Source organism: Rana temporaria, chromosome 2 (genome assembly GCF_905171775.1).
Source record: "Rana temporaria chromosome 2, aRanTem1.1, whole genome shotgun sequence".
Lineage (NCBI taxonomy): Eukaryota > Metazoa > Chordata > Amphibia > Anura > Ranidae > Rana > Rana temporaria.
In genome coordinates, this window is record NC_053490.1 from 68,503,279 (window position 1) to 68,647,457 (window position 144,179).

At 44.4% G+C, this 144,179-nt stretch overlaps 1 protein-coding gene and 1 long non-coding RNA gene across 3 annotated transcripts; both read left to right on the forward strand.

The window, feature by feature from the left end:
• Positions 1 to 4,288: 4,288 nt before the first annotated feature.
• FAM124A (family with sequence similarity 124 member A) lies at positions 4,289 to 118,596 on the forward strand. Of its 2 annotated transcripts, none has more exons than XM_040340326.1 (4): positions 4,289 to 4,448; positions 59,776 to 59,807; positions 99,356 to 100,092; positions 117,773 to 118,596. In XM_040340326.1, the coding sequence occupies exons 1-4, from the start codon at positions 4,393 to 4,395 to the stop codon at positions 118,526 to 118,528; spliced, it is 1,581 nt and encodes a 526-aa protein (XP_040196260.1). In that variant the 5' UTR covers positions 4,289 to 4,392; the 3' UTR covers positions 118,529 to 118,596. The 2 variants fall into 2 exon arrangements, with proteins under 2 accessions (XP_040196260.1, XP_040196259.1); XM_040340325.1 differs by having other exon boundaries at positions 4,290 to 4,448; positions 117,770 to 118,596.
• Positions 118,597 to 120,182: 1,586 nt separating this feature from the next.
• LOC120928530 lies at positions 120,183 to 122,402 on the forward strand. Its single transcript, XR_005747205.1, has 2 exons — positions 120,183 to 121,510; positions 122,149 to 122,402. It is a non-coding gene; the product is annotated as an uncharacterized LOC120928530 (long non-coding RNA).
• The last annotated feature ends 21,777 nt before the right edge of the window (positions 122,403 to 144,179 follow it).

Genomic DNA, 144,179 nt, shown 5'->3' on the forward strand with positions numbered 1-144,179 from the left:
GGGTGCTTGTGTACTGTAAGTGATGTAGGAGGGTGATCTTGTACTGTATGTGAAGTAGGAGGGTGCTCTTGTACTGTAAGTGATGGAGGAGGGTGCTCGTGTACTGTAAGTGATGGAGGAGGGTGATCTTGTACTGTAAGTGATGTAGGAGGGTGATCTTGTACTATAAGTGATGGAGGAGGGTGCTCTTGTACTGTAAGTGATGGAGGAGGGTGCTCTTGTACTGTAAGTGATGTAGGAGGGTGATCTTGTACTGTAAGTGATGGAGGAGGGTGATCTTGTACTGTAAGTGATGGAGGAGGGTGATCTTGTACTGTAAGTGATGGAGGAGGGTGTTCTTGTACTGTAAGTGATGGAGGAGGGTGATCTTGTACTGTAAGTGATGGAGGAGGGTGATCTTGTACTGTAAGTGATGGAAGAGGGTGATCTTGTACTGTAAGTGATGGAGGAGGGTGATCTTGTACTGTAAGTGATGGAGGAGGGTGATCTTGTACTGTAAGTGATGGAGGAGGGTGATCTTGTACTGTAAGTGATGGAGGAGGGTGATCTTATACTGTAAGTGATGGAGGAGGGTGCTCTTGTACTGTAAGTGATGGAGGAGGGTGATCTTGTACTGTAAGTGATGGAGGAGGGTGATCTTGTACTGTAAGTGATGGAAGAGGGTGATCTTGTACTGTAAGTGATGGAGGAGGGTGATATTGTACTGTAAGTGATGGAGTAGGGTGCTCTTGTACTGTAAGTGATGGAGGAGGGTGCTCGTGTACTGATGGAGGAGGGTGATCTTGTACTGTAAGTGATGTAGGAGGGTGATCTTGTACTGTAAGTGATGGAAGAGGGTGATCTTGTACTGTAAGTGATGGAGGAGGGTGATCTTGTACTGTAAGTGATGGAGGAGGGTGATCTTGTACTGTAAGTGATGGAAGAGGGTGATCTTGTACTGTAAGTGATGGAGGAGGGTGATCTTGTACTGTAAGTGATGGAGGAGGATGATCTTGTACTGTAAGTGATGGAGGAGGGTGATCTTGTACTGTAAGTGATGGAAGAGGGTGATCTTGTACTGTAAGTGATGGAGGAGGGTGATCTTGTACTGTAAGTGATGGAGGAGGGTGCTCTTGTACTGTAAGTGATGGAGGAGGGTGATCTTGTACTGTAAGTGATGGAGGAGGGTGATCTTGTACTGTAAGTGATGGAGGAGGGTGATAGTGTACTGTAAGTGATGGAGGAGGGTGATCTTGTACTGTAAGTGATGTAGGAGGGTGATCTTGTACTGTATGTGATGTAGGAGGGTGATCTTGTACTGTAAGTGATGTAGGAGGGTGATCTTGTACTATAAGTGATGGAGGAGGGTGCTCTTGTACTGTAAGTGATGGAGGAGGGTGATCTTGTACTGTAAGTGATGGAGGAGGGTGATCTTGTACTGTAAGTGATGGAAGAGGGTGTTCTTGTACTGTAAGTGATGGAGGAGGGTGATCTTGTACTGTAAGTGATGGAGGAGGGTGCTCTTGTACTGTAAGTGATGGAGGAGGGTGATCTTGTACTGTAAGTGATGGAGGAGGGTGATCTTGTACTGTAAGTGATGGAGGAGGGTGATCTTGTACTGTAAGTGATGGAGGGTGTTCTTGTACTGTAAGTGATGGAGGAGGGTGATCTTGTACTGTAAGTGATGGAGGAGGGTGCTCTTGTACTGTAAGTGATGGAGGAGGGTGATCTTGTACTGTAAGTGATGGAGGAGGGTGATCTTGTACTGTAAGTGATGGAGGAGGGTGCTCTTGTACTGTAAGTGATGGAGGAGGGTGATCTTGTACTGTAAGTGATGGAAGAGGGTGATCTTGTACTGTAAGTGATGGAGGAGGGTGATCTTGTACTGTAAGTGATGGAGGAGGGTGATCTTGTACTGTAAGTGATGGAGGAGGGTGATCTTGTACTGTAAGTGATGGAGGAGGGTGCTCTTGTACTGTAAGTGATGGAGGAGGGTGATCTTGTACTGTAAGTGATGGAGGAGGGTGATCTTGTACTGTAAGTGATGTAGGATGGTGATCTTGTACTGTAAGTGATGGAGGAGGGTGATCTTGTACTGTAAGTGATGGAGGAGGGTGATCTTGTACTGTAAGTGATGGAGGAGGGTGATCTTGTACTGTAAGTGATGGAGGAGGGTGATCTTGTACTGTAAGTGATGGAGGAGGGTGATCTTGTACTGTAAGTGATGGAGGAGGGTGATCTTGTACTGTAAGTGATGGAGGAGGGTGATCTTGTACTGTAAGTGATGGAGGAGGGTGATCTTGTACTGTAAGTGATGGAGGAGGGTGATCTTGTACTGTAAGTGATGGAGGAGGGTGATCTTGTACTGTAAGTGATGGAGGAGGGTGATCTTGTACTGTAAGTGATGGAAGAGGGTGATCTTGTACTGTAAGTGATGGAGGAGGGTGATCTTGTACTGTAAGTGATGGAGGAGGGTGATCTTGTACTGTAAGTGATGGAGGAGGGTGATCTTGTACTGTAAGTGATGGAGGAGGGTGATCTTGTACTGTAAGTGATGGAGGAGGGTGCTCTTGTACTGTAAGTGATGGAGGAGGGTGATCTTGTACTGTAAGTGATGGAGGAGGGTGATCTTGTACTGTAAGTGATGTAGGATGGTGATCTTGTACTGTAAGTGATGGAGGAGGGTGATCTTGTACTGTAAGTGATGGAGGAGGGTGATCTTGTACTGTAAGTGATGGAGGAGGGTGATCTTGTACTGTAAGTGATGGAGGAGGGTGATCTTGTACTGTAAGTGATGGAGGAGGGTGATCTTGTACTGTAAGTGATGGAGGAGGGTGATCTTGTACTGTAAGTGATGGAGGAGGGTGATCTTGTACTGTAAGTGATGGAGGAGGGTGATCTTGTACTGTAAGTGATGGAGGAGGGTGATCTTGTACTGTAAGTGATGGAGGAGGGTGATCTTGTACTGTAAGTGATGGAGGAGGGTGATCTTGTACTGTAAGTGATGGAAGAGGGTGATCTTGTACTGTAAGTGATGGAGGAGGGTGATCTTGTACTGTAAGTGATGGAGGAGGGTGATCTTGTACTGTAAGTGATGGAGGAGGGTGATCTTGTACTGTAAGTGATGGAGGAGGGTGATCTTGTACTGTAAGTGATGGAGGAGGGTGCTCTTGTACTGTAAGTGATGGAGGAGGGTGATCTTGTACTGTAAGTGATGGAGGAGGGTGATCTTGTACTGTAAGTGATGTAGGATGGTGATCTTGTACTGTAAGTGATGGAGGAGGGTGATCTTGTACTGTAAGTGATGGAGGAGGGTGATCTTGTACTGTAAGTGATGGAGGAGGGTGATCTTGTACTGTAAGTGATGGAGGAGGGTGATCTTGTACTGTAAGTGATGGAGGAGGGTGATCTTGTACTGTAAGTGATGGAGGAGGGTGATCTTGTACTGTAAGTGATGGAGGAGGGTGATCTTGTACTGTAAGTGATGGAGGAGGGTGATCTTGTACTGTAAGTGATGGAAGAGGGTGATCTTGTACTGTAAGTGATGGAAGAGGGTGATCTTGTACTGTAAGTGATGTAGGATGGTGATCGTGTACTGTAAGTGATGGAGGAGGGTGATCTTGTACTGTAAGTGATGGAGGTGGGTTATCTTGTACTGTAAGTGATGGAAGAGGGTGATCTTGTACTGTAAGTGATGGAGGAGGGTGCTCTTGTACTGTAAGTGATGGAGGAGGGTGATCTTGTACTGTAAGTGATGTAGGATGGTGATCGTGTACTGTAAGTGATGGAGGAGGGTGATCTTGTACTGTAAGTGATGGAGGTGGGTTATCTTGTACTGTAAGTGATGGAAGAGGGTGATCTTGTACTGTAAGTGATGGAGGAGGGTGCTCTTGTACTGTAAGTGATGGAGGAGGGTGATCTTGTACTGTAAGTGATGGAGGAGGGTGATCTTGTACTGTAAGTGATGGAAGAGGGTGATCTTGTACTGTAAGTGATGGAGGAGGGTGATCTTGTACTGTAAGTGATGGAGGAGGGTGATCTTGTACTGTAAGTGATGGAGGAGGGTGATCTTGTACTGTAAGTGAAGTAGGAGGGTGATCTCATGCTGTCAGAGGTAAGTGATGTAGGAGGGTGATCTCATGCTGTCAGAGGTAAGTGAAGTAGGAGGGTGCTCTGTAGGTAGGTGGTTCGGGTCCCCTGGCTCTCATAGAAGGAGAAGTCTGCGATCCTCCAGCAGGGGGGGGGGGGTAGGTGTCCTCATTCTCCGGCCATACAAAGGATCGGGGGCGGGCCGCTCGTGCAGGGGGCGTGTCACATCCAGGAGAAGGTCAGAAGGCGGAGAGAGTCGGGACAGCCCGGCCACATCTACAGCACAGCCGGCCGGCCATGGGGGCTCCGTGATCCCGGGCGGCCATGGAGAAGAAGAGTGCGGACGATGACTGCGAGGACTCGGGAGCGGAGACCGGGGGGTGAGTGTTCTCTCCATCCCCCATCTCCTCTGTACAGACAGACAGACAGGTCCTCTTATCGCCCACTACATGGACTGTATCCCTCATTTCCAGGGACACACCTCTCCTCACACAGCATGTCCCTGCAATTGTCCTCAGCTGAAATCCACATTTTATTTCATTTAGATTTCTTTATTTACAATATGCTGCAGGTTATAGTTCAGTGATTACAAAAAGGATGAAATAATAATAAACGAGTAGTGTGAGGTGCAACTTTTTTATTTGTATTTTTCTTCAATTTCTTATTATAAATTTTATTTTTTATCTTTATTATTATTTTTCTTTATTTTTCTTTATTCCATTTATAGTTATGTTTTTACAATATGCTGGATGTTATAGCCCAGTGATTACAAAGATGATGTAGTAATAATAATAATAATAATAATAATAATAATAATAATAATAATAAATGTAATAATCATTTGTGACTTCAGCATGATGAAAACATAGAGGAATGACAGCAGAAAATGCACAATGCTTCATTCCCTTTGCACCTCCTTTTTTTTTTCTTTTATTATTATTTTCTTTTTATTCATGTATTTATTATTATTTCTTTATTTATTTTATTTTTCTTTATTTATCATTTATTTATTCTTTATTACTTTTATTATTTCTAGTTATTTATTTACAATATGCTGGATAATATAGTCTGGTGATTACAAAGAGAATGTAATAATAATAATAATAATAATAATAATAATAATAAAATAGAAGAGTGTCAGAAAAAGACCAGGGCTCCATCCTCTCTGCACTTTTCTCCTTTAAAAATAAATAAATACATGTGGTCTAAGTATAGATCCGTGATTGTCCTATGTTTGAATTTGCAGTTTACACCCGAGCGTCAGCTTCTTCTTCTTTTTCTGCAGCTGTTTTTTTTTGTGTGCGTTTTTCACAGGTTTTCAGGCATAAGCTTTTTTTTTTTTTTTTTTTGGCCAATGGAAAGCAGGTTACTAGGAGGGGGATACTTATTGTTGGTCTTGAAAAACACACAATACCTGTATATTTCAGGTACCCCTATTGGAGTCTATAGGGCCAAAAACATGTGATCTTGCCCTAAAGAAGCACCTGTACATTTTTGGTACAACAAATGGCAGCACATGGCCCAGGGAATGGGCCCTATAGAATATCATAGACATTTTGGGCCAGATCCATGAAAGAATTACGCCAGCGTATCTCTTGATACGCCGCGTAATTTCAAATTTTGCACCTCGTATCTTTGTTTTGTATCTACAAAACAAGATACGACTGCATCTCGGATCGATCCGACAGGAGTACGTCTTAGTACGCCGTCGGATCTTGGGTGCAATTTTTTGGCGGCCGCTAGGTGGCGTTTCCGTCGAATTCCGCGTCGAGTATGCAAATTAGCTTGTTACGGCGATCCACGGACGTACGTCCGGCCGGCGCATTTTTTTACGTCGTTTGCGTTCGGCTTTTTCCAGCGTATAGTTATCCTTGCTATTATGAGGCGTACTCAATGTTGAGTATGGCCATCGTTCCCGCCTCGCATTTTGAATTTTTTACGTCGTTTGCGTAAGTCGTTTGCGAATAGGGATTTGCGTAGAATGATGTCACCGTCTTAAACATTGGCTTGTTCCAGTTTCATTTCGAGCATGCACACTGGGATACCCCCACGGACGGCGCATGCGCCGTTCAAAAAAAACGTTGTTTAAGTCGGGTCACAACGTATTTACATAAAACACGCCCCCATTACAGCCATTTGAATTCCGCGCCCTTACACCGCCAAAGATACACTACTAATTCTTTGAGGATTCGAAAAAAAAAAAGAAGTTACGGCGGCGTAGTGTATCTTAAATACGCTGTGCCCGGCGGAAAGATGCGCCAAGGTACGTGGATCTGCCCCTTTATTGTTAAGCATTGTTGTGCTTCTGGAGACACATAACAAATCATTCAGGAGTGATCGGGAGCCTACTGTTGACCAACTCATCACCTCCCCTTGAAAAAGGCATCTAACACTGACCATGTACCTACCGTAGTAACTACATTGTACTGTATGAGCCAGACAATCAACCCCTCATGACATCTCGATTGAAACATTGTAACTAATATGAATAGGTCTGCTACTGTCAATCCTTTGGCTAGTATAAGATGCTACTATTGTCACAAAACACGCTAAACTATTAGGTAAAAAAACGCACCAAAGCTCTATGCCTAAAAAAGATGCAGAAGCTTCATTGTTGCGGGTGGTACAGTCTATTCTAATGAATGGGTTGCCCTACGCGTGTCTCCCAAAAAAAGAAAAGTGCGCCTGGCAAACACTAGATATGATTGCGGCTTAATACAGTGTTTTTCAGTTGTTTAGGCTAGGTTCACATCTAACCACTGGTGTACAGTGCGTTAAAGCACACACTTTTTTTTCACACATTAACATGTGCTGTCAAAATGAATCGGCTGGCATTAACCTCGGTAGCCCAGAAATCGGACTTGAACTTTTTAAAGCGGGAGTTCACCCATTTGTAAAAAAAAAAATCTTCTCCCCTTAGCTTCCTGCTCGTTTTTACTAGGGGAATCAGCTATTTATTTTAAAATATGATCCGTACTTACCCGTTTTCGAGCTGCATCTTCTTCCGTCGCTTCCGGGTATGGGTCTTCGGGAGCGGGCGTTCCTTCTTGAGTGACAGCCTTCCGAGAGGCTTCCGACGGTCGCATCCATCGCATCAATCGTAGCCGAAAGAAGCCGAACGTCGGTGCGGCTCTATACTGCGCCTGCGCACCGACGTTCGGCTTCTTTCGGAAAATCGTGACGCGATGGATGCGACCGTCGGAAGCCTCTCGGAAGCCTGTCAATCAAGAAGGAACGCCCATTCCCGAAGCCCATACCCGGAAGCGACGGAGAGGATGCATCTCGTAAACGGGTAAGTACTGCACATATTTAAAAATAAATAGCCGATTCCCCTAGTAAAAACGAGCAGGAATCTAAGGGGGAAAAGTGCCCTCTAAGGGTGAACCTCCGCTTTAAGCTACACATTGCCCTGCTTCGTGGCACACCTTCTCCCGCAACGACGTTCCCGCAACGACGTGTGCAATTCAGTAACGTTAGCGGGATAATTAGTAAGTTACATAAAGGTTTTTAAACAAAAAAAGTAAAGTGCCATAAGTAGCGTATTTGACACCCCGGGGCTTATCATTTTTTTTAACGTCCTCTTGTTTTATACATCAAAATTATTTTCTGTCATAATTCTAAAGTGAAATGAATGATATGAAATTAAATGAAGGATAATAACAGAAATAAATCGCAGACAGTAAAAATTGCATCTAATTAGATAAGTCGTCCGTGTAGAAATGCCCCGTTACATTGGTAGTCAGTGTATAAGTGCCCCCTTACATCACTAATCAATGAAGAAGTGCCCTCCCTATAATGGTGGTCAGTGCAAAAGTGCCCCATTACATTGGTGGTCAGTGTGAAAATGACCCCTTACATTGATGGTCAGAGTAGAAGTGCCCCCTTATATTGGTGATCAGTGTAGCAGTGCCCCCTTACATTAGTTGTCATATTAGAAGTGCCCACTTACATTGATGGTCAGAGTAGAAGTGCCCCCTTATATTGGTGGTCAGTGTAGACGTGCCCCTTATATTGGTGGCCAGTGTAGAAGTGCCCCCTCTATATTGGTGGCCAGTTTGTCCCCCCACTGTGATTTCTGTGCTTGTGAGTGCTGTGTTTCTTGGAATTTACTGCAATAAAGGTGGTCTTATTACTGGAGTGCAGCCATCCGCATCTTCCCTTCTCTGTTTACAAGCCGCTCTGGGAGCTGGGCTGGCACCTGAATTGAAGGAGAGTGTGGGAGGCTGAGCAGCAGTGGAGCAACCTGGAGCAACATCGCTCTGCCTATGTATGCCTCCTCACATTGGTGGTCAGTATGGAAATGTCCCCTTACATTGATGGTCAGTGTAGTTGTGCTCCCTTATATTTGTGGTTAGTGTAGAAGTGTCTGCTTACATTGATGGTCAGTATAGAAATGCCCCATTATATTTGTGGTCAGTGACTGTAGAAGTACTCACTTACATTGACTGTCAGTGTAGATCTGCTCCCCTACATTGGTGGTCAGTCAGTTTAGAAGTGTTCCCCTACATGGTGATAGATGTCATTGGGTGGTAGGTGTAGAAGTGTCCCGTTACATTGGTGGTCATTTTAGAAGTGCCACCTTACATTAGTGGTCAGTGTAGACTTGATCCCCTACATTGGTGGTCAGTGTAGAAGTGCCCCCATAGACCTATTTCACAGTAGCGTGATTTCAGATTATACTTGACTGTGTTGACAGGTCTATTGAGCTGTGGATGAAGGAAAGAAAATTGCATGGTGTATGGCTTGCTTAAGGCTAGGTTCACACTGCTGCGATATAATTTGAATCTGACTTTCAGTGCAACTTTGATGGAGCTTTAATAAGGCTTGTATATTCTATGTTGCCTAAATCCTGCTAGAATCGCACCAAAGTAGTACAGGAACCTTTTTGAAACTGCTCTGTGCTGGGTCATATTGATGTGAACAGATTCTCAGTATTGATCGGGAATACCTCCCGCTGCACTATTCAATTTTAATAGCGGGAGGTTTCCCCACCGTCAGAATGCAATGATCATTGTGCTGGCAGTTATAGTTACCGGCACTGATCTTATGTTATAAACCTGGCAGACTGGTTGTACTGAAGTCGGTCGATAGAGTATAACCAGCCTGCCCATAGATGGATCGAAATTTGTCTGGTTCCTGCCGATCAGTCTATGGTTTAGGCTTACATTGGTGGTTAAAGCAGGTGGTAAACCCATTCCACCTTTCTTAGGCTAAGTTCTCACTGCTGCGAATTCAAAATCGCGATTTCGCGGCTGCATTTTTGCTGCGATTCGCGGCCGCGATTTCAGGGAATGCCAGGCTTTTCGCATCGCACACGGTGCAAACTTGGACAGGACCCTTTTTTCCCGCAGCTTATATTCGCAACGCATTAATGTGAACGGCACTAATGGAAAACAATGTTATTTTAATGACTTGCGAATTTGAGCAATCGCAACGGCTCAAATTCGCAAAAGAATTCGCAGCAGTGTGAACCGGGCCTTATTGCTCAAGGAACCACCAACAACCTCAGGGGGAACCCTAGTTGAAAAAAACTTGTGCTAATAGGTGTTTATATTATATTGGTATTAGTATGACAGACATTAGTATGTTATGCTCCAAATGGATTCCTTGTATAAAATCATTTGGATTTTTTTTGAAAGATGTGCATAGCCCATTGCAAAAAGATGTCTGTCGGACATCTAATGACGCGGAGACACGACCGAGAAAAATGCAATTTTTTAAATTGGTCGTTAAAAACTATCGTGTGTAGGCTCCAGAGCATTTTTCTTGACGAGAAAAATGGCCATTAAAAATTTAGAACCTGCTCTACTTTTTCTTGTCCTTTTTCACGTCGTCGTTTTTCTCGTCGTGAAAAACGGGTCATGTAGGCTTTAACAACGGGGAAGAAAACGCACATGCTCAGAAGTAAGTTATGAGAAGGTAAATTTGCGTAATCAGCCCCAAAGTGTGGCGCCATTCGAATGGAACTTCCCCTTTATAGTGCCTTTGTATGTGTTGTACATCACCGCGCTTTTCTAGAGCATTTTTTTTTCCACGATCGTGTGTAGGCAAGGCCGTTTTAATGATCGGGTTAAAAAATCATCAATCATTTTTTCTAGACTCTTAAAAACTTCATTTTTTACAACCCGAAAAACGGTTGTGTGTACAGAGTACCCCAAAAGAACGTGGAGGCTTTCCCTGTTCCCTTGAAAGGGAACATATATACAGTATATATATATATATATATATATATATATATATATATATATATATATATATATATATATATGCATTTATACATTACCCGTACATTACAAAAACTGCAAAAACGATTGTTTATCATCATCGTCATGCTACTGTGACTTTACATGGTGATTATCGCTTTCGGTTGTATTATGATTGTGGCTTGGAATATAAAGCAGACAGTATACTGAAAGCTAGGCAGCTCAGGGAATTGTTAAAGTTGGTGTAAGCTGAGCTCCAGTCTTTCCGAAAAAAATGAAGTCAGCAGCTACAAATACTGTAGCTGCTGACTTATAATATAAGGACACTTATCTGTCCAGGGATCCAGTGCTGTCCTCACCCGAGCTGATTCTACAATAGGCTTCGGGTGCAAGCACAAGCATCTTGACTAAAGCCTCGTACACATGATCGGATTTCCATCGGACAAAGCGTAAGACTTTTGTCCGAAGGGGGTTGGCCATGAACTTGTCTTGCATACAAACGGCAAAGAATTGTCAGCCATCAAACATGAAACTACGTGGTTTTTCAGCTCTCTAGCGCCACCCTTTAGGCAACTTATGCTAATGTTGTGTTATTGTTAGCACTGCTTCTGAGCATGCGTGTTTGTACTTTGGATTTTTTTATGATGGACTTCTGTACACACAATCAGATAATCCAACAAAACACATTTGTTGTCGGCAAAATTTTAAAGCATGCTATCCCACATTTGTTGGCGGAAATTTCGACAACAATTGTCTGATGGAGCATACAAAAGGCCGGATTTTCCTAAAACAGCCTGTCATCACACTGCCATCACATGATCGTTTGTACGGGCCTTTAGGAAAACAGCCAGTAAAGCCTTGCAGCTTCAGCCTAGGTTCAGACCGAGTGCTGAACTCGCACGCTTTCATTCCCGCATGTCAGTCCCAATTTCGTTGTCAATTTTCAGAGACATCTGTGCAGGTTTCTCGGAAACCGCACCCCTGAATTGCCAAAAGTAGTACAGAAACGACTTTTGGAAATGGGTGCACCAATTAGGACGGTGCCATTGCCGGCAACAGCAACATGTCAAATCGCACCAATGTGAACCATGTCACCAGGAGGCCAGCTGCAGGAACCTGGAAGAGACCATGGACTTTTCATGACATAACCAAGGCAGATGGTGGCATGGGACCCGGCATGCAGTGCATTACAGCAGGACAACCCTTGATTGGCTGGACGTGTGAGTATGTGTTTGAGGGTAACCCAGGAAACAAGGCAGGAGGGGATTAAAAAAATAACACAGGAGGGTGAAGTTCCTCTTTAAGTATAATTCTGTAGAATTAGCACCTCTGTGTAAATAATCAGAAACACTTGGAGAAGGTGCTTGTTAGATGTTGAAATCTCTACTGTTTGTCTTTACTTGGCCCATTGTCTATTCTCTACGTATGTTCTTTTAGCCCAGTTGGAATACTTGACACAATGGCTCCTGTGCAATGTCATATACGTGTGAGATTGGTCACAGGTATAGAAGAAAATGTGTTCTTAAAGAGGAGTTCCGGCCACAATTTCACTTTTTAAATATAAATACCCCTGTAATACACAAGCTTAATGTATTCTAGTAAAGTTAGTCTGTAAACTAAGGTCCGTTTTGTTAGGTTGTTACAGCATTTAGACACTTTATAAAATAGAAATTGACTGGGGCCATCTTAAGTGTGGGCATCATGAAGCCAGACTGTATGACTTCCTGGATTTCAGCCTTGCAGATCTCGCACATGCTCAGTGCTGCACAAGCAGTGTAATCGGTTTCAGATCAGGTTTCAGCACCTGTACTGTCCAAGTCACATGATTCTTCGAGACTGGGGAGTGCACAGACTCCTGGAAAGTTACACCCACTACATTCCCAGGAGTCTGTGCGGTGTAGGTTAGGAAGCTTAAGCACCTAGGTGCAGGAAGTGGGTAGATTAACTATTCTGCCTAGCAACAACACTTTGAAGGCATCTAAAAAAAAAAATGTTTTCTTAAAGGACTAATGACATTTTTTTAAAACTACTGATGTAATGTTATATTTATGGGTGGAACTCCACTTTAATTATGATGCAAGCTTCTTCAATGGGCAACCGAGAATACCTGTTAAAATACAACAGTGATTTTGATGGCTAACTCACTAGCTAGTAGGGAGGTGTAAAAAGCTGAAGGGGATGGGCAAGATGACCATGTGAGTATCACTGGTTGAGTAACAGACGTAGGTTTTGGGGTTACCTAGGGGTTCTACAGGGAAGCAAAGCTGTTGCGCAGGTGAGTGCCAGTTTAGATTTTGGGGGCAAACAAGAGTTTTACTTTAACCACTTCAGCCCCGGAAGAATTTCCCCCCTTCCTAATCAGAGCACTTTTTGCGATTCGGCACTGCGTCGTTTTAACTGACAATTGCACGGTCGTGCGACGTTGCACCCAAACAAAATTTACATCCTTTTTTCCCCCCCACAAATAGAGCTTTCTTTTGGTGGTATTTGATCAGCTCTGCGGTTTTTATTTTTTGCGCTATAAACAAAAAAAAAAGCGACCATTTTGAAAAAAAAAGCAATATCTTTTACTTTTTGCTATAATAAATATCCCCCAAAAATATATAAAAAAACTAATTTCTTTCTCAGTTTAGGCCGATATGTATTCTTCTACAAATTTTTGGTTAAAAAAATCGCAATAAGCATATTTTGATTGGTTTGCGCAAAAGTTATAGCGTCTATAAAATAGGGGATAGTTTTATGGCATTTTTATTAATATATATATTTTTTTTAATAATGCCGGCGATCTGCGATTTTTATCGTGACTGCGACATTATGGCAGACACATCGGACACTTTTGATGCTACTTTGGGATCATTGTCATTTATACAGCGATCAGTGCTATAAAAATGCACTGATTACTGTGTAAATGACACTGGCAGGGAAGGGGTTAACCACTAGGGGGGCGAGGAAGGGGTTAAGTGTGTCCTAGGGAGTGATTTTAACTGTAAGGGGGCTGGGCTACAAGTGACACAACACTGATCACTGCTCCCGATGACAGGGAGCAGTAGATCACTGTCATGTCTCAAGGGAGAACAGGGAAATGCCTTGTTTACACAGGCATCTCTCCCCATTCTGCAGCTCTGTGACATGATCACGGGACACCGGCGGACATCGAGTCCGCAGGTCCCGCGGGCACAGTCAAAGAGCTACGTTGCTATGCCCACAGGGGCCATTCTGTGCCGTATCTGTGCGTGAAGCGGTTGGCAAGTTAACTGTCTTTTACCTGTTTAGTAACTTCATATTGTAGGAAATGTGAGAAAATTAGAGCTGCCATTTTTTCTTCTTGTTTTCAGTACCCATTATATCCCCTTATATATGCTTTTATAGCGCATAATCGGAAATATTCTGACTCAAACCTCCTCTTCTAGAGTCCTCCGCTGGTGATCTTGGCTCCTCCTCCTCTTCTGTGTCTTCCCCCATGGCTTGCTATGGAGGCAGATGTGCAGGCTTGGTCTTGAGCCAGGCTGTGCACGCCTATTGACACACACAGCCCAGCTCAGCCCCTGGTCTCAGGTGACAGGATTTGACTGACACTGGCTCCTGCTGCTCTCAGCCAAATTTTGTGAGAGTGGGGAGAGAGGAGAGAAGATCTGTAGATGGGTACAGCGCTCGACCGATACAGAACTCGGGTAAGTATTTGAGGTGTGAAGGGCACAGCAAATGGAAAAACATTTTTCTTTTCCAATATTTTTTCTTGAAAATTTACATATTAAATTCCAAGACAAAAATTGTTTACATAGTATAGGTATTTCGGTATACCAAAGGATACATCAAGATACTAGAAGTATGGACATATTGATACATTCCAACAAATATACTTGTTATATAGGCTTACCTGTAGGTAAAAATAACAAAGTGGGGTTCACAAACGCTTTAAACCAGACACTGATAGGAGTCACAAGACTGCTCTAACTGCTGATAGTTACATAGTTACATAGTTACATAGTTAGTCAGGTTGAAAAAAGACACAAGTCCATCCAGTTCAACCACAAAAAAATAAACAAACAAAATAAAAAACACAATACAATCCCATACACCCAACTCCATACCCACAGTTGATCCAGAGGAAGGCAAAAAACCCCAGCAGAGCATGATCCAATTTGCTACAGCAGGGGAAAAAATTCCTTCCTGATCCCCCGAGAGGCAATCGGATTTACCCTGGATCAACTTTACCTACAAATCTTAGTACTCAGTTATTTTATGTAAAGAAATGAGAAAAGATATTTAGCAGTTTATATTTACTAAAATAATTGCATTTCCATGTTCTGTGTACTGTGGGAGACCAGATATAGTGAATGCAGGCTCTGGTTTTTGTAATACTTTAAAGGGGTTGTAAAAAAAGAAAAAAAAAAGAAGATGGGGTATTGTATCACCTTAAAGTGTTACTAAACCCAGGACCCTTCATTCACTATATGTGGTCCCCCACAGTACACAGAACATAGAAATGCAATCTTTTTATTTAATATAAACTGCTAAATACCTTTTCTCATCAGCAGTATATAGCAGTCTTGTGACTTCTATCGGTGTCCGCAGGAGCACTAGTTAAAGCTTGTAGGAGAAGTTTTTATTCTACTCTGACTGTCCTTTGATGCTGCAGGGCCCCTGACCCTCTGTCTGGACAGTGCTGATTGGCCCTGTGCTGATCACATGCACCCTCCCAAGAGGAAAAAAAAACTCTCTAGCAATACATATCAAACTGAGCATGTGCAGAGTGACTACAAAGGCTCTGTCTTATAAGGAGATAGATTGGGGACAGTGGAAGAAGGCAAGGATCAGAGATAACGGGATCAAACCGGCACATGAAACCGGCGCAGAAGGTGCAGATAGACCTGTTTCAGGACTGTCCGCTCCACCTGTGTCAGTTTCTATTTCAGTTTTTTATTTTCAATTTTCATTTTCTATTTTCACTTAGTTAATGTGATGCACGCCACTTCTGACAGTATCCTGAGCGCCTTTATAACAGCGCATAGAATTTAGTCAATTCCCTGGATTGTGTTTAATGAATTTATATTGTTTAAGTACTTACCTCAAAAGTTAGTCCTGTGTCTAATGTAGCATTGCTTTTTCAGAACATTGCACATTCACACGATCCGAATATAGTACGAGTCCAAGGAAGAATCGTATAATAATCGGATCGTTGGTACAGAGCTTTCGAGAGCCGATCACGACAATCCATCCAATATTATTCGATTGGACATGCACGAAAATGTTCCTCGTACAATACCAGATCATACGATTTTCGTTTAGTCAGTACAGTCGTCCGATTTTCGGATCGTGTGTACAGGCCATAAGTCATTGAATTCCTTCCTTCCAGATACAGTGAATTCTTGATTATGTAGTATCTGTGTTTTTTTTTTTTGTGAGTTTTTTTATTATATTGCTTGCTCTGAGTGATGTACGTTTGCTTTTTTTTTACTGTTAGGGCAAGTCGGGTATTGTTAATCTCTTGCCAACTGTCAGTTGTCACATTGCTGTGGAAACCGTGAACCGTGAGGCTTTCCTAATCTTTCCAGAGCTTTGAATTCCCTGCGGTAAAACTCCTTATGTGACTGAAAGCATGAATGTAAAGATTCTACAAAGAAATAAGACACAGTTAAAGTGGAACTATGGCCAAATTAAAAAGAAAGACATATATAATGTGGCCCCTGACTACCAATCCATGGATGTGCCCAGTAACTGTAGCTTTTAATAATACCAAATGATTATGCTATGAAGGGTCTTGTTCATTAGTTTTCTCTAATAGGCTGATCACACTATTCCGGTCTCCCACTTGTGTGGCTCTGTTGTCACCATGTCACATGAGTGGGCTACTGATGGAGATTACAAGTGGCTATTTCACTACATATTATGTAGGCATTCTGCAGTCGCCCAAAACCAACCTGAGAAAAGCCAAAAAGCCATCACTGGAGCAAATACATATAAGAAAGAAGTGGCTTCATAAAGGATGCAGGAGATCAGCAAGGATGAAAAAAACATTGAAAAACAAGTATTTTATTAAAAGACCAAACCAAAAGGCCACCTTTTAGTTTCATAATACCCATAACATTAGCCCTTCTTTGTGTAAGCTTAACCTTGTGTATGCATACTCACCTTTCCTGTGATGGGATTCACCAAGCTGAAGACTGACCTTTCCTGCACCAAATGATCTCAGTCTCTGAAAATCTCCTGCAGCATGTCTGCAATCTCTGAAAATCTCCTGCAGCATGTCTGCAATCTCTGACCATCTTCTGCAGCATGTCTGCAATCTCTGACCATCTTCTGCAGCATGTCTGCAGTCCTTCACTATCTCTTGTGGCAAGCCTATAGTGGCTGACCTTCTCCTGCAGCATGTCTGCAGTCTCCATCCATCTCCTGTAGAATGTCTGCAGTAGGGCTATCTCTTGTAGCAAGCCCATGTGATTGACCATCTCCTGTTGCCTGTCCACAGTCTCTGACTATTCTTGTAGCAAGCCCATAGTCATTGACCATCTCTTGCAGCATGTCTGCAGTCTCTGACTATCTATCTGAAGTGCTTGACCATCTCCGGCAGCATGTCTGTAGTCTCTATCTCTTATGGCAAGCCTGTGGTAATTGACCAGCATGTCTACAGTCCCTGAGAATCTCTTGTAGAAATCCCATAGTCATTAACAATCTCCTGCAGCGTGTCTGCAATCTCTGACTATCTCTTGTAGAAAGCCCGTAGTAGTTGGCCATCTCCTGCAGCATGTCTATAGTTCCTGAATATCTCTTGTTGCAAGCCCATAGTCATTAACTATCTTTTTTAGCATGTCTGCAGTCTCTGACCATCTCATTTAGCATGTCTGCGGTCTCTGACTATCTCATGTGGCAAGCCCAAATTCAGTGGCCATCTCCTGCAGCACGTCTACAGTCTCTGACTAGCTCCTGTGGCAACCCCAAAGTGATTGACCATCTCTGGCAGCATGTGTGCAGTTTTTTGACTATCTCTTATGGCAAGCCTGTAGTCATTGACTAGCATGTCTGCAGTCTCCAACTCCAACTGCATTCACTGAATATTATGTGCGGTCCTTTGGTGATTTCAGGGGCCACACTTAAGGCCCAGTATATCAAAAAAGTGGACTGCCACTGGCCTACAGCAAACAGCCAATAAGATTCCAGCTGTGGTTTTCTAATAATAAGATGTGAAACAGACAAACTTCCTGTAGTAGAATATACAAAACCTGCATTGCTCCTGTATCAGCTTAACTGAACTAAAATGAATGTTGAGATTTGGAGTAATGTATCCCGGATTTAGGGGAACCCTTGCTGCTGTTTTCCTCTGCTGGTTAGAAAATGACATCTGGGTAAAATGACCCAAGTTCCTAATTTTTTCCTAATTTTATATGGCATTTGTCAGTGTGGCTCGTCCCATCTGTGCACTCTCTCATTAAAGTGAGTGTGTGGAGTAAAAGGACTCTAAAAATTAGCAATAGGAAACTGACAGCATAGGTCAGGGGTCTCAAACTGGCAGCCCTCTAGCTGTTGCGAAACTACAAGTCCCATCATGCCTCTGCCCGGGGGAGTCATGCTTGTAACTGTCAGCCTTGCAATGCCTCATGGGACTTGTAGTTTCGCAACAGCCGGAGGGCCACCAGTTTTTAGACCCCTGGCATAGGTTTTCATCATATACTTCTCACATCAGAATAACTCACTCCAACATTAATTGAAACCCTGAAGCCGGCTCAAACTCTTTATATAAACATAGATACCTTCTAACTCCTATGTGGAGCCATGTATTACTGTAGGTTGCTCGGGCACTGGGCTTCATAGTACGGCATGACGTGGGTGACAATCTTAGACTCCATTGTTAGGAAATAGTCATACTTGATGTAAGCCTAGGAGGCACTGGAGTGAGACATTCTGGAATGTGATATGTTTGCCAGCACACCTTCCTCTTTGAAAGGATTGTTTATTGTACCATGGAGAAATCACAAACACCGCAGTATGACGCTTGGGACCTAAGCGGGGCTCCTTGACCAAGTCATATGTGACTTTTGCCTTGATAAAGAAATCCTTGCACTACACAGTTTTATTTTCAAGTAGGACTGTAGCTTCCCAACTAAATATATGTGCTGCCGAGATTAATTATTATTAGCAAAAATATATGTCTGGGCCGCCTAGGCTACTCCTCCTCTCCCCCTAGCTGGCCCCTCTCTCCCTGCAATCTTCTGGGACACGTCACAGGTCCCAAAAAATTGCATGGCCATTCACGACGCGCAGAGCGACTAAGGCCCCTTTCAGACTGGGGCGGGAGCTGCGGTGACGGTCTAGCACCGCTATACCGTCGGATTTGCCGCGGGATTCGGCCACTAGCGCGGCGGTATTAACCCCCACTAGCGGCCGATAAAGGGTTAATACCGCCCGCAATGCGCCTCTGCAGAGGCGCATTGCGGGCGGTATTGCCGCGGTTTACATTGTTTTCAATGGGAAGGAGCGGTGAAGGAGTGGTATACATGCCGCTCCTCTCACCGCTCCAAAGATGCTGCTGACAGGAGATTTTTTGGTCTCCCGCCAGCGCATCGCCTCAGTGTGAAAGCCCTCGGGCTTTCACATTGAGTATGCAGTGCAGGAGTTTTTCAGGCGGTATAGCAGCGCTATTTTTAGCGCTGTACCGCCTGAAAAACTCCTCAGTGTGAGGTCCCGTACACACGACAGAGTTTCTCGGCAGAATTCACCGAGAAACTCGGTCAAAACCTGGATTCTGCCGAGAAACTCTGTCGTCTGTACAGTTTTGGCCCGATGGAGCCGCCGAGGAGCTCGACGAGAAAATAGAGAACATGTTCTCTATTTTCTCGTTGTTCTATGGGAGAAGGCGGCCCGCCGAGCTCCTCGGCGGCTTCATCCCAAAACTCAACGAGGAACTCGACGTGCCAAGCACGTCGAGTTCCTCTGTCGTGTGTACGGGGCCTCAAAGGGGTCTTATGCAGTACGAAGCCGCAAGCTGTCACAGTAGTAATGCCAGCGCCGCAGGTAGGTGGGGAAGAGAAGCGAGGCTTTGGGCGGCCATATCGCTGGACTGTGGGACAGGAGAGTGTGTGTTTACACTTTTTGTAGCTACTGACTTTTAATAAACACAGAACCCGGTGGAACTCCGCTTTAAGTCTAGGGTCTTCGGGGAGAGGAAGGAGAGCACCAGAGCCAGCCGGAGAAGGGGGGTAAGGTAAGTTATACATCAGCTGTCTCCCTCCTCCCTGGGCAGATTGATAACAGTGGGAGCCATTGGCTCCCACCACTGTCAATCAATTGATGGGCTGAGCGATAGGGGAGCGGGGCCGAGCTGCCCACCCTGTGAGTGGTTCGGGAGTGAGCAAGCACAAAGAGGAGGAGCCAGGAGCACCAGCGGGGGGACCCCAGAAGAGGATCGGGGCTGCTCTGTGCAAAAACCATTGCACATAGCAAGTAAGTATACCATGTTTTTTTTTTTTTTATAATAAAAAAATTAAACATTCATTTTACTTTAACAAACATTTAACCAGTGACGGCCAGCTGTAATTTTTTTTGGGGGGGGGGGGGGGCGGCAGTCCCCCCGGCGGTCGGTCGGTGGGTCTGATGCAGCTTACACCATCTATGCAGCACTTCACCGGCGGCTTCCCTTGCTCGGTGGTGCAGGCGACAGCTTTCCCTTCCTCAACTCTCCACGGGCATCGGTGGCTTCCGTTTCCTCCCTCCTCCTCGGGCGGCAAATCGGGAGCCTTCTCTTTTCGGCCAATCGGAAAATGGGTCTCAGACCTGCTTCTGATTGGCCAGATTGAGGATCTGTGTTACAACAGCGAATATTCATTTGCCGTTGTAACACCTGGGTGGGTTTAGGGTGCAATGTTCTGCATTCAGAGCCCATCCAGCCTCTGGCTCTAATGAGGTGGTTAAAAAAAAAAACCCTGCCGCTGTGATTCAGGCGCCCGGGGTCCTGAAAGGGGCCGGACGCATTAATAGGGGGTGGCGATGGCTATGGATAGATTCTTGCTGTGCATTATCCATTACAAGGGGGTGGTGTGGATAGGGGGGGGGTGGCACCCGGGCACCCCTAATGGACAGGCTGCCACTGCAATTAACCATTGCAGTGATGGGGGTCACCAGAAGGATAAAATTGGCTCATTCCCAGGGACCAGCTTTAAAGACATTGGGCTAGATTCAAGTAGCCCGCCGTAAGTTTGTGCGGGCGTAGCGTATGTTATTTATGCTACGCCGCCGCAACTTAGACGGGCAAGTGCAGTATTCACAAAGCACTTGCTCCGTAAGTTGCGGCGGCGTAGCGTAAATCAGCTGGCGTAAGCACGCCAAATTTAAATTTGCAAGAGGTGGGCGTGTTTTATGTAAATAAAACATGACCCCACGTAAATGACGTCTTTAACGAACGTCGCATGCGCTGTTTGTGACAGAATCCTGGTGCGCATGCTCCAAATTCCGCCACAAATCGTCATTGCTTTCGACGTGAACGTAAATTACGTCCAGCCCTATTCGCGAACGACTTACGCAAACGACGTAAAAAAATCAAAATTCGACGCAGGAACGACGTCCATACTTAACATTGCGTACGCCTCATAGAAGCAGGAGCAACGTTACGCCGGAAAAGCCTTACGCAAACGACGTAAAAAATTCCGCCGGGCGCACGTACGTTTGTGAATCGGCGTATCTAGGTAATTTGCATATTCTACGCCAAAAACGACGGAAGCGCCACCTAGCGGCCAGCGTAAATATGCACCCTAAGATACGATGGCGTAAGAGACTTACGCCAGTCGGATCTTAGCCTAATTTCGGCGTATCTTGCTTTCTGAATACAGAAAGAAGATGCGCCGGCGCAGCTTTGAATTTACGCGACGTATCTATAGATACGCCGGCGTAAATCATTGCTGAATCTAGCCCATTATTTTCTGAAACGTTGAGGCTGGTAGTGTTTATCTCCTTCTGGAAATCCTAGTTGCCTGGCTATTATGCCAAACTTTTAGCTTCAATACTTTCTGAGTTACACACCTGGAACAAGTATGTAGATTAGGAAAATCAGAGAAAAAAGTCCGAAGTTTGTATCTGAATACTTGTTCTGGATTATCGATTATTGGGCCAGATTCAGATAGATCAGCGGATCTTTAGATCCGCGTAATCTATCTGTTTTAAGATCCGCCGCCGCAAGTTTTAGAGGCAAGTGGGTAATTCACAAAACACTTACCTCCAAACTTGCGGCGGCGGATCGTAATTCCTCCAGCGGAATTCAAATTCCGCGGCTAGGGGGAGTGTGCTATTCAAATCAGGCGCGTCCCCGCGCCGATCGAATAGCGCATGCGCCGTCCGGAAATTTTCCCAGCGTGCATTGCTCCAAATGATGTCGCAACAACATCATTGGTTTCGACGCTTACGTAAATGACGTCCATCCGTATTCGCGAACGACTTACGCAAACGACGTAAAAAATAAAAATTTCGTTGCGGGAACGACAGCCATACTTAACATTGGCTGCGCCTCATAGAAGCAGGGGTAACTATGCACCGGGAAAACCCTTACGTAAACGTCGTAAAAACATTGCGTCGGGCCCGCGTACGTTTGTGAATTGGCGTATCTCGCTGATTTACATATTCTTGGCGTAAATCAGCGAGAACGCCCCCAGCGGCCATTTTTAAATTGCAGTTGAGATCCGACGGTGTAACACAGTTACACCTGTCGGATCTTAGGCATATCTATGTGTAACTGATTCTATGAATCAGGCGCATAGATACGACCGGCCTAACTCAGAGATACGACGGCGTATCAGGAGATACACCGTCGTATCTCTTTAAGAATCTGGCCCATTGTGTTTTTCTAAGAAGAGGTTTCCTTTAAGAATGTCATGTTGTCTATCATAGTGGTTTGGCAAGTGACATTTGGTCCACCATACCATAACCTGACTGGTAATACGTCTCTCTACCTTTTATTATAAATAAGTAAAACGCTCACGCCCTTCCTAAATTCTAGCTGAAATGAGTCCTAGAGGCAAAACAGTTCGAATAAAGAATAAAGGGCAGGATATAAATATTTGATTGTGTTTCTCTACAGCTAGGAGGTATGCGGGTTGTTTTATTGTCCAGATGTTACAATAACATTCCTCACTGTTATCAGGCTGTGAACAAGTTGAGCGGTCCATAAACACTACTTAGTGAGTCATTTGTTTATTTACTGAAGGGATATCTTCTGCAGTTGCTTGTAACTACTCACTAATGATTGGAAAGGGGCATCGGTGCACCAATGATTGATGGACTGCTGATCCCACATCCAATAGGAGAGCAGCGCTTGAAATAAAACACCTGCGTCCAGCGGTACCCAGACAGTGGTAAGAATAAACACCGCTAGATTCTTTTTATCACAGTCATTAGCGTGCTCTGTAACATGGACAGAGGACCACCATGGTTGCTGATGACATTGTTTGGGGATTCCCATGATGGGAAGAGCATACTGCTATATCATATTATCCAGGAGAACAGATGCTGAATGAGTTTTGCAACAGGCAGGAAAAAATAAGACTGCTCATAAACTAATTTATTTGTCCTTGGGAGACAAAATAGAACAGGCAGTGTACATCTTATGCTGCATAAACACGATCGGAAATTCAGACAAGAAGACCGCGTATTTTTTTCCGATGGAATGTTGGCTCAAAATTTCCGACCGCCAAGAACGCGGTGACGTACAACACTACAACGAGCCGAGGAAAATTAAGTTCAATGATTCTGAGCATGCGTCGAATTGATTACGAGCATGCATGTTTTTTTTGCGTGTTGGAATTGCATACAGACGATCGGAATTTGCGACAAGAACTTTTCTTGTCGGAAAAATAGAGAACCAGTTTACTGTTGGAAATTCCGACAGAAAAAATCCGATGGGCTTACACACGGTCGGAATATCCATCCAAAAGCTCACATTGAACTTTTCTTGTCGGAAATTCCGATCGTGTGTACGCGGCATTAGACAATGGGCCAAAAATGATATGCAAGGGTCGGCTTTTTAATTAGATGATCTATTAAATTCAGCGTTTTTGCTGATGATCACAATGCCGTTTTAATCTTATGCTCAAGAGGTGGCCCATATACTGAAGATCTGGGTATCAATAATGTAGAATATACTGAACGATTTTATTATATTAGTTATGGATAAGCCAAGAAATGTTTATTTATATTTACATAGAATAGCATATTGTTATATTCGTTTTGTCTCTTTCATTTATTCTCTCTCCCCTTTTCATTTTCTTACCTGTCCAATCTCTTTCTCTTGTTACCTTTCACCTTCAACTGCAGTATATTGGTCCAGTATGTTTTGTAATACTGTATAGGATTGGTCACAGGGCACCTACAACAGGTTTTCTCAACCAACTTTTACCCAGGAGGAATCCCTACAATGGCATGAACGCCGTGACGTCATCGCCTATGACGAGCACGCGCTCGTCACATTCGATGCCGTTGCTGCCATCTTGCTACACCCTTGGAAGCTACCGCGCATGCGTCAAATTCATTTTGAGCATGTGCAGGTTTCCATGGCGACAGGTAAGTATACAGACGCTCAGGTTTCTTGGCAGGAAAACACTGCCAAGAACCACAACAAGAAAATAGAGAGCAGGTTCTCTATTTCTCTTGTCGAGATTCTGGGCAGTTTTCTTGACGAGAAACCGCAAAGCCTCGTACATACGCACAGTTTACTCGAAAAACATGCATGTGTATGAGGGTTACTAGTTTTTTTTTAAATGAAAAAACAGCTTGGGCGGAGCCTCTGTACTAACTATGCAATTCTAGTACAGCGATCTCTACAGCTATTGTGAAGAGCCCCCCACCAGAATGCACCGGTCAGCTCTGGATCCCGATCGGCAGACTGTCTTCGGTCATGCCCGTTTTGTCGGACCGGCTGCCGTACACACAGGCCAAATGTTGGCCAGTTTCTATTGAACCGGGCCGATTCCTCCCGACATTCGGCCCGTGTGTACTAGGCATAAGGGTTAAGACTAAAGCTGCCCTTACACGTGTAGGATTTTCGCTCAAAAGATGTCCCTTTTCCAACGTTCATTTGATCAGCTAAGAGTTAAAGTGTTACTAAACCCACAGCAGTAAAATCAGTCTCTATATGCAGTAAAGCATGCTTGTTATACTCACTGTGGAACCTAAGGGGTTTATCCTGAGCATTCTCTGACCCTCCCCTTCTTCCACAGTCCCCAATCCATCTAATAGTACATGGTCTTGGGGGCACTCTGCACATGCTCAGTTTGGTGTGTATTGCTAGAGAGGTTTTTTTTTGGGGGAGGTGCATGTGATCAGCACAGGGCCAATCAATGCTATCCAGACTGAGGGTCAGGAGTCATGCAGCCTCATAGAACAGTAAGAGGAGAATGAAAACTCCTACAAGCTTAAACCAGTGCACAGCCAGACACTGATAGAAGTCCCAAGACTGCTATATAATGCTGATGAGAAAAGGTATTTAGGCGTTTATATTTACTAAAATAATTGCATTTTCATGTTTTGTGTACTGGGTTTAGTCAGGGGCGGACTGACAACTCATGGGGCCCCCGGGCAATAGAAGATTATGGGGCCCCTGGGCTTACAGATGGCCACCATGCCAGGAGGCAGTGCAGAGGCGGGGCAGCTAAAATCTTGTGATTTTCACATTAAAAGCATGTCGGTTTCGGACATTTCAGGGACAGATGTAAAAAAACACAGATTTTTACACACTGTCCCTGGTTTTACTGAGCCTGGCAACCCTGATGGGGCCCCCTAGTGGCATGGGGCCCTCGGGCAGTGCCCGAGTGCCTCAATGGTCAGTCCGCCCCTGAGTTTAGTAACACTTTAAAGCGGATGTGCCACGGGAAAATAATATTAAAAGCCAGCAGCTACAAATACTGCAGCTGCTGACTTTTAATATTAGGACACTTACCTGTCCTGGAGTCCAGCGCCGTTCGCAGCAGAGGACGAGCGATCGCTCGTCTCTCTGCTGCTCCCCCCGCCATCCACGCTGAGGGAACCAGGAAGTGAAGCGCTGCGGCTTCACTGCCCGGTTCCCTACGGCGCATGCGCGAGTCGCGCCCGCCGATTGGCTCCCGCTGTGTGCTGGGAGCCGAGTGTTCCCAGCACACAATGGGGGGGCGACAGGATGTGACGGAATGCCCGTCTTTTGCCCGTGAATGCCGGGCCGGAAGTGGGTGCAAATACCTGTCTTTAGACAGGTATCTGCACCCCCCTCCCCCCTGAAAGGTGTTAAATGTGACACCGGAGGGGGGGAGGGTTCCGATCAGCGGGACTCCACTTTAGGGTGGAGAACCGCTTTAAGTTTCAACCAGTGTGAGTAAAAAAAAAAAATCGAACAAGGATGGAAAATTTTTGTTGAATCTAATAGGAATGAACAGATTTCTAATCGCTAAATTCACTAAGAAAATCGTAACAAGTCTTATGTGTATGCACTTGAGGAAGTTAACCCGGAAGTAGACTGTTGGTTCTACAAAAATTGAGACATAGATATGAAATTAGTTGAGTCCATGAAGGCACCATAGAACGGTCAGTCAAGCAATTTTTATACTTTCATGTCTGAACAATTGAACAAATTTGTACAGGTGTAAGACCACTTTAAGCATACCTCCCAACTTTCTGAGATGGGAATGAGGGACACCTATCAGCAAAAGTATGCAGGCATAGGACACACCCCTTGCCACGCCCCGTAAAGGAGAATTGTACAAAAAAATAAGATTGGTTAAACCCACAAGTGCTTTTTTTTCCCACTACTATTTCTTTATATTGGCTTTTGGTATTTACAAATGCAGCAATTTAGAAATCAGATGAAAGGTTTAGCACTGGGAAACACTTTTTGATAGATAAAAAGTGCATTTTATATACATCTATATAGATCAGACCAAAATGAGGGACAAATGAGGAGAATGAGGGACAGAGGGACATTGCTCCAAATCAGGGACAGTCCCTCGAAATCAGGGACAGTTGGGAGGTATGCTTTAAGCTCCAGCAGAGGGACAAAACGTGAGAGGGGAGGAGCGGAATGGAGTATCTCTGCCACATTTCTGTGAGATTGAAGAAGGTGAGATCTGAGATCATTCATTGTATTGACTGTCATTGGGAGGTGATGTGGTCCCAAGCAGGATCGGGGCTGTGAGAGAATAGGAAATCTGAAGATTTTGGAGCACTCATAAGGGACCACTTCTAAATATGATTATAAATACTTGTAAGCAGGTTGCCTACAGGTTTATTAGAAAGTTAGTGGCTGGCCCAAGCTGGGGGGGGAGTTAAACATGTGTGCTTTAGTTCCTGTTTTTTTTGGATCCAGGCTAATCACCAGTGATATAAATATGGGAGAAGGCCAGGTTCAGATGGGCCACATCGGAAGGGACATGCAGTAAGGAGTGCTACGCCTTTACAGTCTGTAGGAGGCACCGGGTTTCCGTAGAACAACCAAGACTTGGAGCATGCCTTGGTTTTCTAAGGTACATCTGGGCAGCCAGTTAGAGGTAGTTAAGGACACTATGGTATTACTGTTCATGTTGGACTGTACTATGAAGATCTTCTGTAAAGTTGGTGTTCTGAGCCTGATCTGAAGAGATTTAGAGGTGTGCATGTTGTTTCTGGAATATCAAAAGAATCAGGGTCTGTAAGGCACATGTGGGGTATGAAATTCAGCTGTTACAGAAGGTCTACTCTGCAAGTCATGCAAGAGAAACAGTGTAGTTGCTATTAGTATCCAAGCACCAGGTCAAGGCACAAAGCAATTAGTCATTAGGCGTGGTACCTAGTAAAGGTGACAGATCCTCTGATAGCGAGTGGGGGTCGATAATCTGGCTTCCTTCCTAGTGGTTGTTTCCAGTAAGAACTGGAACTAAACCCACGTTATAGCCAGGGCTTCGGAGTCGAGGGAAATTTTGGGTACCTGGAGTCGGCAAACAATGCACCGACTCCGACTCCTATACTAAATTTAGATTGGAATTTAAAAAAAAAAGCAAGTTTAAATGTCCCAATTCACAAAAAGTTATAATTAATGACTCCTCTACTGTAAGAATAAAGACCAATGCATGCAGTGCCTCACGTAACCGCAAAACGTATACGTTAAGTGACCGTGAAGAAGCGCGCTTTTCATGTGCTTCACTATATGGCACGCAACGCACAATTAGGAGCTGCAATACTTATACTTTCCATAGTGTTGTGTTCTGCTTTTACAGGGAACGCAGCGTCCATGTGTAACCTAGCCTCTCACTGATAAGGGATTAAATAAATATGTTTTTTGCAGGACTAGAGAGTGAGACACTTGTATAAGTGAAGGGAATGGAGGGTCAATAGTTCAAGACTGAAGCTGTAAACCATTGGAAAAACTGCTGTCATTTAGCTAAGGCTATAAAAACTTGTAAACTCCGATTGTTAGCTTAAACTTCAAACATGACTATGGGATTCTCCTAGGAAAATCATGTTTTAGAATAAATGCCCCTTCCTTTGTCTTTGTCTTTTGCTTAAACTGTGCAATACAGTACAGGCATACCCCGCTTTAAGTACACTCACTTTACATACACTCGCGAGTAAGGACATACCCGTAAGTGCCTTACAAGTACTGTACATACATTTTGCAGCCGCGGTAGAAGGAACTGAAGCTCAGAGAGCATAGCCCACCCTGTTCCAGTGTGCCCCTGACACCCCCACTACAGCCCCTGAGACCTCAACTACAGCTCCTGACACCCCCACTACAGCCCCTGACCCCCCACTACACCCTAGAAGTGAAAAAAGGTGTTGTTTCACTTTAAGTACATTTTCGTTTTACATACATGCTCTGGTCCCATTGTGTACTTAAAAGTGGGGTATGCCTGTAGACTGTTGGCTTCCCAGCCAGTAGTCCTGTGGTAGGTTGTGTTTCTTTCCCTCAAGGAATGTATAAAATACATTTGCATATTAATACAGAGGAGTCGGAGTCGAGGAGTCGGAAGTACATAAAACTGAGGAGTCGGGGTCGGAGTCGGAACATTTATCTACCGACTCCACAGCCCTGGTTATAGCAACCCATGACCTGGTCACATGGGTACGAGAGTGAAGGAATTAGCAAATGCACACATGAGGTCTACACTAGTTGCATTCTGTTATTGGGAGTAAAGTAATGCTGGACTGGTGGAGTGGGCACAGACTTAGCAACGTGCCTCCTAAGCCAACATACATTAGATTACTGCAGAGCCCTCTGATGTGGCCCGCGACCTTCTGCTCTAGGATGCAATAGAATAGAATACTGTTAAGCAGCCTTGGGCCCCTTTCACATAGTCAGTCCGACCAATTGGACCCTCCAATCCGATCCGCTAAAAAAAAAGAATAGTGGGCTGTACATTCCATCCACCTGCTTCGCTCATTGTGGCCCGCGACTGGTTACCAAGTCGCTTAAGTGGCCCTCACTCTTCAAAAGATTGGGCACCCCTGGGTTACTGTGTGTGGTGACATGGGACAACACTTTTAAGGGAAGTCTGTATTTTAATACTGTACACAGTGTTATGGCTCATCACTAAGTCAGGGAAATGCCTTAATGTTAGATTTTCACATGATTGTGGTTTCTGCCAAGTCCCAGGCATTGGTGAATATGTTCATGGCAAAAGGTTAGCCCCTTAGCCGTACGCAGGGCTAAGGGGCCCCGCCCACATACAGCTCACAGTACTTCACCAAGATCAAAACGTTATTAAATATTAAGTAAAATAAAGTTTTAAAGAAGAATTCCAGGTATGGCATTTTTTGAAGCTTAGGACCTATGTAACTATGTATATACCATACCTGTGGGACTATACCTGTTATATCTGTTTAATAAGTGTAAGAAAACACCTCTTGGTTCTCACAGAAATCCAGTTAGCTTGTAAGTTCCTGTGCCTTCTACCACTGCTCCTCCTGTATTATAGAAATGAGGGTAGGATGTGTTTTGTAGTCAGAGCAGAGCAGCCTAGGGTGATAATGCTTTTTTCTTCATAGTTACAGTATAGCAAGTGAGCATGGTCATAAAAGCAAAAAAAGGCTACCACCAGTGTTGCCAACCTATCAGATTGAAATTTACTGACACAACACCCAACATTTACTGGCACAGCCAAGTTTTTACTGGCATCTCCAAAAGTTACAAAATTACAGTTTTAAGTGCAAATTAGAGTATTTAGACTACAAATACATTATGCAATTAGCAATATTATATAAGGTAGATAATAAAGCAAAAAACATAGGGCCAGATTCACAGAAGAAGTACGCCGGAGTATCTACTGATACTCCGGCGTACTTTCAAATTTGCTGCGTCGTATCTTTAGTTTGAATCCTCAAACCAAGATACGACGGCTTTTGGCTTCGATCTGACAGGCGTACGGCTTCGTACGCCTTCGGATCGTAGGTGTAATACTTCGGCGCCCGCTGGGTGGAGTTTGCGTCGTTTTCCGCGTTTGGTATGCTAATTAGCTTTTTCCGGCGATTCACGAAGGTACGCACGGCCGTCGCATTCTCTTACGTCGTCGCCAGTCGGCTTTTCCCGGCGTATAGTTAAAGCTGATGTTTGGTGGTGTATAGATAGACTTGCCATGTTAAAGTATGGCCGTCGTTCCTGTGTCAAATTTTGAATTGTTTTTTTGCGTAAGTCGTCCGTGAATAGGAAAGGACGTAACTCACGTCGACGTTCAAAAAATTACTTCGGTGCAACGTCATTTCGCGCAAAGCACGGCGGGAAATTTCAAAACGGAGCATGCGCAGTACGTTCGGCGTGGGAATGCGCCTAATTTAAATGATCCACGCCCCTACCCGGATCATTTGAATTAGGCGGGCCTGCGCCGGAGGGATTTACGCTACGCCGCCGCAACTTTACAGGCAAGTGCTTTGTGAATCAAGCACTTGCCCGTAAAACTTGCGGTGGTGTAACATAAATGCGATACGTTACGCCGCCGTAAATGTACCAGAATCTGGCCCATATTTCTTATTTTATTTTTGATATTGTAAGTAAGTAGCTCAGGGACCAGCCTCAGGAGGGCAAGAAATTAGAATCGGCGGCACACACACATAAAATTGACTCTCACAGTGACACAGACAGCAGTGTGGGTTAATCTAAAATCAGTTATTTGATTATTAGTTGCTATGTGTTATTGCACTTTAAACATTTATATTATTTCTTTGCACTGCCTCATTGAGTAAGCCATTACATATATACTGAATCATGTTAGTTTACTGCTAGCTGACATGTACAAACGGTTTTCCATATTTTTACCTCTAATGCCGCGTACACACGATCGGAAATACCGGCAAGAAAAGTCAGATGTGAGCTTTTGGTCGGAAATTCCGACCGTGTGTAGGCTCCATCGGACTTTTGCTGTCGGAATTTCCGCCAACCAAAGATTGAGAGCTGATTCTCATTTTTTCTGATGGAAAAAATTCCTATCGGAAATTCCGATCGCCTGTAGCAATTCCGACGTGCAAAATTCCGATGCATGCTCGGAAACAATTTCGGAGCATGCTCGGAAGCATTGAACTTCATTTCTTTATCGTACATCACGGGACACAGAGCGGCATTCATTACTATATGGGTTATATGGAGTACCTTCAGGTGTAGACACTGGCAATCTCAAACAGGAAATGCCCCTCCCTATATAACCCCCTCCCATAGGAGGAGTACCTCAGTTTTTACGCCAGTGTCTTAGGTGTTAGTCATGGTTTAGCTTGCCTCCGCATCCTTGGGATTAGGTGAGCTACCGGTTCTGTCCAAAAAAGCCTCAGCGCTAAAGTGGTCAGTAACCGGACCCCAAACCCTTGGGGTATAGCCCATAATGCTTTTCTTTTTAGAGAGCTGGACCCTGGGCCCAGAACTTAGAAACCTTTGGGTACCTAAAGTTTTCTGTTGCCAGGGTGCTATATGGGCCCAGGACAGTGGATCCTTCATAGGAACCCAGGGCCTGAAGGTCTAGACATCCCCACGGAGATGGGGGAAGATTGGGCCTCTTGCTTGGCAAAGTCCTGCGGCATGGAGCAGGTAAGTGAGGGGAAAACTTGCGGAACTTGGTTCTTAGCAGGTTTTTTTCTGGGGGGTCACAGGGGACATGCCTAAAGTTATGCACTGCATCTGGCAAACTAGTCACATATCATAAAGATAGGATGGCTCTCTATGTATTATTCCCCATAAGATGTGACCTCCCTTGTAGTGTTGGAAAAGCATTGAGTGGGGCCTGTGTTATATAAAAATATATGTGTGTGTCAGAGAGCTTTGCTTACCTGCAGGCCTCCAGGCGATGCTCCATTCAGTCTTCCTCCTCAGAGCCTGCAAGCAGGCAAAACGCTGACCTCCTCATGGTTCCAGGCTGCAGGCTGCAGTTTGCTGGAACAGAGAGGTCCCTTCCTCCCAAAATCCCCCCCCCCCTCCCCCTGTCGGGAGGGGCATTTCCTGTTTGAGGTTGCTGGGGGGGAAGGGCGGGTCAGTGGCTTAAAGGAAGGGGCGGCCCTTCCTTGTTTGTTCCATCAATACTTTGGAACTGAGGAGAAAGACCAGAGCGGCAGCACGGGGCGCCGAGGACACACAGTGGCCAGAAAGGATATTGCAGTCTTCAGAGGACTGTTTTGTCAAGCCTAGAAATAGGCTGTTTCTTTTCCATCTCATAGTTTTTCTTTGCAATACTACTCAGGGGGGACAGAATGTTTTTTCTTTCCTGGATTTGAAACAAAAACGAAAAAAAAAAAAAAAAAAAAAAAAAAGTCATCTAGGGGAGAGGAAGCATTTTTTTATCCCCCAAACAGGTGTTTGGACAATTAACTTTTATAGTTCCAAATACCAATAGGTAGCAGGTGTACCTCGGTATTGTACCATGGTATGCCGCTGTTTTCCCTACAGGGAGCCTTGGGGCCATCGGGATCTGGGGCTGGAGCTGACGCGGGTCAGTCCAACCCTAAGATGGTCACGGAGGAGGTATTACTCACCTCTTTAAAAGAGATGCAGAAAAGCATGGGAAAAATGATATCCGCAGCTATGCGGGGCAGTAAGCGGAATAGATCTCCGTCGCCCGAGCGCGGACCCTCAGAAGAGGAGGTCCTTTCCTCAGGGGAATTGGACGACCTCTTGGACACGGACCAAGTAGGTTCAGGGATCGAAGACCCGGATACAGAGGAGTCTGGGGCAGTCTCCCTGAGGGAGAGCTGGTGGATTCAAGGATTGTCGGACTTGGTCCATAGGACATTCAACTTGCCAGTACCAGATCTCCAGGTATCGACGGTTTCAGCTTTGGGCTCACTGAGGGCGCCTCAAAGCAATGCTGTGTTTCCGATCCATCCTCTATTAGAGGGAATTTTGTTCCAAGATTGGAACAAGCCAGATAAGATCTTCTTACCACCTAAAAGGTTCTCTGTCCTATATCCTATGGAAGAAAATTTTTCCAAAAGATGGGCTACTCCTGCAGTGGACGCAGCCATCTCATGTGTTAACAGATCGTTAACATGCCCTGTAGAAAACATACAGGTGTTCAAGGATCCAGTTGATAAGCGCTTGGAAGCACTACTTAAGAACTCCTTCACTACTGCAGGGGCAGTAGTACAGCCAGCTGTGGCTGCGATTGGGGTCGCTCAAGCATTATCGGATCAATTTAAGCAGATGCTTAAACTTATTCTGGCCCAGCAGGCAGAAATTTTTTTCGGATGTCCCTAAGGCCATATGTTTTACGGTAGACGCAATCAAGGATTCTATCCAGCAAGCGTCACGTTTATCGTTATCCCTTATCCATATGAGAAGACTCTTATGGTTAAAAAGCTGGGAGGCTGAGCCCCCATGCAAGAAGCTCCTGGTAGGGTTCCCCTTCCATGGAGGACGACTCTTCGGAGAAGACCTAGATAAATACATTCAGACCATTTCAAACGGCAAGAGTACTCTCTTGCCAACTAAGAAGAAGGTTCAGGGACCTGCGTTTAAACGACAGTATTCCCCTGGGCAGGGGCCCTCTAATGCCAAGCAGTATCGACGGCCTCCTGCAAAAGCAAACTTCGGCTTCAACAGCAGATCACAAGGACAGGCTGTTAGAGGCAAAAGGCAGTGGTTTCGCAAACCAGCAAAACCAGCCCCCAAGCCAACCTTATGAAGGGGCGCCCCCACCCACGAAGGTGGGGGGAAGGCTGCGACTCTTTTCAGAGATTTGGGAAGCCAGCATTCCCGACGAGTGGGTACGGTCTTCCGTGGCCACAGGCTACAAATTAGATTTCCTAAGGTTTCCTCCTCCTCATTTCCAGAAGTCGAGGATTCCAAACGATCCGGAAAAGGGAGCCGCATTAAGATCGGCATTAGATCATCTACTTTCCCAGGAAGTAATAGTAGAGGTACCAGTCCTGGAACAGGGGCTGGGTTTCTACTCCAACCTATTCATCATCCCAAAATCCAATGGAGATGTCAGGCCAATTTTGGACCTAAAGATGGTAAATGCATATCTAAAGATCCGCTCATTTCGGATGGAATCCGTGCGGTCAGCAGCTGCCACACTCCAGAAGGACGACTTCATGGCGTCCATAGACATAAAGGATGCCTACCTTCATGTTCCAATTTATCAGCCACATCAAAGATATCTACGCTTCATGGTGGCTTCGCGTCACTTCCAATTCGTGGCGCTTCCCTTCGGGTTGGCTACGGCCCCCCGGGTGTTCACGAAGGATCCAAGGGGTCACGATCCTAGCATACCTGGACGACCTCCTAGTCATAGATCACTCGTCTCCCGGCTTGGAGCGAGCAGTGGCCCTCACGGTCCAATACCTCGAGAGGTTTGGCTGGGTCCTAAATCGAGAAAAGTCAGCTTTCCAGCCCACAATGCAGTTGGAATATCTCGGCATGAGATTAGACACAGAACAACAAGGAGTGTTCCTACCTCTGAGGAAGGTAAAAGCCATCAAGGAATTAATCCTACTGGTTCTAAGCAAGAAAGAACCGACTATTCGCCTATGTATGAGGTTACTAGGCAAGATGGTGGCCACATTCGAGGCGGTACCATACGCCCAGAGCCACACTCGCATCCTACAGGCAGCCATCCTGTCAGCATGGAGCAGAAGGCCACAGGCCTTGGATATCCCGTTGCCGCTCTCATCAAGAGTCCGACAAAGTCTGTGTTGGTGGTTAGACCCTCAGAATCTACTGAAGGGGGAGGTCTTTCAGCCCAGTGGCTTGGAAGATAGTGACCACAGACGCCAGCCTGACGGGCTGGGGAGCAATTTTGGATGGTTGCACTCGCCAAGGTACTTGGGCAAAGCCAGAGAAGCAGTTGCCCATCAACATCTTGGAGCTCAGAGCTGCTCGACTAGCCCTCAGGGCTTGGACGTCAAAATTGCAGGGGTTCCCGGTGAGAATTCAATCAGACAATGCCACGGCCGTGGCACACATAAATCACCAAGGGGGAACCAGGAGTCAAGCCGCTCAGAGAGAGGTGAGCTTGATTCTTCTATGGGCAGAGGCTCATGTGCCCTGCATATCGGCAATATTCATTCCAGGAGTGGACAACTTTCAGGCGGACTTCTTAAGCCGCCAGACTCTATGGCCGGGGGAATGGTCTCTGCATCCACTAGTCTTTCAAGCACTCTGCCAAAGATGGGGAGTGCCGGACGTGGATATCATGGCATCGAGACTCAACAAGAAACTAGACAGGTTCATGTCCCGCTCAAGGGATCCGATGGCCTGCGGAACCGATGCGTTGGTTTGCCCTTGGCATCAGTTCAAACTTCTTTATGCGTTTCCCCCGCTCCAGTTACTACCCCGCCTGCTGCGCAGGATCCGGGTGGAGCACATACCAGTCATCCTGGTAGCTCCAGCATGGCCCAGAAGGGCATGGTACTCACTAATCTTAAGGATGGTAGTGGGAGACCCTTGGACTCTTCCTCTACGGCCAGACCTGCTATCGCAAGGTCCGATCCTCCACCCTGCCTTACGGCATCTAAATTTGACGGCCTGGAAGCTGAATCCCTGATTCTCAGGGGTAGAGGTCTGTCTCAGAAAGTAATCTCTACCCTAATCAGAGCCAGGAAACCGGTCTCTAGGGTGATTTATTACAGGGTCTGGAAGGCCTATGTAGGCTGGTGTGAGTCCAAGCGATGGCTTTCTCGCAAATTTACCATCGATAGAGTATTAAGTTTTCTCCAGCTAGGAGTGGATAAAGGATTGGCATTAAGCATAATCAAAGGACAGATTTCTGCTCTGTCAGTGTGGTTTCAGCGGCCGCTGGCCACCCACTCGCTGGTTAAGACCTTCCTTCAAGGGGTCTTACGTATTAGACCTCCAGTTAAATCCCCGCTTTGTCCGTGGGATTTAAATCTTGTTCTGTCAAGTTTACAGAAACAACCGTTTGAGCCGTTGGCTGATATTCCTTTGGTTCTACTGACAAGGAAGTTAGTATTTTTGGTTGCCATAGTTTCCGCAAGAAGAGTTTCGGAGCTGGCAGCCTTATCCTGTAAGGAACCATATCTTGTTTTTCATAAGGACAGGGTCGTTCTCCGCCCTCATCCTTCCTTCCTACCGAAGGTTGTATCCAGTTTTCATTTGAACCAGGATTTGGTATTACCATCCTTCTTCCCTAAACCTACTTCCAGAAAGGAAGGGTTGCTGCATACCTTGGATATTGTCAGGGCCATGAAGGCCTATCTTAAAGCTACAAAGAAGATCCGGAAGACAGATGTGCTGTTCATTCTACCGGATGGGCCCAAGAAGGGGCAGGCAGCTGCAAAGTCCACCATTTCTAGGTGGATTAAGCAATTAATCACTCAGGCCTACGGCTTGAAAGGGTTGCCTCCTCCAGTATCATTAAAGGCTCATTCTACTAGAGCCATGGGCGCCTCCTGGGCAGCACACCACCAGATCTCTATGGCTCAAGTTTGCAAGGCGGCAACCTGGTCTTCTGTCCACACGTTTACAAAATTCTACAAGTTGGACGTAAGAAGGAATACTGATACTGCCTTCGGGCAGGCAGTGCTGCAGGCTGCAGTTTGAGACCCTCGGATTCCGGGGGCTCCTCTTGTTCGAGTTAAATTTAAAAATTTTATTTTTCTCAACTAAGTTGGATTTATTATGATTTGAGTATATCTCTAAATTAAATCCTTTTGTCTTGGAGATGTTCTCCCTCCCCTCATTGTAAGCATTGCTTTGGGACATCCCATATAGTAATGAATGCCGCTCTGTGTCCCGTGATGTACGATAAAGAAAAAGAGATTTTTGATACAGCTTACCTGTAAAATCTTTTTCTTGGAGTACATCACGGGACACAGAGCTCCCACCCCTCTTTTTTGAGGACCATTTTGGGAGGCATACTGCTTGCTACAAAACTGAGGTACTCCTCCTATGGGAGGGGGTTATATAGGGAGGGGCATTTCCTGTTTGAGATTGCCAGTGTCTACACCTGAAGGTACTCCATATAACCCATATAGTAATGAATGCCGCTCTGTGTCCCGTGATGTACTTCAAGAAAAAGATTTTACAGGTAAGCTGTATCAAAAATCTCTTTTTTCTCGACTCGTCGTACTGTTGTACGTCACCGCGTTCTTGACGGTCGAAAGTTCCGAGAACTTTTGTGTGGCCGTGTGTATGCAAGTCAAGCTTGAGTGGAATTCCGTCGTAAAAACCATCCAAGGTTTTTCTGACGGAAAATCCGATCGTGTGTAACAGTATAACATAACAGTAGTGTCCTATTCTACATATATTCTACATATAAAGTATGTCTTTCCACTTTCACATCTCTAACTAAAACTAAAGTATTTACAACTCATGATACAGTAGTGTGATGGTCAGTGGGAAGAATTTCTCCATACACTTGTGGTCATTGGGAAGAATTGCCCCCTTACAGATAGCTAAAAAGATCAATGGTGTCTGTGGGAACTTATCTGAAAGGCAGGAATTGGAAATTTCTCAAGGAACCCCTGGCAGGAGGAACCTTAGTGTTCTACAGAATTCTGGTTGAGAAATAGTTTATTACAGTATGGATAGAGACAGACAACCCTGGTCTGGTAGATTTCCAGTGACATAAAAGCAGGGCTTTTTTTCTCAGAGAATAGGTGCAGGAACTCCGACCTTCAACCTTTACTTCCGCTCCCTACCCACACCTGAGGACTGTTCCTTGGTTTCACCTCCTACTGACCTCCCAGTGCTGCCCATTTTAGAGAATACAGAATAAAGTATAATTTTTTTCTACTAAGTCATTTGCACAGAATTTTGGGCCAGATTCAGGTACAATTGCGGCGGCGCAATGTAACCTGTTTACGTTACACCGCCTTAAGTTTTCAGTGTAAGTGCCTGATCCACAAAGCTCTTACCTGTAAACTTGCGGCGGTGTATCGTAAACACGTCCGGCGCAAGCTCGCCCAATTCAAATGGGGAGTGTACCATTTAAATTAGGCGCGCTCCCGCGCCGGACGTACTGCGCATGCTCAGTTTTGAAATTCCCGCCGTGCTTTGCGCGATGTGACGTCATTTTTTTGAACGGCGACGTGCGTAGCGTACGTTCATATTCCCGGACGTCTTACGCAACCAAAAAAAATTATTTGAAATTCGACCCGGGAAAGACGGCCATACTTTAACATGGCTCGACTAAAGTTAAGCCATGTTAAAGCAGCCGTAACTTTGCGACGGGAAAAAATTACTAGCGACGACGTAACGAACGCGAAAACCGTCGTGGATCGCCGTAACTAGTCATTTGCATATTCTACGCCGACCGCAATGGCCTCGCCACCTAGCAGTCGGCCTAGAATTGCATCCTTAAGATGCGACAGTGTAATTCAATTACACCTGTCGGATCTTCTGCCTATCTATGCGTAACTGATTCTATGAATCAGTCGCATAGATACGACAAGAGATACGACGGTGTATCAGGAGATACGCCGTCGTATCTCTTCTGGGAATCTGGCCCCTAATAACAAAGAAAGACAGTAAAATAGATCCCTTACAGTGAGCAACAATCGACCCTACCCCAGCAACAGTAGACCCTCACCCCAGCAAAAATAGAGCTCCCAAACAACAATAGAAGACAACTGCAACAAAATACCACCCCAGTAACAAAAGACCCCCGGCAGCAACAACAGATGTCCCAGCAGAGTGCATCAATAGACCCTCCAGGAGACAGCAACAATAGACCTCTCCCTCAGCAGTAGACCCCCCTATAAACAAAAGAACCCCCACTAGCAACAATAGATCTACCCAGCAACAATAGACCTCCACGCAAAAAATATATCCCCACCAGTGACAATAGATCCCTCAGCAGCAAGCATCAATATACCCTCCAGCACACCCTAGCACTCCATGCCATTACATACATTCATTGCTGGAGGTGCCGGAACTGCGTTCCCCCGCGTTCCTGCTGAAAAAAAGCCCTGCATTAAAGGATCAGCAAAATACAATTGTGCAGAATTACAAATTAGGAAGCAGAGCCTGAATGAGCAAATATGGCTGCCCCTGTCTGAGCGAGACGAGACTTTTCATATATGGGAGCAGAGACTTTGCCCCCATTTGAGTGAGCAGAGACTTTTCTTTGTTCCAAACCTATGTTATTTTAAAGTATTGTTGGAGCATTGACCTTCCAACCATCTGCTACTAATTAAAGATAAAATGGGCAAAATAACACACTGTCACTTATAAGACCTTATAGATGGTCTGTGACATTTGGCTACTGCAATATATTAGAACCAGCTAAACACCGGGGATCAAACATTAACGCGCATAAATGAATTTCAGCTGGTTTCACGTTCTTGGATAAGACCTTTATTATTGTAATGGTCAATGTAACTGTAAAATTCATTAAAATAGGAAAATAAAATAAGCAAAATAAGAAAAGTATTATTTAAAAATATAAAAGCAGGATCATATGCTAAAAAAGTGTAACTAGTTTGATTCAGTGAATGTATGTTGCTGTTTCCATTTCAGCGGACACTACATCATTCATCTCTCTCGAGCAGGGATTTTAAACTCGCCATTATTTGGTGACAATGATTCATTTAAATGCACAGCCTCTTACTCCGCATTCATTATAACATACTCTCAAGCTGCCACATGCCCTCGGCTGGTGAAACCCACGGGCAGATTACTAGACCAAAATAGTGCCCGAATAATGAGCGGAGGCTCAAATGCTGGCGACAAAGAAGTACAAATAAGCCAATTAGTTTACATCGTACAGCTTTGCACGTACAGCTTCTAGGAAAACACATGGTACATTTATTGGCACTTAAATTTGTACAGAAATAGAGAGCTACTTATTGGCTTATACCTTAATTTTTTAACCTTGTCAGAAAGATAAACACGTGTGTGTGTTTTTGTGTTGTGTGTTGTGTGTGTGTGTATATATATATATATATATATATATATATATATATATATATATATGTGTGTGTGTATGTATGTATATATATATGTGTGTGTGTGTGTGTGTGTGTGTGTATATATATGTATATATGTGTATATATGTGTATATATATATATATGTATATATATATATATATATATATATATATATATATATATATATATATATATATACATACATATACATATACACACACACACACACACACACACACACACACACACACACACACACACAGCGGGTAAAATAAGTATTGAACACGTCACCATTTTTCTAGGTACATATATTTCTGTCTTCTTTTTTTTTCCCCAATTCTTTATTTATTTTTTTACAATTTTTATTAGGTACATAAAAGTGGTACAAACAAGATATTACATATTAAGAAAAATGCAATACATAAGCTTGCATAGTAAGTACAATTACAACTATGTATACCAAAAAAGATAGAGGTACGCTGCAATCATTGACTAATATACAATTCATGGTGACCTTGAAATAGATAAACAACTCTTGTACATTAACGAAAGTGTTTGGAATGTGCAAACCAGGGGTCCCATTTCTTATCATACAAATTATTTGTATTGTGTAAAGTATGAATTATTTTTTCCATGAGGTTAATATTAATTATTCTTACTTTTAATTGGGCTAGTGGAACTGATAGAGATTTCCAATGGAAGGCGATTAACCACTTCCAGACCTTAGGTGTTTTTCAGATTTGGTGTTTGCAAGACTAAAACAGTTTTTTTCTGCTAGAAAATTACTTAAAACCCCCAAACATTATATTTTTTTTTTCTAACACCCTAGAGAATAAAATAGTGGTCATTGCAATACTTTTTGTCACACCGTATTTGCGCAGCGGTCTTACAAGCGCACTTTTTTTGGAAAAAAATCACTTTTTTGAATTAAAAAATAAGACAACAATAAATTTGGCCCAATTTTTTATATATTGTGAAAGATAATGTTACGCCGAGTAAAATGATACCCAACATGTCACGCTTAAAAATTGCGCCCGCTCGTGGTATGGCGTCAAACTTTTACCCTTAAAAATCTCGATAGGCGACGTTTAAAAAATTCTATAGGTTGCATTTTGTGAGCTACAGAGGAGGTCTAGGGCTAGAATTATTTCTCTCGCTCTAACGATCGCGGCGATACCTCACTTGTGTGATTTGAACACCGTTTTCATATGCAGGCGCTACTCGCATATGCGTTCGCTTCTGCGCGCGAGCTCGTCGGGACGGGGCGCTTTAAAACATTTTTTTTTTTTCTTATTTCTTTTTATTTATTTTATTACTTTTTACACTGAAAAAAAGAAAAAAAAATTTGATCACTTTTATTCCTATTATAAGGAATGTAAACATCCCTTGTAATAGAAAAAAGCATGACAGGTCCTCTTAAATATGAGATCTGGGTCAAAAAGACCTCACATCTCATATTTAGACTAAAATGCAAGAAAAAAAAAAAAAAAAATGAAACTCATTTTTTCAAATGCAAGAAAAAAAAAAATATTTTAAGAGGCTGGGCGGGACTGACGTTTTGACGTCACTTCCGCCCAGCAGAGCTATGGGGACGGGTGAAGGAGATTTTTCCTTCAGTCGCATCCCCAGTCAGCAGCCGAGCGCACCCGATCTCCTCCGCCGCTACCGACGGCTCCGGTAAGCGGTGGAGGGCGCGGGAGAGCGGCGGGAGGGGGGCCCTCTCCCGCCACCGATAACGGCGATCTCGCTGCGAATCCGCCGCGAAGACCGCCGTTATCGTGTACAGGACCGCTCACACTAAAGATGGATACCTCGGTTGTGGCAGCAGCTGCTGCCGTTACCGAGATATCCATCTTTAAAAAGAGGACGTATATCGTCGTGCGCAGGTCTGGAAGTGGTTAACCAGTGTATGGCAACACATATTGGGCCAGATCCACGTAGATAGGCGTAAAATTAAGCGGGTGTAGCGTATCGTAGTTGCGCTACGCCGCCGTAACTTTGAGAGGCAAGTGCTGTATTCACAAAGCACTTGCGTCTAAAGTTACGGCGGCGTAGTGTAAATGTGCCGGCGTAAGCGTGCCTAAATCAAATGAGGACCAGGGGGGCGTGTTTTATGTAAACTAAGCATGACCCCACGTAAATTATGCTTTTTTTTGAACGGCGCATGCGCGCGCATGCTCAGTATCACGTCGAATTTTCAAATTAAATTACGCCCGCTCAATGCCTAGACGACGTGAACGTAATTTACGCAAAGCCCTATTCGCGAACGTTTTACGTAAACAACGGAAAATTCGACGCTGGCCCGACGTCCATACTTAACATTGCGTACGCCTCATAGAGCAGGGGTAACTATACGCCGGAAAAAACCTTACGCAAACGACATAAAAAAATGCGCCGGGTGGACGTACGTTCTGAGAATCTGCGTATCTACCTAATTTGCATACTCTACGCGGAAATCAACGGAAGCGCCACCTAGCGGTCAGCGTAAATATGCACCTATGATCCGACGGCGTACTAAGACGTACGTCAGTCGGATCTAGCCCACATTCAGGCGTATCTTGTTTTGTAAATACAAAACAAAGATACGCCGGCGCATCGTAGAACTTACGCGGTGTATCAATAGATACGCCGCCGTAAGTTATTCGTGGATCTGGGCCACTGTGTGTATCAGTCTCATGTGGTGGATGGACAATCCTATAATAGGGGAGAATAACAGACAATTGGGGAGAGTGAGTCTTATAATATTGTCTGATATTTTGGAAGCGAAAATTTTCCAATTGTTCCCATATTTGGAATATTTTCTCACATTTATTACTAAAGGTGCATTTGACATGAAATGTTCACCACATGTCGGTAACAACCTATGAAATCCATACATTCAAAGAAACCAAAACAAATAAGTTCAGAAATGAAGTTATGTGTAATAAAAGAAAAAAAAAAAAAAAAGTATTGAACACACTTACTAAAATTTATTTAACCAGATGCCGACCACCCCCACCCTTACTGCAGCAGGATGGCCGCTCTGGGCAGAATCACGTACCTGTGCGTGATTCTGCAGATTCCCAAGTCTGGGGCACACACTCGCTGATCGTTCAGGAGACAGGCAGAACGGCGATCTGCCTATGTAAACAAGGCACATCGCCATTCTGTGACAAGGGAAGGCTGTGATCCTGTGTTCCTGCTAAGCAGGAACACGGATCTCAGCCTTCTCACAGTACAAGCACCTCCCTCACAGTTAGCAAGCACTTCCTAGGAACACATTTAATCCTTTGATCGCACCTGATACTAAAGGGGTTGTAAAGTTAAATTTTTAATTTTTTTTAAAAATAACAAACATGTTTATACTTACCTCCACTGTGCAGCTCGTTTTGCACAGAGTGTCCCCTAACCAGGTCTTCTGGGGTCCCTCGGCGGCTGTCTTGGCTCCTCTCAGCAAGAACTCAACACCTTCATGCGAGCGAGCATGGTGTTGAGTTCTTGTGGGCGCGCTCCTGTGATACAGCCGGCGGCTATTGAAGCTCACTGTATCACTCGGCCCCGCCCCCGGCGCGCAGCGTCATTGGATGTTTTTGACAGCAGCGCGAGCATGAAATGTCTGTGCTGCTTTCAATCCATCCAGTGTAGCTAATCAACGGCCAGGCTCAGAAACGAGGAGGATGATGGGAGCGAGCGCAGGACTTTCGAGGGCTCAGGTAAGTAAAACGGGGGTTTGAGGGGGCGGTATAGTCGGATGTTTTTTTCACCTTAATGCGTAGGATGCATTAAGGTGAAAAAACATTTTCCTTTACAACCCCTTTAACCCCTTTCCTGCCAGTGTCATTAGAACAGTGACAGTGCATATTTCTTAGCGTCACTGGTTCCCAAAAAGTGTCAGGAAGGTGTCTGATTTGTCCACCACAATATCGCAGTCCCACTATAAGTCACTGATCGCTGCCATTACTAGTAAATAAATAAAAACTCCAAAAATATATCCCATAGTTTGTAAACACTATAATTTTTGTGCAAAACAATCAATATATGCTTATTGGGATTTTTTTGATAAAAATGTGTAGCAGAATACATATTGGTCTAAATTGATGAAGAAAGTAGATTTTTCTATTTTTTTTATTGGGTATGTTTTATAGCAGATAGTAAAAAAATATAGGGCCAGATTCACTTAGAATTGCGGCCGTGTAACGTAACCCGTTTACGTTACACCGCCGCAAGTTTTCAGTGTTAGTGCCCGATCCACAAAGCACTTACCTGTAAACTTGCGGCAGTGTAACGTAAACACGTCCGGTGCAAGCCCGCCCACTTCAAATGGGGCGGGTACCATTTGAATTAGGCGCGCTTCCGCGCCGGACGTACTGCGCATGCTCCGTTCGCAATTTTCCCGACGTGCTTTGCGCGAAATTACGGCGGCGACGTGTTTGTGAATCGCGACGTGCGTAACGTACTTACGCCGGGAAATTTTTTTTTTTCAAAAGCGACGCGGGAACGACGGGCATACTTTAACATGGTGGAGTAATTTTACACCATGTTAAAGTACCCCTAATTTTGCGACGGGAAACTAAGACTTGCGCCGACGTAATGACGGGAAAAACCTTTGTGGATCGCCGTAACTGCTAATTTGCATACCCGACGCTGGAATACGACGCAAACTCCACCCAGCGGCGGACGAGGTACTGCATCCTAAGATCCGACGGTGTAAGTCAATTACACCTGTCGGATCTTAGGGCTATCTATGCGGAACTGATTCTATGAATCAGCCGCATAGATAGAACATCAGATACGACGGTGTATCAGGAGATACGCCGTCGTATCTGTTCTGTGAATCTGGCCCATAGTTTTTTTCTTTTTTTGTTTATAGCGGAAAAAACCCCCAAAAGAAACGCACAGGTGATCAAATACTACAAAAAGAAAGCTCTATTTGTGGGGAAAAAAGGACATACCGGTACATTTATTTTGGGTACAGCGTCACATGACCTGGTCATGAAAGGGGGTAAACCTTCTGGAGCTGAAGTGGTTAATACTTCATACAAAATCCTTTGTTGGTAATGAAAGCTTCAAGACTCCTCCTGTATGGAGAAACTAGTCGCATGCATTGCTCAGGTATGATTTTGGCCCATTCTTCCACATAAACAATCTTCAGATCTTGAAGGTTCTGTGGGCCTCTTCTATGAATTCTGATCTTTAGTTCTTTCCATAGATTTTCTATTCAATTCAAGTCAGATTATTGGCTGGTCCATTCTAGCAGCTCTATTTTCTTTCTTTGAAACCAAATGAGTTTCCTTAGCTTTGTGTTTGGGATCATTTGTCTTGCTTAAAGCGGTAGTTCACCCCCCCCCCCCGACACATTTTACCATCGAGACAGGCATTGTAGCGCGAGCTACAGTATGCCTGTCCCGATTTTTTTAACCCCGTACTCACCTTGTAGTCGTCCATCGTAGATTCCGGCTCCCGCGGGGAATGGGCGTGCCTATGGAGAGGGAGGATGATTGACGGCCGGCCCTGGCACGTCACTCTCCCCGAAGACAGCCGGAGTAGGTCTCGGCTCTTCACGGCGCCTGCGCACAGGCTATGCGCACGCGTCGTGAAGACCGAGCCTATTTCGGCTATTTCCGGAGAAGCGTGACGCGCCAGAGCCGGCCGTCAATCATCCTCCGTCTCCATAGGCACGCCCATTCCCCGGAATCTTCGATGGACGACTACAAGGTGAGTACGGCGGTAAAAAATTCGTGACAGGCATACTGTAGCTCGCGCTACAATGCCTGATTTTAAGGTAAAATAAAAAAAAAAAATTTTTCCCGTCGATAGGGTGAACCCCCGCTTTAAATATCCACTCTTGTTTTATCTTCATCCTGGTAGATGGCAGCAGATTTTTATCAAGAATGCCTTGATACATTTTTCCATCCATCCTTTCTTCAATGACATGAAGTTTTCGAGTACCAGATGCTGAAAAACAGCCCCACATCATTATGTTCCCACCGTCATACTTCACAGTTGGTATGGGGGTGTTTTTGGGGTGATGTGCCATTTAACATGAAGTGTATTATGGCATCCAAAGAGTTCAATTTTGGTCTCATCTGACCAGACTATATTTTCCCAGTATTTTACAGGCGTGCCTAAATGTTGTGCAGCAAACTTTAACCGAGCTTCAACATGATTTTTCTTCAGCAATGGAGTCTTGTGTGATGAGCATGCATACAGGCCATGGCGGTTGAGTTTTCTTTGAAACAATTGTACCTGCTAACTCCAGGTCTTTCTGAAGCTCTCTACAAGTGGTCCTTGGCTTTTAGATAACTCTTCTGATAATTCTTTGAAAAACAACCCCCTAGCATTTCTGGCTGTGGCCATCTTGAGTAAGGGAAAATGATAATTGGAGCATTAACTTCCTGGATCCATCTGCCCTTAGCTCAAGCGTGCATGCAGGAGAGAGTGCTTAGCTGAGAAAGCCCCTCCTCCTGTAGACTCCTGGGATGTATGCAGTGGTGTATTAATGTTTTGTGCTGCCCTAGGCCTGAATAAACTCGTGCACCCCCTAATTTAAATATAACCCACGCCTTCCTGTCAAGACCACACCCCTTACTGTTTAAGACCCGCTCTGAAATTTTCTAGTGGGGACATAGATTTTCTCTCACTTCCTGTTTGGCTATGGGGCAGGAAGTGAAAGAAAATCTCTGCAGTGGGACAGGGATGGTAAAAAATAAACTGACAGGGGCTATAACACTCCCTTACTCTATCCAAAATGAAATGTTGCCTATAGTTCTACTTTAAACACAAATTTCTGATAATTTTATGGAGAGGACTAAGAAGATATAACCATGCCAATGGTGCAGCAGAAAACATAGCACAGTGGGGAAGGTTTGTGGTCCAGGATGATAGGACAGTCAAAATTAGAAGCGGCGCCCCCAACAGTTGCAGAACGCTGGCAGCCTGCATACGGGAAGCAGTGCGGCCGCTTTATGGGAGCGCTAGACTAATTTGCCTCTCAGCCCAGTCTGCCCTATAAGACTGGCGCTACCACTTATGCCCCGTACACACGATCGGTTCGTCTGATGAAAACGGTCCGATGGACCGTTTTCATCGGACGAACCGATCGTGTGTGGGCCCCATCATTTTTTTTCCCATCGCTGAAAAAAAATAGAACCTGTTTTAAAATTTGTGGGGAAATCCATCGGTCAAAAATCCACGCATGCTCAGAATCAAGTCGACGCATGCTCAGAAGCATTGGACTTCATTCTTCTCTGCACGTCGTTGTGTTTTACGTCACCGCGTTGGACACGATCGGAGTTTTAACTGATGGTGTGTAGGCAAGACTGATGAAAGTCAGCTTCATTGGATATCTGATGAAAAAATCCATCGGTCCGTTTTCATCGGATGAACCGATCGTGTGTATGTGGCATGACAGTGTAGCGCAAGCTGGCGGGGACTCTTTCCATGCTGCCCCCCTGCAAAGTCCTGCCCTAGGCCTGGGCCTTATTGGCCTAGGCCAAGATACAGCATTGTATGTATGACATAATTTGCCTAGGCAAGAAACCAGGAAGTAACTGAAGAAATGTAAGACGAAAAGATTAAAGCAAGTAAATGTGATACAGGGGCGGACTGACAACTCATGGGGCCCCCGGGCAATAGAAGATTATGGGGCCCCTCTGGCTTACAGATGGCCACCACGCCAGGAGGCAGTGCAGAGGCAGGGCAGCTAAAATCTTGGGATATTCACATTAAAAGCATGTCAGTTTCGGACATATCAGGAACAGATCTAAAAAAAACACAGATTTTTACATACTGTCCCTGGTTTTACTGAGCCTGGCAACCCTGATGGGGCCCCCTAGTGGCATGGGGCCCTCGGGCAGTGCCCGAGTGACTCAATGGTCAGTCCGCCCCTGATGTGATATACTTTCCTATCTATTTATTAGTGCTGGTAGCATGAGGATTATACATAATCAATGTTGTAGTTCTACTTTAAAGTGATACTAAAGTCTAATTTTTTCTTTGTTAAAAATAACAAACATGTTATACTTACCTCCTCTGTGAAAAATGGTTTTGCACAGAGCAGCCCAGATCCTCCTCTTCTCGGGTCCCTCTTCGGCGCTCCTGGCCCCTCCCTCCTGTTGAGTACCCCCACAGCAAGCAGCTTGCTATGGGGGGCATCCAAACCGAACCAAAGGTCCCAGTGTCAGCCTGGCCACGCCCGCTCTCTTTTCTCATTGCTCATAGACTTTGATTGACAGCAGCAGGAGCCAATGGTGCTTCGCTGCTGTCTCAGCCAATGAGGAGAGAGAGTCCCTGACAGCTGAGTCTCCTGTGCAACATCGCTGGATCGAGATGGGCTCAGGTAAGTATTAAGGGGGCTGCTGTACACAGAAGGCTTTTTATCTTAAAGCGGAGCTCGAGCACTCCCTCCAAATACTGGCTGCTGAGTTTTAATATTAGTACAGGGATGACACGATGTCGGCACCCCAGCCAATATTCCAATTGGCACTTGGGTGCTGCCGGCGCCATACGTGGTAAGGGAAACTGGCAGTGAAGCCTTTCGTCTTCACAGCTGGTTTCGTACTGAGCACTCACAAAGCCCATGTGCTTTCTAACTGGCCCGGCGGTGGAGAAAGGAGGAGGGGGGCCTCCAGGGGGACCTTACCGCAGCCAGGTCTCCCGGAAATGGGGTCGGGTACCTGTCAAAAACGGGTACCCCCCCGAAAGGTGCCAAATGTGGCACCGGAGGGGGGGGGGGATACAAACAAGCGGAACTTCCACTTTTGAGTGGAACTCTGCTTTAATGCATAGAATACATTAAGATTAAAAAAAACTTCTGTCTTTAACCCCTTCCTTACTGGGCCAAAATTAAATGACGCCGGCAGGAACCCTCCCTTTTCTTCCCAGCAATCTAGGGCGCGCGTGGCCCGGTGCGCGTGCCCGGCGTCCGCGATGTCCGCCGGGCACCCGCGATTGCCGTCGATCACGGCAGGAGTGTGGATCTGTGTGTGTTCCCTGTACAGAGGAACACATCGGTCTCCTCCCCTTGTGAGTCCACCTACAGTAAGAATCACTCCCAGGGAACACATTAACCCCTTTCTCGCCCCCTAGTGTTAACCCCTTCCCTGCCAGTCACATTTACACAGTAATCAGTGCAGTTTTATAGCACTAATCGCTGTATAAATGTGAATGGTCCCAAAAACATGTCAAAAGTGGCCGATATGTCCGCCGCAATGTCACGGTCACTATAAAAATAGCAGGTCGCCGCTATTACTAGTAAAAAAAAATAATAAATAAAAATGGCATAAATCAATATACGCTTATTTATTTTTTTACCAAAAATATGTAGAAGAATACGTATCGGTCTAAACTGAGGAAAAGAATAGTTTTTTTTTTTTTTTAAATTGTGATATTTATTAAATCAAAAAGTAAAAAAACGCGTTTTTTTTAAATTGTCGCTATTTTTTGTTTATAGCGCAAAAAAATAATAACCGCAGAGGTGAGCAAATACCACCAAACGAAAGCTCTATTTGTGGGGGGGGGGGGACATAAAGATTTAATTTAGGTACGGTGTTGCATGACCACGCAATTGTCATTCAAAGTGCAACAGCGCTGAAAACTAAAAATTGCCCTGTATAGAAGTGGTTAAAGCCAATTTTAGGTCGTTCCTGTCTTGCTTGCTGCTCCCTAGGTCTTTACTCAAATCTCCCCAATTGCTGGGGCTTGGGACTGCATGCAGAATGTGATAACACATGTGCATAACCTATCTCTACACAAAAACTAGGGCCAATTAGGACAACATGTTAGCATGTTAGCAATTAACCTACCAGCATGTCTTGAGTGTGGGAGTAAAACAGGGAGCCTGGAGGAAACCTATATGTACACAGGAAGAACATGCAAACTCCATGCAGTACCTAACCATATTCCATTACTTATGACATTGTTCTTTGGGCACCTTTCTAGATGTGAATTAAGGTGAGAAGATATTTGTTGAAACTAACTTTGAAGCTTTTTGTCTTTGAATTTAGAACAAAAGCCTTATATATTTCCATGGTGTGAAAATCCTCAATAGAAAGGTTAAATCAGGTGAAACGAGCAGGTATAGCTTTTTAATCTAGAATTTTTGCAAACAGCCTTGATAATAAAAAAAATATCATAATGCCCTTTGTGCAGATATTCTAAACTATTGAGGGATAGCGTTATTTTACTGTTTTGACTTTGATCATAGTGGGGATCCTTGATCTCTACAGCAGAATTCACTAAGCTCTTTGCGGAGTTCCACCGATGAAGGTTATAGCGCAATGTTCAAATAATATTAAAGCGCTTAAGCAAAAGATTGAAATGATGAGATTGTGAGAATATGTGTAACTTTCTATTGTTCAGTGAAATTCCGGCTTTCCGAAATGAGAACATGACATAGAGAGCATAATAAAGCCAAGCGATCGAGGCTTTGAAATGTCTTTTCGGTCAAGCCATTGTTTAGAGTGAAACTCTAAAACTGATGTGCCAACAGACATCTATTCAAAGTGAAATACATTCACAGAAGTTACATTCCTCTGAGGTGAAGTACAGTGACTAGCGAGCAATACAAAACCAGGATTACTGCTCTCTCTGTCGGCTTTCAATGCATTTAAGCTTAATGATACCATCAGAATGGGGAACTGAAGAGCATGTATTAAACAAAGAAAACATGCATGTATTTTAAAACAGCACTTTCCTTCTTACAGCTGAATGTATTCAAATGCTTTTAAACAAACTTCGATAATTGAAATTTTGCGCTGTGCAGAGGCTACCATTTTGTGAAAGCCTAAGCCACATATGAAAACAATCCGTCAATCCAGGAATATATAGGCAGCTGAATTTATATGCTAATCTTGACCATTACTGTAGAATCTGGGCCCCAAATCTTTCTGTTGGTCAGTTGCTGGCTATGGCATGAAAGGACCAATAGGAGGCATTGGAGGTGTTGGGTCACAGAAAAAGTTAAGATTTGCATATAAATTCAGCTGCCCATATCTTTTGGAATCTACCAACCATGCTGTTCTTGTAGAAGGAAAATGCTACATAAAGTCTTATGACGCATACACACGATCGGACATTCCGACAACAAAACCGTGGATTTTTTTTCCGACGGAATGTTGGCTTAAACTTGTGTTGCATACACACGGTCACACAAATGTTGTCGGAAACTCTGACAGCAAATGTCCGATGGAGCCTACACACGGTTGGAATATCCGACCAAAAGCTCACATCGAACATTTGTTGTCGGAAATTATGACCGTGTGTACGTGGCATTAGTTCATTTTTTGACCCATAATTTTTTTACTCAGATACTCTTTAGTAAAGGAATTTTATACATACAACTTTTCTTATTTGTGGCCTAGCACTTCTTGGCCACAGTACAAAAAGACCCAAAAAGAAAAACTGAAGAAAAGGAATAATAAACCATACAGCTCAAAAAGCATCAACTAAAAATGTCTCCAGGCAATGTACCCATGTAGCAATTAAATAATTGTGTATAGATATCCAGATATCCACTTGGGTGTTTCCGTCAGTATGCAGCTTCCTCCAGTCTGGAACTAGGTATTATAGCGGACTATTGCACCAAAGATCTAGACGACACTAGCTTAGGTGCAAACTGGAACTGACTTTATTGTAATCAACCACTAGTGACTTAAACAAGCCTAGGTGCCCAGACTGTTTGGCACCATCCTGCATAGCTTGGTGTCATCTGAACAGACTGAAATGGTACTTTTAATCATAGACCCTATATCATTTATTAAAAATGAAGGGTCCCAACACTGAACTTTGGGGTACACCACTGATAATCCTAGACCAGTTAATGCGAACCTTGGCACCCCAGATGTTTTGGAACTACATTTCCCATAATGCTCTCGCACTCGGCAGTGTAGTTGAGCATCATGGGAAATGTAGTTCCAAAACATCTGGGGTGCCAAGGTTCGCCATCACTATCCTAGACCATTCAGAGTAAGAATCATTAACCACTACTCTATGAATTCTGTCTTTTAGCCAGTTTTCTATACATTTACAAACTGATTTTTCCAAGCCTGTAGACTTTACCTTACACATTAGCCATGTATAGGGAACTGTGTCAAATGCTTTTGCAAAATCCAAGTATATCACGTCCACAGCCACTCCTCTGTCCAGGGTTTTACTTACCTTTTTTATAAAAAGAAATCAGATTTGTCTGACAGCTTCTATCTTTTAAGAATCCATGCTGTTTGTTGCATTAAATATTAAAATCATCCACTAGTCACTTAAACAAGCCTAGGTGCCCAGACCGTTTGGCACCAGTTCCCTAGTAAGACCCAGTAAGTAAGACCTAGGGTTGTCCAAATCTCTAAAATGTATAGCAGACAGACAGAAAGAATATGTGACTTAATTAACACCTAGGAGGCACACAATGGGGCGAAGACACTTTAGTAAATAAATTATATCAGGAGACCCCAGCATCAAGTTGTTTTGAGCTGATTATATTAACATCTGCTCTGAGTCTTACAGTCTAGTTGGGGGTTAAGCAGTCATTACTGATTTGGGTACAAAGGCTCCAAATCTGTATCCAGGTCCTAGGTTCTCGGAGTCTGTGTGTTTCGGGGGGAGACATGGACCTGAATTGGAAGCAATACCACTCCAATGGTCCTCCAGGCACACTCCAAGAATAGAGCTCCCTCAAAAGTCAGGGCCCATAGTCAGTAGGCAAGAGGCTACCTTGCAGTCCCCTCCAAAAGCCCCTGACCCGGTTGGGTCTGTCACAATCTGTAACATATATAAAATTGTAGCCCTCATCCCAAAGAAAGGGAAGTCAGAAAGGTCTTAATACCAGGGTACGTAGGAAGGTGTAGCACTAGATTATAAGGTAGAGTAAAGAGGTATGGACCCCGATTGCAAGATACAGAAACTGCATATGTAGTGTACACTTTCTGTGATGTCTTCTGATTTTAGTATCCTTCACTTACCCCTTTCCGAATCCTTTTCTTATCCTCTTTTATTTTCAAATAAAGTGCTTTGAGGGGAGCTGCGGTGGCTCAACGCGATTGGCACTGTGCTGACAAGCCATTCACCTCTGCAGCTAGGGGTTCGGATGCTGGTTTCGGCTACATGTGAATTGAGTTTGGTGGTCTCAGCCCGACTCCCGGTGGGTGTGCTATGCGAGGTAAGCCTGCGCTTAGTACGCCCACCCCCCTCCCACAAAAACCACCACACTTACACGCACTCGAAATTGGGTTAACATGCACGCACTTTGACCACGCGGTCTCTAAAAAGAGAGGCAAAGGACTAACGGGGCTGGTTGAGTGGGCTAGATCCTCTCACTCCCTTATAGGGAGTCCCTCTGCCCCGTTGGGCTTCAAAGCGGAGCAGGTAGGGCGTGCTGTGTGGGAGGACCCCCTCACACACCCACCATTGCCACCCGGGGCATGGAAAAAGGTGGCAGATTGCCTCTGGGGGAGGCCTGCCTACTCCCAACTCCTGCAGTCCGGCTCCTCTCTCGCGTACACGCACAAAATACACTTTAAAAAAAAAATAAAAAAATAAAGTGCTTTGATCATGACCTTCCTGCATTCCATGATTCTGATGTGGGCGACAGTTGTGGGCCGGAGTGGAGGATGGCAGCAGTGGGCAAACCTGCGACTTACATCAGAGAGGACCAGAGGCAGAGGTTTTTCAGACTTAGCCAACTTTCAATACATGCATTGACCACATACCCATGGATATTTTAAATGCATGGCAAATGAGAGATAGGATGGGCCTGGTCCTGCACTGGATCATTTTACTGGTATATAGCTAAGCTTGACATTAGACCATTAGGTTCACAAATATTTGACAGATGACAGTAGTAGTATTCAATACTTTTGTAATTGCTTTGAAGCGTGTTACTGTAAATGACAACATTCTTATCACCTTTCAGTTTATACACACCTTTGCCATTCTTCCCTGCTACTCCATCACACTTTCAGAGTCCTTAAAAAAAACAGTACTTCTGGGTATAGGGGGCGTTTGTCACCTTCTCCTGCCCATGACGTACTAGTCAGACACAAGCAGTCAATCACCATCCCTAAACACTGTCATGTGGAAAAGAGGAGAAGACCATCAAAGCTGAACTCCTAGGCCTAACCTATTGTTTCTGTCTGTCTGCTAACACTTTTAGAGGTTTGGGCAGCCCTAGGTCTTACTTACTGAGTCTTACTTGGAAACTGTTGCCAAACAGTCTCGGCACTTGTTTAAGTGACTAGTGGTTGATTAGCATACTGTTTATGTTTATGTTAATGTGATCAAGCTCATACCTGATCTTGCATGGTATATATTCTGTGTGAATTTACAATAAAGTCAGTTCCAGTTTGCACCTAAGCTAGTGTTGTCTAGATCTTGAGTGCAATAAAACGCTATAATACCTAGTTCCAGACTGGAGGAAGCTATATACAGACGGAAGCACCCAAGGGGAGTACCAAGCGGTCCGTCACAAAGATTTTGCTGTGTGTTTCTCCATGCTCTTAATGCCTAATTTTTTGGACATCTGCAAAAATGTATTATCTGTAATGATAGTTGTCCTGTATGTGGATGGTGCTGCCTTAGTTAAAACTATTTTCATTCAACCTGTGCACTACATAAAGCACCAAATTTCGGCTACAACGAGCCTGCCCATCATAGCCGTGCGCAAGGGGGTTGCCAGGTGTGCCTGTGCACACCCTAATCTTGGGGTTGGCAACCTGTCAATGGTGGGGAGGTGACAGGTAAACCGCAATCCTTCCTTGCCGGTCCTCAGAACCTGGATAGGAGAGGCGGCGGGGTGGAATTTAGTGGGATCGATCTGTATTTTCCTCCTGCAGCAGCTGAACGTAGGCTGCTCCTCCTCCTCTCCCTTTTGTCAACATTCAGCTGGCACAGGAGAAAAATATAGGGGATCGGTACTAGGTAATATAGGGGATGCCATCCCCTCCGTTCCCTGTTCCTCTTCCTTCTGTTGCCCGGATCCCTGTGTGCTTCCTTGCTCCCCCCTTTCTCCCATTGTTTCAGGATGGAGAGCGGGCATATGTGTTGGAGCTTTGGGGTGCACACCCTAATGCAATAGGCTGCGCACACCTATGCTGCCCATACAGTCAGTCTCTACTGAACCGACCAAATTTGATCCACACATGGCTGCTCTAAATGTCTTTCAATTAGAGTTGACACCTACTTTAATAATTCTGTGAATAAGCCAAGTGGAGTCACTAATAAGACAGCTCTATATACCTTTATATGTTGTCCAGATATGTTTGTTAAGCAGTACAATACAGTGTGTAGTGTCCATTGCTCCTTTATATCTTAATAAAATGTATTGCAATAGAAGAAATTTAATTAGTTGGTTTACTCTTTCTATTTTACCCAAAATTATAGTTAACTAAATAGGAGGGTTGCTAATTACAACATTGGTTTAGTACTTTTTATATTCATGACTATATTTATGGAAAATAAGCCCAGAGTGGAAAATATTTGGTAGGGGGCCCAGTGGCCTTTTTTTGTCATTATAGAATATTAAAGCTTTTTTTCTTTACAATGTAAATGAACACAGGGAGAGATGAGCATGTAATCAAATTCAGAATATATTTCCTTTATACAAAGTAAATGAAATTGTGCAACCACAAATATCCAAAGTGACAGGTAGAAGCACACAATCCTACTTAATGCCTGCATCCATTTACACACAAATTGTGATTCATACTGTACATGAAAATGTCTGAAAGAAGTACTAACTTACCCATAGCAGCCAGAATCTCCATTTTTTTTTTTACTTTCTTTTAAAGCTAAGTTCACCTTTTCCAGGAAATAGCCTTTGCAGTCAGCGAGCCCTAGTATTAAAATGCTGAGCAGCTTTGTGAACTATTCAATAAATACCTGTAGGCCAATGGGACCCTTCCAAAAACTCCCAGTTAACTCCCAGCTAAAACCGGCTCCTACCTTTTCCAAATGGACAGAGTCAGTGATCACTGACTGTCCATTCACATAACTGAGCATCGTAACCTGTGTTTACAATGCTTTAGTTTATGAATGGAGAGGGGCTTCTCTCCATTCATTTCAGCTGAGGCTGCAGAGAAAGGGACTGGGGAATCTGTGTCCTTAGTCCCTTTCTCTGTCTTAAAGGGTCGATGTCAGAGGTCTGTTAAGACCCCTGATATCTCACCAAAGCCCCCCAACATGGCTGATTTAAAAAAAAAATTGCAATAAATAATTTAAAAAATAAAATGTAAATAATAATAATAAAAAAAACACACTGACAATCCACTAACCCTAGTTTTCACATCTTAGCAATTAACTGGGAGTTTTTCAGCCAGACTTCTAGAGGCAAATGGCCTACATATATGATGGAATTACCCCTTCTTAGCCAGCCTATTGTAAAAACGCAGCTGGGCAGGAGCCCTGTTTTGACTGGACGTCATATGACATCCTCCTAGGATTGCGCCTCACGTGCTGTGCTCCAATGCGATCTGTCACTGGATCGCATATGACGGATCACTGTAATCAGCCCGCTTCCAGTACCATGTGATCACATAAAGTTGTACACAATGATAGCCTTTGATTCATGCCTTTCTTTGTGTACTATTGTGATGAGCTCTGTGATTGGTCACGGTGATCACATTGTACAGACAGGGCCAATCAGAGTCCATCTGTACCATGTGATTAGCTGGGGCCAATTACAACTAATCACAATAGTAAACACTGAATGGAGAGTTTTCATTTAGAAAAAAAAAATGGTTGCTTATAACTGTAAAATTCACAATAATAAGCAATTATAGTGTGTAAAAAAAATTATATATATCCTGATCACCTTCCCAGAGAAGTACAGTGTTACTATGTATATAAAGAAGAAACAAATCTAAATTAAAAAAAAATCATAAAATGTAAAAAAAAAAAAAAATTAAAACAATTATTATTTAATTGTTTTACATCAGGCATGTCCAAAGTCCGGCCCGCTGGCCAATTGCGGCCCTCGTTGCAGTTTAATCCGGCCCCACTGGTAATTTGAATATATATATCTTTTGTGGCCCCAATGAATCCCTGAGCGCCACTGGGATTTGTTGGGGGGGCCACAAAAGCTATATACCGTATTTATCGTTCTGGCAGCCTCGGAGGGCACAGGGAGGGGGCCGGACGAGTCCTGTCAAGATTACATTAATTTTAATGGTTCAAAGAATGTCAGGCAAAATAGTCGGCCCTCACGTATGTTCACTACATCAAATCTGGCCCTCTTTGAAAAAAGTTTGGACACCCCTGTAATTTACATACTGTCACCAGTCAGTGTCCCTGATCATTGTCACACCAGTTATATGACAATGCTCTACGACACTGGTGACAGTATGTACAAAATTTTAAAAAAAAGTTGAGAAAACAAACATTTTATTTTTAATTTCTTAATTTTCCAAAAACTTGTGAAAAAAAAACATGCCTCTTACTAAATACCTTGGATTTTCTAAGTAATTTGGGGAATAGGTTATCAGTAGGGTTGTCCCGATACCACTTTTTTAAGACCGAGTACAAGTACCGATGCTTTTTTTCAAGTACTCGCCAATACCGATTACCGATACTTTTTTTAATGTCATGTGACAGCTTCTGGACTAAACTGTTGATTGTTTAAAAAGTTAATAGCTTCCATGGCAGCACACTGGATGGAATATAATCAATGCTTAAAAAAATCAAACAAAAGGACTGAAACAATCACCTGTTCTATTGTACTAAAAAAATGAAAAAAAAAATTTGGGTCTAATACATGAATACCTAATAGCTGCTGCTTGTAAATAAAACAATAATATAAAAACCACCCAAAAAAAACAAGTGAATGAACAGCATTGCCCGATCCGATACCTGGGAGAGAGAGGCAGCGTGTAATACCTGGGAGAGAGAGAGAGAGAGGCAGCGTGTAATGCCTGTGTTCGTGTATAATGCTCAGACGGCAGCCATCCAGTGTTCAAAAGCCGCGCCTCCTCCTCCTCCTCCTCCTCGTCCGTGATGGGGGAACTCCGTTTCCCAGCAGTGAATAAGGCCTTGTACACACGGTCGGTCAAAACCGCTGAAAACAGACGGAAGGTCCGTTTCATCGGTCCAACCCCATCGTGTGTGGGCCCCATCGGTCAGTTATCCTTTGGTCAAAAATGTTAGAACTTGCTTTAAAATTTAACCGATGGACGCCTAACCGATAGGTCAAAACCGATGGTTAGTATGCAAAAGCATCCGTTAAAAACCCTTGCATGCTCAGAATCAAGTCGACGTATGCTTGGAAGCATTAAACTTAATTTTTCTCTGCACGTCGTCGTGTTTTATGTCACTGCGTTGGACTCGATCGTTTTTTTAACTGATGGTGTGTAGGCACATCAGACCATTAGTCTGCTTCATCGGTTAACCAATGACAACGGTCCTTTGGACCGTTCTCATCAGATGGACCGACCGTGTGTACGCGGCCTTAGTGTTCGGCCTATCACGGACATCCTCTCGTCCATGGGTTGAGGATGAGAGGGTGTCCGTGATAGGCAGAACACTGACTCACTTGCTGGGAGTGTTCCCCTATCACAGGCTTTATTTAGCAAAAAATAAAAAACCCAGTGGTTATTAAATACCACCGAAAGAAAGCTCTACAAACAATGGTAAAAATGTCATATGGGTACAGTGTTGCATGACCGCGCAGTTGTCATTCAAAGCGTGACAGCAGTGAAAGCTGAAAATTGGCCTGGGTAGGAACGAGGTAAAAGTGTGCGGTATTGAAGTGGTTAATGACCATTTTACATAGCTACACAGTTTTTTTTTAATATCTGCTTGACTGCATATGATATATTCTAGAAAAGGCAAGCTTAGCCTTTAACTCAACTGAACTCAAAACCAGGTACCTGCTCCCTCCCCCCATAAGGTGCCAAATTTGGGTGAAGCTCCTCTTTAACCACTTGAGACCCGCGCTATTGACAAAAGACGTCAACAGCGCGGCTCTCGGGTGCCAACTGGACGTCTTTGGACGTCATTTAAAGTGCATTACCCGCGCGCGCCTCTGGGGGGCGGGCAGCGGGTAAACACTGTCCCGGCGCATCGCTGGGAAGCCGATGCGTGTACCTGCGATGTCCGCCGGGTTCACGTGATCGTCGGTAACACAGCAGGGACGTGGAGCTCTGTGTGTAAACACAGAGCTCCACGTGCTGTCAGAGGAGAGGAGACCGATGCTGTGTCCCTTGTACATAGGGACACAGCATCGGTCACCTCCCCCAGTCACCCCCCTCCCCCCACACAGTTAGAACACACCTAGGATACACATTTAACCCCTTCCTCACCCCCTAGTGTTAACCCCTTCACTGCCAGTCACATTTATATAGTAATTGGTGCATTTTTATAGCACTGATCGCTGTATAAATGTGAATGGTCCCAAATTTGTGTCAAAAGTGTCCGATACGTCCGTCGCAATATCGCAGTCCCAATAAAAATCGCAGATCGCCGCCATTACTAGTAAAAAAAAAAATAATAAAAAAAATCATTCTGTCACCTATTTTGTAGGCGCTATAACTTTTGCGCAAACCAGTCGCTTATTGCGTTTTTTTTTTTTTTTTACAAAAACACGTCGAAAAATACGTATCGGCCTTAACTGAGAAAAAAATAGTTTTTAAAAAAAAAAAAAAATTGGGATATTTATTATAGCAACAAGTAAAAAAAATATATATATTTTTTTAAATTGTCGCTCTTTTTTTGTTTATAGCGCAAAAAATAAAAACCACAGAGGTGATCAAATACCACCAAAATAAAGCTCTATTTGTGGGGGAAAAAAGGACGTCAATTTTGTTTGGGAGCCACGTCGCACGACCGCGCAATTGTCAGTTAAAGCGACCTAGTGCCCAGTAAGCAAGTGGTTAAAGCAGCTGTGGATGCTGAGTCTGCCTCAATACAATAGGGAAGATTCCTCTATCCATGTTGTTTAGTGTGGATGTGAAAATTTATACATTTCTCTCGGGGAAAGATGAACAAAAATAAAAATTTTACAGTGTAATTTACATTGAGTATCTAATATGCCTAATAATAAAGAATCAACAGACTACTGTTTTTTGTTAATATTAGATAAGAGCTCAGAATGATTGCACCTGACGCCTGTATTTTCATTGTGTGCATACAACTTTTTAACACACAAGATGAATATTTTAACACTGGAAGAAAAATATCATTTCAAAGTGTGAGTGTGATTTTAGAAAGTCTGAATAATTCAGTGCAAGACATCCATTCTGATAGATTTCATTGCTTGCCTTGCAGGTCAGACTACAGCCGCATGTCATCTACAAGCAGTGAGTATATTGTGTGTGAATATGGATAAAATAGAAGCAATCATAAACACTTTTTATTACATTTATTTTATACATCATTTGTTCTATTATTTTTTTATCCACGTGCATTAAAGTGGAGTTTGCATCAAAAACATTTTTTGCTGTTAATATGCATATAATACTTAAAAAATAAAAAATCCAAATGTTGTTTTTTAATTTTTACTCACCTTGAAATAGATGTTGCTATGTGGTCCCACAAAATCTGCCTTCCTTATCACCTCGGTTTCTGTCGTCATTTCCGTCGGCGCCTCCGCTCGCTACTGCTCCTGGGAAATGTGTGTCATCATTTCCCAGGAGTCAGTGCACTTCCCCCGAGGGCTAGAATCGCGGGACTTCCAAACCGGAAGTGACGCGATACAAAGAGGAATTCGGCGCCAACCCGAGAGGTTGACAGCGGTGCGGTTACAATGCGCATGCGTCGACAATGGGGCGGGATTGGCGGTGCATGATGGTCGCAGATCGTCATCAGTATCCAGGAAGTAAGTGCTTGTGGGCTTCACATGCCCACAAGTAAAATGAGAACGTCGGAGAACGATTTTTAAAAGTGGCTTTCTACAAAAACTCGGGAGATCGTGGCGGATTTTTAACCACTTAAGACCCGGAACATTATGCAGGTTAAGGACATTACCCCTTTTTGTGATTCGGCGCTGCGTCGCTTTAACTGACAATTGCGCAGTCATGCGACGTGGCTCCCAAACAAAATTGGCGTCCTTCTTTTCCCACAAATAGAGCTTTCTTTTGGTGGCATTTGATCACCTCTGCGGTTTTTATTTTTTGCGCTATAAACAAAAATAGAACGACAATTTTGAAAAAAAAAATGTTTACTTTTTGCTATAATAAATATCCCCAAAAAAGATATAAAAAAAAAAATTTTGTTCCTCAGTTTAGGCCGATACGTATTCTTTTACCTATTTTTGATAAAAAACATCACAATTAGCGTTTATCGATTGGTTTGCGCAAAATTCATAGCGTTTACAAAATAGGGGATAGTTTTATGGCATTTTTAATAATATTTTGTTTTTACTACTAATGGAGGCGATCAGCGATTTTTTTCATGACTGCGACATTATGGCGGACACATCGGACAATTTTGACACATTTTTGGGACCATTTTCACAGCGAAAAGTGCTATAAAAATGCACTGATTACTGTGAAAATGACAATGCAGTGAAGGAGTTAACCACTAGGATGCGCTGTAGGGGTTAAGTGTGACCTCATGTGTGCTTCTAACTGTAGGGGGGCGGGGCTGGACGTGTGATGTCAGTGATCATTGTTCCCTATATCAGGGAACAGGCGATCACTGACATTGCCACAGAGAAGAACGGGGAAGGTGTGTCTACACACACCTCTCCCCGTTCTTCAGCTCCTGTGACCGATCACGATCAGGTTCCGCGGGCGCGGAGCTTCGGACCGGGTCGCGTATGGCACGCACGACCCATGGCTGGGCTCTGAAAGGGGATGTATATATAAGTCCCTGTGCCCAGCCGTGCCATTCTGCCGACGTATATCGTCGTGGGACGGTCCTTAAGTGGTTAAACAGTGAACATAGATATACAGTATGAATGCCTCATGAAAGATATTACTTTTAAAAATTGATTATTGTAGTTGGAACTCCGCTTTAAACATTTCGGGGCAGATCCACAGAGATCTGCACCCGGGCAGCGTATCAGAGATGCGCTACGCCGCCGTACCTTACCTGGCTTTAGTTTGAATCCTTAAAGACTTCGCGCCGTAAGTTACGGCGGCGTAGTCTATCTCTGGTGGCGGAATTCAAATCGGCGATTAGGGGGCGTGTTTCATTTAAATGAAGAGCGTCCCTGCGCCGAATGAACTGCGCATGCGCCGTCCCGAAATTTCCCGCCGTAAGTCGGACGACTTGCGCAAAAAAAAAAAAAACTACTTAACATGGCAAGTCTAACTATACGCCGCAAAACACCAGCTTTAACTATACGCCGGAAAAAGTCGACTAGAGATGACGTAAAAGAATGCGACGGCCGCGCGTACGTTCGTGGATCGTCGGAAATAGCTAATTTGCATACCCGACAGGGAAAACGACGCAAACTCCACCCAGTGGACGCCGAAGTATTGCATCTAAGATCCGAAGGCGTACGAACCTGTACGCCTGTCGGATCTAACCCAGATGCCGTCATATCTTGGTTTGAGGATTAAAACTAAAGATACAACGCGGGAAATTTGAAGGTACGCCGGCGTATCAGTAGATACGCCGGCGTATCAGTAGATACGCCGGCGTACTCGCTCTGTGGATCTGCCCCTTCCTGACTAAAAAAACTCAGTAAAGTAGATACATGAGAACATCTGAAACCAAAACGTTTTTATTTAGATGTTTATTCTTTTTTATAATCCAGATTTTTTGAGGGGGTTAGAAGCTCTGTTAGGTTTTTATTGTTGTCTGTATCCCCATTAGGTAAATATATGTTCGCTATAGAAAATCGGCCTAGAGAATATAATGGACACCAGTAAAATGATGCAAATAATATCAACATTAATAAATAAAACCACCAATATAGTGGGAAAATAACACAATGTTCAGTATAAATCAGGCAAACAATTATGTTTTTGAAATCAAAGTCTACTCCCAAAAAGGAATATTCAGGGCTCCATTAGGGGGCCATTATTAACGATTTTGTGTGAAACTTAAAGTCTACTCCCAAAAGAATGTTTCAGGGCTCCAATAGGGGGCTGACCTTGTGTGAAAATTAAATGCCACCATTTCACGTGTTTTAGTTCCAAACCACCTCAGACATAGATACACTAAATTGTCAAAAGTATTGGGACACCTACCTTTTTACACGCACATAGGGGTAGATCCACGTACAACGGCGCATTATTGCGCCGGGCGTAGCGTATCTAAGATACACTACGCCGCCGTATCTTACCTTTTTTTTTTTCGAATCCTCAACTAATTTGCGCCGTAAGTTACGGCGGCGTAGTGTATCTTTGGCGGCGTAATGGCACGGCATTCAAATCTCTGTGATGTGGGCGTGTTTTATGTTAATACGTCATGACCCGACGTAAACAACGTTTTTTTTTAACTGCGCAGGCGCCGTCCGTGGGGGTATCCCAGTGCGCATACGCTCGAAATTAACCCGGAACAAGCCAATGCTTCCGACGGTGACGTCATTCTACGCAAATCCCTATTCGCAAACGACTTACGCAAACAATGTAAAAATTTCAAATTTTTAATTAACATACTCAACGCGGAATTCGACGGAAACGCCACCTAGCGGCCTCCGAAAAATTGCTTCTTAGATCCGACGGCGTACTAAGGCGTATGCCTGTCGGATCGACCCGAAATGCCGTTGTATCTTGTTTTGTGGATACAAAACAAAGATACGACGCGGGAAATTTAAAATTACGCCTGGCGTATCAATAGACTGTCTACAAGTTTTAGTGTCTATGGGAATATTGACCATTCTTCCAGAAGCGCATTTGTGGGGTCAGACATTGATGTTGGACAAGAAGACCTGGCTCGCAGTCTCCACTCTTAATTCATCCCAAAGGTGTTCTATTGGGTTGAGGTAAGACCAGACAAGTTCCTCCACCCCAAACTCGCTCATCTATTTCTTTATGGACCTTGCTTTGTGAACTGGTCCAAATCATTTGGTGGGGGGGGGGGTGATGGTGTGGGGGTTGTTTTTCAGGGGTTGGGCTTGACCCCTTACTTCCAGTGAAGGGAGTCCTTAAGGCATCAGCGTAACAAGACTTTTTGGACAATTTTTGGATGGCCCCTTCCTGTTCCAACATGACGGGGCATCAGTGCACAAAGCAAGGTCCAGAAAAACATGAATGAGCAAGCTTGGGGTGAAGGAACTTTTCTGGTCAGCACAGAGTCCTGACCTCAACCTGATAGAACATCTTTGAGATTAATTAGAGCGGAGACTGCGAGCCAGGTCTTCTCAGTTTCTGACCTCACAAATGCACTTCTGAAAGATACACTCCTAAACCTTGTGGACAGCCTTCCTAGAAGAGTTGAAACTGTTATGCCTCATACACACCATCAATTTATGTGATGAAAAAAACGACACTTTCTGTGAAGTAAAAAATTACGTTTTTGAAACTTCAATTTTCAAAGACGAAGTTGCCTACACACCATCGTTTTCTCACAATGATCTTGCAAAGCGAGGTTACGTTCCACCACGTTTTACCATTGAAGCTTGCTTCATAAGTAGCTTCTGGGCATGCGTGGATGAAAAAACGTCTTAGAAAACGACGTTTTTTGCTACACACGGTCAATTTCTGTGAAGTAAAAAGTGCACTTTTGAAAAACGACACATAAAATTGAAGCATGCTTCAATTTTTTTTGGGCGTTTTTTTACAAGACATAAAACGACGTTTTCCCCCACACACAGTCAATTAAAGTGACGTTTTTAAAAACGTCATTTTTTTTCATCACATAAAGTGATGGTGTGTATGCGGCATTATAGCTGCAAAGAGTGGACCAACTCAATATTGAACCCTACGGACTAAGACTGGGATGCCAATAAAGTTCATGTGTTGTGTGTAAAGGCAGGTGTCCCAATACTTTTTGATAATATAGTGTATATGAATTCTCTTACCGGATAACCAGGATCTCCAGATTATACGAGATCACTAGCGCAGGATACACTAAACACGAATCACACCAGAGTGTGGTAACAACCTTCACACCCACCAAGTCCTCCGCTGACTGTCCAGAAAGCACAATTCTCTGCAGTTAGATTCAGAGGAAAATACTAAGGACCATAGTGTAATATTGCTAAAAACACCAATTTATTTTATGCAAATATACTCCACAATCATCTCAGGGTTACGAAAGCTCGAAAACACCACATTGCGGTACACCAGCAGGTGTGATGATCTCATACGCCACTGTGAGATGTCCCTTCATTATTTTCAATGCAAGGAACAAAACCACAGGGGACATAAAGACATGGTGGTTTTAATTATCGATTTTGATATTATTTGCATTACTTTACTGTATGTTTTCGTTGGTTCCAGTGAAGGGAACTCTTAAGGCGTCAGCATACGACGACTTTCTGGACAATTTCATGCTCCCAACTTTGTACTAAGAGGTTTTGCAACCTATTTTTGTTTATTATTTTAGTTTTTTCCTGTATCTGGAACATGGGGGCAGATTCACGTAGATGGGCGTAAATTTGGGCGGGCGTAACGTATCTGATTTACGTTACGCCGCCGCAAGTTTTTCAGGCAAGTGCTTTATTCACAAAGCACTTGCGTGTAAAGTTGCGGCGGCATAACATAAATCACCCTGCGGAAATTCGGCGGGTAGGGGGCGTGTATCATTTAAATGAAGCGCGTCCCCGCGCCGAACGAACTGCACATGCGCCGTCCCTAAAATATCCCAGCGTGCATTGCTCTAAATGACGTCACAAGGACGTCATTGGTTTTGACGTGGACGTAAATTACGTCCAGCACCATTCACGGACGACTTACGCAAACAACGTAATTTTTAAAATTTTTGACGCGGGAACGGCGGCCATACTTAACATTGACTGCGCCTCATAGACCCAGGGGCAACTTTACATCGGGGAAAGCCTAACGTAAACGTCGTAACTTTACTGCGTCGGCCGCGCCTACGTTCGGGAATTCGCGTATCTAGCTAATTTGCATACTCGACGGGGAAATCGACGGAAGCGCCACCTAGCTGGCAAAAAAAAAAAATTAAGATCAGTTAAGACCTGACGGCGTAAGAGACTTACGCCTGTCGAATATAAGGGATATCTATGCGTAACTGATTCTAAGAATGTCGCATAGATACGACGGCGCTAGGCAGAGATATGACGGCGTATCTGGAGATGCGCCGTCGTATCTCTTTTGAGAATCTGGGCCATAGTGTGCATCATTACCCTCTAGAACTGGCACATAATTATTTGGAGGCCTAGAGAATATGCCTAGGCCTTTGTCTTAGTGACCACTGTCACCAACACTAAATCTGGAGAAAATCCAAAGTTTTGAGTAGCCACCAGAACAGGAATAGAGGCAAATCTTCCAATGGGCACATTTTATTTCTAGTGACAACTGTCTAATGCTGCGTACACACGGTCGGAACTTCCGACAGCAAATGTTCGATGTGAGCTTGTTGACGGAAAATCCGACCGTGTGTAGGCTCCATCGGACATTTGCTGTCGGAGAGCTGGTTCTCAAATTTTCCGACAACAAAAGTTCTTGTCGAAAAATCCGACCTGTGTACACAATTCAACGCACAAAAATTCTACGCATGCTCGGAATCGTTGAACTTCATTTTTCTCGGCTCGTCGTACGTCACCGCATTCTTGACGTTCAGGATTTCCGACAACATTTGTGTGACCTTGTGTATGCAAGCCAAGTTTGAGCCAACATCCGTCAAAAAAAAAATCCACAGTTTTGTTGTCGGAATGTCCGAACGTGTGTACGCGGCATAAGAGGATTGTTTCCTCATCTTTAGAGGGATTTCCTAATGGCGCAAAAAATAAAAACAGAGGGCCAGATTCTTGTACAGCCGCGTAAAATTGTGCGGGCGTAACGTATCTGATTTACGTTACGCCTCCGCAACTTACACGGGAAAGTGCTGTATTCTCAAAGCACTTGCTCCGTAAGTTGCGGCGGCGTAGCGTAAATCGGCCGGCGTAAGCCTGCCTAATTCAAATGTGGAAGGGGGGCGTGTTTTATGTTAAACTACTGTGACCCGATGTGATTGACGTTTTTGCGGAACGGCGCATGCGCCGTCCGTGGAATTTCCCAGTGTGCCATACTTAACATTGATACGCCGCACTTATGCCTCATATAGCAGGAGCAACTATACACCGGGAAATGCCTAACGTAAACGTCGTAACCTTACTGCGTCGGCCGCGGGTACGTTCGGGAATTTGCGTATCTAGCTAATTTGCATACTCGACGCGGAATTCGACGGAAGCGCCACCTGGTGGTCAGAAAAAATATGCAGTTACGATCCGACGGTGTAAGAGACTTACGCCTGTCGGATCTAATGGATATCTATGCGTAACTGATTCTATGAATCAGGCGCATAGATACGACGGGTCGGATTAGGACTTACGACGGCGTACATGGAGCTGCGCCGTCGTAAGTCCTTTCTGAATCTGGGCCAAAGCTTTTAACTATCACCCACTCTATTCAGAATGGAAAAAGTTTGGTATGCTTTATGGTCTGGTGAACACATGACATTGACCATCCTTGATCACCCTTGTATACAGACCCTGATGCTATCCATCGTTTGGGATTTAGCTGTTCTCATACAAACAATAAGAAGCTTGTTTGTGTTTTTTCTTTCGCCAAGCATACGTTTAGGCCCAGTGATCTGTGAATGGTGTCAATGGCTAACTCTCCACCCATAGAAAAAGAGAGTGGTCTTTCCCAATACATGAATGTCTATCATATCTTCTCATTAGGTGGACCTCTGTTTTAGATCAAAAGGTTAAAATCATGGCTTATTTTTTAACACGATAGCCAGTAAGCAGATGGCTCTTTTGACCTAGCACATGCAATTACCCAGAATTCCCTATGGCAGATGAACCATTATAATCCCTGTTTTGTATAAGTAGTAAAGCAGCCCTTGTGTTTTCACTTGCTAATTCCTATTATGGTCTGTGAGTTAATGAGGGAAGATGGACAAATCTGCTTATAGAGAAATTGTAATTTAAAAAATAAATGCCACTTAAATAGAGTCTGACTTGTATATCCGGTCGGGAAACCTGACGTATGGCTTAGTACTTTAAGCAGCGAGCCACATGTGTGATCTCAGACGGATGGGCAGTAGCAGTGGTGGAAGGGATAGACTGTCACGTGTATGAACCGTGCATACGCTTGTGATGTGGCTATTGCTGATTCCAGAAGTAATGTTTTTCTCATTTATGTCCTACAACACTGTTAAAACAGTAAATGATTGAATGTGTTCAGATTTGGCGTAGCTAATAAAGCTGAACTGCAGGGAAAAAGCTAAATTCTCTTTGAAAATACATATACACGAACCGTTTTACCTGCCAAATGATTTGTAACTATGTGTTCAGCTAGTTGAGTCATTCAGGTACTTCTGCCAGGCAGCTACTGTAGGATGTGACCTCAGTTTTCTCTGCAGCAGTTAAAGCAGGAGTTCACCCGAAAACATTTTTTTAACCTAAGGCCTCGTACACACGACCGGATCTGTCCGATGAAAACGGTCCGCGGACCATTTTCATCGGACATTTCCGCTCGGAGATTTTGGTCTGATGTTTGTACACACCATCAAACCAAAATCCGTGCGGACAGAATATGCGGTGACGTTAAGACGACGTGAAGGCGACGTGACGGCGATGATGACGCAGCGACGTGCGCGAACCCGGAAGTTAAATGCTTCCGCGCATGCGTCGAATCACTTCGACGTCATGCGCGGGTTCTCGGGCCAGCGGACATGTCTGATCGGTCATACTGATCATCGGACATGTCCGGCGGACAAGTTTGTTAGCATGCTAAGAAATTTTTGTCCGCCGGAAAACGGTCGGCTGGACAAATGTCCGCTGGAAAACGGTCCGGTTGGCCGTACAGACGACCGAACATGTCCGTGGAAACTGGTCCGCGGACCAGTTTCAGCGGACATGTTCGGTCGTGTGTACGAGTCCTTAGATTGATGCTCATTTTGTCAAGGGGAATCGGGTAGTTTTTTTTAAAATCAAAGCAGTACTTACCGTTTTAGAGAGCGATCTTCTCCACGGCTTCCGGGTATGGTCTTCGGGACTGGGAGTTCCTATTTGATTGACAGGCTTCCGACGGTTGCATACATCGCGTCACGAGTAGCCGAAAGAAGCCGAACGTCGGTGTGGCTCTATACGGCGCCTGCGCACCGACGTTCGGCTATTTTCGGAAAATCGTGACGCGATAGATGCGACTGTCGGAAGCCTGTCGGTAGCCTGTCAATCAAATAGGAATGCCCAGTCCCGCAGCCCATACTCGGAAGCGGCGGAGAAGATCTATCTCTAAAACGGTAAGTACTGCTTCGATTTAAAAAAAACTACCCGATTCCCCTTGACAAAATGAGCATCAATCTAATGTTAAAAATTAACTTTTCGGGTGAACCTCCACTTTAAGAAATACACCCAGACCAACCTGTCTGTGATTGGACAATGTGTTTGTGTTTCTTGGCTGAAAATTCTTTGCCGTTTGTATGCAATACAAGTTCCTAGCCAACGCGCTTCGGACAAAAGTTTTACGCCATGTCCAATGAAAATCCAATCGTGTGTATGAGGCTTCAGACTAACAACACTGTGCAGAACAATAGAGTTTTGCCCGGAGTCAGGGTATAACCACTTGCCGACCACACTATAGCCGAATGATGGCTACAGCACGGTTGTCCAGTTCTGGGAGGGTATGAATAGATGTCCTCCCAGAACCCTGCCCCCTGCTCGCCTCCTGTGGCGCACATCGGGCATGCTCTGTGATCGCTATGTCCTTCGGACAGCTTATCCCAAATAGGGGAAAAGGGCCAATCACAGCAGGCCTTTACCATGTGATCAGCTGTATCCAATCACAGCTGATCACATGCAAACAAACTTGCCGGTTATCGGCAGTCCTTTCCTCCCACGCTGTGTCTGTGGGAGGAAATGAGAGCTGTTAACTGGCAAGCCTGTCAGCACATCATTTACACTGATAATCAGGGCACTCGTCATCAGTGCCCTGATTATCGGTGCAGCCTCATCAGTGCCCATCAGTGCCGCCAATCAGTTTATCCTAAAAAATATGGGAAATTTAGGTGTCCGATTTGTCCGCTGCAATGTTGCAGTCCCGCTAAAAATCGCTGTTTGCCTCCATTACTAGTAAAATAATAGATAAATAAAAATGGCATAAAAATATCCCATAGTTTGTAGACACGATAACTTTTGCGCAAACCAATCAACATACGCTTATTGGGATTTTTTTTACCAAAAATATCTAGCAGAATACACATTGGCCTAAATTAATGAAGAAATTCTATTTTTTTAACTTTTTTATTACCGTAGGTATGTTTTATAGCAGAAATTAAAACATTTTGTTTTTCAAAATGTTCGCTCTTTTTTGTTTATAGCGCAAAAAATAAAAACCGCAGAGGTGATTAATTACCATAAATTTGATTTTGGTACAGCGTTCAACGACCGCACAATTGTCAGTTAAATAACGCACTGCCGTATCGCAAAAAACAGCCTGGTCATTAAGGGGGTAAAACCTTCCGGGGCTGAAGTGGTTAAAGAAAAACTATTTGTAATGCAAAGTCATGTAAATTTGCAAGGTAAAAATAGTGTCTTGTGGCCTATTCTAGAAGGTTCCCAGCTGTTGACAAAATCCCCCAGCTTGCTTCCTAGCCCCATCAATACTCTTTCACAAGGACGTTCCATATGTCCATTTTTCATCCATCCATTTTCGGATCCCTATGGGATAACGGATGTCGGCTATGTTGACGGATGTCATCCGATGACATCCGTCTCTGCTATGCTCCGTTTATTTTTTCTTCCGTATAGAAAACGGAACGGACGTAAAACGGATGATCTGATTACATCCGATGCGCTGCCATCCGTTTTTTACCCAAATATACTGCAAAGCAGAATGGAAAACACAATGCATGCTGGGGAAGAGCAAAGTCTCATGGGAGATTGGATTAAAAAAAAAAGGATGAAAAATGCATGAGAAGCTAAAAAGCAATAGAAAAAGATGAAAAATGTACGTCCGTAAAAAAAAAAAGAAGATATCTGCTGATGGAAAAACAGACGTTCGCGGATGTAAAACGGACGTTCGCGGACGTGAAAACGGATGTCAAAATTTACATTTGCATCCGTTTTTCACAAAAAAAAAAAGGAATTGAACTGAACGGAAAGAAAAAAAAGAAACGTCTGTGTGAAAGAGATGTAACGCCCACCCCTACAGGTCTTAAAGGGTCACTAAAGGAATTTTTTTTTTTAGCTAAATAGCTTCCTTTACCTTACTGCAGTACTGGTTTCATGTCCTCATTGCTCGTTTTTGCTTTGAAGTAGCTGTAATTCTGCTGTGATCTCCACACTTCCTGGTTGCCTTTTTCCTTATAACCACAGTGCTGGGAGCTTTCTCACGGTGGTCTAAGCTGTCATTACTGTGTGTCTAAAACTCCTCAGAACCAATCAGATTAATTTTAAAAACAAAACACTGTGTTTGTTTTTGTTCTGTGAGTCTTCCCATCTCACCCGGAACTTCATGTATGTACCTTAAAGGATCACTAAAGGAAAACATTTTTTTTGATGAAATGACTGTTTAATGGGTATAGAGACATAAAAGTTAACTGATTCCTTTTAAAAATTAATAAAAATAGATTAAATTCAATCATAAAATGTGCCTCTAGTTTCACTTTTGTTTTTAAGGTACATACATGAAGTTCCGGGTGAGAGGTGAGTCGGGAAGACTCACAGAACAAAAACAAACAAATCCAGGGCAGTGTTTTGTTTTTAAAATGAATCTGGTTGGTTCTGAGGAGTTTTAGACACACAGTAATGACAGCTTAGACCACCGTGAAAATCTCCCAGTACCATGGTTATAAGGAAACAGGCAACCAGGAAGTGTGGAGATCACAGCAGAATTTCAGCTACTTCAAAGCAAAAACGAACAATGAGGACATGAAACCAGTACTGCAGTAAGGTAAAGGAAGCTATTTAGCTAAAAAAAATAATTCCTTTAGTGACCCTTTAAAACCGAAAGTGAAACTAGAGGCACATTATATGATTGAATTTTATCTATTTTTAATCATTTTTAAAAGGAATCAGTTAACTTTTATGTCTCTATACCCTGTAAACAGTCATTTCAGCAAAACATTTTTTTTCCTTTAGTGACCCTTTAATTTACTTCCTTTGACAGCTATGGAATCCCATGCGGTCTGCAGCCCGGAACAGTAAAAATCGATTGCCGAGCTGCCTGTACATGTGCGCTAAAGTTCCATAAACTTGGGGTGGGTGACAAAGCTTACTGTATTGAGGAAATTCGTGGCATTGGGGACGTTGTCATATAAGGATACCAGGTTTATAGAGCTTATTCAGCCATGGTTGTCTAGCGTGATTTGTTATAGCTTCTCTGAAGATGTATGAGCAATTACCTAGGGTGCCTTCAGCTGACAGGGAAAAAGTGGAACAATGAGCCCATGGAGTCTGCCCGGACTTGTAGACCCATTCTGATCAGCTACGTAGTGGGCATCCTGGTGAGTTCTCCTTTGGAAATTGTTATCCCATTGGACAGAAAGTCACTGCATCTTTTCAAGTGTTTATATTAATTGTTTATGTAATGGTCAACCTCAACACCTCAACTGGCACCTCAGGCAACACATTGTAGCACTACCCCGGGAGGAGCTGCTGAGTAATTTTGGGTGGCACATTACCTCTTATCTTCTTGCTGTCCAGGGTGAAAAGAGAGTCCAAAAAATGTCAATGTCCACGCAATGCACTTCTTTTTTCTGGGGTTTATTTGCAGAACTTTAGTTGAAAAGAAGTAAAGGGGTGGGAGGGTAGGTAGGTTCAGGTGCAAAATCACAAATAGGAAATACTCCTGCTTCCAGCATACAGTTCTCGTCGCCACTCTAACCAGAGTGGGTATTGCTCACCCGGATAGGTCCCTCTTACCGGCCCAGCAGCCGGGATGGCGCTCAAAGTAAAGTACAGTCTCTGCCACAGACCTTCCTTTACGAGGAGACACTTTTGGTCAAGAATCCCCTGCCACAGGATTCAGCACCCGGATCTCTCCAGCTTAACTTTGGTAGAACTTTACTCCTGACAGGTGACACCATCAAGCCTCTCAGTGTATGGTGCATCCTTCGATGAAGTCTGTAGGCCTACTCCCAAGGTACCAGCCTCTTGCATGGCCCTCTCTAGGTCCACCCTGGTATCCTTCATCAAGTGGTTTCCTCCCGCAGGATGGACAGCACATGATCACCTCTTCAAAAAGCAGGCCCCAGTCTGACTACTGGGCCTACCAAGAAAAGCAGTGACCGCAGACCAACGTGGTCCCGGAGTACGGATTCAGGACACGCACCTCAGGCCAGGTGGGCCATGAGGCGCGAACGACGGACCCCACACCAACGCCGTCTGTCCCTTAAGTACCCCTCCCCAGCATGCACAGCGGGGTGACCACTCCCACTGATTCGCCGCTGAGGGGAACACCCAATACACCCTGACCTTGCTGCTACCACCCTTGGCCCGGAGTGGTAATGACACCCCCAGGCAATCAACGGTGGAACTCTCGGCACAGCCACGGCTGGAACAGAGGTTAAATTTGCCATTAATCATACTGGTCTGAGCCAAACAGCTCAGACCCCCACCAAATTGAAAGCAGCGCCTGTTCAACAGGAGCAGGGTGCTACAACATGTTAAATTAACTTCTCATAAAATATAGATAAACCGGGTTTTGAATGGTTTATCCCTGTTCCTGGAGGTGAATGAAATAGGTAAAATATGGAACATGTGGTTCTCTGCCTGTTCCCTCATCCATTTATTTAATTGAAGTACTATCAGGTTCTGTTTTTCATTGTGCTTTTTGCCTGTGGGAAATATGTGTTCTTTCCACCATCAGTGCAGTTGTAATGAATTACATATTTAATGACAGGGAGCATACGGGGACTGAAGTAACGTCATGATAGGTACAGAGAAGCAGAAAAGTGTTGTCAATACCAATTTTTATATGGCACCAAGTACAACAACTTTGTGATCTCTGAGTTGGAATCATGCCCTGCCACAATTAGTCATATCCAAAAAGATGCATCAACACTTTGTCAGGACACTTTTTCTGGGGACTTTAACAGAGTCCAACTTCCTCTGATTCTATGGGTGAGCTTAAGTGATTGAACCTCAGTCAAGAGATTTTCTAAATCATTTTGGCCTATTAACTACTTCTCAATCCTATATGCAGTTTTATCGCTTAACAGCCTATTAATTTTCACCCCTAATGCCGCGTACACACGATCATTTTTCGGCATGAAAAAAACGACGTTTTAAAAAAATGTAATTTAAAATGATTGTGTGTGGGCTTCACATCATTTTTCGGGTTCTGAAAAACGAAAAAAAAAAAACATGCTGCATTTTTTAACGATGTTTTAAACAATGTCGTTTTTCCGGTTGTAAGAAATTATCGTGTGTGGGCTAAAACAACGTTAAAAACCCACGCATGCTCAGAAGCAAGTTATGAGACGGGAGCGCTCGTTCTGGTAAAACTAGCGTTCATAATGGAGTAAGCACATTCATCACAATGTAACAGACAGAAATGCCAGAATCGTCTTTTACTAACACAAAATCAGCTAAAGCAGCCCCAAGGGTGGCGTCATCCGCATGGAACTTCCCCTTTATAGTGCCGTTGTACGTGTTGTACATCACCGTGCTTTGCTAGAGCATTTTTTAAAAACGATTGTGTGTGGGCAACCTCGTTTTAATGATGAAGTTGCCGAAAAACTTCGTTTTTTTTTCATGCCGAAAAATTATCGTGTGTACGCGGCATAAGATTAATTACTCTCAATATTATTTTTTGATATGGCTGTTATGTGTCTTAACTGCACTCAAATTCTAGTCCCTACTTTGACTGTTGTCCAAGTAGACTGTTGTCTTTCCCTTGCTAGGGGAGCCTGTTTGTTACTTGAAAACTTTAATAAAAAGATTGAAATATAAATAATTTTGGCCTTCTGGAGCTTGGAGCTGTGCTTTATCAGCCTGCCCCTGATAAAAGGCTTATGGGCAACCCAAATGTCAATGGATGTCTGTCATAACCAACGGGTATTAAAGAAGGCTCTTATTGAGACACTTAGGTCGCGTACACACGGTCGTTCCAAACCGATGAGAATGGTCCGACGGGCCATTTCCATCGGTTCACCGCTGAAGTGGCCTGATGGTCTGATATGCGTACACACCATCATTCCAAAAACTGATCGGGTCAGAACGTGGTGACGTCAAACACACCACGTGCTGGATAAAATGAAGTTCAATGCTTCCAAGCAGGCATCGACTTGATTCTGAGCATGCGTGGGTTTTGAACCGATGCTTTCTGTATTAACCATCGGTTTGGACCGATCGGGCAGCGGGCCATCGGTTCGATTTTAAAGCATGTTTTAAAATTTTGGACCAAAGGACAACAGACCGATGGGCTATACACACGGTCGGTTTGGACCGATGAAACTGAACCTCGGTCCATTCTCATCGGTTTTGTCCGACCGTGTGTACGGGGCCTAATGCTTCTAGATTTAGTGTGCTAAGGGGAGCAGGAATTCAAGAGATACTGGGGCATGGTCAGGGATTGTGATGTTGTCAATAGATATTGTAGCAAAGACAGGTAAGACTGGCCATACACTGATTCAAATTCATTGGTTTCAGCAGAAACCAGCTAAATTTCGATCAGTTTGTGGCCGTCCCTGCTCAACGGAAATCGATGGTAAACATTGGTCGATCAGCAGCTGGAGTCGCTGATCAGTGTATTCTGAGAGCAGTAGGAGCTGCAATGTCTCGGGATTCCGCCATCTACCATTCGAGCTGTCCCCCTCAGGTGTACACCCAGAACTGAGCCATCAAAAAACACTGATCGCTCAGTTCTTGGGTCTGCACTGTCAGAGTGGTGACTGTCAACGACTTTGTGCTCTGCCCTTCCAGAGCTTACTGGAGTGCCAAGCTAATAAGGGGGCGGGAGCGACTGGCTCAGGCTCTCAGCGGTGCCAGTCAGGCATCTGGGTTGATCTCAACATTAATGTCGGGATCCCTGTAGAGCCTGGACTGACTCTGCGACGTCAACTGACAGGGCATAGGAGTGCTTTGGCCATACTTATCCTTTACATTTGTGCTACTTAGCACGATTGGTAGCTGCTGCTTCTGTTAGAGCATAGTAAATGCCCCTCCTTATATTTAGTTTTTATGCACCTCATTGTACTATAATGATAGGGTATTAAAGCGGTGTTCTGCCCAAAAAACAAATATTAAAAACCAGCAGATACACATACTGCAGCTGCTAGCCTTTAATAAATAGACACTTACCTGTCCTGGAGTCCAGCAATGTCGGCACCCGCAGCTGATGTTTTCATCAGCTGTCGGGTGCTGCCGCCGCCATTACAGGTAAGGGTACCCGGCAGTGTAGCCTTTTGGCTTCACGCCGGGATCCCTACTGTGCATGTGCGAGGCCCACCCCGGGGAAGGGAGGAGGAGGAGGGAGCCCCACGGCCCGGACTCCCGGAAGTGGGAAAGGATACCTGTCAAAGACAGGTATCCTGTCCTCCCTCCCCCCGAAAGCTGCCAATTGTGGGGGGAGCAATCCAATGAGCGGAAGTTTCTACTTTTGGGTGGAACTCCGCTTTAACATAGAAAACATGTACAGCCACATTTATTTTACCTGAATATACAGTATATGACCAGGAAAAAGAAAATACTAGAGAAATTAAGATAAAACTAAAGGGGTTTTGCTTTTGTTTTTTTTAACCAAGGTTGGCCAATGATAATCAATACTAGCTGAAGGCTTTTGCCAGGTTTTAGTTCTTCCTTTTAAATTGGAAAAATAATACACTAAATTTGGTGGATATCAGGGCCGCTGATAGGCCAGTACAACTGGCCCTGAACAGAGAACTAATTAACCACTTAATGTTAAAAAAAAAAAACTCCTCCAGCCACTTTAACCAAACATTGTCTGTCCGAGACGAGTACACCAAACCAACTGCACGCAACCCCCGTTCTTTTTACGTTTTTTTTTTAATTATGCTCAATAGGCGGGAGGCACTATTTTTCCTTTTTCAGGCGCGGAAGAATGTCTCCTCCGCGCCCGCTACTCATGCTGGCTCAAGTCCCAGCCAGCACGTCTTCTATAGTGTCTTCCCTGGCGCAGAGTGATTCCTCCCACTCTGCTCTGTTCTCACTCGGCCTGAGTGAAGAAACAGCGAGGCGAGCGGCATCGGCAGAAGATAAAAAAGAGCTGGAGCTGGCATCCGACTGGCACGACTGACTGACATGCACACTCCAGTCCAGGCGGCAGCAGGATCAGGGAGGAAGTGACTCCTGGGGCCCGGCTTACACAGAACACAGGTGTGTGATTGTTTGGGGGGGGGGGGGGGGGGGGGTTTAAGATCCACTACTGCAGCAGCATCTTTACATTATGGCATTGGCGGCATGGGTGACACTGTCTGCAGGTAGCACATGCGTTAAAGGCCGTAACGCATGTGCTGCCTGCAGAGACAGTGCCACCCATGCCGCCAATGCCATATTGTGCTGTAGACAGTGCCACCCATGCCGCAAAGGCCATCATGTGCTGCAGACAGTGCCACCCATGACGCTAATGCCATAACGCATATGCTGCCTGCAGAGACAGTGCCACCCATGCCGCCAATGGCATTATGCCATGGGTGGCACTGTCTACAGGACAATATGGCATTGGTGGCATGGGTGGCACTGTCAGCAGGCAGCACATGCATTATGGCATTAGTGTCATGGTGTCTGCAACACATTATGGAATTGGCAGCATGGGTGGGACTGTCTGCGGGTAGCACATGTGTTATGGCCCATAATGCATGTAGTGCTTGCAGAGACAGTGCCACCTATGCTGCCAATGCCATTATGTGCTGCAGACAGTGCCACCCATGCTGCCAATGCCATAATGCGCTGCAAACATCGCCACCCATGCACTATGCCATTGGCGGCATGGGTGGCACTGTCTTCAGCACAATATGGCACCAGGGGTGGAGCCAGGTGTGAAGCTGAAGGAGGAACCAGGGGAGGAGCTGAAGGGGGCCCCGTCAGGTAGGCTGTATGGGGCCCCATGATTTCTATCAGCGGCCCTGGTGGATATAGTCACCCAGATAGCTCCAGTTTTCATGAATGAACGCTGCGTGCAACAGTTTAGTGGATGGTAGAAATCACTGTGGTGCTCTTCCTATGTTCAGGGAATGCCTTTTATTACAATGGATTCTTCCTATTGTGTGGCCTGTAGCTATGTAAGAGTTACTGACCAGTGTAGTAATGTTCTGTCTCTCTGTGGTTTAGGTCTGGCCTGACATGAATGGGGATGGTTGAGACACATGTAGTTTGAAGTTGGCAGGCCGCGTTCAGTGATGCTACTACTGTGCTGACTGCTGTTTTTTTAACAGTAGGAATTATCTTAGTTCTTCCTCATCAAATCGTTTGTCAGGATTAAAGAGTGTTGCAGTTTTTTACAAAAGCCAGGCTGGCAAAGACAAAAGAATTAAATTCCGGGAAGCTGCAAGCTGATCTTTGTAAGTGTATTCTGCTCACTGACCAGTGGCGGCTGGTGCTCCATTTTTTTGGGGGGGCGCAAACAAAACCCCAACCAACCCCCCCCCCCCCCCCCCCAATGTCACTCACAGACAATGTGACCTGCATTTAGACAGAGGGATAGATTGGATAGGATAGATAGATAGATAGATAGATAGATAGATAGATAGATAGATAGATAGATAGATAGATAGATAGATAGATAGATAGATAGATAATCAGACATATAGATAGATAGATAGATAGATAGATAGATAGATAGATAGATAGATAGATAATCAGATAGAGATAGATAGATAGATAGATAGATAGATAGATAATCAGACAGATAATTAGATATAGATAGATAGATATATAATCAGACAGATAATTAGATAGAGATAGATAGATAGATAGAGAGATAGAGAGATAGATAATTAGATAGAGAGATAATCAGACAGATAATCAGATAGATAGATAGATAGATTGATAGATAGATAATCAGACAGATAATTAGACAGATAGATAGATAATCAGACAGATAGATAGATAGATAGATAGATAGATAGATAGATAGATAATCAGACAGATAATTAGATAGATAGATATATAGATAGATAATTAGACAGATAGATAGATAGATAGATAGATAGATAGATAGATAATCAGACAGATAATTAGATAGATAGATATATAGATAGATAATCAGACAGATAATTAGACAGATAGATAGATAATCAGATAGATAGATAGATAATTAGATAGATAGATAGATAGATAGTCAGACAGATAATTAGATAGATAGATAGATAGTCAGACAGATAATTAGATAGATAGATAATTAGATAGATAGATAGATAGACAGACAGACAGACAGATAGATAATCAGACAGATAATTAGATAGAGATAGATAGATAGATAGATAGATAATCAGACAGATAATTAGATAGAGAGATAATCAGACAGATAATTAGATAGATAGATAGATAGATAGATATATAGATAGATAGATAATCAATCTATCTATCTATCTAATTATCTGTCTGATTATCTCTCTATCTGTCTAATTATCTGTCTGATTATCTATCTATCTATATATCTGACAGATAATTAGACAGATAGATAGATAATCAGACAGATAATTAGATAGATAGATAGATAGATAGATAGATAGATAGATGGATAGATAGATAATCAGACAGATAATTAGATAGATAGATAATCAGACAGATAATTAGATAGATAGATAGATAATCAGACAGATAATTAGATAGATAGATAGATAGATAGATAATCAGACAGATAATTAGATAGATAGATAATCAGACAGATAATTAGATAGATAGATAGATATATAGATAGATAATCAGACAGATAATTAGACAGATAGATAGATAATCAGACAGATAATTAGATAGATAGATAGATAGATAGATAGATAGATAATCAGACAGATAATTAGATAGATAGATAATCAGACAGATAATTAGATAGAGATAGATAGATAGATAATCAGACAGATAATTAGATAGATAGATAATCAGACAGATAATTAGATAGATAGATAGATAGATATATAGATAGATAATCAGACAGATAATTAGACAGATAGATAGATAATCAGACAGATAATTAGATAGATAGATAGATAGATAGATAGATAGATAATCAGACAGATAATTAGATAGATAGATAATCAGACAGATAATTAGATAGATAGATATATAGATAGATAATCAGACAGATAATTAGACAGATAGATAGATAATCAGACAGATAATTAGATAGATAGATAGATAGATAGATAGATAGATAATCAGATAGATAGATAGATAGATAATTAGATAGATAGACAGATAATTAGATAGATAGATAATTAGACAGATAGATAGATAATTAGATAGATAGATAATTAGATAGATAATTAGACAGATAGATAGATAGATAATTAGATAGATAGATAATTAGATAGAGAGAGAGAGAGACAGAGGGACAGAGAGAGACAGATATAAGAGATATATAAGATAGAGATATAAGAGACAGATATAAGAGAGATATAAGAGACAGATATAAGAGACTTGTAAAGCATGGCTGTAGGTCGCAGAGCAGGGAGCCCTCCCTCACACACAGGAGATGTGTGTAATGAAGGCTCCAGCAGCACAGATCGGGTGAAGCATGGCCCCCCCTCCACTCTCCATCACAAGCTGACAATACATCCAGCAAGGAAGTGTGGAAGGAGTGGACACTGGACAGACACTGGGTTAAAAGAATAAATAAAGGGTTTTAATAAGAATATTTTACTTACCTCCATGTCCTGGAGCCAGAGAACTGAAACTGAAAGTGACACAGCCGCCCGCCCGGGAAAAGCACTGCTCATTTCCTAGCAGTGCAGAAGGAACCAATGTGAGGGGCTGGAGAGACACAGGACCGATGTGATTGGCTGGAGTGGCGTCCTGCACATAGCCACAGAGCTTAAAAAAAAAACTTGCAAATGAAACGTCTTGCTGCAGCATTGGCAGGACGTTTCAATGATGCCTATGCCTTAATATCCCACTGTTCCCGGCGCCCAGAGCCCGCCCCGAACACTTTAAAGGACCTTTTTTTTCTTAAAGGGCCAAAAAAAAAAATTTTGTTCATTTTTTTTTTTAATTTTCTTTTGTTAATGGCTTTGGGGTGGGGGTGGGGGGGCGGCGCCCAGGCGCCCCCTATGGACGGGCCGCCACTGTCACTGACTGAAGCTAAATACACTGAAAGAATGAAAATGCCTCTCATACGGAGGTAATACAGGCTTAAGCTGCCAAGAGACATAAGATACACAGGCACGATCCAACCACAGAGGGCCAGATCCACAAAGAACTTACGCCGGCGTATCTATTGATACGCCGCGTAAGTTCTACGATGCCCTGTCGTATCTTTGTTTTGTATCCAAAAGGGCAGCACAGTGGTGCAGTGAGTAGCACTTTCGCCTAGCAGCAAAAGGGTCGCTGGTTCGAATCCCGACCACGACACCATCTGCCTGGAGTTTGCATGTTCTCCCTGTGCCTGCGTGGGTTTCCTCTGGTTACTCCGGTTTCCTCCCACACTGCAAAGACATGCTGGTAGGTAAATTGGATCCTGTCCAAATCGGCCCAGTATATATATGTATATCTGTGTGTATGACTGCGTGTCCCAAGCGTGTCACGATCCTACGGGGTAAAATGACCGCACCAGCCAAGCAGACACTGGCTGGAAAAAGCGCCCAGAGGCGATTTAGTTCGCATGAGTAGCGCTATACAAGTCATTCATTCATTCATTTGTTCATTCAAGATACGATTGAATGTGGGCTCGATCCGACTGACGTACATCTTAGTACTCCGTCGGATCTTAGGTGCATATTTACGCTGGCCACTAGGTGGCGCTTCCGTTGATTTCCGCGTAGAGTATGCAAATTAGCTAGATACGCCGATCCTCAAACGTACGTCCGCATTTTTTTACGTCGTTTACGTAAGGCTTTTTCCGGTGTAACGTTACCCCTGGGTCTATGAGGCGTACGCAATGTTAAGTATGGACGTCGGGACAGCGTCTAATTTTCCGTCAAACGTTCGCGAATAGGGCTTCGCGTAAATTACGTTCACGTCGAAAGCATTGACTATTTGCGACGTGATTTTGAGCATGCACACTGGGATACCCCCACGGACGGCGCATGCGCCTTTAAAAAAAACTTCATTTACGTGGGGTCAAGATGAATTAACATAAAACACGCCCACATCTTAGTCATTTGAATTGCGCGCCCTTACGCCGACACATTTACACTACGCCGCCGTAACTTACGGCGCAAATTCTTTCTGGATACGGAAACTACGCTCTAATACAGGGCTCAAAATTTCAAGTCCTGAGCTACTAGCCAGGCCTCAAGAGTTACTCGCCACCAGTTACCCCACCTAATTCATACACTGCCCTGCGCCTAATTGCACCCGTAAACATGCCCTCGTAGATTATCATGTCATGGAATGACAATGTTTTATGCAGAATCAAGTTACAAAATTAAATATTACCAACAACAACTTTAACAAAATGGGATAGGGCACTGGGGGCAGACCAGAGGGACAGGGCACTGGGGGCAGACCAGAGGGACAGGGCACTGGGGGCAGACCAGAGGGACAGGGCACTGGGGGCAGACCAGAGGGACAGGGCACTGGGGGCAGACCAGAGGGACAGGGCACTGGGGGCAGACCAGAGGGACAGGGCACTAGAACTGGGTCTCTTCCCCATTCTCTTGCTGTCTCCTCTGCAACTCCCATCCATCCTCTCTCTCTCTCCCATTCATCTCATCATCAGGAGCCTGTGTGTGCGGCTCCACGTTTGCATGTCCCCACTTCCCCCTTTTATTCAGGCTGGCGGAGAGGAGCTGCAGCACCGCGGGAGGGAGTACAATCCAGCGCCGAGATCCACACAACTGCACAGCCATTGACACCATAGCACAGCGCACACTGACAGCGCACAGCACACATTGAGACCAGTTTGCTCACAGTGCTCAGGCTGAACTGTTGGACACTTACATAGAGCACAAGGAGAAGAAAACTGCACAAACTAGAAGGCTGCCGCTCTCATGTCAGGGCAACTTTCAGTAAGCGCTGCACCGGAGTGGTAATTTTCGCAATCCTCCACCTCACTCATTACTTTCTGCTCTCCAGCTACATTGGTCGGGGCCCGGGGGAGGGGGGCAGGCTCAGAGAGGTCATACTGTTGGGTCCCATGGCTTAATGAGAATTGTAAGGAGAGCACCTGTGTACTGCTCTGCCTGTGCGCGGCTCACCAGACTACTTTTCCTGAGCATGCACCTTTCCTCTTCGGCCGACAATCTCATCAGGACTCTAAGTGTAGGCACAGATTGGAGGGAGATTGGTCATGCAGCCCTGTCATCACTCGCTCCCAGCTTAAATCCACTCGCCAAATGCTAGTAGGCGAGTGGAAATTTTGAGGGCTGCTCTAATAGATAGATTTACAAAGAGTTAGACCGGCTTATAATAGAATCTACGCTGCCGCCGCCGTATGTTTTAAGCGTATGCTCAAACAGAGATACGCTTAAACAAAGCTAAGATAGGACGGCTTGCACCGTTCTATCTTAGCTTGCAATTTTTCGGATGGCCGCTAGGTGGCGCTTCCATTGCGGCCGGCGTAGATTATGTAAATGAGCTTGTACGCCAATTCCCGAACGTACGCCAGCCCGCCGCAGTCGAATTACGTTGTTTCCGTAAGGCCTTAGGCGGCCTATGAGGTGGAATAACAATGTTAAAGTATGGCCGCCGTTCCCGCCGCGAGGTTCGAATTTTTTACGTTGTTTGCGTAAGTCGTCCGCGAATCGGGAGTTGCATCGTTTACGTCCACGTCGAAATCAATAGGCCCATACGGCGTACTTAGCCGCAATGCGCACTGGGAAATGTAGGCGCCCGGCGCATGCCCTGCAATTCCCGACGTGCTTTGCACGCCGTGACGTAATTTTTTCGAACAGCGAGGCGCGTAGCGTACTTCCGTATTAGACAGCAATACGATTGCTGACTAAAGTTAGGGCAGGTCAAATAACAACTAAAATTGCGACGGGAAACTTGACTACGGACGACGTAGCGAACGCGAAAATCCGTCGGGGATCCGCCGTAACTGCTAATTTGCATACCCGACGCTGGTTTACGACGCAAACTCCCCCCAGCGGCGGCCGCGGTACTGCATCCTAAGATCCGACAGTGTAAAACAATTACACCTGTCGGATCTTATGGATATCTATGCGTAACTGATTCTATGAATCAGTCGCATAGATAGAAACGGAGAACCGGCTCAGCACAACAACCAATGACATTATCCTTTTTAATTGATCGTAACAATGCAGTTTGACATCTGCTTTGTATCAGATACTAAGGGCCAGATTCACCAAAGAGATACGATGGCGTTTCTCCTGATACGCCGTCGTATCTCTTTGGTGAATCTGGCCCTTAGTATCTGATACAAAGCAGATGTCAAACTGCATTGTTACGATCAATTAAAAAGGATAATGTCATTGGTTGTTGTGCTGAGCCGGTTCACACTGGGGCGACTCGTCAGGTGACTCAGCCGCCTGACAAGTTGCGTCCCATTCTTTTCAATAGAACCGTTCTAATAGGAGCGACGCAAGTCGCTCTGACTTAGAAAAAGGTTCTTGTACGACTTCGTGGGCGACTCGGGGCGACTTGCATTGACTTCTTTACAGAAGTCATTTTGCAAGTCGCCTCCGAAGTCGTCTTCAGGACGCCTTGACGAGTCGCCCCCGAAGTCGTGCCGCCCCAGTGTGCATCCTTGCTCTTTGCACTGATTCAATACATAGGCATGCATGAACACTGTAGATGTAACCAATTTATCTATAGGAAAAATGCCACAGCCATTAATCAGGAGAAAAAAGCCTTCCTAAATGCCTGGTAGAAAATCGCTACGGGTGCTTTTAGGAAGTGTTGGAAGGCCTTGTGAGGATTCTGCCAAATAGATACACAGTGCCCATTGAGCTAACTGTGCAAATAAAATTAATTAGCCATTGTGGTGTGTGTGGGGGGGGGGGGGGGGTCACATGTTAAGTTAAATTAAGATATTGTGGACTTCTCAGTAGTTAATATATCTTCTTGAGTTCTGACACTCAAAAGAGAAACTCTGAAGGGACTGATTGTTTCAGTTAGCTTAAATGGTAGTTTTACCGTGGCATGCTGTTTGTTTGCTTAATGGGCACATTCCCTTGGCCAGCGGGTATAGCATGGCATTAATCATGTGTTTGTCTGTTATACTGTTGTACCATGCATGGATAACAGACACTTTTCCATAGCCTACGGAAATTAGTCACTTTCCCACACAGCACAGATAGCTCAAGTTTTCCACTTGCAGAGCTTCGGTCATTTGAAAGCATGTTTCTTAGTGATAAGTTTAGTTCCATATACTTGGCATTATCTTACAAACATTAGATAGAAAAGTGTTTCTAGACTATAAAATCTAATTGTTTGACCTAGTTTAAGCATATTCAGCCAGATCTTAGATACTGGGAGCCTTAGATCTGGCTGAGAACCTATTATAGAAAATCATAAGTACAAGGGCAGTGGTCCTGGGGGCCTTGCTAGCCAAATATCCTCTAACAGAGCCAGGGATCTTGCAGTGTTCACCCTAAGGTAACTGACACTGTTTGCCTGGACCACTGTCTCTTGTCCCCACTAAGACTCCTCCTCCTTAAAACCATCAGGGGTAACTAATCCTGTTGTGGACTCCAGCCATTTCCTGTCCCAACACTACTGTGACTGTCCCTGTGGATCACATCCCAGTCTAAAGACAAAAGGCTGTGTGCCCTTTCCAAGGGCTTATTCCCCCTTGCATGCCCTGCCCTGCAACCTGCCGTTGCTGCTCATCTTCCAAACCTTGGGTGTCTGCTCCAAGGACATATCTTGAGATCCATTGGCTACAGTCTGGAATTTTGGTCTCTGCCTCCACCCTGCTTAACATTGTCCAGCTTGCCAGTGTCCCCACATAGCTTGGCGGGCCTCCTTGCTGCTTTGGCGAGTCACCTCTCTCAAGAGTTTATAGCCATTGTGCCAGAAAGGCAAAGGCTCCAGGGGTTTTATTTAATCCACTTTCATGTTCCCAAAGCCAAATGGGACATCCATCACATACTTTGGATATAAAAAGTTTGCATGGAATCTGCCAGGTTAGACATTGCTTCTCTCCATCCAAAATACCTCTGGCCTCCGTAGATATTAGGGACGCCTACTTGTGTGTCACAATTTTCCTGGCTCATCAACACTATTGCAGTGGGCACACAACATTACTCGTTTGTTGTCCTTACCTTTGATCTGTCCACTACATCTACCAAGGTGCTAGTCCCTGTTGTGGCTCTGCTTCACTCTCAGGACATCCCTATAGTACAATGTCTAGACAAGTGAGCACAGGCTCTATCAGCCAATATGCTTCAGACTGTCCAGAACCTATAGAGGTTCGTGTTGATCCTACATCTCCAGAAATCAGTGCTGGAACCAACTCATTGCTTGGAGTGTTTAAGTCTGGTCCTGGACTTAGCCCTGTCCAAGGTTTTCCTTCCACAGGACAAAGTTCAGACTCTCCACTCTTACTTGTGGGATTCTTGCAAGTGTTTTCATGGATCTAGAAGTGTATTAGATATTTACCAGTTGTTTTTAAGGTATCGTTACATAAAGACTAGGGCTGTTGCTTTAAAGTGTTACTAAACCCAGGACCCTACATTCACTATATCTGGTCTTTCACAGTACATAGAACATGAAATGCAATAATTTCAGTAAATATAAACTGCTAAATACCTTTTCTCATCAGCAGTATTATATCAGTCTTGTGACCTTATATCAGTGTCCAGCCAAGCACAGGTTAAAGCTTGTAGGAGGAGTTTTCATTCTCCTTTGATTGTCCTATTAGACTGCATTAACCGTGACCCTCTGTCTGGACAGTGCTGAATGATTAAACTCTCAAACAATACACACCAAACTGAGCATGTGCAGAGTGCCTCCAAGGCTCTGTTCTATCAAGAGACGGATTGGGGACAGTTGAAGAAGGGGAGGATCAGAGAAGACAGCATCAAGCAGCCTTTTTATACAGTGCCAAATATTAACCCCTTAGGTTCCACAGTGAGTATAACAAGCAAGTATTAATGCATATACAGACTAATTTTACTGTTATGGGATTAGTAACTTTAAGTGATTGGTTACCAATGAACGTCTGATATAGTAGAAAAAGCCTCCCCCTTATATCCTGAGGAAGTTCTGATGTAGGAGGAACAAAACGTGTTGATGTCAAAGGGCACACCCCTTCAAGCCCTCTTCACCTCCCACATCAAGCTGGAGTGCGTGGCAACCCACACTAGCCACTATACAACTGCTACATAGCCGACACAGCAGACTGAGTCCTGTATGAGAACAAGGCTGGATCTAGACTATGGACACATGAAGTTTAGTGGGTGAAATCCTAGCATTATGAACCAAGTATTTTGTTACACAAGGCACACACTGGATTCACAAGTTAACCATCAATGTATTGCTTTTGCTTTTGCAGCATTATAGGACATAGGTTAGACCTTTAATTACTTTACCTGCTGTACAGTGCCAGTATTCAATCCCTGGATGATCAGGGTTCTCAGCTAGACACACAAGGCACTTTCCTATTTTTCTTGCCCAAGTCATCTTAAACTGATAATAATTATTTATGTTTTTTAAACAGGCTGAAGAACATTTTAAACATTGCAGCCCAACATTCTGGCAGCTTGGGACAGGCAGGCTCATTCTCTGGACTGCCACATTCACCTGACCCACAATACCAGGCTTGCCCTGGCCTGGTGGATCACAATCCAGCACTGGAGTGAGGGAAATCTTTCTTCCTAGTAAACTTTAAGAGTCTCATGACAGATCCCAGCCAAGGAGTCCTCAATGCTTTTTTGGTGCAAGGACTTGGTTGCCGGAGGAAGCTCATCTCCTGTTCTATATTCTGGAGCTCAGATCGATGTGGGTTATCCCTTCAATGCTGGACCCCCAATTGCAAGGTCATTTGACCACGATTCAGACAGACAATGCTACAACAGCAGCTCAAAGAGAAGCAGATCTGATTCTTGCTTGGGCAGAACTTTATGTTCAGCCCTGTCCACTGCAGAAATCCCAGGCATGAAAATTTGACAGACTTCCTTAGTCATTAGGGTCTGGACTCCTGACAGTAGTCTCTTTACCTCTTCGTACTTCAAGACATCTATTGAGCTAGATGATACCAGACATGGACCTTCTGTCATCTAGGTTCAACAACAAACTGAACAGGTTTTCTTCCAGATCCGAGATCCTGATATATGCCTTTCTTCCTCCAAAACTCCTTCCTCGCCTGTTCTGCAGGATTCCTGTGATTCTCGACACACCAAACCCAGATGAATGTGGTGCTCGAACCTTGTCAGACTCCTGAACACTCTTCCAGTTCATCCAGATCTTATGTCCCAGGGACTGGTTTACCACCCTGCTTCTCGGTTGCTGGCCCTAATGTCCTGGCTGTTGAAGCCCAGTTCCTAAGGGAGAAGGGCCTGTCTGAATAGGTTATCCATATACTCTTAAAAGATAGGTAGTTGACTTCTCGCAAGGTCTACCATTGCACCTGAAAACAAATTACTTGTAGTGCAAGGCAAATAAATTAATTACCAGAAAGTACTGTGGAAATAATTCATATTTTTTTCTAAAGTCAAGTCTGGATCAACATTTGGCCTTGAGTATCATAAAGGTTTGAATCTCAAAGCATTTCAAGGACTGCTTGTTTCTCACTCTTTAGTAAAGGCCTTCGTACAGGGTGTTGCGCACATTAGTCTCCATGTACATTCTCCAGTAACAACGTAGGACCTCAACCTTTTTCTGTCAGCTTTTTATGTACCGCCATTTGAGCCTATCAGGTATATTTAGCTGTATACTCTTACTCACAAGGTTGACTTCCTTGTTGCCACCACCTCAGAGGGGTGAGTTGGCAGCCTTTACCTGCAAGGAACCATTTATTGTCCTACACAGAGAAGGTTGTCTTGTATCATGTTACACATATATTGTTTGCCTTTTAAATAATGTTGTCCCTTCCTCAATCTGTAGCTAGGACATTATTATTATTATACAGGATTTATATAGCGCCAACAGTTTGCACAGCGCTTTACTATGTAGAGGGGGGCGGGGGACAGCACAGTTACAATACAGTTCAATAACAAAGGGATAGGAGGGCCCTGCTCGTGGAGCTTACATAGGGAGGTGGTACAAAAGGCAATAGATGTGGGGGATGGTCTGATGAGGGTGGCTCGGTACAGTTCTTAGGTGGGTGTGAGATAGTCTTCCCTAAATAAATGAGTTTTCAGGAATCACCTAAAATGGACAGGGTGGGGGCTGTCAGACATACCGGGGCAGGGAGTTCCAGAGGATGGGAGAGGCTTTCGAGAAGTTTTGGAGGCCAGCATGGGAGGAGGTAACAAGGGAGCTAGGACATGCTCTGTGTACTTAGTCCCACTCATCTTCTTCTTGCTTTAGTCTAAATTCACCACAAATCCTGTATTCTGCTGGAGCTAGACACATTTTTGACCTATTTGATGTTCAACTGTAAAGCCACACACACAAGTGTTCAATTAACAGGATGTCATTTGGATCATGTCACTGTCTGCCAAGCTACTAGACTGGAAGTTTCGCTATCGCACTACAACTGGATCAGTTATAGGGATCACACTTAGATTGCTGAAGCAGAACATCTTGAGACTCAAGGCTTCATTTCTTCCAAAAGTGGGTTCTTCCTTTGTGCTCTCATTTCTTTGTCCTTAACACCCTAAGGAGATCCATTGTCTGGATACGGTACACATTGTTTCAGTCTATAGCTCAGCAACAGCTCCCCTTAGACGATTTGCTTCTCTGGGAGTTTGCCATTCCAGTATCAACAATGCCTGATGTTGGGAACTAAGCACAACAAAATATTCCAAGCCAATGAAAAGCATGAACAATATTTTTACTTTTCTGTTGCTCTCTATGACTAACATTGTATAACTGTTACCTACACTGTAACCACCTATGCCTTTTTTATCCAGTGAAGATTAGAATATAGCAGACCTTCAATGTCAAACAAAAGGATCATATTGCAATCACAGTTCATTTTGTGAACAGACCTCCAGTAAAAAAAAATACTCAAGCCCTGTACGCACGATAGGTTAACCAGAGGACAATGGTCTGAAGGACCGTTGTCTTAGGTTAACCGATGAAGCTGACTGATGGTTCGTCACGCCTACACACCATAGGTTAAATAACCGATCGTGACTTAAAACACAACGAGGTGCTGAAAAAAAAACGAAGTTCAATGCTTCCAAGCATGCGTCGACTTGATTCTCAGCATGCGTGGGTTTTTTAACCGATGGACGTGCCTACTAACGATCGGTTTTGACCTATAGGTTAGGAATCCATAGGTTAATTTTAAAGCAAGTTGGCTTTTTTTTAACCTATTGTTAAATAACCTATGGGGCCCACACACGATCGGTTTTGACCGATGAAAACAGTCCTTCAGACCGTTGTCCTCTGGTTAACCTATCGTGTGTACAGGGCTTGAGAATACTTACTCTGATGCTTCTGGGAGGCATAGGTGATAACACCATTCCTTCCTGCAAGTCCTGGAGCTCAAAATCCTGTGTGAATAGACTCCAGCCAGGGGGGCCAGGGGGCTTGCAAAAAAGTGGAGCATGGTGACAAGAAACATAACATCTAAAGTTATTGAACTCTCTTTTTTATTTTCAACCATGTCCTAATATTTTTTACTAATAACAAATAATTTGTTAGGATAATACATTTTTTAATTACTGTGAACCTTTGAAACCAAATTCTCTTCCATCTAAATCATACAAATCCTCCTGTTCTTCTAAGCAGTTCCCCTGTGAACCACGTGTGTGTGTGTGTGTGTGTGTGTGTGTGTGTATATAGAAAATCTGTCTCAATTCTGGAGATTTAGGGCCAGATTCTCAAAGGCGTTACGACGGCGCAAAGCCATTTGCGCCGTCGTAAGTCCTAATCTGGCCCGGCCTATCTATGCGACTGATTCTTAGAATCAGTTACGAATAGATATCCCTTAGATCTGACAAGCGTAAGGCTCTTACGCTGTCAGATCTTAAATGCAATTTTTTTTCCCGCCGCTAGGTGTCGCCTCGTCGTTTTCCCCGTCGTCCATGCAAATGAGCTATTTACGCCAATTCCCGAACGTACGCGCGGACGACGCAGAGAATTTACAACGTTTACGTAAGCGTAAACTTGCCCCATGCTAATGTGAGGGGCAAGTTTACGTAGGTCCGTCGTTTTCGTAAGTCGTCCGCGAATACGACTTTACGTCAATGACGCTCACGTCGGCGTCATTGATGTTTTCCGTCGAGAACTGGAGTATGCACACTGGGCTATTTTAAGCCCGGCGCATGCGCAGTTCGATCGGCACGGGGGCGCGCTTAATTTAAATACAAGCCGTCCCCTTTGAATTACACGGGGATACATCGGCCCATTTACACTACGCCGCCGCAAATTACGGAGCAAGTGCTTTGCGAATACCGCACTTGCTCCAGTAAGTTGCGGTGGCGTAGTGTAAATGGCTTGCACTACGCCAACGCCGTTTCAACGAGAATCTGGCCCTTAAAGCACATTTTATAGTGTCAAATTCATGTTCATCTGCTAAATGTTCAGTTTTGGGAAACATCAACATTATTGGAAATCCATTTAAGACTTATGACAATGGATGAATGTATCCTCAGGAAGTTGGGGGTGGTTTTAGACTTTGATGTGGAATGTGAGCGTTCCATCCTTCTGTCAATCTTTTTTCCAGTTCCCTGCTACAGACTTAATCAAGAAGAGGAAATTCTGTTAGTAACTGCACTATGACTGAGTTCCCTTGTTATTTTCTAAAGCACAGCCCTGTAATACTGTCAGATAAACTGAGGGACATAATCTTGGCATTGAAGGCTTTTTTTTTTTTTCAATTGTATTTTTGTTGGAAATTTTAGAAATAATACAAACATAAGAGAAAACATTGAAATACATGACATATCAGATACAGTACATCACCAGAGTGATTTAGGGAAGAGAGATTATGATGATGTACATAGACAGAAACTACATGGAATATATTGTAAACAATAGAAGGGTAACAACCCATAGAGCAGGTGTATAGAAAACATGATAAACCAGTACATAAAGCTAATTGTACATAAAACGATTTAATTGGGGAGGGAAGGGGTTACATCGTGGTAGAGGAGGGGGGGGGGTGAAAGATATAAAATTAAAGGATCACTAAAGGAATTTTTTTTTTTTAGCTGAATAGCTTCCTTTACCTTACTGCAGTCCTGGTTTCATGTCCTCAATGTTCGTTTTTGCTTTGAAGTAGCTGTAATTCTGCTGTGATCTCCACACTTCCTGGTTGTCTGGCTCCTTATAACCACAGTAGTGGGAGCTTTCTCACGGTGGTCTAAGCTGTCATTACTGTGTGTCTAAAACTCCTCAGAACCAATCAGATTAATTTTAAAAACAAAATACTGCCCTGGATTTGTTTGTCATAGGTCGAAAGCTCCTGCGTTTAGCAAGGGTGATAGGTGACAAATTGGTAGAAATCTGTATCTTGGCCCCTTTAAACTCAATCCCGGTTTTGTTGTGGGTTGCCAAAGTAAGGGCCTCTTTACTATCATAGTAATGAAAGCAGACAATGACATCTCTGGGACTGGCTCCTGCAGGGGGTCTGGGAGCCAAAGATCTCTGAGTTCTATCCAAACGCCAGTCAATGTCAGGGATAAGAGGGGTCACTGTGTTAAACAGACTCAAAATATAGGGGCATAGGTCTTGATCCCCCACAGACTCTGATATCCCCCAAATCCATAGGTTTTGTCTACATTCCCTAATCTTCAGATTTTCCTGGTGTGTTTGGAGCTGGGTGGCAGTGCATTAAAGCAGCATTATCCTCTTCAAGGATATAAACATATTTCACAAGTTCATCGAATTTGGTTTCCAGCATATCAGTACATCTCACCCCTTAGTTCCTGTACAATCTTCCCCATCTCACGTGTGATATTATGGGTTAAATTCTGGAGTAAAGATTGCAATTTGGTATCCAGGACTTCAGCTGTTAGTGGTGTGGCTAATCCTGTTGACTGAGTGGGAGATATATGGAAAGGGTTACCTCCATCAGCTTGCAGAGGGTCTGTGGGGTCCATGGTTCTTCATAGGCACTTGAGGCTGGGAATTTAGGCCTTAGGAGGAAGCGATCCATCGTAAGGATAGGCCTTGGCTTGGAAAACTAAGAATATATGTCTTTTTGGAACCCGATTTTCACCATGGGACCCACTGTGGATGTGGGATTGTGGCAAAGTGACTCCCATGGTGATCAAAGCTGCGATACAGGCGGCAGGAGTCCCGGGAAAGATCAGTGCCGACGGATTACACGTCTGCCATCATTGAAGCTAGGCTTGCGCCCCTTGGCATTAAAGGCTTTAGGTATCAAGTGTTGTATGTGTTGTCTATATCAACCAGTTATATTTTTTTACTCCCTCGTTCTACATTAAGAGAATTTAACTGGCTGATATGGGCAACACATACTGCAGTTGTCCCCAGGCACTGATAAATGAGGCCCACTGAATATCATCTCATAAATTAACGTGCCTGAGCTAGCCTTGCATGTACAAAAAAAAAAATCATATTACAACCTTTTTAATAATTGCGTGTGTGGGGACTTTTTCAGTGACTATCTGTGTAGTCATTGAAGAGAACCCCCAGTTATATAACATACAAATTGCTACCCAAGCTTTTTTATAACTTATTATTATTATTAAAAATGTAACCTTAGTCATGGTATTCAGTTTGTAGAATAGATTGCCCAGAATTGTCATCCCTCTGCTCCTGCAGTTAAGGCCCCACTATTATTGAAAGTCTTAAGAGAAGTTGAGGCCAAATTTGAGGTCTCTATACAAAAAAAATTCTCTGGGGATAAGCTTGCAAATAGTATTGCAAACCTTAAAGAGGAACCAAATTTCAAATTTGCTAGTATGTTGAGTTGAGTCGAGTCTGGTAGAAGGTTAATTGCATGTTCCTGCTGCCACCAAGTTCCTTCATTCATGTGCCAGTAAATTTTATTTTAATTGTCCACTGCTTGTGGTGCATGAGCAGTGCTGTATGCTGAGAATTTAGCCCAAGTGGTGGGATAATGTAACTTGTGCAGGAGTTACATCATCAGTGGCCATCCATTGACCAAAGAAAAACTATTTCAGGCCTGTAGAAAAATACTCAAAAGAGAGAAATTAGGACCTACAAACCCACTGGTCCAGAATCAACAGTAAACTATGCAACCAACCAACAAACAATAACAAAACAAAGACCCAAAATGACCCATAGAAATTGAGGAAGGTATTGCACTTATCACTTAGTTATAATAAAGCAGGACTTGCAGAGTGAAAGAAGTACCAACAATAAATTAATTACTGCCTGCTGCTTCTGCAGCAGCATGTTAGGCTCGCCAACCAACCAAATTATTTGGCTGATCTGCAAGCACTGAACATACAAATTTCAGTTCCTGCTTTGGGCTGAACCTCATTCCTATCCCCAACTATCCATGTCCATGCAATATGCAGAGATTGTTCAGAAGAATATATAATTTCTGGTCTTTAGCTTGGAAAACAGTGTTCCCCTGAAAAAGATTGGGCAGGGGCATCACATGGAGTTCACAGACAACATTTGAAATAAACTGGATCAACTCTCATATCTATGTGTAGCACCCTTTTAGATAGGTGCTCGAAATTAGATAATTAGACTTGAGCCCCGTATACACAGCCAAGGTGGTATTGGTCGGTTCAAAAGAAGCCGGCTGACATTCTGCCAATGTGTATGGATAAGTACAGCCTGCAGGGGCACGCTGCCTTCCTAGGCAAAGCTGCTGTTATGTCTGTTGTCCTAAGGCTTCAGGTGGGCAACCTGAGGGTTTGGATGCTGAGACCCTGGAACTAAAGAAAGCTGACTGAGGGGAGGCTGTCCGCAGAAGATAGAAGGAGGCAATGAGCTGTCCTTGGGCCTTGTGTGAGTACAGACGCTTATGAGATCTTGGGGACCTTTGTGCTTTTGCCACCCCTCTTGAGCTAGAGAAAGTCAGCCGTTGGCTTATTTAAAGGGAACACTGACTGGTGTTCTGAAAAGCTTTGTCCAGTAATCTTCTACTAAAAGGGGCTCATAGTTCACTACAACAGCTACTACTACTACTGCTATCTTAACCACTTCCATACAGGGCACGTATACACCCTCCTGCCCAGACCAATTTTTAGCTTTCAGCGTTGTTGCACTTTGAATGACAATTGCGCGGTCATGCTACACTGTACCCAAACTAAATTTTTATCATTTTGTACCCACAAATAGAGCTTTCTTTTGGTGGTATTTGATCACCTCTGGGATATTAATTTTCTGCAAAAAAAAAAAAAAAATGACCGAAAATTTAGAATTTTGTTTTGTTTCTGTTATAAAACATTGTAAATAAGTACGTTTTCTCCTTCACTAATGGGCACTGATGGTACTGCACTGACGGGCACTGATAAGGCGGCACTGATGGGCACCGATGAGGTGGCACTGATGTGGTGGCATTGATGGGCACTAATATGCGGCACTGATGGGCGGCACGGATGGGCACTGATAGGCGGCACGGATAGGCAGCATGGATGGGCTTGGATAGGCGGCACGGATAGGTGGCACAGATGGGCACAGATAGGCGGCACAGATCGGCACTGATAGGCGTCACGAATGGGCATGAATAGGCGGCACGGATGGGCACGAATTGGCGGCACGGATGGGCACTGATTGGCGGCATGGATGGGCACTGATGGGCAGCATGGATGGGCACTGATAGGTGGCACGAATGGGCATAGATGGGCACTATTGTATGTAATGTACTAATGGATGCCAATCAGTGCCAAACAATGCCTGCCAATCAGTGATGCCCATTGTAGGCACTTATTGGCATCCATTGCGGCACTGATTGGCATCCATTTTTTGTGTCCTCCTCATCCCTGGTGGTCTAGGGTGGCATACTTTTTTTTTTAATCCCTGGTGGTCCAGTGGGCATCCCTGGTGGTCCAGTGGGCATCCTCGGGGGGGCTGTGCTGATAATCGATCAGCACAAACCCCCCCTGTCACAGGAGCAGCCGATCGACTCTCCTCTACTCACGTCTGACAGACGCGTGTGAGGAAAAGCCGATTACCGGCTTTTCCTATTTACATCGTGATCAGCCGTGATTGGACACGGCTGATCACGTGGTAAAGAGTCTCCGTGAGAGACTCTTTACCTTGATCGGTGTTGCGGGGTGTCAGACTGACACCCTGCAACAACGATCGCCGCGATGCGCGCCCCCGGGGGCGCGCAGCGGCTCAGAATCCTGAGGACGTCATATGACGTCCAGTCAGGATTCTACAACCACTTTGCAGCCGTCAATCTGTCATTGGCGGACGGCAAGTGGTTAAAGCAGAAGTCCGCTGTTTGCTGCAAACACAGACTTTCATATAGCTTGTCCTGAAGAAGTCCCCAAGTGTACATAGTTCTTGTTTTTTAGCGTATTCCACCTAATTCCCTCAACCCAAGTTCTCAAAAAAAAAAACGACAACCCTAGAATGGTCATTGATGAAACATGTGAATAAGCCTGTGTGCCTGGATGTGGGCCGAAGATTGTGGGGAAGACATGGACAGTAATCCTGCAGCTCTTGCAGGTGTAGCACCACATATGTGTGTTTTTACACTTGCACTATGAACTGAACCTCTTGCCCATCTTGCCATTATTTGTATAACTGTAATTAGAAGTCAGAAGCAAAGTTTGTGTATCAAGGAAATGCGCAATGAAAAGTTTAACTGTAATCAGGCAGGAACCCTGATGTGAACAGATTTCAAAGCTTTCGGAACTACCCCAAATTAGTAAACATCCAGATTGTAAAGACGTGAATAGTTGGCTTTGCCCCTTCATTGCGACTTGCACACCAAGAGAACAAAGCTTAGAAAAGTCACTTAATTGCAGGTAGGAAAATAAAACACAAGAGAAGTGCCTGTGATGATGTGAAGTGTACAGTGCTCTATTTAACGAGCTGATTAGCTATGCTGCTCTTTATTCTTGGCTCCAAGCTCAGCTTTGCCAGGGCTCAACAAAAGCAGATTTTCTGTGCTGTCTATGTAACTCTAGCTTCTAATGATGGCTTTGTACAGTCCCACGGTGGTCTTCTGAAGCTATTTGTTTTACCATCTAGCCCGATGACACATTCAGACGTTCCCTCAGAATACTAATGTCCCTGACAGATTTCACAAAGCACTCGTTTTTTTATCCTACTTCACACTATTAAACAGCCCGAGGCAGATCACACTGAGGCACCGAGAAAGTGAGATGACGGGGTGAAAATACCTTCCAGAGCTCACATTATCAGGCTTGTCTGTGCCAATTACATCTCAATCCTCTCCTGATGTCAATCAACTGACCCTTTATTTTTAATCAGGAAAGATAAAAGCTTTTTTTTTTTGGAACATAGGTGGACTGACAAAAAAAATCAGCACCCTCAATGATCATTTTTTTTTAGAACAAAGATAAATTCCCATAGATGAGAAGTTACAGCCAATGTGCAACTTCCTTTTCCAATCAGTCTAACACTCTCCAATCAGATAACGGTTGGGAGGGGGATTATACATTTCCAATATGTGGGCTGAGTATCTGCAAATCAGGTCTGAAATTATCTTTTATGTATGATTAATATTAGATGTAGAGTAGGGGTATGTTAAAGCCCAGTTGCAGTTTAGATATGTAGTGGTTGGCTGTGGAAGACATGAATTGGACTTTAACCACTTGCTTACTGGGCACTTAAACCCCCCTCCTGCCCAGACCAATCTTGAGCTTTGAATGACAATTGCGCGGTCATACAACACTGTACCCAAATTTAAATTTTTATAATTTTTTTCCCACAAATAGAGCTTTCTCTTGGTGGTATTTGATCACCTCTGCTGTTTTTATTTTTGGTTAAAAAAAAATAATATTTTTTAAAATCTCCTTCATTTATGTACACTGATAAGGCTGCACTGATGGGTACCGATGGGCTGCACTGGTGGGTGCCGATAAGGTGGCACTGGTGGGTGCCGATAAGGTGGCACTGGTGGGCGCCGATAAGGTGGCACTGGTGGGCGCCGATAAGGCGGCACTGGTCCGCGCTGATAAGGCGGCACTGGTGGGCACTGAATACCAAGCTTTGTTTACATCACATGATCAGCTGTCATTGGCTGACAGCTGATCACGTGGTATGGGGCCATGACTGGCCCCTTACTCGGATTTGTGATCACCCCAGTCTTAGTGACTCGGGTGATCACGCCGCACGCGCCCAACTGGGGCGCGCGAAGGGGAGGACGTCATTAGAGGGTCCGCGCTGTAGCCATCATTCGGGTATATAGCGTGGACGGGAAGTGGTTAAAGGCTTTTTTTTTTTTTTTAATTCCAGCTCCCCTATGCACCAATATAGCATTCATGTACTTTTTTTGCAAAAATATCAAAGCTTTCCATAAAATCTTCAGACACGTACCTTAGTGTCCTACATCAATGATTCCAGATGTATATATTGCTTCTGTCTTACGTCCTTACAGACTAAGGCCTCGTACACACCATCTGACATGTCCGATGAAAACGGTCCTCGGACCATTTTCATCGGACATGTCTGCTTGGAGATTTCGGTCTGATGGCTGTACACACCACCAAACCGAAATCCCCTCGGACAGACAGCGCGTTGACGTGGCGGTGACGTTGACGCCGCCACGTCACCAAACCAGGAAGTAAAATACTTCCACGCATGCGTCGAATCCATTCGACGCATGCGAGAGATATCTGTCCGCTGGTTAGGTGTACTAACCAGCGGACATGTCCGCCAGACAGCTTTCCAGCGGACATGTTTCTTAGCATGCTAAGAAACATTTGTCTGCTGGAAATCTGTCCGCTAGCCTGTACACACGATCCGATCTGTCCCCTGAAACTGGTCCGCGGACCAGTTTCAGCGGACATGTCCGGTCGTGTGTACGAGGCCTAAGTCATGACACAGGAGTTGACCAGCTGACCTCATTAGCATACACCCTGCATCATCCACCCTCCCATTCCCAGCTGCACTTTTTTTAATAAAATGCAATCATTCAGTAATCACCCTTCTCACTAAATGCACAATCAGATCGCATAGTGTATGGCCATCTTTATACAAGTACTGTACATAGGAGTGGACAGAAACACTCAGCTGTCAAGCCCTGTTCACATCTCTGCATAGCAGGGACTCACATTCCCACATGCATTTTTTTTTAGCGAGGCGGGGAAGTGTTTTGGAGCATTTTCACTCATCACACATAGGGCAGCCCATCCACCTGAATGGGTTGCCCTACATGCCCCAATGAAGCTTCAGAATTGCTTGATTATTAGGTGTGGTATTCATTGCTGTTTAGTTCAGTCACGTACCAAACACTATTATTGTTCTTCTGAGGCTTTGCAGGTCTGATGGGTATTAGAAATGTTTGCTACATGCTCAGAAAAATGTATCTTCTGCAATAAAGGATTATTACCTGCCTATCTGCAATCTTCTAGGGAAATAAAGGAAAAAAGGCCTGAAAAAATGTAACTAATGCAGCCACCATTTCTAAAGACTGGTGAGCTGTAATATAAATGATTTATTTATTGAAATTTTTATTCGGGGGCTAGATATACTTCAGGGGAAGACTTAAATTCTAAAATATGTTACTCTGGAAGACAAGTCCCTAATATTTTTTATTTATCTCAATAGGTGAGCTGTCAGTAGATGATTTGCAAGACCCTTTCCTTGTCAGTATCCATATTATTACAGACCCCGGAGAATCAAAATGTCTCCAGGATGCCATTGATAAACTCTTGGCGTGGATTCATCCTGATTTGCAGTTGTTTCGTGTTTCAGAAAGAAGGATTTCCAAGAAGAGGAAGCTGAATAAGGGCTTCTCGTGCCAGCCTGCCCTTGCTGTGATATTATTTTTACAAGAGGAATATGGAGAAGAGCAAATCTTACATCTTCATGAATGCTTTAAAAAAACACCCTGGCAGTTCCATCACACAGAGAGAGTCCATGGCAGATTTTTACCTTACATGCCATGCAACCAAGACTTTTTCACTCTGGCATACGGCACCCCGCTATGGGCTATCAGACAGGTGCATTATGGGAAAGAGATCATCCGCTTCACTATCTACTGCAGCTATGAGAATTTTGCAGACATGATGAAAATGTATGAGCTGATCCTGAAAAAGTCTGTGTGGAAGAAGAAAGCAGATTTTTGTGTATTTCCAATCTACTCCAATATGGACATTGATATTGAATTTTCCTTAAAAAGACTTCTCAAGGGACAAACGCCAGTGCCTTTAGAGTCTTCGTTGTTGGAGTTTAGAGTAAAAGACTTTGGACAATTGATTCCTCTCTTGCCCAATCAGTGCAGCCCAATCAGTGAAGGCAGATGGCAAACTGAAGATCACGATGGCAATAAAATACTTTTACAGGTAAATATGAACTTAGACATGTTGAATGGGAACATACATCTTTATTTAAACACTTAAGCCCCGGACCAAAATGCAGGTAAAGGACCAGGCCCCTTTTTGCTATTCGGCACTGCGTCGCTTTAACTGACAATTGCGCGGTCATGCGACGTGGCTCCCAAACAAAATTAGCGTCCTTTTTTTCCCACAAATAGAGCTTTCTTTTGGTGGTACTTGATCACCTCTGCGGTTTTTATTTTTTGCGCTATAAACAAAAATAGAGTGACAATTTTGAAAAAAGGCAATATTTTTTACTTTTTGCTATTATAAATATCCCCAAAAATATATAAACATTTTTTTCCCTCAGTTTAGGCCGATACGTATTCTTCTACATATTTTTGGTAAAGAAAATCACAATAAGCGTTTATCGGTTGGTTTGCGCAAAATTTATAGCGTTTACAAAATAGGGGATAATTTTATTGCATTTTTATTAATATTTTTTTTTTTTTTACTACTAATGGCGGCGATCAACGATTTTTTTTCGTGACTGCGACATTATGGTGGACACTTCGGACAATTTTGACACATTTTTGGGACCATTGTCCTTTTCACAGCAAAAAATGCATTTTAAAATGCATTGTTTATTGTGGAAATGACAGTTGCAGTTTGGGAGTTAACCACAGGGGGCGCTGAAGGGGTTATGTTTCACCTAGTGTGTGTTTACAACTGTAGGGGGTGTAGGAGTGACGTCATCGATTGTGTCTCCCTATAAAGGGGATGACACGATCGATGCAGCCGCCACAGTGAAGCACGGGGAAGCCGTGTTTACATGCAGCTCTCCCCGTTCTTCAGCTCCGCGTACCGATCGCGGGACCCCAGCGGCGTGCGGGTCCCGGAGCTTCGGACCGCCCGCAACCCACGGCTGGGTAGATGTACAGGACGTGCCGGTACGTCCATCTGCCCAGCCGTGACATTCTGCCGACGAATATGTACAGGCGGCGGTCCTTAAGTGGTTAACGAGTACAGATTGGTGAGATACTGGATAGTCATCAGCATTACTCTGTGTCACAAATGTCACGTCTATCCCAATGCAGGTGGTCAGACACTATAGCTGGCTACTGTGCGCTTCACCTATAGCAGCCCCCTTTCCCTTAAGGCAAGCAGGCTGGTTGCCCCCAGGACTTGAACACAATGCTATAGTGTCTGGCCAGCCCAGTCAGGCAGACGCGAACAGAACAAACAACAGGTTACTTGCAGTTAGCAGACAGCGTGGTTCAAAGACAGTCCAGGTAGAGGCAAGCTGAGTTCAGGGGATAATCCAGTATCCGTTCCAGGTAGAAGGGCAGGCTGTGTTCAGGGGATAATCCAGTCCAATCCAGGTCAAACACAGGGGATCCAACAACAAACCAGGCAGACTAACAGGGGCTTGGTCTAGAACACAGGTGTCAAACACAAGGCCTGTGGGCCGAATCCAGCCCTCCAGGCCATTTCATGTGGCCCTCACACCTCTCCTGCAGCTGCAGGAGAGCTCCAGCCCACCCCTGGTCCTCCTTTAGACCCTTACTTTCTGCTTTCAAGCAATGCATCCAGCTTCTTCCCAGCAGCAGCATAAGGAACGGGGGTGCACTGTGATGTAAGGGAGAGTGGGGGACTCAGCTTCTGATGGTGGGGTGGCTCCTGACATCTAATATATGGGGAGGGGATGCGCTGGACTTCTAATCTCACAGATACAACCGGCCCTTTTGAGGGCAGTCATGATGCTGATGCGGCCCACAATGAAATTGAGTTTGACACCCCTGGTCTAGAACAATACAGGTAGATCTGTCTCTATCACAAGCGAGGGATAGAGTGTTCAGTTTGCTTATGTCAGGTGGCTGAGTAAATCAATCACCTAACTGGGCTGCTGAAATAGGGAGCAGGAGCACGTGATCATGACAATCTGATATTGGAGCACCAATGTCTGGCAGATGGAAGCACATGAAATTAAAGAAAACTTGAATGGAGAGAAATCTAAATTTTGCCATGTTCATCTTCTTTAACCCCCCTGGCGGTATTCCCGAGTCTGACTCGGGGTGAGATTTTCATACCAAAAGCGGTAACCCCGAGTCAGACTCGGGTTTGCCTCACTGCAGCAGCAGACAAAGTTACTTACCTTGTCCCTGGATCCAGCGATGCCACCGCGCTGTGTGAGCGAGCGGGACCTCGCTCGATTCACACAGTGTCCTCCTGTGCCGCCGATCTCCGTTCCCTGCGACGTTACGACGCACGGGAGCGGAGAATGGCGCCAAATTCAAAAACGTAAACAAACACATTACATACAGTATACTGTAATCTTATAGATTACAGTACTGTATGTAAAAAATACACACCCCCTTGTCCCTAGTGGTCTGTCCAGTGCCCTACATGTTCTTTTATATAATAAACTGTTCTTTCTGCCTGCAAACTGTAGATTCTCCATAGCAACCAAAAGTGTCCCTTTATGTCAAAAATGGTTTTAGATCAGCTAGAAAACAGCGATAATAAATTATAATCACTTGCAGAATTGTGCGATAGCGATTTGTGGGGAAATTAGTCATAAAAAAATAAAAATAATGACAGCGACAATTCTGCAACTGAGCGAATTTCAGTGATTTTGAGTTGATTACATTATTGAATAATTTTTATTAGAATTATATTATTATTTGTTATAATTATTTATAATTATTTATTATATTATAATTTATAATTTTGTTTTTAAAAAAATGTCATACCCGGGATGCCTACTAGTCTCTTGTTTGGTCAGATTTAAGTGAGTTATTCCTAAAAATTACAGACGTACAGTATAAAACGCCAAATTTCCTTGCAAATAATGGTACCGCTTTCAGCACCTTTTTTCTGAAAGAATCATGCCAGGGAGGTTAAAAAAAAATTGACTGGCTATAATTTATTTAGAACTTTCTAAGCCACTGATTATTTAAATTCTGATTTCATTTTCTACATGCCTATTTCAGACCAGTGGCTCAGAATGTGTAAACGTCAGGAATTTTGTACAGGCATCCAGCATTTTTATAAGAAGGCCAGTAATGGTAGTACAGGTTTTTCCTTTAATGATCCTACCAAATAAAAATGATACCTAAACAAGGATAGGGACTGCAATGTCAGGACAAGCCCCAGGCATTGCTTTGTGAATGGCCAGGTAGAGGGAGTTGGAGATATGACTACAGTGTTGTAAGTTGTAACTATAAGCCCTGTAGTGCTTATATCCGAGAGGCCTGGAAATACAGTGGAAGTTTTCCTCCCCCAGTATGTAAATGAGCCTATAATCCTAAAATAGAAGAAAACCTATATGATGGGGGTTGCTTTTGAGGGAAAGGATAGTATAACTACTAAAACCGTGGTAAAAAGTGGAATTTATTTATTGCTGTCTGTCTTCCATTGGGTGGATTTTCTGGTGAGAGATATTCTGTCTGTGTCCTATCAAGTAGATAGGCAAGGTTCTTGTCACCAAAACCAGTGTCTCCATTTGAAAATGTCCCCTCAACTCCTATTCCCAGAACAACTCAAAGGTTTTATGATGGATGTTTTGCATAACTATAAAAAAAAGTGATGGGTGTTTTTTTTGCCCCAATGACAATGTTTTAGATACACTTTTAGATATGAGTCTTTGCCTCCCGTTCCCTATACCACCCTTTATTTAAACTTAGAAATGTTGTCAAATAATACCCTGGAACCTCCAGCCTCCATACAGGTAGGAAAGAAAACCTTTTGCATTGTGGAACTTTTTTTTTTCCTTTCTTGGATGTCAAACAAACTAGAGACAGGAGTAGAATTATATGGAATCAAGTTATATCCGGAGCAGAAGTTAAAGGAACATCAGGGGTGTCTACCCTAATTTGTTCCTGCCTGGATTTGCTGCTGCTAAGCTATAGTATCCTTCACTTGATGTTCTAGTAACATAGGGAGTTCCTGTGATGCCTCGTACACACGTCCGGACTTTCCAGAGAAAAAAAGTCAGACGGGCTTTTTTTCTCGGAAAGTCCGGCCGTATGTAGCCTCCATCTGACTTTTTTTTCTCGGAAGTCCGACGGACCTTAGATAGAGAACGTGTTCTCTTTCTTTCCGAAGGACTCACGGCTGACTTTTGCACGGTCAAAAGTCTGATTGTGTGTACGAGGCATTAAAGTATTTATTTTGGCCGCATGGTGGAACATGGTACACCTTAGAATATAACCCATCCTTTATTGTGTTTGTAGCCTTTGGTAGTTGGTACTGATTGGTGCTTTACACAACATTTCCATGCTTATATGGTTGTCAAATCTTCTTCGTCATGAAGCAGCAAGACTTTCAAAGCATATCTAAACCCCAAAATAAAAAGTTTATATATTGCTATTTACCAGTGGGCTGAACGACAAAAAAAAAAAAAAAAGATTTCTCCATCTCCCACTGGGAGATTGTATTCTTACAGAGGGACCCACTGCTGTCAGAATACACTGATCAGCAGCTGTAGCCCCTTGGATAATGATCAATTAGTTGTATAATGCCCTGTACACAAGATCAGTCAATCCAATGAGAACGGTCTGATGGACCGTTTTCATCGGTTAACCGATGAAGCTGACTGATGGTCCGTTGCGCCTACACACCATCGGTTAAAAAAACGATCGTGTCAGAACACGGTGACGTAAAACACAAGGACGTGCTGAAAAAAACAAAGTTCAATGCTTCCAAGCATGCGTCGACTTGATTCTGAGCATGCGTGGCTTTTTATCCAATGGTTGTGCCTACTAACGATCGTTTTTTTTCCCATCGGTTAGGAATCCATCGGTTAAATTTAAAACAAGTTGGCTTTTTTTTAACCGATGGTTAAATAACCGATGGCGCCCACACACGATCGGTTTTGACCGATTAAAACAGTCCATCAGACCATTCTCATCGGTTTAACCGATCGTGTGTACCCGGCATAAAAGGGCTTGTAAAGGTTCATGTTTTTTTCACCTTAATGCATTCTATGCATTAAGGTGAAAAAACATCTGATGTTTGCCGGCCCCCCAGCCCCCCTGGACAGTCACACACTGATTGGAATTCAGCAGGTGGCTGCTAAACCATCTGAATTTCAATAAGTATGTTGCCAGCTTAAAGTGAAACTTTAATCAGAAAATTTGCAAAAGGTGATGTCTGCGCTGTGAATGATTACCACTGTGGGCAGGGGAGAGAGGAAGGTGAGGGGAAGGGGAGGGGGGGTTGAAGTCAGGTGGGTCTCTGGAGCAGTAATGAAATCACAAAAATGGTAGAGGTGCAGTTGCAAAGTGGTGATTAAATCAACATAAACTAGACAAAACTGTGCATATCACTGAAGAGGACTGAGAAAAAACTACAGTACATATATCTGACAATCCCAAGTTAGATGAAAAAAAAAACTAAAATCAAATTCCAAAAAGTGCTGTTGCAAGAAAGCATACTGAGTAAATAATCAAAAATAAAGTTCCAAAGCCAATGATGAATGAAGATGTGCAGGAAAATCAAATCCAAATGAATGAAGATGTGCGGGAAAATCAAATCCAAACAAGTGCGCCCACACCGTTAGTGATCCAAGCAGCTTACCTCCTGGTTATCATTCAACAACCCCAAAAATGGGTGCTCTGGCCTTTCATTTGGTGGGGATCTTCCTGGTGAGTCTCAGTAGTTGGTCGTGTAAGTTGTGTGAGTTTCCATCCACCTTATACAGAGCTCCCCCTTTGTTTTATTTATGTGATACCAGCATCACGCCACATTATCTTTATTATTATATATTTTCCATACATGACCAACTACTGAGACTCACCAGGAAGATCCCCACCAAATGAAAGGCCAGAGCACCCATTTTTGGGGTTGTTGAATGATAACCAGGAGGTAAGCTGCTTGGATCACTAACGGTGTGGGCGCACTTGTTTGGATTTGATTTTCCCGCACATCTTCATTCATTTGGATTTGATTTTCCCGCACATCTTCATTCATCATTGGCTTTGGAACTTTATTTTTGATTATTTACTCAGTATGCTTTCTTGCAACAGCACTTTTTGGAATTTGATTTTGGTTTTTTTTTTCATCTAACTTGGGATTGTCAGATATATGTACTGTAGTTTTTTCTCGGTCCTCTTCAGTGATATGCACAGTTTTGTCTAGTTTATGTTGATTTAATCACCACTTTGCAACTGCACCTCTACCATTTTTGTGATTTCATTACTGCTCCAGAGACCCACCTGACTTCAACCCTTCCCCTCACCTTCCCCTCACCTTCCCCTCACCTTCCTCTCTCCCCTGCCCACAGTGGTAATCATTCACAGCGCAGACCTCATCACCTTTTGCAAATTATCTTTTATTGTCTAATTAGGATAGACTTTCTTTGTCTATTGCAGTGTTCCCATTCACGTCCCACATTCCCCTCTCCCCCATTCACCTATCCAAGACAGCGCAGGAGTTTCACCCAGTCTCGATACTATTTTAATCAGAAAATGAAGCCCAGCTAGATGACTTCAGGCTGGCTCTTTTTGCGGGTATATAAAAAAATTAAAAATAAGTGTCTATACTATTTAAAATCTAGTAATACACTGTCTCACCCTGATCTGCACATGCTCGGTTGCTCTCTATTTTTAGGCACTGTGCCGAACTTCTAGAGGCCAATCTGCTGACAGTGTAAAGATTTCCTGCAGTTCAGGGGCTCTAGGCTTCAACAAAATGGCAGCCTCCAGCAAGCAGAAACAGGAGCAATGTTGGAGGCAATTTACAGCACACACTAACTTTGGTAGCATAATTATTAATGCAGAGTGTATGTTCCTTGCTAAAGAACATTATTTTTTAAGTTGTTATGGTTAAAGTTCTGCTTCGAGTTAGTCGCCTTTCTTGATATTGTGTTTTTCTTTTTTCTTCTTTTACATAGCGATTATTGCCGGCAGACACATCTTGTCTCCTTATATTTGTAACTGATGTCTACGTTCCAAGTACATTTTGTTTGGTTAGATTTTCATACATTATTAAGCAGCCCTTGTGAACTGCGCAAATATGATTAAGCCACCTGCTGAATATATTATTTAGGAAATTGTTCAGTCATTGCAAATCTTCTTATATTTATGTGAGGGCTGCTATAGAAATCACCCTCAGGGTTCAGAGGACATCTAGAATGTGCTAAATATATTGACAGCACACTGTTTGGAAAACTACTTATTATTTTTTGGGCGCTTAGAAGTCATATCCTCTGTTAATAAGAAAAGTTGGCCATGCATTCGTCTACTTGCACATTTCTTACACAGTTTCCATTAATGTATTAGGGTTGAATTCCTAAAAAATATGTACATAATGTGCAACGTACTTAGCTCGTAGCATCAGCCAAAAAAAGTATTTCTGTGTTCTGATATCAGTCATTTAAAGTCTAATTAGTTGCATATCATGGGCATGGCTGATTATTCTGTGCATTAGATTGTGTGACAGTCTAGTTAAAGCGGAGGTTCGCCCTAATAACATGCATATCTGACCAACTTCCTTATATTTGTAACAAGTACAGTCCGCATTTTTTTATTTTTTTTGCTTTACCTACCTTGTAATCCATCTTTTAAATCTACTTCTCCCCACAGGAGTAGGCGTTTCTATGTCTAGGGGGATTTTCATCTGGGAGGTCGCCCAGATGACTGACGTCTGTTCCCCCTGGGAGATAAGGCCCCGCTCCCCATATTGCGTAGGCGCGCACGAGTTACGGGGCTTCCGAAAGAAGCCGATCATGCAGAGATGTGAGTCGGCTCTATACGGCGCCTGCACTATGCATGTTCGGCTTCTTTCGGAAGCATAAAAAAAATTGCGGACTGTACTTGTTACGAATATAAGGAAGTTGGTCAGATATACATGTTATTAGGGTGAACCTCCGCTTTAAACACAAAAAAAGTACATATAACAGAATTTAAAGAGACCCTGTCATAAAAAACACAGGGGTGGATGTGGCCATTTTGGTACCACAGGCTCATGTAAGCCTCAGCTTATTTCTACATGGTAGACATGTGCAGCTGGTCTCCGCCTGTACTTTAGCAGGGCATCATGCTTGTATTCTGTCCATACCCACATACTGTTTACATGCACGGATGCTGCAACTAGATCTCTCCTTCTCATTCTCCTGATAACTGTACACATCAACCCCTTCAGTGTGAGTGTGGAGTACTCTCACATAGGCCTGGAAGCTTCAAAAGCCCAACCGTCCACCCAGGGCACATGGAACACAGGGGCCTGGGCCAACTGACACATAGTACACAAGGGGGTTCTCTCTCATCGTCAGGTGGGGGAACTCCTATTCCTCTGTCACCTCCCACACCAGAGCTGACCAGGTTTGCACAGGTAAAGTGCCTATCTTTTCACCCCATACATTGGGTGTACTTAACACTTCATTCCCAGGAGAGCCTCATACAGAGACTTCTATTTGCAAAAGTGGTAACAACTTTCCAGATAATGGCAAGGAAAAACATGTCAGTCAGATCACCGAGTCTTGCAAAACCGTGGAAGAGCAATGTTTACTCATGACCAAGCTCAAGTTCATTGGCTAGGTTCCCGGAAGTTAAGGCCAACATTCTCCACAGACCTTCCCCTGAAGAACCCCTCGGCTGTACTCCCTTTACTGGTGGTGTCAACCAGTCTCTCCAAGTAAGCCCTGAACTCCAGACCATTCCCACCTTATAAAGGGGCACGCCAGATCATCTATCCACCCATGAGAATGGTACAGGCATACCCCACTTTTAAGTACACAATGGGGTTTATTTACGATCGCTGGAGAGTGTAAAATCAGGCTCACTTCATATAGAAACTAGGGCTGTTACTGATTAAAATATTCGTGTTCGATTAATCGATTCTTTTTTTAATCGATTAATCGACTAATTTTGATTAATTATAAAAGAAGACTGTGATATCAGACATCTCCCCCCACTGTAATATCAGACATCTCCCCCCCACAGCAGACATACCAGAATAGAAGCCGGCAGACCCCCTCCGTCTGGATCCATGAGCAGTTGAGGGGTGATGACGTCAGCGCGCCGTTCTAGGAGCTCACCTAGGCCGCCGCCAGGTGGACCAAGATGGCTGCAGCTCCGGAGCTAGGCCGAAGCCGCAGACTTTCCTATAGGCGAGGCAGCAGAGACTCGGAAGACGGCGGAGAGGTGAGTAATCGATCAAAATAATTTTGATCGATCAACAAAAATTAACGATTAATCGTTAATTTCCGCAGCCCTAATAGAAACCAATGAGCGTCTAACCCCAGCTTGTTCAATTAAGCCTGGTTATAAAACCTGGAAGCTCATTGGTTTCTATGCAGAAGTGAGCCTGATTTTGCACTCTCCAGCGATAGTAAATAAACCCCATTGTGTACTTAAAAGTGGGGTATGCCTGTATACCCTATAAGGGGATTCTGACCTGCCGACACGCAGTAACTAGGCAGGAATTTCAGTAAGGCTATGTCTGTGATTTTATCAGTCTCAGTGTTACCGGGCTGCACTTAGGATAGAATATATCTGTTATCCATATCGCCACTTCAGTTGGCCTCATTGGCAACTCTAGATATCTGCGTCAATATTTTACTGATGTGCTGGTTACTGCCCAGCTTCTTCCCTCTAAAGCAGGGGTCTCCAAACTGTGGTCCGAGGGCCAGATGTGGCAATTTGCTAGCCTTTATCCGGCCCTTTGGGCACAATTCCTCCCACTGACATGAGGCACTATTCCTCCTATTGACACCAACAATAGGGCACTATATTATCCACTGATACCAATGATGGGATACTGTTCCTCCTACTAATAGGGGGAATCTTCTCTTCCTATTGACCACCAACCCTGAGGCCATATATGTTCTCACTGATGCCAGACCCGTGACTTTTTCTTCCCTTGCTGGCCCCAATCCGGCCCTCCTAAAGTCAGAAGGGAAATAAAGTGGCACTTTTGTTTGAAAAGTTTGGAGACCCCTGCTCTAAACCTTCTGTGATCTGGCTGGTGTATTCTTCTGCACCTTCACCCACCTAATGTAGAAGGGTATGACATACTCCCCACAGGTGGAACAAATAGCAATTCATAGATGACCCAGCTGATTAGCCAGTATTATGTGACAGCACTGGTACTGTAGATCTAAAATTAGTAAATGTAAAATAAAACACTAATAAAAAGTCACTGAGCTGAAAATGTCCATTTAATGTTTCTCATAATAAATATATGAGCAGATGATGATTCTTTTTTTTTTGTTTAAGTACATTTTGATGCCTAGTATAACAAAACCCCCTGCCCATAAGACTGGCGTCTACTGAATACTGTGCTGTGTGTTCGTTGTAGCAATATACAGTATAATCTTCTGTGACTACTGACAAGCTAACAATTTACTGAATGACACTAATCTTACCAAATCCTTTACATTAGCAATCCTAGCATTCATTATCATCAGTGGTGTGATTTCAAATAAAGCAGATATTCATTTCCAATGTGATTTGGCAGTTGAACCCCTTTATTATTAAAGCTGAATTTGAGACGGATATAAAAGAAATTACCAGTTTGTATGTTGTACAGTATAGCTAATGTATAGTTTAGGGGTCATTGACACAGTTGCGTTTTAATACGTTGTGTCCAGCTTCCCATTAAAATTTTGTCTGTTCCCAACTCAGTGCTGCATTTTGAAAAATAATATAATTTCTTTCGGTTTTAGTGCATTCGGAAGGCCATATTGGTCAATGGCGGTGTATTAAAGCGGAGCTCCAGGCTAAAATGCAACTAAGTCCAGAACAATAGAGCACCCTACCCCCCACACACACACGTTTTTGGATATTGTTTTTTTTTATCGTTTTGTTACTTTTTTTGTTGTTTTGAAGCTGCACTTCCATCCTACCTTCCCGTGGCACTTCATTTCTGCATTTGCGTCAGCCCCTTCTCCTTCCCCCCTGTTGCCTCCTCCTGAGACCTGTGTGCGTCCCAGAAGACGACGGGACCAATCAGAAAGCGTAGCGCGACTCACGCATACGCAGTAGGAAACCAGTTGTGAAGCCTGAAGGCTGGTTTGCCTTAATTGCAATGCCAGAGCCTGCACCCGAAGCCGACAAATCGACTTGGGGTGCCAACATCGCGGGAACCCTGGACAGGTAAGTGTCCTTATAATAAAAGTCAGCAGCTACAGTATTTGTATTTGTGCGTGTGATTTAAAATTTCTTTTTTTATAGGCTGGAACTCTGCTTTAACATGCATTTTGATGTGTTAGCAACATGATTTAACAAGTCTTGTTAACCCTGCAGGTTGAACGGAAAAAAAAATTAATCATCTATGGGTGGCCTTATTTCAAGGGTTTCTCCATGTAAAAAGGTTAAAAAAGGCTGATATAGAATATAAGCTTCGTATTGTAGCATATTCTTTTATTCGACCTTACTACATAGCACCACCTGCTGGAGTTTCTGTGCAGTGCTCGCATACATTATTGGGTTAGTGAAAAATGTGATTGGTCAAGGACAGCTCTCGGTCTGTACTAATAATCAGGCACTGGTAGGACTAGCTCCCAATCATGTGATCACTGTGACCGCCAATCACGGTGAACAGATGACTAGGCAGACTTTCTCGCCCCTCGCGTACAAACCCGGGTAAAGGGATGCCAAAGTGGACAGGACGGGGTTAAGTTGTTATGAGTTTCTAATGTAGCTTTTTTTTTTTTAGAACAGGCTTCCTATTTAAGGCGGTAGTAAAGTCATGTATGCCTTTTTTTACCTACAGGTAAGCTTATCTACAGCTTACCTGTAGATAAAATGAATATCTCTTAGGCCTCGTACAGACGACCGGATCTATCCGCTGGGATTGATCCGCGGATCAGTTCCAGCGGACAAATCTGGTCGTCTGTACGGCCTAGCGGATATTTTTCCGCGGAGATTCGTCCAGCCGATCGATTTCAAGCGGATAGAAATTTCTTAGCGTGCTAAGAAATCTATCCGCTTGAATCGTGTCCAGCGGATTGATCCGGTCGTCTGTACAGACTCACCGGATCAATCCGTCCGCTCCCATACCTCGCATGCGTCGTAATGATTCGACGCATGCGTGGAAGTAGTTGCCTTCCAGCGTCGCGCACGTCGCCGCGTCATCATCGCGTTGCTGGCTAAATTACCAGGTGAAAATAAGGAAAAAAAAACACACAAAAAAAAAGAAAACAAATGCAGCCACATCTAATGACTGTTAAAGTGTTGGTACACTTTACAGAAAAAGCGTAAAGATGATCTAACACTGGACCTCCTTCCCACCTCCCTGGTCTTTGCTGTAGTTACCGCCAGTGATTCTCAGCTATCAGGGATCCTGCAATATATTGCATTTTGTTCTTCAGTGTGGATAACTTTCATTTATGTGCAGCCACTAGAGGGAGCAGGTGCCCCATACTAGGTACATAATGAGCACAAGGCATGCATTATCTTGGGCTTACACATAGATCGTTGCTTATTTGCTCCTATCTATAAAGTGCCAAAAGCGGATACATAACACAACTGCTTTATAATATTAGAGGCGCTACCATTGCTTCTAGAAATTAAATATAATGTCCTTATCAGCAGTGTTTTGGGCATCTGAGTCATTATTACAAGGTCAAAAAAGGGTGTCATTTTTTTTGCAGTCTCCATGGCAGTAGGACCCAGCTAAAAATTCAGATGGGCTTAATATACCCCTGGTGTTTGTAAGAGAAGTCCATACTTCATTCAGCCTTTCATTGACCATACAAAATTAAAGCAGCAGTAAACTCTGATATACAATTTGCACATACATGTAAGCTTATAATAAATCTTACCAGTAGGTACGAGGAATATCTCCTAAACTTGTGTCGTTTAAGAGATGATCATAGGGCCAGATTCACAGCGGAGATACGACGGAGTATCTCAGATACTCCGTCGTATCTCTCAGAGTATCTATGCGACTGATTCATAGAATCAGTTACGCATAGATATCCATAAGATCCGACAGGTGTAATTGTTTTACACTGTCGGATCTTAGGATGCAATACCGCGGCCGCCGCTGGGGGGAGTTTGCGTCGTAAACCAGCGTCGGGTATGCAAATTAGGAGTTACAGCGATCCACAACGGATTTTCGCGTTTGCTACGTCGTCGGTAGTCTAGTTTCCCGTCGCAAAGTTAGTCGTTATTTGACCTGCCTCAACTTTACACAGCAATCGTATTGCATCACGTCCGGTTTCAGTTCCATGCAAACAAGCCATTACCGACTTGTGAAAGCTTCAAATCAAACCGATCTCGGTTTGATCTGATGTTTTCGGAGGCCAGAGGAAAACTATGGGGTCTAATATACCCCAGATCTCACCTTCGAGAGGATCTGTCACAGCCGATGCTATCACAAGGGTTGCGATGAAGCAGGGGTGGACTGGGACAAAAATTTGGCCCTGGACTTCATCCAGACCGGCCCACTTAATTTTTGCACACACACAAAAACTATACGCAATTGTCGGCGGTAAAAATAGCGGCGTTTTACCGCCGACGCTATGGGCGGCTCAGTGTGAAAGGGTCTAATAAATCAGTTACTATGACCAGCGGCAGTGCATTTACCCCCCCCCCCCCCCCCCCGCTGCATATTAAAAAAAAAAATCAGACACATACACTGACCCCCCTCCTGAAACAAACACTGTCCCCCCCCCCTCCTTACACAAACACTGACCCCCCCTCCTTACACAAACACTGCCCCCCCCTCCTTACACAAACACTGACCCCCCTCCTCACACAAACACTGACCCCCCTCCCCTCCTCACACAAACACTGACCCCCCTCCTCACACATACACTGACCCCCCTCCTTACACAAACACTGACCCCCCCTCCTTACACAAACACTGCCCCCCCCCTCCTTACACAAACACTGCCCCCCCTCCTCACACAAACACTGACCCCCCTCCCCTCCTCACACAAACACTGACCCCCCTCCTCACACAAACACTGACCCCCCTCCTCACACATACACTGACCCCCCTCCTTACACAAACACTGACCCCCCTCCTTACACAAACACTGCCCCCCCCCCTCCTTACACAAACACTGACCCCCCTCCTCACACAAACACTGACCCCCCTCCCCTCCTCACACAAACACTGACCCCCCTCCTCACACATACACTGACCCCCCTCCTTACACAAACACTGACCCCCCCTCCTTACACAAACACTGACCCCCCTCCTTACACAGTCCCCTTCTTTTTGGTATCCTTTGCAACAAAACACAGCTCCCTTTATGTCAGTGCCCCCTCCCTTACCTTACACAGCAGGGAGAAGACACTCAGAGGATGCGAAGCGTCCAAGCAGAAGGCGGGAGCTGTTCAACTTTTACAGACAGACGATTGGTTGCTAGGACTGCCCCTAGCAACCAATCACAGGCTTTTTAACTTTTTAACAGCAACTTCTGCTCGGACAGTCTTCTATTGTATGGATGAGAGCGGCTGTGGGGGGGAAGGAGGAGGAGTTACACGGGAGAGGACACACAGGCAGGATGTTCAACAGGTTCACTGTTGTCACCCTGCACAGTGCACTCCACCCTACTTGCAGTAGTGGCAACAGGTGCGGCCACCACCTTCCTCCCCAGCCAGCAGTCAGACTCTGCAGCCGCATGACCCGATATCGATGTGCGGGCCCCCTTCGTCCAGTACATAGCAAACACTGCCTGTATACATTCTGACTGTCAGAGTGTATACAGGCAGTGTTTGCAAATGTACTGGAGGAAAGGAGCCCCGCACATTGGTATCGGGCTTGCTGCTGCAGTGAGAGTGGAGCTGTCACATCCAAGCACTGATGATGGGGGTGCCCCCGCATATTGGCCCCGCCCATCCCCGACATCGTTTTGACAGCTCCACTCTCACTGCGGCCGCACGCCCCCGCTTGCCCACCAATCATCACTGGTCTGGATGTTTACACTCAGGGCGGACTCCGGGCTTTTTGGGGACCCATTCGGGGCTTTAGCCACCCCCTCCCGACGCCCCTGAGTGACAACTGGCCCACTGAGCCATCGGCCCACCGGGAAACTCCCGGTAGTCCCGATGGCCAGTCCAACCCTGTGTTCATCCCTTGTGATAGCAATAAAGTTTATAAAAAATAATAATATTAACAGTACAGTGTTAACATTTTTTAAAATGAGTAATAAAATTTGTACAATCTTTTTTTTAAAGTTCCACTGTCCCCTCGTGCTCATGCACATAGGTGAACGCGAATGTCGGTCCGGCACGCATATGTAACTGGCAATTGCACCACACGTGTGAGTTACTGTATCACCTCGAGTGTCAAAGGGAGAGCAATGATTCTAGTGTCAGACCTCCTGTGTAACTCTAAATTGGTAAACTGTAAAGCAGGGCTTGACAAATTTGCTTGAAATCTAGGAGTCATCTAAAAAAGTTAGGAGCCAGGAACGCGCCCGTCCCGCCCAGCTTGCATCTAGAAGCGAACGCATACATGAGGAGCGCCCATATGAAAGTGTTGTTCAAACCACACATGTGAGGTATCGCCGTAATTGGTAGAGCAAGAGCAATAATTCTAACTGTAGACCTCCTCTGTAACTCAAAACATGCAACCTGTAGAGTTTTTTTTATACGTCGCCTATAGAGATTTTAAAGGGTAAAAGTTTGTCACCATTCCATGAGCGGACGCAATTTTGAAGCATGACATGTTGAGTATCAATTTACTCGGCGTAACATGATCTTTCACAATATAAAAAAAATTGGGCTAACTTTACTGCTGTCTTATTTTTTAAATAAAAAAAGTGTATTTTTTCCCAAAAAAGTGCGCTTGTAAGACCGCTGCGCAAATACGGTGTGACAGAAAGTATTGCAACGACCGCCATTTTCTTCTTTAGGGTGTTAGAATAAAAAATATATATATTGTTTGGGGGTTCTAAGAGAAGGAGATTGTTGGGCAATTAAAACAGGCAGGGAAGATCCATTAGCATTGCTGGTTGTCTTGTAATACCAACGGCCACCACAAGAGTGAGAGATGATACCGCTCTAAAAACTGCTGATCCCTTGGCTTTGCTTCCGTCCCACTAAACCAAAAAGGTGCTGGCTATGCACAGGTGCATTGGATAGAAGAAGATCCTGGACTGTCACACTCCTTAAAACGATGTCTTTATTGTACAAATGAAATCCAAAAAAACAACCAAAGCGATGCTGTCAAAATGAAGTGAACAACAGAAAAAGGGGGCTGACATGTTTCACATCATGTAAAGCTTACTAGTAGTTTTTTTTTTTTTTTTTTTTCATTTGTACAATAAAGACATCGTTTTAAGGAGTGCGGCAGTCCAGGATCTTCTTCTATCCAGGCCACCACAAGAGGGCGCCAGATTCCAGAAAGAAGCAAAGGCCACAAAGCCGCGGCCTCAATTACCGGCCGGCTCGGCTGACACGATCGCGGGGAGGGGGGGTGCACACGGAGACAGGTTACCCCAGCTGTGCCACACCAGGTCGATAATTCTAGTCGCAGTTGCGACCTGGTGCCCTGGTTTGTCGAGCCATGCTGTAAAGGCTTTAAAAGGATCTCCTATGAAGATTTGTAGGTACTGTAGTTTGGTGCCGTTCCAGGGGCGTACACAGTTTTAGAGCATGACATGTTTGGTATCATCTTTTATAAAACAATTGGGTATTATATTGTGTTTCTGCACATTGAAATTCACTAGAGTGTATTTTTTTTTTAATTGCATTTGAAATACTGCTGTGCAAATATTGTGTGTGACATACAAATATGCAACACCCACCATTTTAGGGTCTCTACTTAAAAAAAAAAAGATATAGGGCCAGATCCACGTAGCGCGGCGCTTCTTTACGTCCGGCGTAGTGTATCTCAGATACACTACGCCGCCGTAACTTACAGCGTATTTCCCGTATCCACAAAGAATTTGCGCCGTAAGTTACGGCGGCGTAGTGTAAATGTGTCGGCGTAAGGGCACGCAATTCAAATGGCTAAGTTGTGGGCGTGTTTTATGTTAATACGTCTTGACCCAACATAAATGATGTTTTTTCTGAACGGCGCATTCGCCGTCCGTGGGGGTATCCCAGTGCGCATGCTCCAAATTAACCCGCAACAAGCCAATGCTTTCGACGTGAACGTCATTCTACGCAAAGCCCTATTCGCGAACGTTTTACTCAAACGACGTACACGGCGGAAAATTTGACGCTGGCCCGACGTCCATACCTAACATTGGCTACGCCTCATATAGCAGGGGTAACGTTACGCCAAAAAATACCTTACGGAAACGACGTAAAAAATGCGCCGGCCAGACGTACGTTTTTGGATTGGCGTATCTAACTAATTTGCATACTCAACGCAGAAATAAGTTGGAAGCGCCACGTAGCGGCCAGCGTAAATATGCACCTTAGATCCGACGGCGTACTAAGACGTACGCCAGTCGGATTTAGCCCAGCTTCAGGCGTATCTTGTTTTGTGGATACAAAACAAAGATACGCTGGAGCAACCTATCAATAGATACGCCAGCGTAACTGCTTTGTGGATCTGGCCCATAATGTTTGGGGGTTCTAAGTAGTTTTCTAGCAAAATAAATAAGATTTTTACATGGACAAGACTAGAACTGGTTAAAAGGTAAGGCGCTAGTATGCAGTGTGGGGGGAGGGTAATTAAAAAAAAAAAAAGTTAAATACCCATTTTAACTGAAGTTTCTTGATTATGATGACTTTAATTCAATTTGTATTGGGTTATGACCAAATTTACAGCATTTTCTGTCTCCTTGTAGCAGGTTCACAGTTTGACCAGGAAATCTGTGTGGAAACATCAAAGCTACTTATCCAGAAATGGTAACGGGACGCCATTCAACCTGATTCCTTCCCATCAAAAACAGAAATATGAGAAAGCCAAGACTTATCTAACTAATGGCCAAGTTCCAGGCATCAATGGCTCCAGCCAAGACTTCTGTAAAACCAACGTTGGGCCACCTTGTTCTAAGAGTGGCAGCAGCACAGCGCAATGGTTCCAGCGCAGCAAGTCACTGTTGTGTTTACCAACGCTGAGCTCATTCCCCTCGTGTGAATCCTTTCCCTTTAGCGAGCCCCCTCAGTTTTACAGAAACGAACCCCAAACATTTCAGATGCCGGTGTGGCGAAGCAGCCCGCGGATCAACATTGACGACCTGGAGGGGGCTCAAGAGACTGACGTAGACACAGGAATGAAGCTTTCCAGCTCAGACCTCTCTGTCATGTCGGCCTACTCACCTCTGGATGGCTTATCCAGTGACTTAGAACCTTCTCTGCCTTCACATGGTGAGGGTGGACCAACAGTAAAACATAAGCTCTGTGAGCTTTCATATGAATCTTTTCACTCCATTTCTGAAAGGTCTTCCTGTTCTTTGATATCTTCAGTGTTGCCCAATATCTCCAGCTCTACTTCTCTGACAGAACTCAAGAAAGACAATGAAAGCCATTGCCGGAATGCTGTGGAGATCAGCAAGCAGGGGACAGAACCTGGTGGCACAGAGGAGGAAGAGTTTTATATTTGATCCAAGACAAGCCTGGTCATAGTACCATAAACTGTATTACTGTCCTCAATACATTGTAGATAATCCCAGGAATGAATAGCTCATTTCATATATCATAGAAAGAAAGTATTATTTTTTTGATCTTGCATGTAAAATATTGATTTTTTTTTATTTTTTTTGCAAATGAAGATTTCACATGTGTGTAGATCAGGCCTCGACAAAATCCAGGCGCCAGGTCGCAATTGCGACAAGAAATTGTGACCTGGCGCCTGGGGAAGCTAAGGGCTGCAGAAGGCCATAAAGGGGGGCCCGCGCCCGCCGGTAATTGAGGCCGCGGCTTTGCGGCCTTCACAGAAGGAAGCTGAGGCCAGCAGAAGGCCGCAAAGCCACAGCCTCAATTACCGGCCGGTAATTGAGGCCGCAGCTTTGCGGCCTTCACAGAAGGAAGCTGAGGACTGCAGAGGGCCGCAAAGCCGCGGCCTAAATTACCGGCGCGGGCCGGCCGGTAATTGAGGCCGCGGCTTTGCGGCCTTCACAGAAGGAAGCTGAGGACTGCAGAAGGCCGCAATGCCGCGGCTTCAATTACCGGCCGGCGCGGGCCGGCCGGTAATTGAGGCCGCGGCTTTGCGGCCTTCACAGAAGGAAGCTGAGGCCTGCAGAAGGAACCTAGGAGTGGCCATCTTGTGGTGGCCGTTGGCATTACAGGTTACATTACATTACGTTACAAGTAGCAAAAAACAGCAGTTCTAATGTGTTTTTTCACTGCCATCTCCTTCCCTCTAATTAGAACCCCCAAACATTATGTATATTTTTTATTCTAACACCCTAGAGAATAAAATGGCGGTCGTTGCAATACTTTCTGTCACACCGTATTTGCGCAGCGGTCTTACAAGCACACTTTTATTGGGAAAAATACACTTTTTTAAATTAAAAAACAGTAAAGTTAGCCCAATTTTTTTTTATATTGCGAAAGATAATGTTACGCCGAGTAAATTGATACATGTCACGCTTCAAATTTGTGTCCGCTCGTGGAATGCCGACAAACTTTTACCCTTTAAAATCTCCATAGGCGACGTTTAAAAAATTCTACAGGTTGTATGTTTTGAGTTACAGAGGAGGTCTAGGGCTAGAATTATTGCTCTCGCTCTATCAATCGCGGCGATACCTCACATGTGTGGTTTGAATACCATTCACATATGCGGGCGCTACTCATGTATACGTTCGCTTCTGCACGCAAGCTTGGCGGGATGGGGGTGCGTTTTTTGGCTCCTAACTTTTTTAGCTGGCTCCTAGATTCCAAGCAAATTTGTCAAACCCTGGTATAGATGGCAGTGTGAAGCATGGACCGGAAACTGTATGGTGTACAGACTGCACCCTGTACAACTTAAAGGCTTATGTAATAAAGCACACAGGAAACAACAAACTCTGGGTGGCTTCATTTTGTTCATATAGAAAATCATGTTTTTAAAGTTACAGGTTTAGTGGAACTTCTGCTCATCGTATTCCTCCCCCCCTCAGGTGCCACAATTGGCACCTTTCGGGGGGAGGGGGGACAGGATACCTGTCAAAGACGGGTATGCTTTACCACTTCCGGGAGTCCGGCCGCGGGGCTCCCTCCTCCCCTGGCCGCTGGGCTAATAGGAGAGAGGAGCGGGGCCTCGTGCATGCGCAGTAGGGTTCCCGGCGTGAACCATCAATGGTGACGGCAGCAGCCGACAGCTGATGGGAAACATCAGCTGCGGTGCCGACATCGAGGGACAGCAGGACAGGTAAGTCTCCATTTATTAAAAGCCAGCAGCTGCAGTATGTGTAGCTACTGGCTTTAAAAAAAATAAAAAATTCCCGGAACACTCCTTTAAAGCCAAGCTCCACCCAACAATGTTCTCATGTCTTCAGTATTGCTGTAATACATACAACTGTGGTAAATGATGCTTGACGCTGATGCATCATTAAAAATACAGGTCTGTGCTATGCAAAGGGGATAATTTCCCCGCACTTGTTATACTCGGAGTCCAATCTCCTTTGAATCTACCAAGAACATTTTCAACCAGGGTTCCTCCAGAGGTTGCTAGGGGTTCCTTGAGCGGTGTCTGATTGACCTACCATATGATGGTGCCTGCAGAGTTCTGGGTCCAACACCACTTGGCTCAGCTGTCTGTTAAGAGTGGCATTCTGATCACTGCTGTAAGGGGTATTCTTCCCACTGATCACCAATGCAAGAGGCATTTTCCCAGTTATTCCCAAATTAATCTTAACAGGGGTTCCCTGAGACCTGAAAAGCATTTCAAGGGTTTCTCTGGGATAAAAAGACCTAATTCTTCTGCTATCTGCATGAGTCACTTCTGACATGTTTTTCTGACACCAAGAGAAAATAGGTGAGGGTTGGTAGCTCCAGAGCACGGCCTGTGATTGACAGCATCAGCTCTGTTACTGTGTACTGTGTGAAGGCGGTGGCTTCCTACAGTCACCTCTCAGTTCTACTCACCAAGCTCTACAGAGTGTAAATTCAGCTTCCGCCCCCTGCTTTCTGAAGCTCAGAGTTCCCTTGTAAATTCAGGACTTTGAATATATGTAGAGGAGAGAGGGCTGCATATAAAACAGGTACAACTTATGTAAAGGGGTTGGTTTAATTGTTTAATTTATGTGTGTCACCTGAGGCCAGTCACTTCACTGGGTATAAGGGTTTGCAACCACTTTAAATAATAATAAAAAAAACTGATACAAGTACATTCACATACAATATATAGATATCTATACATCTCAAGTATGCCTCACACAAGAGATATGCAGGCTGTTATTTTTGACCTTTTCTGAAAGTGCTTGTTACCTGGCTGGCACAAGTACAGAGATAAGGAATCCCAACTTTTTATTTGCTATATGCTGGTTCTGGGTCTGTAACTCAGAATTTGTGAAGCCAGACAAAGCCAAGCATTTCATATTTTCAGCAGAATGCCAACAATGTCAGCCCATCGAACCCCAGTCCCACTACTAAGCCCTATCAAGGTGTAACGGCTACCCAAGTAGTGAGAGGGTATCAGCCGTTGGAGACGTCCTTTTCCCTGGCAAGTTGCGATATGCAAGTACAGCTGGTATATCCCATCCACGAGATCCAGAGAGAGAGTCAGGTTCAACTGTAAAAGGAGCAGAATAATAGTCCCATAGAATGCCCTTTCAAGAACGAGACAATGCTACGTTTTGAAGGGTCAAGTAGACTCTTTATTTTCAAGTACACAGCACACTTTTATACAGAATTTGGAACATCCCACCCCCTTGCCATCAGAATAATTAACATGAGCCAATTATCTATCATTTAGCCTGACGAGGTGACTAGGCGTTTCGTCTACAATTCCCCACACATATAATGAACTTTAATCACATTCTAAAAGTCATTTAGTTGAGGTAATTATCTCCTAGAGACGTCCCGTCTCTGACAACAGCTATTAACCTGCAGAACACAATAACAAGGTATTTCACAAGCCGGCTCCACTTAGCATTTCAATAGCCTGAGCTAGGCATTGAAGGGTCATTGTCCTATTGACCTAGTCAGGACAAAATAAACCACTTGTAATGTGTCCAGTACCTTCTGCAATGAACTGTCAGTAATGTCCCATCTTCTGAAATACATAGTTCCGTTACACAAGGTATGGTGCCTTTGTTAGTGAAAGTATTTGAAATGTATGTAAAGTAACTAACACAATGTAAATACTATAATAATATTGTGAGAAAATGACTAAAAGTGGACTTTATTTTGTAGTAACAACGCACAGTGAAGCTGTATAGCTGATTTTGTAATAGAGTGACCTACATAACCACAGATTCTTGGCGGTTCATATTATACAATGAGAAACCGGAGCGACCAAAATGTTTACTAATAAAATTGTAAACCGAAATCAAATTGTAAATTGTTATTTCATTAATTTAATTTGGTTTGTTGAAATATTGAAATGAGTAAAGGAAAATTATGCACTAATTAACCCCTGTGCTCCTAAGGGGTTAATTAGTGCCTAAGCCCAATTTTGCAACTTTGACATGTGTTAGTAAAACCGTACATATCATCAACTACTTTGTGCATCCAGGTGAATTATACCTTGATTTTTTCAGGACAATTTGGACTTTCATTTGGTTGTAAGTAGTTATGGATATCTCCATGGGCGTAGCATAAGGGGTTGCGGGGGTCACAATCGCAACTCTGCCCCTAGCTCCAGGGGGCCTCTGCAGCCTCCCTGTCATATTATAATATCCTCCATCTCCGATCTGCCCTAGAGCCCCACAACCACGCTCCAGTCCTAGGCTTCCACTTGACCTTCCACAGTCCACACCCCTCTGTTCTCATTAACTGGGGAGAAGCTGTGAGCCATGGGGTGTCTGTCAGAAGCTTGATCAGGTCAGAGAACCACATCAATCTGAGCCATATCAGTACTGCGAATATCATGGAAATGCTTTCTATGTCAATCCTGCAGGACTGTCTCATAGGAGGCTACAATCAAGCCTAGTACTCTTGTTACAGAGCCACTCAGCTCCTGCACTAATGAGTCCAGGTCTGGAGGCAAAGAACTAGAAACTTTTCTTAAAGGGGTTGTAAAGGTTCGTTTTTTATTTTCTAAATAGACTCCTTTAACCACTTAAGACCCGGACCAAAATGCAGCTAAAGGACCTTGCCCCTTTTTGCGATTCGGCACTGCGTCGCTTTAACTGACAATTGCACGGTCGTGCGACGTGGCTCCCAATCAAAACTGACGTCCTTTTTTTTCCCACAAATAGAGCTTTCTTTTGGTGGTATTTGATCACACCTGCAGTTTTTATTTTTTGCACTATAAACAAAAATAGAGCGACAATTTTGAAAAAAAATGCAATATTTTTTACTTTTTGCTAGAATTAATATCCCGCAAAAATATATATATAGATAGAAAAAAATTCCCTCAGTTTAGGCCGATACGTATTCTTCTACCTATTTTTGGTAAAAAAAATCGCAATAAGCGTTTATCGGTTGGTTTGCGCAAAATGTATAGCGTTTACAAAATAGGGGATAGTTTTATTGCATTTTTATTATTATTTTTTTTTTTTTCCAATAATGGCGGTGATCAGCGATTTTTTTCGTGACTGCGACATTATAGCGGACACATTTTTGGGACCATTGTAATTTTCACAGCAAAAAATGCATTTAAAATGCATTGTTTATTGTGAAAATGACAGTTGCAGTTTGGGAGTTAACCACAGGGGGTGCTGATGGGGTTATGTGTGACCTGAAGTGTGTTTACAACTGTAGGGGGGTGTGGCTGTAGGTGTGACGTCATTGATTGTATCCCCCTGTAAAAGGGATCACACGATCGATGCTGCCGCCACAGTGAAGAACGGGGAAGCTGTGTTTACACACAGCTGTCCCCGTTCTTCAGCTCCGGGGGCCGATTGCGGGACTCCAGCAGCGATCGTGTCCCGGTCACAGAGCTTCGGACCGGGTCGCGGGCACGACTGGACAATAGCACAGCACGTACCTGTACGTGCATGTGCCCAGCCGTGCCATTCTGCCGACGTATATGGGCAGGAGGCGGTCCTTAAGTGGTTAAGCTAGTGCATTGTTGATTCACTTACGTTTTCCTCCCATTTCCCTTCTAAATGTTTTTTTTCTTTGTCTGAATTTCTTACTTCCTGTTCCTCCTCAGTAAGCTGTTCAGTAAGCTGTTCTGGCTGACTAAACACCACTCAAATGATGGTGTGAAGTTTACTGAGGAGAAACAGGAAGTGAGAAATTCAAAGAAAAATAAACATTTAGAAGGGAAATCAAAGGAAAAGGTAAGTGAACCAACAATGCACTAGCTTAAAGGAACCTATTTAGAAAATAAAAGACAAACCTTTAAACCCCCTTTAAGGAAGAAAAACATTTGCCTGAGCGGTGTCTAGAATAGGACCAAGATACTCCAAGTGATGTGTCAGTTCCAGGTTCGGGACATAAAAGGGTTGTAAAGAATTATTTTTTTCCCTAAATAGCTTCCTTTACCTTAGTGCAGTCCTCCTTCACTTACCTCATCCTTCCATTTTCTTTTAAATGTCCTTATTTCTTCTGAGAAATACTCACTTCCTGTCTGTAACTACACGCAGTAATGTGAGGCTTTCTCCATGGTGTGGAGAAAGCCTCTTGAGGGGGGAGGGGGCAAGCAGGAGGGTCAGGACACTCTCTACTTTGCAGATAGAGAAAGGAGCTGTGTGTTAGTGGGCGTCCTGACACTCCTGCTCGCCCCCTCAAGGGGCTTTCTCCACACCAGGAAGAAAGCCTTGCATTACGGTGTGTAGTTACAGACAGAGGAACAGAAAGTGAGGATTTCTCAGAAGAAATAAGGACATTTAAAAGCAAAATGGAAGGATGAGGTAAGTGAAGGAGGACTGCACTAAGGTAAAGGAAGCTATTTAGGGGGGAAAAAAATTACCTTTACAACCCGTTTAACCGAGCCTTTGTAATGTGTGGATTGTCTGCATTTCATTGACAACCAGAGTTTCAGCTGACTGCTCCCTCAATTAGATATCCAAAAAATGAGAACACCCTGTAAGTGTAATAAGGCTAGCACAGACGCCAGAACCTTGGTGAACACTTAAGGTGCAGGTGATACACCAAATGGTAGGGCAACAAATACACACCAAAATAAAGGTAGCATTGACGTGCTGGAAATTGGGGACATGCAGGTATGTATCTTTGATATTCACAGAGGCTAAAAAGCCAACTTGGTAGAGGTAGGCTATGACACACTTGGTGTGAAGTTTTGGATTTGTATAACAACATCAAGAGCCTTCATGTCAAAGACAGGATGAATGTAGGGTGACCACATTTCCATACAGCCATTCAGGGACACCCCCCCCCCCCCCAGCAAGCAGCGGTCGGTGACATCACAAGGAGGCAGTGCCGCCATGACACGTGGCCGAGAGGCCCCGCCCCTTACCTATTTAAGCATTTGTTTCATGTATGGAAGCCCAACATTGCAGCTGCAGGCAGCCACTTAGATTCACAGAGTGTAATTGTTCTTGCGATGTTGGGCTAACATACATGAAACAAATGCTGTTTATATCTAAGGCACTAAAGTTGTATATAAAACCCTGTACGTTATACCACAAAAGAAATACAAATGACACAAGGGATCTGGGGTAAAAACTGCACATACACTGACCTCCGGGGGGTGTGGCTTAGCGCGACGCTCGGAGTGAGGATTGAGTGATACATGGATGGAGGGTTATCCCCATCTGCAGTATCGTCACAGGTGGGCGTGTATCACCATGCATTATAACTCCGGCAGATGCAGAGGAATAGCACGCTCTTGGAAAAAGTCCGAACGGACGAAACGTCAGAGCGCTGCTATCCAGCATCCGACCGGAAGTGACACATGCGTTCCACTGTAGGAGAAACCAGGAAGTGACAGCCACAGGAAAGCCTATAGAGCGGTCTTCAGGGGTCTACACCTAACAGTGAGCAATGCTAAAGAAACCTTTATGTGCCTGATTCAATGCATTTTCTGGTACGCACGTTTTTATGAGGGGACCATTGTATATTTGTTTTTTGGGGTAACATTAAATTTTCAAAAAACGATATTGCACCATATGGTTTTTTTCATTTTCTCATACATTTGCGAGCAATACATCCTGGAAGTAAATGCAATAACGGTGATCAAGATAGGAGAGAGGTATACAGTTTCCAAACATCCGAAAGTGATACGTGAGGTGATTTATATGGATATGGAAATGCGAGTTTAAAGAAACCATCTGGTGAGTGTTTCCCCCGAAGGGGACCCTATATCCCCCCACGTGGTGAATGCCCTTTTTTGGTGATTGGAGCACATACCTAAACTACATCTGATCGAGTCATCACACACAGCTTTTTTATTATTTTTCTCAAACCAGGAGTTTGCAGCGCTGCTGCAGGACTATTTGCATGCTCTGTGCGGGCTGTTTTTATTTTTCTGCTTTCAACAAGTGACATTTAATTTTAAGCAGCTGCTTTTATTTATATTTATTGTGTTTAATCGTGTTAGAATTTTTATTGCCTGGACTTTGTTGTCTATTCCTAAAGCGCAGGGTTGTACTATTATTAGAGGGCCACCAGGTAGTACTATTTTATATACGTTGTTTTATCCATTCACCCAGCAGCTATGGATGCCCTCAAATTTTTAAGCAATAGGAATATAGATATGAACACTTTATTTACAGCCAGTGGACCAACCGTCAGTCAGGTAAATTATAATGGGGCAATGTCAGCACTAGGTAACACATTAGAGAGACAAGTGAGAACCTGGTGGGACATATGCACCCTGGAACAATATGTGAAGGATAAAATCACCATCAGAAGTCTGAGATGGGAAATTACCCCCCAAGATGGATTGGATGATGCCAATTCCATTCGTGAATGGTTTGATTTTTTTAATGGAGTATCCGCTAAGCTTCAGGATCTTATACTATTAAGGAAAAAACGTAAAATGAAAATGTTAGAGATTAAAATTAATGAATTACAGGCACAATTAGATCCAATTAAGGATACCCAACCTATTATTGATTTTAACACTAGAACCAATAAAAGATTGGAAAAAGTAGATAAGGACACACAAAAAAAGAAGATTAAGAAATATCACAGAGACATGAATGATTATACCACCAACAATTTATATGCATGGCAATCAACTTTACCAGATAAATTGAACTTAATCAATAAACCGGCGGACGATGAAACAGTGATCAATGTGGGTGACACCACACAATCACAACCAGAAAGAAGACAAGATAACATGAGTGAAGAAGAAATAGAGATTGATTCCCCAGCACAATTCTCCACACCTATGAGAAGGGGCAGGGGAAAATCCAGAGGGATAAGGGGTAGGGGATCAAACCATAACCAACAACCAATACCTTATCCAACCCCTATTTACAATTATTATCAACCTCTAAATACGCAACAGAATAATGATGCGCCCCCACCACGTCCTTTTTTAGGGAGGGGAGGAGGGTCACAGAGGAGAGGGAGAGGTTATCCACATCCCAGGGGGAGGCCTCAACAATACCCATTACAACAATACAGAGAACAAGAATGGAGACCACAACAACCACAAACCTATTGGACCAGAGAACAAACCCAGCACCCCCAATCAAGAAACCCAACACAAGAGGATGCAGGGCAGGAAGGAGGATCCAGGAAAAGAAGTCGTCAACACTAGAAAATGGGATCTTCAATCTGAGCAAAATAGAATTGACGCATAAAGAGTTAAATATTTTGAATATGGGGCTCAAATGTGGTAAGAAAAAACCGATAAATAAGTTTGACGTGTACATAGATGTACATAAATATATTAGGAAACTAAATATAAAAAAATATTTTGTGGGCCTAAACACACAGACAGTACCCATTAATAACCATCAAGGAGTGATTAATAGTGGTTTAAAAAACAAATCTCTGTTTAACCCACCGAACAACCCTAACCATCAAATCGAGGTGTTTAAAGGACTAGTTCTGCGAGATCTGAATCAATTGAAGCCCAAGAAGAATGTGAGTGCTCAACATATAAATGAAGGTATTAAACTGTTAGAGAAAAGGAAAGATATAGTAGTGAGATCTGCTGACAAGGGAGGAGGAGTCGTGATATTATCCAAAGAGTACTATCAAAATCAGATTGAGGACATGCTATCAGACCAAAATACATATGGTTTGTTAGAACATGATCCAACACAATCATATAGAGACCAATTGGAAATATTAATACGAATCGGCTCATCTACAGGAGTATTGTCGACGAAAGAAAAAATGTACTTATTACCAGCGAGTAGCAAAATACCGACGATCTACACCCTGCCTAAGATACATAAAGACCCAGTCAATCCACCAGCCCGTCCGATTGTGAACAGCATAGACTCTATTTCGTCCAGAATGGGCCAATACCTGGATAAATTTTTACAGAAGAGTGTGAAATCAACAAGATCATATTTGAAAGATACAAAGGATTTTTTAAATTGTTTGCACAACGTCACTTTAATTGAAAATCAGCAAGTGCTACTAGTAACAGCAGATGTGTCCTCACTTTATTCCATAATTCAACATGACGATGCCACTTTAGCCCTTAATTGGGCTTTAAGTCAAAGGGATGATCTTCCACATAATCAAAAGGTGTTTATAGGCCACGCATTAAATTTCTGTTTAGCACACAATTATTTTTGGTTTGGGAACAAATTTTATACTCAAAAACGCGGTGTCGCAATGGGAGCTAAGTTTGCCCCGAGCATTGCGAATTTGTTCATGGCCGAGTGGGAAGATAAATCCATTTTTAAAGAAAGAAAAGCTGAGTTAATTTTTTATAAACGTTTTATCGACGACCTGTTTTTTATTTGGGCGGGAACAGAAGAATCTTTAAATATGTTTTTAAATATTTTAAATGATAATAATAATAACATCAGGCTCACATCAGAATGGCATCATGACACAATAAATTTTTTAGATGTAACTATTTATCGGAAAAACAATAAATTGGAAACTAAGGTCTATTTTAAACAAACAGACAGAAACAGTTACCTGCCAACAACCAGTGGTCACCACCCAAGATGGTTAAAAAACATTCCAAAGGGACAGATAATGCGGGTCAGACGTAACTGCTCAGAAACCACCAACTTCCTCAACCAATCAAGAATCCTCACGGAAAGATTTAAAGCTAAAGGATACAATCCTCAGTTTTTAGACACAATTGTGGAAGAGGTGGGAATGATACCGAGAAATAAATGTCTAGAAGAAAAGAATGACGGGAATACACAGGAAGTTCAAGTGCCTAATCCCAATGAATGGGGATTTATTTCCCAATTCCACAGTCAATATAAAGAGGTGGAATCCATTTTTTCGAAGCATTGGCACATACTGTCGCTAGACAAGAAAATAGGACCTATAATACCACAGAAACCCCAATTTATTTATAGAAAGGCATCTTCATATGCTGATACTATAGTGAAAAAAATCTTAGATCTCCCGGAAAAACCTCAAAGTTTTTGGAATAAGAACGGTTTTTTCTCGTGCAGAAAATGCAAACCTTGCAAAGAGGTGAGGAAATTACAGAGGAATTTAGATCATTTCACATCACCGTCGAACCAGCAAGATTTTGAAATAAAACATTTCATTACCTGCAACAGCACTCATGTTGTATATGCATTAAGATGCCCATGCGGTTTACTCTACATTGGTCGCACAAAAAGGAAATTAAAAATTCGGATAGGGGAACACATAAAGAACATCTACCTGGGAAATGTGGATCATAATGTATCCCTCCATTTCAAAATCAAACATAATCAAGACCCATCTGGCCTGGAATTCTGGGGCATAGAACAAGTGGAAGCACATTGGAGGAGCTCCCACAGAGTACGTGAGTTGTCCAAAAGAGAAACTCATTGGATATTCCTGACTGATGTCTTGGTGCCTAAAGGACTCAATGTGGAACTCGACATCAACTGTTTCATCAGTGACACCTAATAACGACCATCATAACCAGGGCCCAAATGCCAACTCAAGGGATAGGATTAAAATAACAAAGGGGTTATGTAATACAAATACCGTTAAGAAAGGATGAGTGCAAAGATTATCCATACCCATCTAACAAATAATGAAATATGACCATAATTGCACAAGGGCTGGTGTTCAATCATTTACCAGAAATGGCCCCAGGGGGGTAAATTAAACCTAACTCATTAGAATATAATGGGAAATAAGACATGGTGAAGTGATCCCAAACTTATACGACAATAGGTTTTTTCTTCCCCCATCATCCTATGAAATTAGGGTCAAGATGTGGTTCTTTTAGATATTTGTAAAAACAAATCCTTTTTAATCTCCATAAACATAGTTCTGCACAATGCATACAAGAATCTCTGTGATCACATGGGAATATATATTTATATTTCCATTTTTTTCTACAAAATCTGTTTTTTAAATCTGTTCTGCATTAATTTCATATATTTTTATATTAAGAGTTTTATATGAAGTTTTTTTATATATACTTTTTTATAAATGTATATATTTTTTTATATATATATATTTTATATTATATTTTAATATGAATGCATTTTTTGGTTATACATAGCTGTGTAGTTCGGGTAGTTTTACACAAGTGAGATGTATACAAATATTATGTATTTAATTTATACACATAGTGTCCTATGTCTATTTTCAGTCTATTTTAGCTTAACATTCAGTTTACACATACTTTGTTTTTTCTAAATTGACATATGCTCTGCAGAGAATGTAAGAGCCATTGTCTATGAACAAGCCAGTCAGCTACTCATATATAGATCTATTAATATTGCAGCACATTGAGTTGTGACACAAGGGGTATATTGAACCGATTGTGGCACAATGCACGGGCTATAATAAGTGTTTTCTAATGCAAGAAGTAATGATTTAGTCCACTGAGCCATACACATATATTATAACTTTCATAGACACAGAACCTGAACATGAAATGAATAGTGCATAGATGGCCGTGCACGGATGTAAACTCATCTATGAAGACAACAGTGTATGTCAGTGAGCGGAGTACAACATAACATGACCCAGTGATCTCCTCCCCTCCGGGGGGTGTGGCTTAGCGCGACGCTCGGAGTGAGGATTGAGTGATACATGGATGGAGGGTTATCCCCATCTGCAGTATCGTCACAGGTGGGCGTGTATCACCATGCATTATAACTCCGGCAGATGCAGAGGAATAGCACGCTCTTGGAAAAAGTCCGAACGGACGAAACGTCAGAGCGCTGCTATCCAGCATCCGACCGGAAGTGACACATGCGTTCCACTGTAGGAGAAACCAGGAAGTGACAGCCACAGGAAAGCCTATAGAGCGGTCTTCAGGGGTCTACACCTAACAGTGAGCAATGCTAAAGAAACCTTTATGTGCCTGATTCAATGCATTTTCTGGTACGCACGTTTTTATGAGGGGACCATTGTATATTTGTTTTTTGGGGTAACATTACATTTTCAAAAAACGATATTGCACCATATGGTTTTTTTCATTTTCTCATACATTTGCGAGCAATACATCCTGGAAGTAAATGCAATAACGGTGATCAAGATAGGAGAGAGGTATACAGTTTCCAAACATCCGAAAGTGATACGTGAGGTGATTTATATGGATATGGAAATGCGAGTTTAAAGAAACCATCTGGTGAGTGTTTCCCCCGAAGGGGACCCTATATCCCCCCACGTGGTGAATGCCCTTTTTTGGTGATTGGAGCACATACCTAAACTACATCTGATCGAGTCATCACACACAGCTTTTTTATTATTTTTCTCAAACCAGGAGTTTGCAGCGCTGCTGCAGGACTATTTGCATGCTCTGTGCGGGCTGTTTTTATTTTTCTGCTTTCAACAAGTGACATTTAATTTTAAGCAGCTGCTTTTATTTATATTTATTGTGTTTAATCGTGTTAGAATTTTTATTGCCTGGACTTTGTTGTCTATTCCTAAAGCGCAGGGTTGTACTATTATTAGAGGGCCACCAGGTAGTACTATTTTACATACACTGACCTACCCGACTACTACACTGACCTACTGTACCTGATTCCTACACTGACCTACCTGACCACTACACTGACCTTCCTGATCCCTACACTGACCCAATTGATTGCTGCATTGAAATACCTGACCACTACACTAACCTGATTTCTACACTGACCTACCTGATCATTACACTGACCTACCCGATTCCTACCCCATCCATTGGGGGAGCATGTCAGATCCTCAGCTCTAAGGGACTAATGCTGGGACCTGTAGTCCTTCATTAGGAGGATGAGGTCAGTGGCAGACTGGCAGTGCTGGGGGCATGGGTTAAGTGGCAGTGCTTGGGAAGGAATGGGATCACTAACTCTCACTTGCTGTCACCTGTTAGTGTCCATTTGGGAGGGGAGAGGGGCTTGGTGAGGGTGGGAGAAGGGGTGGGAGAGAGAGAAGGGGTGAAAGAGAGAGAGAGAAGGGGTGGGAGAGAGAGAAGGGGTGAGAGAGAGAGAGAAGGGGTGGGAGAGAGAGAGAGAGAGAGAAGGGGTGGGAGAGAGAGAGAGAAGGGGTGGGAGAGAGAGAGAGAGAGAAGGGGTGGGAGAGAGAGAGAGAAGGAGAGAGAGAAGGGGTGGGAGAGAGAGAGAAGGGGTGGGAGAGAGAGAGAGAAGGGGTGGGAGAGAGAGAGAGAGAAGGGGTGGGAGAGAGAGAGAGAGAAGGGGTGGGAGAGAGAGAGAGAGAAGGGGTGGGAGAGAGAGAGAGAGAGAGAGAGAAGGGGTGGGAGAGAGAGAGAGAGAGAAGGAGAGAGAGAGAGAGAGAATGGGTGGGAGAGAGAGAGAAGGGGTGGGAGAGAGAGAGAAGGGGTGGGAGAGAGAGAGCAGGGGTGGGAGAGAGAGACAGAAGGGGTGGGAGAGAGAGACAGAAAGGGGTGAGAGAGAAGGGTGGGGAGAGAGAGAGAGAAGGGGTGGGAGAGAGAGAGAAGGGGTGGAGAGGAGAGAGAAGGGGTGGGTGAGAGAGAGAGAAGGGGTGGGAGAGAGAGAGAGAAGGGGTGTGGGAGAGAGAGAGAAGGGGTGGGAGAGAGAGAGAGAAGGGGTGGGAGAGAGAGCGTGTCACCGACTGAGAGGGACATGAGAAACCTGAGGACTTTCACAGACTTATGTCCATTCCCCTTTATATTACCCCCCTTCCCCTTTATATTACCCCCCTCCCCTTTTCCTTTCTTTGGCAATGCTAACATGTATTTGGTCCTGCCAATAAAGCTTATTTGAATTGAATTGAATTGAATTGAGAAGGGGAGAGAGAGAGAGAAGGGGTGGGAGAGAGAGAGAGAAGGGGTGGGAGAGAGAAGGGGTGGGAGCGAGACAGAGAGAGAGAGAGAAAGGGTGGGAGAGAGAGAGAGAAGGGGTGCGGGAGAGAGAGAGAGAAGGGGTGCGGGAGAGAGAGAGAAAAGGGGTGCGGGAGAGAGAGAAGGGGTGGGAGAGAGAGAGAGAGAGAGCCTGGAAATGGAATTAGGGCGGCACAGACAGACCTACAAGCCCAGGGAGAGTAGACTGTGCCAGCAATGTAACCAGGGGGTCCCTGAGGATGAGGAACACTTCCTGTTACATTGCGCCAAGTACTCATCAGTGAGGGACACTCACTTCCAGAGACTCTCCGCTCTCATCCCAGACTTCAATTCTGCAGAAGAGAAGAGGAAACTCCAAATTCTACTGGGAGAAGAGGAGCCAATGGTGAAGATAGCTGCCCAATATGTGACAGCGTGTCACAGACTGAGAGGTACATGAGAGACTAAGGACTTTCACAGACTTATGTCCATTCCCCTTTATATTACCCCCCCCTCCCCTTTATATTACCCCCCCTTCCCCTTTATATTATCCCCTTCCCCTTTTCCTTGCTTTGGCAATGCTAACATGTATTTGGTCCTGCCAATAAAGCTTATTTGAATTGAATTGAATTGAATTGAGAGAAGGGGTTGGAGAGAGAAGGGGTGGGAGAGAGAGAGAGGGGGTGAGGGAGAGAGAGAAGGGGAGAGAGAGAGAGAAGGGGTGGGAGAGAGAGAGAGAGAAGGGGAGAGAGAGAGAGAAGGGGAGAGAGAGAGAGAGAGAAGGGGTGAGGGAGAGAGAGAAGGGGTGGGAGAGAGAGAGAGAGAGAAGGGGTGAGGGAGAGAGAGAAGGGGAGAGAGAGAGAGAAGGGGTGAGGGAGAGAGAAGGGGTGAGGGAGAGAAAGAAGGGGTGGGAGAGAGAGAGAAGGGGTGCGGGAGAGAGAGAGAGAGAAGGGGTGCGGGAGAGAGAGAAGGGGTGCGGGAGAGAGAGAGAGAAGGGGTGCGCGAGAGAGAGAGAGAAGGGGTGCGTGAGAGAGAGAGAAGGGGTGGGAGAGAGAGAGAAGGGGTGAGGGAGAGAGAGAAGGGGTGGGAGAGAGAGAGAGAGGGGGAGAGAGAAGGGGTGGGAGAGAGAGAGAGAAGGGGGGAGAGAGAGAGAAGGGGTGAGGGAGAGAGAGAAGGGGAGAGAGAGAGAAGGGGTGAGGGAGAGAGAGAAGGGGTGGGAGAGAGAGAGAGAAGGGGTGGGAGAGAGAGAGAGAGAAGGGGTGGGAGAGAGAGAGAGAGAGAGAGAAGGGGTGGGAGAGAGAGAGAAGGGGTGGGAGAGAGAGAGAAGGGGTGGGAGAGAGAGAGAGAGAAGGGGTGGGAGAGAGAGAGAGAGAAGGGGTGGGAGAGAGAGAGAGAGAAGGGGTGGGAGAGAGAGAGAGAGAGAGAGAGAGAAGGGGTGGGAGAGAGAGAGAGAGAGAAGGGGTGGGAGAGAGAGAGAGAAGGGGTGGGAGAGAGAGGGGAGTAGATGAGAGAGAGAGGGGGATGGGAGAGAGAGGGGGATGGAAGAGAGAGAGGGGGGGTGGTGAGTGAAATTGACCCCCTAAGCTAGCCTGCAGTCCTTTCTGTACACCCTGTCCCAGCCCCTGTCTGTGGGTAGGTGTGTGTGATGCACCTACCTCCAGACCATCCTTGTCCTCTCTGTCAGCCTTGATGATAGGCACAGCTGGAGCAGACGTTGGGAGAAGGTGTGCAGGCTCTGGGAGGATGTCACTGCTGCTCAGGTCTTCTCTCACTCCCTCTCGCGCTGTTTCTTCCAGTCAGCCTCCTGCTGCTCCCCGGGGCCCCCACTCTCTGTTGTTCTCTGATGATGCTGCTGCTCTCCCTCTCACATCAGATGCTGTGAGACTGTCCTTCTCTGGTATGTCAGGGGGCAGCCTCGGAGCTCAGCTGCTTTGGGTCCCAGCCAGGAGGCAGACCGAGCAGAAGCGCGGAGGAGGAAGTGAAATCCTCCCGCGCTTTCAGTTCTGAACACAGAGGGGTGCACTGCAGCCGTGATGTCACTGGTTGCTACACGCCAAGCGGCTGTAGCAACCAGTGAGCACAATGAAAGTCAGGTGGAGGTGGTTCTGCATGCCGCAGACAGCGCTACCGCGGCTCAGACTCTGCCGAATTCATCATGACTTTACCCAGTGCTTCATTCCGGGACATTGTATTGTCCCGGAATGAAGGCATCCGGGAACAGGGACACAGATGCCAATTAAGGGACAGTCCCGGGCAATCCGGGACACGTGGGCACCCTAGATGAATGCCTCCTTTTGGTTTTGAAACCATGAAAAGATTGGGGTGAACTCTCGGCTATCTTTCTTCCAGGGCAGCAAAGAGGCCTACTAGAGACACAGCCAAGTTGGAGGACAGCTTCAGAGAGCTGAACACTATCTTATAATCTCTACACACCACCTCACTTAACCAGACAACCACATTGTTTTCTGACCAGGTGTCCGAAAAAGCCAACAGTTTGAGAAGAAGGGGCATCCCTTCATGCTGAAGAGCATGTCTACAGTCTAGGAGGATTTAGAAGTCCAAGGTGTTTGGTGGTACCAGTGGTGTATTTAGGTTTTGTGCTGCCCTAGGCCTGACTAAACGCATGCACCCCCTAATTTAAATATGACCCACCCCTTTTTGTCAAGGCCATACCCCTTGCTGTTTAAGACCCACCCTGAAATTTTCAAGTGGACACTAGTTCTGAGGGGGGGGGGGCGCAATAAATATCCCTAATGTGCATAGATTTCCTCTCACTTCCTATTTGGCTATGGGGCAGGAAGTGAAAGAAAATCTCTGCAATGGGACCGGGATGGTAAAAAATAAACTGACAGGGGCTTTAACCCTCCCTTACTCTATCCAAAATGAAAAAAAAAGTGTTGCCTATAGTTCTACTTTAAGCACAAATTTCTGATAAAGGACTAAGAAGATAAAACCATGCCAAGGGTGAAGCGGAAAACATATATCACAGTGAGGAAGGTTTGTGTTCCAGGATGATAGGACAGTCAAATTAGAAGCAGCCCCCCCACAGTTGCGGAATGTCAGCCGCCTGCATACCGGAAGCAGTGCGGCTGCTTTATGGGGGCACTAGACTAATTTGCCTCTCAGCCCAGTCCGCCCCATAAGACTGGCGCTACACTAACAGTGTAGCGCAAGCCAGCGGGGATGCTTTTCGTGCTGCCCCCCTGCAAAGTGCTGCCCTGGGCCTTGTTGGCCTAGGCCAGTATACAGCGTTGGGTGGTACTGAGTCACTCCCTTAGGAGCAATAAACTGAACTCTTTTTGGCTTCAGAGGCAGGAAACAAATGAGCAGTTTGAGGCTTGGGCCTCTTCTGCTGGTTGTGTACTTTTTCCACTAGTAACATCCCCAATGGATATATCCATCAAAGCGTCAAACAAAAGATGTTCGCCCTCAAAAGGCATGTGCAGCAAATGTTTTTTTCATTGCTGTTTTATTGACCAAAACTTCATCCAGAAAATTCACCATATGTTCACTGACAGGAGAATTCAGGAGACGAGTCAGTTAATGTTGGTAAACTGTCCAAACAGTGATACAGAGCAGAAGGCAAAAGACCCAAACACTCTATAATGGAATAATCAGGAGCTGGTTAACCACTTCAATACCGGGCATTTTCACCCCCTTGCTGCCCAGGCCAATTTTTAGCTTTCAGCACTGTCACGCATTGAATGACAATTGCGCAGTCATGCGATGTGGCTCCCAAACAAACTTGAAGTCCTTTTTTTCCCACCAGAGCTTATTTTTGTTTCCAATATTTTATTAAGTTTTCAAAGAGAAATAAAAATCAGGGAGAGGGGTATACAAAGAAAGTTAGGAGCGGGGGGGGGGGAGGGAAAATATGCACCCGCAGTCCACATCTGGGGGGCCATCAATCCAATACAGATTATTGCATATTTACACATAACAGTTACATATCTAGTATCCAGTATCCATAACGTTCCCCCCAGAACCATCTCCTAACAGGGATAATCGTCAACTTAGCCCGGGATCCCCCAGTTGTGGCGCTATCCAGGCCCAAAGGGCCAACATACCCCAGCCCACTACCTCTGAATTGGTAACATATCAGTAGTAGAGCAGAGAGGAAGGAAGAAGAGGAGGAAAAAGGATAGAAGAGGAGAAGGGAAAGAAGAGCGAGAGAGAAAGAAAAAAAAAGGGAAAAGAAAAAACAAGAAAAAGAAAAAAAAAAGGGGGGAGGGATGGCGCATCCCCATCCACCAGCCTTGAGTTGGATCAGTGTACATTCGTGAGGTAAGTGATCCAGGGATCCCACACCTTATCAAAAACCTTGACTTTGTCATTCAGAATGGCTGACAACCTCTCGTTCACCATGATCCATGACAACTTAGACTTCAAGAGGCAAAAAGGGACAGTGGGGGATCTCCATGACTTGGCGATGGAAATTCTAGCTGCCACAAAAATAAAAGCTATCAGTTTTTTCAAGTACTTTGACGTACCCTCCACCGGGCGTCCCAGCAGTGCATGCAGAGGCGACTTAACGAGGTTCACCTGGGTTATAGAATAGATAAAATTGTAGGTGCGTATCCAGAATCGCCTCACCTTTTGACATATCCACCAAGTGTGGTACATGGAGCCGTCCTCATTGCACCCTCTAAAGCACCGCGGAGACGCCCCTGGGACAAAGGTGGCTATTCGCGCAGGGACCATGTACCACCGTAACAACACTTTGTAATTGGCCTCAATTAAAGAGGTGTTAATATAGGATCTAGACGCCCCCTGTATCAGCTTGCTCCATTCCGCCATTTCAAGAGCCGTGCCAAGATCCTGTTCCCACTTTTGCATATAAACCAACTTTTCAGTATTAGAGGACAACAAGCTGTAGATTATTGATATGTGACCGGAGTGTTTGTCAAAGGTTCTACAAAGTTGTTCCATAGCCGTTGATGTGGAGAGGTCCGAAGAGCGGTTCAAAGTCCCCAAAAAGTGAGCAATCTGAGTGTATCGAAAGTATTCAGCATTTGGAAGATCATACCTCTCCTGTAGAACCGACTTTGACAAAGCCCCCTTGTGGTCGCATAGATCCGCTATCCTCAGTAGACCCTTATTGATCCACCAATTAAAGTCCTGGGGCCGGAGACCCGGGGTGAACTCGGGGTTGTGGAATAGTGAAGCCATCGGGGTGTGTGGTGATTTAAATTGATATGTTTTTGCTAGGCGATCCCAGAGGCTCAGGGAGAATGACAGAGACGGACACATCACAGACGGCCTATTCCGTCCCCTCAGCCACATCAGGTGGCTGATCTCTCTGTCTGGAATCAAGGAAGACTCCAATCCCATCCAAAGCGGTTTGGATCGACCCGTGTGAAAACGGATCAGCTGAGCCAACTGGGCTGAGTGGTAATACTTAAGGAGGTCCGGCATACCTAATCCTCCTCCCGATTTAGGTGTGTATAATGTTTTCCTGTTCACCCTAGGCCTCTTATGGTCCCATATGTAATCGAGTAGTTTGGCCTGAAACTTCCTAAGATCCGCACTCACAACGGCTAATGGGAGAGTTCTAAATAGGTACAACACCTTAGGCAAGATGATCATCTTGACCGAATACAGCCTACCGAACCATGACGGGGTTTAGTTGACCACCTCTGAAGGTCCTCTAACAACTTGCGGAACAGGGGGGGATAGTTCTTCCTATATAGTGTAGTAAGAGTAGGTGTTAAATAAATACCCAGGTAAGGGAGGGCTTCCTCTTGCCATCTAAAAGTGTACTGACCTTGCAAGGCTCGGACTATGTGGGGCCTCAGGGAGACGCCGAGAGCCTGGGATTTGGAATGATTTACCCGCAAACCCGTAAACGTCGCAAAATGTCCCAGTACCCCCTTCAGGATTGGCAAGGAGGTAACCGGAGAGGAGAGGAGCATCAGTATGTCATCCGCGAACAGCGCACATTTATGCTCCCGTCCCCCACAGCAGACCCCCAATATGTCCGGATGTGCTCTAATCTTGGTCGCCAAGGGCTCCAAAGCCAAGATAAACAACACTGGGGACAGTGGGCAGCCTTGTCGGGTACCTCTATGTATAGGGATGTCTTGAGACTTATAGCCCTTGACCACCAAGTTGGCAACGGGAGCGTTGTATATTGTTCTAATGCCCCGTACACACCATCACTTTATGTGATGAAAAAAAATGACGTTTTTAAAAACGTCACTTTAATTGACTGTGTGTGGGGGAAAACGTCGTTTTATGTCTTGTAAAAAACGACCAAAAAAAATTGAAGCATGCTTCAATTTTATGTGTCGTTTTTCAAAAGTGCACTTTTTACTTCACAGAAATTGACCGTGTGTAGCAAAAAACGTCGTTTTGTAAGACGTTTTTTCATCCACGCATGCCCAGAAGCTACTTCAATGGTAAAACGTGGTGGAACGTAACCTCACTTTGCAAGATCATTGTGAGAAAACGATGGTGTGTAGGCAACTTCGTCTTTGAAAATTGAAGTTTCAAAAACGTCATTTTTTACTTCACAGAAAGTGTCGTTTTTTTTCATCACATAAAGTGATGGTGTGTATGCGGCATTAAGTGTCGTCAGAAAATGTGACCCAAACCCATATCTCTCTAAAATAAAAAAAAGGTAATCCCAGGATAGTGAGTCGAACGCCTTCTGCAGATCTAACCCTAGTAGTAAAGCCCCTCTCTGTCCTCCCCCATCCCAGCCCGAGTTTAGCGCAGATATGATGTCTATGATTCTTCTAGTCTGGTCTGGGGCCTGTCTATGGGGGACAAATCCCACTTGGTCAGGGTGTATGTATCGTGCTAAAAATGAGTTCACTCGGGTGGTCAATATTTTCGTCAGGAGCTTAAGGTCGACATTGATCAGCGAGATCGGGCGGTAGTTTGAGCAGTCGCTATGGTCCTTGTTGGGCTTAGGGATGACATGTATAAACGCCCTATTCTCATGTGGCGCGAGGGGGGAGCCTCCGCGTAAACCATTGAAGAGGGCACATAAATGCGGAGCTAGGATTTCCGCATATTTACGGTAGTAGTGGCCCGAGAACCCGTCCGGGCCCGGTGATTTAGAAGGGTTCAGAGACTTAATGGCCGCCACAATTTCCTCCGTTGTGAATTCTGCCTCCATCAATTCCACGTGGTCGCTAGATAACTTGGGGATAGAAAGATTACCCAAAAAAGCCTCTGCCTGAGTCCTGCTAAAGTCCCCTGGAGATTCGTACAGTTTAGAATAGAAATCGGCAAACTCTTGGAGGATCTTGTGGGGATTCTGGGTAACCTGGCCATTCTTCAGTCTCAGTTTGGGAAGAGCGGGGTTAAATGGCCTAGGGGTCAACCTTCTCGCCAGTAGTTTATTCGGCTTATCGCCCAAAGAATAAAATCTATGGTGTGACCACCTAAGATATTTCTCCGCCTTTGTAGTAAGGCTCAGGTTCAGAGCCGTACGCGCCTCGTCTATTTGGGTTCTAAAATCGAGGTGTGGGTTAGACTTCTGTTCACGCATTACCCGACGCAATTCACCTTCCTGCTGCCGAATCGTGTGTTCACGCTCCCTCTTAACCTTAGAGGAAAGCTGTATAAGCGTTCCCCGCACGGTGGCCTTATGGGCCGCCCACAGTGTCACCGGAGAGGAGACCGACGAGGAGTTTTCCTCAAAAAACTGTTTTATGGCTCGCTCGATTTCCTTTTCGAAGGCAGGGTCATTCAGTAAAGACTCGTTCAAACGCCACGATGGTGGGCCTGACTTTGCCCAGAGGTCAGTCAACACAATTTGTACCGAAGAGTGATCCGACCAAGACATGGGGATTATCGTAGCAGACGAAACGAATGAAAGCAGGGGAGAGAACGTGAACACATGATCTATGCGTGAATATGTCTTATGCACATGGGAATAGAACGTGAAGTCCCTATCAGTAGAGTGGGCGTCTCTCCACACGTCTACCAGATCATAGCTATGTAGAAGACGCGCCAGTACTCCGCTTCGTCTAGTAGCGTGTTTCAGTATTACTTTCCCGGGATTGGATCTATCTAGAACCCGATCAAGAGAGGTATTACTATCCCCGCCGAGGATCACATGGCCCGCCACGTGGGGCATTATGACCTCCAACATAGAGCGAAAGAAAGCCAATTGACCCACATTGGGGGCATAATACGATAGGAAAGTGACCTCGCTCTCGTTGATTTTCCCCACTACCATGATGTATCTACCCTCCTTATCTCTAATGACGGTGACTGGCGTGAATGGGACCTTTTTTGCAAAACATATCGCTACCCCTCTCTTTTTGTCAGGCCCATTAGATAGAAAGACCGTTGTGTATCTAGCGTTTAAATACCTGGGGGCCGAGGTCTTTGAAAAATGCGTTTCCTGTAGGAGCAGAACATCAACTCCCATTTTGTGGTACTGTTGGAAGGCCTTCGCTCGTTTTGTAGGGGAATTAATACCCTGCACATTGTGTGTTAGGATGGTGTATTTAGTAAGGGACCTATTCGCCATGTTGGTTCGGTAGTCTGTACTCACGGTTCTGGAGAAACAGGGATTCAGTCCCCGAGGGTCTCGGACCTTGTAGTGGAATCTGATCTCGGGATGGGGATGCACCAAAAGGAGGACAAGAGAGAGAAAAGAAAGTCTGGTTAAAGAAGAAAAGGCATGGAAGAAGTAAATCTGAGTTGAGTACATTACAGTTCAACAAAGACCGCCCAAAAGACGATCGCTGCCAAAACAAAAATAAGGAAAAATTCAAAATAAACCATAGCGCAAAAAATGACGAAATAGAAAGAAGGGGGAGGAGGAGGGGAGAGCGAGAAATAAACGCTAACCCCCCCCCCCCCCCCGGTCCGCCGAAAAACGGCGCGTAGTCATGGGCATAAAGAGAACAAAATTGCCCGTTAACCTGCGCGAAGTTGCCCTCACCCAACCAGGAGAGGCAAGTTCGCTATTCGTGGCATGCGTTACCACCCCGGCCCTTCACCCTCGCAACCCGATACGAGCAGGCGGAGCCCCCCCCGCCAACCACACACCCGTAGTGTATAAAGCAATTTCTAATTTCCAGTCCGGACCGGACCAACTCAGCACATAAGCTGATTACATGGTCTTATCGCGTAGCAACGGAAAAATTTAAAACACGAAACAAAAGTGACCATGAGGATATAAAAAAATAAAATAAAAAAACGAACGCGAAAAAGAAGAAGAAAAAATTTAGAATAAGGCCCTTCTCGCGGCAACTCGTATGCGGATAACATAACGAAATGAGCATAACAAAACAGACACGTCAGAACTATTCGTCCCCGTTATTGCAACCCTCACTTCTGGAGGGGTCAGCCCCAGAAATCTGTGAGGGGGCCCTGCAGGGGGGTATTTAGGTAAAGAGGTAGGCACGGATTGTGTCCAATCATCAAGTATTCGGAGGGGGCCTTCTGGCCCTGGAGCGGCCCTGCTGGGACCATAGGGGGGACACAGGCCTGTCTCCACCCCCCGGGGCACTGGTGGAAGCCTGGGGATCCATGGTGATCAGTCCCAATTCTTGGAGTAGCGCTTCTCCCGATTGAAACGAATTGAAAGAGCAGGATCTGCCTTTATATGAGAACGAGAGTCTGAATGGAAAAGACCAGCGATATTTGATGTGACGATTAATAAGATGGTTCAAGAGGGGTATAAGCGCTCTTCTCTTCTGGATCGTGAATTGCGAAATGTCCGCAAAGATTTGGACCGGGTGTTCCATAACGGTTATGTTGCCCAGCTGCCTGGCCTCCAGCATCACTTTCTCCTTGATCCTGTAGTAGTGTGGCTTGACTATAACATCCCGTGGCAGGCCGTCCGGCCTGGGGGCCGTTAAAGCGCGATGCACTCTATCGAGTTCTAGCTGGTGGGGAGAAATGTCCGGGATTAGCTGTGTCATCAAGGCATGGACTGTCTCCTCCAGGTTCAGGACCGTTTCTGGGAGGCCCCTCACCCGGAAATTGTACCTGCGAGATCTATTCTCCAAATCTTCAATCTTTGCGTTAGCGTCATCCAATTGGTCCTGTAAGGACATGATCATTTTGGAGTTTTGATTAACGCGTCTAACCGTGCCGTCCATTTTGGTTTCAATGCTATCCAGCCGTGCTCCAATATTTTGGAAATCTGACTTTATCCCAGAAGTAATCATTGTGCATGCTTTAGTCAGTTCTTGTTGTAAAAGGGCTGAGAATCTGGCCAGAAGCACAGTGTCTCCAGAATATGAGGAAGCAGGGGCAGGGGCATGGGCAGGGGACATCAGGAGCGCGGAGCTTCCCTGGCTGAATGTGATCTCAGCTAATTCAGCCATCTGTCTGTCTGTGGACGAAGCTGGGGATGTGGTAAACAGCAGTGGTGCTTCATCAGGGGAACCAGGCAAGGTGAGATGGTGAGGCCCTAGGCCCAGGTCAGAGCATGGGGAGGGGGTCCCAATTTGTGACTGTGAAGAGAAGGGGTCTCTATGTACTTCAGCCTGGATGGACATTATATTGCCAGGGCCATGAGTGTCAGTCTCTGGGTCTAGGCCTCCGCCTGTCAGCGCTACTTTGCCACCCAGCGCCATCACACTTAGGGGGGCCTGATGCAAGGGAGAGCCATCTCCTCCTCCAGCTGTATGGCCAGGCTGTATCTGTCCCCAGGGCGATTGTGCCCTTGTCTGCAGAGTGTCCCGCTCCGCGTCTCCCCCTCCCCTCCTCACCTCCTCCGCTCGATCCTCCGGCCTGTCCCGGGAGCCGCCACGTGTAGTGTCTCCCCTGCCCGGCGCCATCTTAGGCTGGGGAGATTGCTGCTGGGCCTGAGAGCGCGTCTTGCGGGAATGCTGTGAGGGTCGGCGCTGATTAAATTTGTTGCCGGCGGTCCTCCGCTGCATGGTCCGGGT

Bases quoted from the DNA above. Each gene is read 5' to 3' on its own strand.
- FAM124A (XM_040340325.1), top strand. From the start codon at position 4,393: ATGGAGAAGAAGAGTGCGGACGATGACTGCGAGGACTCGGGAGCGGAG. The intron at 4,449-59,775 runs GTGAGTGTTCTC...CTTGCCTTGCAG, and splicing joins TCGGGAGCGGAGACCGGGGG to GTCAGACTACAGCCGCATGT. The intron at 100,093-117,769 runs GTAAATATGAAC...GTCTCCTTGTAG, and splicing joins GCAATAAAATACTTTTACAG to CAGGTTCACAGTTTGACCAG.